General features: G+C 31.5%; 1 protein-coding gene and 1 long non-coding RNA gene across 5 annotated transcripts; one reads left to right on the top strand and one right to left on the bottom strand.

The window, feature by feature from the left end:
• Positions 1-6,124: 6,124 nt before the first annotated feature.
• LOC119602984 lies at positions 6,125-6,853 on the bottom strand. Its single transcript, XR_005231385.1, has 3 exons — positions 6,719-6,853; positions 6,481-6,651; positions 6,125-6,408 (listed from the first exon to the last, which is right to left on the bottom strand). It is a non-coding gene; the product is annotated as an uncharacterized LOC119602984 (long non-coding RNA).
• A 68,181-nt stretch (positions 6,854-75,034) lies between these two features.
• On the top strand, positions 75,035-140,047 carry LOC119602960 (serine-rich adhesin for platelets). Of its 4 annotated transcripts, none has more exons than XM_037954820.1 (7): positions 75,035-75,720; positions 79,308-79,845; positions 109,747-110,695; positions 116,420-116,698; positions 116,831-117,203; positions 117,298-118,023; positions 137,130-140,047. In XM_037954820.1, exons 2-7 carry the CDS (start codon positions 79,791-79,793, stop codon positions 137,844-137,846), a joined length of 3,099 nt encoding a protein of 1,032 aa, XP_037810748.1. In that variant the 5' UTR covers positions 75,035-75,720; positions 79,308-79,790; the 3' UTR covers positions 137,847-140,047. The 4 variants fall into 4 exon arrangements, with proteins under 4 accessions (XP_037810748.1, XP_037810740.1, XP_037810731.1 ...); XM_037954812.1 differs by having other exon boundaries at positions 79,303-79,845; XM_037954803.1 differs by having other exon boundaries at positions 75,035-76,018.
• Positions 140,048-144,179: the final 4,132 nt, after the last annotated feature.

Below are 144,179 nucleotides of genomic sequence, written 5' to 3'. Positions count from 1 at the left end.
ATCATATATACTGACATACATATGGGGAATTTCGTGTCAAGTGACCCAACTTTAAAAATCGATGTCTTCCGATTTGAATGAAATTTGCATTATGATTAGTACTATGGGATAGTAGGTCAGACAAAAATTTTCAGCTCTGTCGGGTCAAGGATGGACATTTTGGTCAGGGTTTTATTCAAATGAGTGTAACTTTTCACCTATTAGTCCTAGCAAAAATTGTCCAAAGGAGTTCAGATAGCTATTTCTTCATTCTTTCCAAAGATTTTTTTTTAATTTTTCAAAAATGTTTTTGTAAAAATATTTTTTTTATTTTTTTAAATGGGCCCCTCTTTTGCTTAAAAGAAAGCTTATAGGTACAATAGGACTATAAAGCTTGAAGAGCTTTATAGTCCCGTAATGGGATGCGAGTGGGATATCTATCAAAAAAATTATTTTTTAACTCAAGAATATTTTTTTTTTTTCAATATTTGGCACTTAATTTTCCCCTGTTTTTTTAAATGAACGTTTTTGCTTAGAAAGAGCTTTGTATTTACTTAGTAGGATGGGAAAAAGACTCTACTAAGCTAGGTAATGTTGGATTAATAAATGAATATTTGAAAATATTTCAATTGGCCAGCACTATTTTTTAGGCGATTTGGAACCAAATGATGGCCAAAATCTTTTCCTTTTTCACAGCGTATGTTAAATATAATATTAGATACTAGAGTTCGCCCAGCGGTCGAAATACGACCAGAACCAATGCTGGAAAAATTGCGTATTCGATTATCCGGCAACATCAATTATCAGGGATAGAAAAATATTTTTTTTGCATCGACTTAATTTTATTTTGGATTTTCTGCATCGTTTAACCGTGATTACCTCTATTATCCGTGATCATAAGTAAAATTTTATTATTTTCAACAACCATGCACAATTAGAACAAATCGAAAATGGGAATTCGCTTGAAATCGATTTTGACGAAATTTAGTACTATTGGATAGTAGGTTCGACACACATTTTAAGCTCTACCGGTCAATAACTGCCGGACTTTTTTTAAAAATTCATATTTTTTTATTCAGAATGGGCTCTTTTTTTCTTGCTTAAAAGAAGGCTTATACAATTTCCTTGAAGAGCTTTATAGTCCTATAATGGGATGCGAGTGGGATATCTATCAAAAAAATTATTTTTAACTCAAGAATAATTTTTTTTTTTCAATATTTGGCACTTAATTTTCCCCTATTTTTGGAAAATTTACGTTTTTGTTGTATTTTTACGTTTTGTTGTATTGCTCAAAAGAAAGCTTAGACGATTGCCTTTAAGATAAGCTGACCATAAGTCCTCTTTTTTAGAGGACACTCATCTATTTTAAGTGGTTGTCATCTTTAAAATTTATGTCCTCTTTCTGTCATCTATTTCCATAATATGTCATCTTAATCAACCTTGATCAATATTTATTTTTGTAAATTAAAACAAATTTCATTAATTCATAAAAGTTAAATAGCTCTTCAAGCTTTATAGTCCCGTAATGGGATGCGAGTGGGATATATATCAAAAAAAATATTTTTTAACTCAAGAATATTTTTTTTTTTCAATATTTGGCACTTAATTTTCCCCTGTTTTTTAAAATGAACGTTTTTGCTTAGAAAGAGATTTGTATTTACTTAGTAGGATGGGAAAAATACTCTACTAAGCTAGGTAATGTTGGATTAATAAATGAATATTTGAAAATATTTCAATTGGCCAGCACTATTTTTTAGGCAATTTGGAACCAAATGATGGCCAAAATCTTTTCCTTTTTCACAGCGTATGTTAAATATAATACTATATTAGATACTAGAGTTCGTCCAGGGGTCGAAATTCGACCAGAACCAATGCTGGAAAAATTGCATAAATGTGCTAAAATAAAACCCTATTTTTGTAGTTCAAATCTGTGGTAAAAAATTAACTTTATTGATATTACCAAAGTGTATAATTTGCTTTGATTAATGTTTTCTTTTAGAAAATGTGATGGGTTTTAGAAAAGTCAACAAAAGTATTTCAACTATTTTAAAAATAAAAACATTTTCATTTCTTCTATCGACTTATTATCCCCTACATATTTACGCTACGTTCATAATACTGGAGTACTCTACTGTACACACCATTAAAGAAATGTTAGCTGTTCAAAATACAGAGTGGAAATGTTCTAAATAATGTGTCAAAACAATACAAATATTTAAAATAAATAATGTCTTATCTAATTATAAATAAATTTTATTTGGATGTCATTAGTAGTCCATCCATCAGGTATATGCTGTATGAATTGTCCCTCGACAAAGACTTCAGCAGACCTGCATTTATTAAATTTTAATGTCTTCTAATAGAATTTAATAGTAGATATTCTATGAGGCATTCTAATGGGCCTTCTATTATCTTCATATAGAAGCGCATAACGATATGCATTGGCTTCAAATTACATTAATAAACTATAAATTTCAGTATTTTGTTAATATATGCAAGTTTAATAGCAAGTAAATGAATAATAAATGATAAATACCTAAGTACGGTTAAACACTCTTCATCCCAAAAGACATGATTTATATTTAGCAGTTTCAACTTTTATCTATTTTTATATAACATATAACCATCACCTATTCAACTTACAGTCTTGACTTTACACTACTATTTCCTAATTGGTTAGAATAACCCAAAAAAGAAGAATATCATCAAATCATCGCTGTGCTAAACCTGCATATAAGCGATATACCTATCCATTTATTGCGGTGTATCATGTACCGGCATGAGCAACTAAACTTTACTTATATTTTTACCGCAATTCAGTATTTTTTTAACTACAACATTTTGTCGTTAAATAGTAAAAATTCTTAATTAACAATAAATGTCGTTATGTGGTATGTATTCTGAATTTTATTTCACCGATTTTTTTCGTTAAACATAATCGAAAAGTATCGGCAGTGTAACGACCAATAAAAAGTCCACGTTAATAATTTTATATTTAAAAAAATATTCAATACATAACTTTTGACATTCTTATATTTTTCCGATCTTTATCTTTAAAATATTCTACAGTCGTTAAAAAGTTACTTTACGATATCAATAATTAAAATTACAAAAATTACTTAATTCTGGCACTGATGTCCTACCAATATTTTTTCAGGCCAAACACCAATATCAGTACATTGTTTGGCATATCTTGAGGTGTCCCCAAGCATTATTTACGCATGTTTTTATATTCCCAGTTCGTTGTTTCTTCGGGAATGTCCTTCAATTTAATTATTTTGAAAAGTTTAAATAACCTAAAACCTCCAATCGAAAACTCTGAATATAAAACTGAAGTCCTAATTCTTATAAAAATATTCCTTTCGATTAGGTAACAATCGTAACGATATTATAACAAAATAGATCATTATCTCATTCACAATATAGCACATTACACAAAAATATAAAACAGTAAAATCCTATTTTCGCTTTGCCTAAGCCTATTTACATACATTTTTGTTTACAAAAATCTCCTTAAAAACAAAAACAAATATCATGCAAAATATAAAAAGAAAACAGCAACAGAGAACTTCTCTGAGAGAAGTTAAACGTTTCTGCACTCTCCTCTCATATCTGCACACATCTGCGAACAAATACCTTTAAAATGATATATTTTTTGCCAAGATCAGATGTATACTGTAAGAGTAAAAGGGGTCACAAAAAATCGTCTTGCCTATTAATTATATAGATTAGATATACATATGTATACATATGTATGTACAGTGACGGACATTACAATAGAATCACTACCAATATTTCATATAAAACTATGATTTATATGTAATATATTAAACTCTTTTTTTATTTTGCGTTTGAATTTTGTCTGCGTGGTCAACACTTAAAATTACAACTTATTACAATATTAATAACATTGTTACTTTTCAAATTAAATGATATGAAAAGTAAATTTTGTTGAATACATTGCGACAATAAATATAATCACATTAAAAAATAAAATAAAAAGTTGGCTTTGACTTTTAATTTTTGGATTTTTTTTGTTAATGAGAAATTATTTTACTAGTAATTATTAAATATTAGCTATCGGTAATAAAATATTTATAAAAAAATGGGTCGCGCAAAACATTGCACTGAAGAAGAAAGAAAAATTATCAAAAAAAATTATATGGCCGATCTCAACGTGAAATTGCAAAAATAGTTGGATCTCAGAAATTTGTTTTCAATGCGTTATCCATCCGCAAGCCACCGCGTTCCATAGGAAAACCACGAAAAACTAGTCAGCATGAAGATAATTTAATTGTTATAATATCCAAACGAGATCCATTTAAGTCCGCTGACGCAATCCGGAAGGAGGTTGGTTGAGAAGTATCCACAAGAACTGTTCAAAGAAGTTTGGTGGATGCTGGTCTTCATGGCAGAACTTCAAGAAAAGTTCCTATGCTCACAAAAGCATAAGTGGCTAAATGTGTTGTGGACGGATGAAACAAAAATTTATTTGATTGGTAGCGATGGTAAACATGGGTCAGACGTCCAAAAAATGCTGAATTAGATCCTCGGTATACTACAAAAACGTTCAAACATGGTGGTGGAAATATTATGATATGGGGATGCTTCTCTTGGTATGGCGTTGGTCCAATTTACTGGATTAAGGAAAATATGGATAAGCACCTGTACGTTAATATTTTGGAAAATGTTATGAAGCCACATGCAGAATGGAGTATGCCCCTAAAATGGGTATTCCAGCAAGATAACGACCCAAAGCATACTTCAGGTCTTGCGAAAAAGTGGTTTTCAGATAACAAAATTGATATTATGGAATGGCCCTCGCAATCCCCTGACTTAAATCCTATCGAAAACCTATAGAAAGTAGTCAAAGATAAACTTGGACCTGAAAAAGCGAAAAATAAGGAAGAATTATGGGAAAAAAAATGGGAAATCTGGTACGCTATTCCTCGTTCTACATGCGAACGATTGGTAAATTCAATGCCAAAAAGATGTGATGCTGTTATTAAAAATAAAGGTTATGCAACAAAATATTAGGAAAACGACGCGTTTTTAAGATGTTCTTTAATTTTTATAAATATTAGACTAATTGATTCTATTGTAATGTCGCGTATCTCACTTAGTTTTTTTATATTTGTCATAGTTTTAAACATAAGAATGTGTTATTTTTTATTTTAGTTTTATTTATTACCGTAGGCATTAATATATACTGAAATAATTTAAATTTTTGAACTAAATTCTGTAGTTTTACTGATTTACTTAAATTTATATGTAGTGATTCTATTGTATTGTCCGTCACTGTATGTATGTATGTATATAATTGCAATAATTTATCAAAAATTGCAACAACAATAAGTAAAAACAGGAAAAAAATTGATTATCTTTATAAACTTTGTTAATAAATAAATAAGAAAATGTGCAATAGTGATGTTAATTTTTAATAATAATTTATAATTAAAAAAAAATAATATTTTAATATTATTTATTCTTTTTCCCAAAATATAATCTTTTAAAATTTTTCTGCGATTTTATTTACAAATTTGTAAACGATAAAATTATAAATTTCAAATTTTATTTTAAAAGAAATCTTAATTAGTTTTCGCTATCAACCTAAAATTAGCGAAAAAAGCTGAGATCTGAGAAAAAAATATTAAAAACCAATTTATTGTTGGCTTGAAGTAGGGTTGAGCCTATGATAAAAATCTTATATTTGTCAATGGTTTAATGAAGGTATTTTAAGCTATTTAACTTTTATGAATTAATGAAATTTGTTTTAATTTACAAAAATAAATATTGATCAAGGTTGATTAAGATGACATATTATGGAAATAGATGACAGAAAGAGGACATAAATTTTAAAGATGACAACCACTTAAAATAGATGAGCTTTCTTTTGAGCAATGCAACAAAACGTAAAAATACAACAAAAACGTAAATTTTCCAAAAATAGGGGAAAATTAAGTGCCAAATATTGAAAAAAAATTATTCTTGAGTTAAAAATATTTTTTTTGATAGATATCCCACTCGCATCCCATTATAGGACTATAAAGCTCTTCAAGGAAATTGTATAAGCCTTCTTTTAAGCAAAAAAAAAGAAGAGCCCATTCTGAATAAAAAAATATGAATTTTTAAAAAAAGTCCGGCAGTTATTGACCGGTAGAGCTTAAAATGTGTGTCGGACCTACTATCCAATAGTACTAAATTTCGTCAAAATCGATTTCAAGCGAATTCCCATTTTCGATTTGTTCTAATTGTGCATGGTTGTTGAAAAATAATAAAAATTTACTTATGATCACGGATAGTAGAGGTAATCACGGTTAAACGATGCAGAAAAATCCAAAATAAAATTAAGTCGATGCAAAAAAAATATTTTTCTATCCCTGATAATTGATGTTGCCGGATAATCGAATACGAATAATCAAGGTCCCACTGTAAAATTTAGAATGAAGATAAATCTGTCAGAATGAGTTTTAATGTCGAAAACGATCTTTCGACACTTACCTATGTTGCAGGTACAGTGGATGACTAACTCGTATAAATTGAGGTAAGTAAACTTCTGCTCTTCCCAATAGATCATTATATCCTTATTAATATTTATTGGTTTTTGGCATCCTATTCAATCGAAGCAACTTCTTGTAAATTATTTTGGCTAGATGAGGATGGAATAATTTTCTAAAAGAAAAATACAAAATTTACTATTGTATTTAACTGCGATTTCTTCAATAAGCATCATACATACATATTTTAGGTGATTCTTGGCAATCACGATGTTGGCTTCTGTAGTAACACGCGTCTACTTCTTGAGTCGAGGTAAATAGCCGCAATGACAATTTTATTATCCATTAGAAATTCCTGTCTCTTTTGAAGACATTTTTTAACAAATAATTGTGATCTTTTCCTGTTTTCACTGTAAGAGTAAGTTCTAGAAATAGCTTATAAAAGTCCCCAAGATAAAGCACTTTGAAGCTTTAAGATCGCCATATAACCAGGCTCTAAAATATTAACAGGTCTTCTTATAGCATTCCAATCGGATGAATTGATATGTGACCCCAACTCCAAGCACTCCTCACAAAACCCTTCAAGTTCTAAAAGTTTTTTCAACATACAATATCAAGACTTCCAACGAGTCGCCACATCGGGCTGATGTAAGCCTTTGATTTAATAAATATACACAAAAATATGTTTATGTTCATATATTAGGGATACAAATTTTGTAATTATTACTTACCTGTAATTTTGGGTTCTCAAAATTTCAGCAAGTTTTCGTCCTTTTCTTATTGGGACATACGTTTCCTCAATTTTTTGTAGAAAGTCTTTAATTGCTACCTGCAGCGAATGGGCGGCGCATTTCATAGAGATGATCGAATTAATGCAAATTCCATTTAAAATTTCATATTTTTCAAGTCCATAAATTTGACATAAATAATTTTATAATTTATTTCCTTGTTGGTTCAACGATTATTTCTCGAATGATCAAAAGAACTCCGTTTTTAATTAAATCCAAGCTATCAATAAAAATAAGTCCCGTTAGGATTTAAGAAGAATGAATGAAAGAAAAACGAGTATAATGTCGTTATTGCCAGATTAAAATTTCCCCTATAAAGGGTTGTTATCATAGAAAAATAAATAGAACTGAGACTGAGAATAAGAAATGTTACTCTCTCACATGTACAGGTTCTGTGTGAATTTAATACAATTGTATGAGTATTTTTATTTTTGTTTACATAAAATAACAAAAATATGAAAGTACAAAATGTATCCGAATACATCATACCCTACCACATTGCGAGTAAGTAGCAATAAGTTATTTAGTATTTTTTAATGTAGAAGTTATATTCAAGAGATTGATGTTTGCTTAATTAAAGAATGTACTACTCATTATAACAATATATAGTCAAAATTTCGTATATATAAAATTTGTTGAGTCGAATTTTATAAATACCCTATTCTTGTATAGCATGTACCGCTTACAAAAAGGCTAATTTATGGACGGATTACATCATTACATCGACGCAGGTGTTACAAACTTTAAGACATAAACAAAATGCCGTTCCCATTAGTGTGGTGTAGGGTGTATTTTGACTGCATTTGGGCTGCTTTGAAATTAACAATAATAGTTCATATCAAGCGTTAATTTTAGCATTAGCACAATTCCTTTGGCAAAATAGCCCCTGCTGCTGCAATAAACACTGCTAAAAGTTATGTTTTTCCTATAAAATTATTGAAAACATTTTCAGAAAAAAACTAATTTTTCAATCGTTTTTATTTTTTTAATATAATTTTCAAGTGTCAATATTGACTCAACCCAGCAAACACAAAGAGTTTATTTAAAATTAAGAATAATTTTTAATTCAAAACATTATTTCATAAAATATCGAAATATAATATCAAACAAAAATATAAAAACTTTTTAAACGAAAGAGTTTGTGTTTGTTGGGATACATATTTTTCAACTAATACATTCTCACAACTTAGGTTTTTGACAGCAGACTTAGGTTTTGTCATACTCAGTTTCAGTTCTATGTATACCTTTTCTATGGTTGTTATATTTATTCGTTATTTATGTTACATGTTTGGGTATAATGCACCAAGAAAAATTAATTGCATCAATATTATGTTTTCAGAAAGAATTTCAAATTTTTCTCTTTGTCCTAGAGTATATAACCAAACAACTAAAAAATAATAATAATTTCTTAAGGGGGCTTACACGAGCACACAAGTAATATTATCTGTCAAAATTTTGTGTAAAAGAGTACGGATGGAAAATTTGATAGTCGTATGGCTCTCTTCATTTTTTGAAATTATTAAAAAACAAGCAAGTCGCTTTAGATGAGGGATGTATTTTTATGTAAACACATACAAACAAGTGAAACAGCTGTTTCCATCTTACTTTGTTATTGTTTTATACCAATCGTGTAAACACCAAAATTATAAATCATACGACTTTTATTATCTCTTTTGTCGTATGGATGGAATTTTATTTTACTTTTTCATTAGACTTTACGTACATAAAGTGTGATCGTGTAAAGGGCCCTTTAGCAACACCGTTCATTGCACATGTATGTATTTTACAATAAAATTATTTTAATTTCTGCCAAAAAATCCAAATTTCTGCAAAAATAAAAAGTATTTTTATTTCTGTTCAAAAAATAAATTTTTCCAAAAAAATCAAAACTTTTAAAAACATAGCGTTTTATAAAAACTTATGTAGCCCAAATCAATAAAATTTGTTTGTTTATATTTGTTCTCCGATATTTTCTTATATTTGATTTCTTTCTTTAAAAATTCACAGATAATTATTTTTCTCGATCCTGGTTGAAAATATAAATTCCCACAAAAGTTTTTTTTTACAAATAACACAGATATATCTTCATAAAATATGAAAAAACTACGCGATAAGTGATCACGCTTTCGACCCATTATAAAAATTCTAATTAGAAAAAATTTAATGATTTATAATTTTTATATTAAATATTAGGCATAATTTAAAAAAAATTCACACAAAAAAGTAGGATTTTGAACATGACCCTCTCCCATTTCGAAGAAATTTGGTATTTGATAAATATGAAATTTGAAGTTCTCCAAATTTTCTAAATTCGTTACGGTTCAGATTTTATCGAGGTTCAAAGTGCATATTTTTATGATTTATTTCCACAAGCATTAAATTGGACAACATATATATATTTTTTAAACTATCTATCCGATTTTAATCGTTTTAGTCCCTAATTAAAGCCTATGTCTTGCAGTTCAACAATACTTTTATTAAAATATTATAGTTTTAACATAAGGATTAGGATAATAAAAAACTGACATACATGAAATTGTTACATACATGAAAAAGAATCATATTTCATGACTATTTCACTATGTAGTTAATATGTACTCCACTTTATTTGGAATATGTATTAAAATACCAAATCTTACAGCAGAACCAATAATATTAATAGAACATATTTAAACCATGATATGACAATGGGCAGCTTATACAAAGAACACTACTTTTCATGGTGTAAAGAGGAAGGCATTACACCAGTTAATGAAAGTATATGTATTTTGAAAAACATTTTGTTGAGTTTAAAATTGGCTTCAAACATCCAAAATCAGATAAGTGTAATACTGGGACGAAACAGTCATCGTTCCTCTATTCAAGATAATTATTGTGAGGGAGAACTGTAGCTCTTCTTTATCATCAAAAAAACAGTGCCAAACAAATGCAGGATTTGCTGAAATTTGAAACTCAATACTCAGTTTAAACAATCATTGCCTGTACCGAAACTAACTACGGGACCCCTATATAATATTGGTATCCACGACTGTACTACTGGACAGGGTCACATGTTTGTTTGGATAAAAAATATTGCTAAAAGTTTAACTTGTATCTGTGTTATTAAAGTACGCAGAAAGTTATAATTATATAATTATAATCCACTTCAAAAATGTACCAGAACCTTGTTTTTGAAAATAAAAATTAAAGCAACGCAATAACTTGATAAGCCACATAGTAACCTGTAAAAATTTTCTGATTATGGAAATATATAATGATGTAAAATTATACTGCAGTATGGCCATGTATGGTAGAAAGTAAATGAACGCTTTAAAAACTTTCAAGAAACAAAAATGTAATTTTTAAACCGTCGATTTGTATAAAAATCTTGGTTTTAAATTATAATTAAAGCTTCCGAAATAACTGAAAGCCTGTATTTTACGTAATATCAAAATAATTAACTTCGCAAACACTTTTATTTTAAAACAAACTCCAATTTTTGGCTGACAATAGGGTAAACAATAGACAGCTGTTCAATTTTGTATTGAATATCCCAGCAAAACCTTTACTTATCCGGTAAGTAGGCAAGTAATATTGGAGCAAAGTGTAAGTACTTACTTTTTGGGTGAGTAACAACTTATTTTTGTTCGACGATGACCAAAAAATAAGTGGTTACAAATGTGCTTACCCGACCTTCGCGGATTCAAAAACCGGCTTTACAGTTATTTTCTGTGATTAATATTTTATTCTCTTACTCAATGCTCTATTTACACGTTATTTTATCGTGCTATTTGGAATGGTTTTTACATAAATGTAAAATTGTAAATTTGTTCAAACAACTCCTAATATCGATTAGGTTTAGGATCATTAAGTAATTCCTTATTAGACATACGCGTTAGACGATTGACTACAAATCCTATTTAAAAAAATTAATTAATGTTACTGATAACGACCATTCATTACCAAGTAATGTATGAAATAACTACATTACCTACATTATTCATTACCAAAATATTTTGCTGGGATTATATGTTTGTACTTAATTTCACAAATAAAACATTCATACCGAATAAAATTAATTAATTTCGAGATTTCGATCGAAATCTACTCGAAATTAAGTAATTTCCCATACATTTTTATCATTTGGAATTAAGTCATATTGCTTAATTTCACTGAAATTAACTTGAAATTATGATAATTTTGTAAAGAAACTCCCTTTTATTTCAACCTTGTACAACATTTTTACAAATTTTCAGAAAGGATTGACAGTTTGTATTAAAAACAAGTAAGAGTGCTATATTCGGCTTTGCCGAATCTTATATACCCTTCACGATAGTGTATTTAAAAATTCATTTTCCCGATTATATCATTATTATAACAATAGCAAAACATAATGAACAACAACGCTAAACGAAATAAACACACAAAAAGCAAAATACACAAGGCAGTAAAACCAACCAGTGTGACCAGGTCTCAAAAATTTTTGCAGCTAAATCATATCCAAAATAATGCTAGAAAAAAAGCTAAATGGATTTTTAAATGTCAAAAAAAAATGCTAAATTTTTTTTGGAACAATATGAAGAAATTCTTCACTATTTGTACTGCTGTTTCTACAAATTAAGTTTAATTATATAAATAAAACCACATCGAACTCAAAAACAAAACAAATTTTTTATTCTCTTCAAGAATCGTAAACTAAAATTATAAAACAAAAATTAAAAATATATATTTTTCAGTCTTTATACATACATATATGTAAATAGATATGTCTTTATATATAAATACATAAAACAATTTTGGACAAAAGCGACCATTAATTCATGTAACATTTTATGTATTTTATAGGTATAATTCTAAAATGTCATAATACAAAAAAAAACTATATTGCTATTTAATAGCATTTGTACTTCACAAGTAGTAAACAAAAATAAAAATTTTTAGCTACATATTAAATACTTCATCAAAAGTGTATTCTTCACATTCTGAGGGCTCTGTTATAATATTATATATATTTGTATCACATTTTTGGATTAATTCTTTAGTTATTTGAAAACTTTGGCAGCATTTATTCAATCTTTTCAATCCACATCTTATATAGAGGAATGAATTCATTGTATTTAATATCATTCTATTTCTTATTTTATTTTATAAAAGATTCATTCCGCTAAATACACGTTCAACTTCTGCATTACTAAATGGCAAAACTAAAAATTTCATAACAAAACCGGACAATTCCTTGAATGGATTTTCATTCACAGCATTCTTGTATTCATAAACTTGTATCCAAAACTCAATAGTTGTCTTCTGATTTTCCCACTCATATGAAGTTAATTTTTGCCATTGCAATTCTAAAGTTGTAATTTCATCATTTGAAAAATGTATCATTTCTTCTTTGAAATTTTCATATAATTTACTTTTATTTATTTTTAAACTATTGTCAACAGCAAAAAAGTTAATATTTTTTAAACTTAAAAAATTTTTGGGTAATCTTTGCCTTAGTTGACGTATTAACTCTGCTACGAAATTTCTACATATTATTCTAATTTATTTTTCAGTTTCAGAATTAATATTTGTTCTTGTTTTCAAAAAATTTTCAAAATCAAAATTAAAATATATCAAAATTAAAATGGTATAGGTATATAAAAATTTTCTAAGGATGAAGTTAAAGGATCAAAATATTCAGATTTTAAAACTATTTGAGATGAAAAAATTTTTAAAAGAATGTGTAATTCGGAGAATAAAAGTGTAGGATCGGTGTCATTACTTTCAAACATTTTATTTACTTTTTGTATATCTGATAATAAAGGCTTTAAAAACTTTAAATACAATAAATTTGTATCTGTATACAACTCTTTTAAAATTTTAGCTTGATGACAAGATTCGGAATAGGCAGCAATTTCAAAATGGGTTTTTAGCTCCAGCCATTGAGTTTCTATACGATTTACAATTGACAACCACCTGGTGTCACAGGCTCTTACTAATTTTAATGGTTCCATACCGTCATTTATTGCAGCGTAAATGCGTTTGTAATTCTTTTGTCTAATTGTTGATTTTGAAAACCAGTTGTAGGTTTCCGCCACCAAATATTCTATCTCTTCTGGTAGAGTTTTCGATGTGGAAGACACTGACAATTGTATCGAGTGGCAGACACAGGGTACTAATACAATGTTTTTATTTTTTTCTTTTAAATTGGCAATAACACCACGATTAATACCTGTCATTACTCTGGCATTGTCTGTGCCTAAACCCACCATGTTCCAAATATTTAAATTAAATTCTATTAAGACATTCAAAATCGCACTGGTTATACCTTGAGCCGATCCATCTTCTAAAGGGCATAGTTGTAAAAACGTACTTAATATGTTTTTGTTAGGCTTACTGTAGTATCGAATCACTATTCCTAAATATTTTTCTATAGTCCCTACAAGAACAGTGACAGTCATTTGATAGGTCATTTGACTGGCACTACTGATGTATTGTTTCTATCACAGCGTAAAGCAAAGTTTCTATCAGTTTCTTAATTCTATCGACTTTAAAACATATATTTGAGCTCCTCACTCTTTTGTTGTTTACTAACCAAGGATGACATAAATATTAGTCAGGATTGACTGATCATGCTTGATGGATATATCTATCACAGTTAACAAATTAAAAATGATGTATTTATCGGTCATTGTTGACTAATCATATGTGATGAATATATCCGTAAAATGTGACGGCTATACCAATTTATAATAAAACACAATTTATTAATATTTTAAGATATATATTTGTTAATTTTATTAATATAATAAGCATGTACATAAATTAACAATCATTTCACCATTTTACATACCTCGCAGGATCTTAAATCCGCTGATGCTCCTTTTAATTTGTGGAAATAAGTTGTCTGTAAGAAATACATATGAATATCGAAATATAAAAGTTAAAAGTAAGTAATCATGTTACCATAGATTGATTAAACTCGGAAGTGTTTATCTTCAGCTCCACTTCCTGCACTATTTTTAAATTCTGTTTATAATAATTCTCTTTATTTTCAATAATTTATACACTTTGTAAATTTTAAAATTTTTCGCTTCTTGATCTTTGGCTTTTACAGAAATAATTAATTTATAACGTCGAAAAATATAACTCTAAAACACAGTAACAGTCAAATGTAGTTGTTTCACTCTTTCATATGCAAATGAATCCCTTTACCACACATTGGGTACATCAACAGTCATTTTACCGGTCATTTGACTGTCATTATTGATGGAATTATCCATTAACTATTTTTTTTTTAGCAATTTTATAAAAAAAATGTTGCAAGAGTGTTAGTGAAATCATTTTGTATGTGTTAGTTTCGGTCATACATTTCTTGTAGGGAGTGATGTCTGTTGACTCATCTATAATCAGGCTAAACTTACTGTCACTGATATCATCAATAAGAAGCTGTTTAAAATGAGGTGCCAACACCGACTTAATTAATGCCGTGCATTTGGTTCGACCCAAAGTCATGCCAATAGCAGTCTTGCTGTCATCAAAAATATTTTTTTGTAAACGAACTAAATGATCAGTAGACCTTATGCTCGTATGAACGGCAACATATAAAGACTCTAATAACTCTGCCTCTTTTATTTTGGAATTACTGCTTCTTTGATTAAATTGGAGAGTTTTCTGGATATTCCTACTGAATGGGGCTGACATTTTTATATGTTTAGATGTTTTTCCATGAGCTATAAGTGTACTTAGTTTTGATTTTAAAATGCATTGGCAAAATTTACATTTAACCTGCTGTTCATATATTTCGATAATCCACTTAGACAGTCTCAGTCTTTTTCCTAAGTTTTTGCGTATATATTCTATAATATAAACACTTTTGTTTTAAAATCAATAAATGGAAAGTTAAATTCCTATTAATACCTTTTACTTGTAGTTGGAAGACATGAATCTTCAGAATCACTGCTACATTCTTGTACGTCAATATTTTGGTCACTTCTTTTAAGATACCTTAAAAAAACTAATGAGTAGGTACATCTTAAGGTATTTTCAGACTACAATACTGAGTATTAACACACTTCAAATTAAAAATATTATGAAAATAATTCGCATTTTCAAAAAATCAATCCGAAAAATACATTTTATGTTTACACTATAATATTTGTAATATTTTTTATCCAATTTTCAATTATTTATGCACTTTTCGTTCTTATTTTTAATGTATTTTACACTTTTTGTTTGTTTTTTATTGTATTTATAAAATACATACCGAATACGTTTGAAAATAAAAAGTTTTTGAATTGTTTTAAAAAATTTATGAATACCGACCGTATGCCAAAAAAATCAGTAATATTTTTGAAAATAAAATTACAAATTATATTTAGACTAGTAAATTGTATTATGATACAAACATTTTTGACAAGTATTAATACTCAGTATTGTAGTCTGAAAATACCTTTAATATGAATTCAAATTTATTTTTTACCAACCTTTCCATTTTAATCTTTATAAAATTTGATCTTTTGTTTTGTTTACGCAGAAATCTAAGAAGTAACTAAAAGAAAAACAGTTGAAACTTTTTTATATTGTTTTCGTGGTTGCCATAAAACTACACAGAAAAAAATATGCACAATTTTTTTCTTAACAATCGTTTGCTTAAATTTAATTTCGATTTTTATAAATATTTTTATTTGGGTTTATAACGAATTTGTTTGATGTTCACACAGAAGGAAAATATTTTCTAACAAACACTTTATTGAAATAAATTTAACTTTCAGTAAATATTTTTACTGATTCAATAAATGTTTTTGTTTGAGTTTTATTTTTATGTCAGCATATGGAATACAACAATAAAACCAGTTTTGGAATGTACTAAAATGAATTGATATAATTCTTATTTGGTTTATAACATTTAATGTATAAGTGTTTCAGTTTTCACAGTACAAAATAATAGTTTCTAGAATTAGAAACGTTTTCTTAAAAATGTTGTAAGTATATATGTAATTTTTTTACTACTTTTAGTTTTAAATATTTTTTGTAAAATTTTTGTTAAATTTTAGTATATATTTTTTAACAAAATTTTTATAGATTCAATAAAAAATTTTCTTATTATTATTGCCAAAATACAATAAATAATTTAACTGTTTCAGATAACATATTTGCTTGAATTTCAGTACAAATACTAATAACTTGTGTTATTGTTTCAGTAAAATAATTGTTTGGAAATGTTACAATTATTTATTAATGTTTTTCGTAAATAGTATATTATTTTAATAAGAAAAATCCTGAAATTTTTTCAATAAAGAATTTACGAATTTGAGTACTTGATTTTACGAATTTCGTGATAGGTCCTATTTTAGTAAAAAAAATACTTGGCTTTATGAATTTTTTGTTTGATTTTGAATTCCATTTTTTTCTGTGTATGTACAATCAATCAAATTTTAATTGTAACAGGGTTAAAAATGAAAAATAATTTGAAGCTAGAAAATGCTAAATAAATTATTAAAAAATGCTAAAAAAAATGCCAACTGCTAAATTGAAAATTTGCAGCTAAATCAAAATAAAAAATGCTAAATCTAGCTGCAAAAATGCTAAAATGGTCACACTGAAACCAACAGACATCCAAACATACGAAACGAAATACAGAAAAAAGCAAAATACACAACGCAATGAAACCAACAGACATCCAAACATACGAAATTCAATACACTAAGAAAACAAAAACAACATACACAAGGCAATGAAACACACAGCCATCCAAACATACGTAATTGAATGTAGCAAGAAACAATAACAATATACACAAGGCAATGAAACACACAGCCATCCAAACATACGAAACGAAATACTCAAAAAAAAAAAAACAAAAACAATATACAAAGGCAGTGAATAAGCAGTGTTGTTGTTGTTTATTTTTATGAAATTTTCAGAGCTTGTCTCGGATTTTTGCTTATATCTCCGTTGTTTATGAACGGATTTTGCTGATTTTAAATAGGAAACTTCTCGAAAGCATGTCTGATAGAATTGTTGAAGATTTGGATCCAGAAGATATCTGGGGTCTTCAGAAAACTGATTTCAACAGACAGACAGACGGACATGGCTTAATCGACTCCGCTATCTATAAGGATTCAGAATATATATACTTTATGGGATCGGAAAATTATATTTTGGAAATTACAAACGGAATGACAAACTTATATATACCCTTCTCACGAAGGTGAAGGGTATAAAAATAATAAAATTTAAAATTAATTTCTTTAAGTAAATTAATAAAATTTAAATGGAAAAGTATAAAATTTTACAAAATATTAATAATTTTAAGATTTTCTTTAAAGGCAGTTTAAACGCTGAGTCACCTATGAGAAAAGGAGTAATGATTTTTTCCCATTTATATTTTTAATTTTATTTTTCAGAATTCCTTCTGACAACTTCGGTTCAAACTTGATTTTTCGAAAAATGATGAGTGAGAATGATGAATGAATGAGACCGGCCAGGACTTCCAACATTAACGTACACAAATTTATATCTTTAAAGTAAAGAATTTATGTAATAGATTACTTTTTGGTCATAATTAGTAGAGTTTTACCTATAATCTTCTACTCTTAAGTACCTAAGTATATTTATATAATTTTTTTTATTTGTCGATCCAAAAGTTCCGAATGTCTCATTGCGCTATGCTCTTAATGAAATTTCCAAAATTAAATATTCAATATTTTTAATTTACATATTTATTTTCAATTATAACATTCTAATCTTATTCATTAACTTAGTAAATATCATTGCCATCCAATACTGGATAAGGTGAAACTCCAACTCTGCCATCATAGTTATAAGGACTGGGCAGATAGTACTGTCCCAAAGGGGCTGCTTGATACCGCCCATACATCGGTCGACGTACAAAATTACGGCGCATTTGTGCGTAAGGCCTTTGAATCCGATTTTCTTTCATTCTCAGCCTTTGCAATTCCTCCAAGAGATCATCGCTTAATTGAATGCCATCTTCAGTATTTGCTCTACGTTTGTGCATTTTATTTGGTCGACACTGGACAATACAAGTCATTGTAATAATAAGAAAAATTGCAAAAATAAAATATTTTAAATTTTGCATTATGATGATGAACTAGTTAATTTTATTTTAAAAGCGTGAACTTCAACGTAAGACACTTGAATTTTGAATGATAATTTTGGGTAATTCACTTGCTTTATAAAGAAAATTTCTACACCGATAAATCCGTATTCTTCTTAATTCTGCTAATTTTTATTCTCCTGTCTTTCAAACAGGTAGAATTATTAACAGGTAATAACTTTGCAACACAAAATAAATTAAACCTTGAAATTTTACAGGTAAAAGACGTTGAGGATGGTTTATTATGTGGAAAATTTAACACTAATATTAAAACATGTAATGGAAAACGGTTATTATCTGAATGTTTAATACATATGTACTACAATTTCAGATAAATTCTTTACTTTCGAATCTGTAGACTTTTTGTAGATAAATAATTTCACATGAAAAGAAATTGAACTCTAAGGGCCAATCTTTAGGTGAAAGATTAGCGATTAAATTAAAAATAATCCTCGAAAGATGTTTTTGAGTACTCAATTAGTTAATTTTGTTTGCAAGTTTAAGCGCCCAATGGAGGTGGTTTAATCTTAAGCACGAAATGTAAAAGTGTAAACAGCTGATGCAAAAAAATTAATAAAATGTTTATAAATATAAACATTACAATGTTCTATTTATTGATTAGTATAAATTATGGACACTTCAAAATACATTTTTTTTGTTTTTAATATAAGTTTTAATTAATTTTCATATTAAATTTACAATTGTCTTCTTCTTTTTTATAAAATATGCATTGTTTTGATAACAAACAGTGACATTTCTGTTGTTTTGTATGGCAACAATGCGAAGTTTAATCTTGTACTCAAAAACATCAAAGGGGATTAACATAAAATTAAATTTATTTTTAGATTAACTAATCTGATTATTAATTGGCATTTGATTACCATCTCAAAAACCCGCTCTAAGAAGTAGTAATAGTTTTCTTGTTGGAAAAACTTGTAAAAAGTAGTAAAATTTATGTAAAAGCATAGATTTTTTTTAATTTTACATAACCGGCTAAATAAAAACCTCAAAAATTATTTGTCAACACAAAAACCAGAATAACCAATTGAAACAACTAGTAAGTACTCAAGACCTATTAGCGTCCATTTTAAAGGATTTTTTTCTGTAACTTTGTCGTCTAACTTTAAGCTCCTTGAAAACTGTGATAATAATTAGGACATAAAATTGCTTTTATGAAGGAATGAAAAAAAAATCATTGGAAACTCCCGGTACATTGATAAAATGTCATGTTCGTGAGCAAAATTTTCAAAATTGTTTGATCGATAGAGCTGAAAATTTGTGTCTGGGCTATTAAGGAATACATAGTACTAACCTGCTGCAAATTTCATGCAAATCGGAAGACATCGATTTTAAAAGTTTGGTCGCTTGACAAGAAATTGCCCATATACATATGTTAAGCGTGTTAAGGTGTCCACATAATGGAGTTTTCTGATTTTAGCTGCATTTACCATTCAAAATTGTAGTTCATTACTCTGTTCCATTAATTTGAACTCCAATGGATACGATTCCATGCAAATTAATTTGATATTTTTTGATTTCAATAATAGGACTCAACGTATTGCATCGTTCCAATCATTTGAACTCCAATGGATACGATTCAATGCAAATTACTTTGATATATTTTTTTATTTCAATTGTCCAATTCACAAGCCTCTTGTATCTACGTATCGTGTGTATTTCTGTATTAGTTTACACTTGTGTATAAATGTTGTTGGTAATTTCAATTAAAAAAGCTCGTATAACTTTACGTTTGTTTTTCATATGTTTATTTATTTCGTATTCAATGTCAAACTATCATTCTCATGTGAATGCCCAATTTTAAAGAAGATAAAACAGTAGAAGAATAATTTCATAAAGTAAACATTTAAAAAAGTGCTTTAAAGTGAAATAAAATGAAAAATAATTCATATTTGTGCTATAATTAATTTTGTTTTTCAATGTAATTGTATTTTTATAAATATTGAGGATGTTTTTCTTTCTTTTTTACAATATGGCTTTTTACAATACAGTTGGCTGTTCACAAGCAGATATCGGAATTCTGTATTTTAATAAACTTTACAAAATACAAAGACCAGTTATGAATTGGACAAATGATATTTCTGACCGTATTGCATCATCCACATTTTCAAGGTACTATTAAAATTTGTTTTGAGCATGTTATACCCTAATTCTGTTAGACGATTTTGGACGAATTTTCTTTATTTATTTTATAATTCTGTTAGTCAATAATGGTTGTTGTCTGTGATAATAACTCTATAACGTAAAACATTTGATTCAGTAAAAATATTGCAATTTTGTAGTCTGCTTGAAATTTTTATATATTGAAAATGTTTTCTTTTGTTGGATTCGTTTCAACAACCAATACCCTTCGCGTCCAAAGGAAACAATTACGCGATAAAACGAATCCGTTGGAACTGCTGGATGCTGAGTAAGTATTAAATACAATAAAAATAGGTATACATAATACAGTTATCTTTAGATTTCAAAGCAATTTTAGGTTAAACAAGGAGGTATTCCAAAATGTACTGCTGTTGGTAACACCTCAAATGGAAAAAACCTACAAAGTAACAGCAATACACCCAACACTTAATGTGGCTATATTTTTAAAATTTTTAGCCATAGGAAGTTACCGAAGACTAATTGGAAACGATTTTCTTGGATATGTTTCACAGACAAGTATGTGCCGCATATTAGACGACTACATTGCTGTTCTTGAATGTCACTACTGCCCAAAGCAAATTAAACTCAATATTTCCCAAAAAGAGGAACAAAGCACAAAATGCAGGATTAATCAAAAATTTAATTTTCGCGGGGTTTAGGCTTTGTTGATGGCACACACGTACGGATAAACTGGCCCCAGGTAAATCCAGAATAGAAAGGGATACCACAGCATAAACACTATGATAGTAAGTATGTCAATTTTTAATAATATTTTTCAATTACAGATTTGTGATGACGATCTATTAATTCGTTTTGTAGGTGCTAGGCATCCTGGCAGTAATCACGTGGGAGGGGTAGTCAAGCTGACGAACAAGTTATTGTATAGTGGAGGTAAAAGAAATTTTTGGATGTTATGTGTGTATATTATTGCCATATTGTTATTCTGCACTATTATATAAATACTTCCTTTCTTGTTTATCCATTGTTACCATATTTAATGACTCCCCTAAGGAACTGTAACACGGAACAGGAGGTAAAATATAACAAAAACCACACCAAAGCTAGGAATTGCGATTTAGATGCATACTTGGAGAAAGAGGTCTTCATTATGAAACAGACAAGGTTTCCAAAATTATTAATGTTTGCTGTGCGCTGTACAATGCATGCATACAATTCGACAATATAATAGATCTTTCACAAGAACCTATTATGGATGATGCCCAGGAGAGCAGTCTCATCGCAAACGACATTCGTAGAGGTACATTAAATAATTTTTAATTATTAAATGTTTGAACTATGAAACTATATATTTAACTATTTATCTTGATTGTAAGGACCGTCTCCAGTACCTATTAAGGGTCTGTGGTTTTCGACATCTTTTTTGTTCTCGATTTCAGTTCAGCCCAGATCTAAACAAAAGCTCAGACGATCTGGTGTATTTTTGCAATTGTAAATATTTGCTATTAATTGTGAACGATTTTTTCAGCTTTTATTTACAACACTAATTGCAAACACACAAAATACACGGCTTTTCTCTTTAAATTCGTTCTTACCTCTATCTCTGGTGCTTATAATCCTATTTGTCGCCTTTGGTCCATTTCTAGTTCAATTTCTTCTTTTTATTGCTTTTTTATTTTTTCGTTTGTTTTTTTTTAATTGTTTTTATATAATTTTTTTTTGAGCTGTCAGATTGTATTGCAAAATGTTGAGTAAATAAAAACTACGTATTTAAGTGTAGTATATTTTATAAACCGTAGCATGGGTATTTCTGTATATTTTGATACCAGACTATTTACACTAGATTGTGAATTTGGCTATTATTTCAGTAGTTATAATACAGGCATTGCTTTTCACCTTTTTCCATTCTAAAACTTCTCTTTGAGGCGGTCCCAAACCATTTAATTACTATATATCCGCCCATATACCTTTAATTTTTGCCATGCTTCCTCCACAAATTGGTTTGTTTGAAGCAATTTGTGGGTATTTTTTTAATTCCTTACGCACATAGAAGTTCAAATTGTTCGTTTATCTTTAAAATTTATGTACAATAAAAATTAATTAAAATAAAAAACAAACAATTTATGTACTTACATCCTTTTTTTGATACAATTTTCCATGTTTTCAAGTTTTTTATTCAATTTTTAATTAACAGTTTTTTAATAATTTTTTATTTGTCAACTTTGGCAAGAATGTTTTATTGCCAAATGTTTAAAATATATAAATATTAAGCAAAATATATAAATATTTAGAAAAGTAAATACATTTGTAATAATAATTTGAATATAACGTGAATCATAGACACGAACCACGTAACACAGACGAAAACAATATATTGTCTTAACGAATCGTAAATTCGACTACTTTTCTTCCTCAGACAAGACGACACTATTATCTAACAGAATTAGGGTATTAATGTATTTCATTAACATTTAAAATAAATATTGCCTTTAAGACAGTTATTTGATCAAAATGATTTCTATGTAGTAACACTGTACATTTCGAAGCGATTTTTATGGAAAATTACATACATATGGAAAATTATCCATAACTTAAATTACTATTTAATGATTATATGTATTTCCCCGAAATGTCCGGAATAAATGAACCATCTGCATTCCAATGAAATGTCCCAATAACAAAATTAGTTTTTACCCGCTAATTTTAATCCTGTTGCAGGTAAAATTCAAATTTCATTTCAGTCATTTTTGGGACCATATAATGTCATGTTAATAGTAAATTAATGACATTTTAAAGCGCAACGTTCATTTGTAATCATCGTCATTGTACTATGCGTCAATTTACAAAATCATCTATACAAATGAAGATCATAATTTTACCGCTGATTATTATAACCATTTTTATCTTATGGTGGATTTATTTATTGCACATTCTTAATTGTGAAGTCAGTCAACGTTTTCAAAATCTTATGAGATCGAAAATTGCAAGAAGGATGATTTTATCTGTAATTGTTGGAACATAGAAATAATAAATAATTTATACGATTAAAATATACATATATTTTATTATTGATCTTAAATTTATCTAAGATAATTTTGTAAATAAGTAATTATACACATAAATATGTATGTAAATAAATAACAATTAATCTACTAAATAAATTTTTTTAAAAATACATATTTTTATATTCTTGTTTATTTTTGTAATAAAATTCCCCCATTGAATTTCAGGAAGTTTTTATTGACTAATAGCTATTAGTATACTATAGTATGTAGCAGTCACGCAAACAAAATTTCCCTTTAAAATTGTTTATAGGGATCATATTAAGAATAGTTAATTGTTATCGAATCTGATATAAGTACCCACCAGATTCAAATCTGCCGTCTTTAAAATAAAGGTTTAACTACTTTCTTTACCCAAAGTAAAAATAACTTATAACTTAAAAAAATAGCCAGAAATAAATATGTCATAAAAAGGCGAAATTTACTTAAAAATAAGTTTTCATTAATTTATGTTAGTTTCGTCCTTTAGGTTAAAATTTTTTGAAGAAAAAAAATTCTATGGTTAAACCGATGTTTCAAAACCGACAGAACTATTTTCAGCCTACACAACAAGATATCTCAAAAATGAGCTTGGCCCATGTAATTTTCTCTAGAGATAAAACTTTAAAAATATTAAAACAAGTAAGAACGTCGATTAATTTTTATAAAGCAATTGGGTAATTCCACATACATTTCGACCACTCCAAATTTTCATTCCTTCCAATTTAATTATAACTCGAAACATATATTATACTCTTAATTGCGGTTTCTATGGCGTATAAATTGGATCCTTACATCATTCGGTCCTTTAAAGGAGGATATCTCGGGTATTTTTGTTTAAAATTAGAAATGTTCATATTTTATGGGCGTCTAAAGTAGGGCATCTCGGGTATTTTTGTTCAAAATTAGAAATGTTGATGACTGTATAACTTTGGAACCAGTTATCCGATTTTAACAAATGATGTTCGACAGGTCTTCGATTACTTTTTATACCCACCATCAAAAAAGATGGAAGAGAAGAGATATAAGGTCTCCTTCAGAAAATGACTTTAACGCTCATAACTGTTCAAAAGAAGCATCTATAGCGATGAAATTCGTCTTGAACATATTTTATAGGAACCTTAATGTCTTTGTAAAATTTTATAAGGATCGGTCCATAATTGACCCTATCCCCCATATAAGATCCCCTTCAGAAAATGACTTTATCGGTTTATAATTGACCCTACCCCCATTTAAGGTCCCTTCAGAAAATGGCTTTAACGCTCATTACTATCCTAAACTAAAATCGTTCCAGAAAATTTGACGAGGATCGGTCCATAATTGACCAAACTTCCCCCCTAAATAAGGTCCCTCTCAGAAAATGACTTTTACGCTTTTTACTACCTTAAAAATACAAGTACAGCGACAAAATTTGATAAAAATTTCTCTACCAAGAGGATCAGTCCATAATTGATCCTATCGATATACATATGTATGTATGATGGTAAAATTATACATACATAGATGTAATAAATGAGAAAATTGTTTTGATAATAACAAAAGCATCGATTCTTAAATATCAAAGTCTATTTATAAGGAAGCATTCCTTTTCGGCAATGTTTTGATGGTGGGTATAAAAGATTCGGCACACCATTACTTGTTAAAACCTTAATTACATTAAAACCTTAATTTATTAGACTATAAATGTGTTAAAATGTATAAAAGGCACTCATTTCCTATGGAAATTGTAAATGTTGCTAAATAAGAAAAAAAAAAATATCCTTTTTTATGATATTCAAGGATAAAGGACATTTTCCACTATACGGTCCTTGCGCCAGGACTTTTTGTAATTTTAATGAAATGTCAAAAACAAAGACCTGTCGAACGAAACATCATTTGTTAAAATCGGACAACTGGTTCCAAAGTTATTCAGCCATCAACATTTCTAATTTTAAACAAAAATACCGGAGATGCCCTACTTTAGAGACCCATAAAATATAAACCGAATGAGTTATGAATCTAATTTATACGCCATAGAAACCGCATTAAGGAGTAGAATTTTTGAATCGCTCAATTAAGTTCGTTTTTACCATAATTTCGTAATATTTTAACAACTTGTTGACAAAAAAATATTTTCTTAAAAAGAGATAAGTGGATTTCATTTTCTGAAGGGAACTTTGTATGGTGGATAGAGTCAAATTTGGCCCGACCATGTTGAAAATCGGCAGTAACATTTGGACTTATACAAAACTAAGTTGTGCCGATTTTTTTAGAGATACTAGAACATTAAACAAAATTATGTGCACTCGATAGTCTTGACTCAGAATCACTTGCTTAGTCGATTTAACGATGTCCACTCATCCGTTGTTCTCAAAGTTCAGGTCTCAATTTTGACCATGAAGCCTATTGAAAATGGTAAAAATCGGACATTTATTTCACCTAGCACCCATACAACCCTCCAAAAAAGGGCTCTTGAGATCATAATTATGTAAAATATAATTGTATCTCCATAAAAGGTCGCACAACTAAGTTTAATACAAGCCTTGTTTAAGTTGCCGAATTTCAAAATGATCGGACCTCATTTGACATTAGCCCCCATACAAATTGCCCTCAGAAAATGACTTGAATATCCACAATTTACTCATTAACACTAATTGCGATAAAATTTCGCACAGACAAATATTATATAAAAATATAAACCTATTCAGCACATTTTATCGGGATCGGTTCATATTTGCTCCTAAACCCCATATAAAGCCTCTTTCGGAAAGTTAGTATTTCGTCAATAAATTCCTTAAATAAATCATAATCAAGGTAATATTCAAGATAAATGACATTTAATATTTATAACTGGTGTAGGGTATCATATGGTCGACCACGCCTTCTTACTTGATTTTGTAAAATTGTATTTATTATGACCCGTGACCCTTCGCCAAGGGTAACTATCTTGTCGTGATGCGAGGGCTTAAGTACACATCGTGACTAGAGCTTACTGTGACTAATGCTTCGGTATCCAGCCACAGGAAGTTATGGTTTCAAAGAAGTGTATAACTAAAGGTTACTCATCTTGTCAAGATAGTGAGTGTGGTATGTGTCTGTCAATCCTACTTCCTTCTATCATGACATAGATGATACGCTATGTTATTCGATTTGGCTCTTTGAGCAGTAAGGGCTTTACCGTTAGACATAGCGTTATATAGGCACTTTTAAGGTCAAGGTGAGTGGTAGCAGTGCCGAGGGCCTGGATGGCTAGCCAGTGCATAAAGAGGCTAGTTGCTAACAGCTCCCCTCAGCGTCATGGTAAAGCGCTGTTGTAACGTAGTTGCCTAGTCCACGTACGCCGTCACTGCGTGGATCGTCCGTCTGTACGTGCATACTCGTGGGATTCAAAATAGAAGAACCAAAGAAAGAAACAAAAAAGGATGAGAGTAGGGACACGACGGAAGGGGTGGTCGACCTGTTAGGGAGAGACAATCCGGACGTCACGGTCAACGAGGATAATGGGGAGTTGGGCAGTACATGGGAGGACGGTGACGTTACCCTTACTGACCTCCATGCCAGAATTGTTGAGCATGAAGGACAGGTACTGACCGACTTAGACGTGGAGGGTCTTCTGGAGGTGTCAAGTGACTCCTTTGGTGAAACTAGTGGCACACAGAAGCTGGGGAATTTATTTCTGTCTGACGATGAGCTTGCTGACAGTCAGACTGTTAAGATAACATCCCCTGCTAAAGAGGCCAAGAGGATCCAAAGGGGACACTTGGGAGAAGACCGTCCACAGGTCGTTCGGCAAGTAGCCGTGGAGGAGAAGCCAAGTGCCCCTCCACGAGATATTAATTATACAGGCCGAACGAAGGAGGAGAAGGCTAGGGACGGGACTTTGAGGTCTCTCGCCTTTCTGTCTAAGAAGGCAAAGGCTGATTCTTCAAAGTTCTCGTCAAGGGAGAGGCTCCTGCTCAGAAGGCACCGACAAAGCGTCGCTAAATTCGAGAGAATATACGGCCCCGTTGGTGACGTTCTGGGTTGGTCCACTCCCTGGAGACAACAGGTGGATGCTGCAATCAACCCGACTAACACTCAAAAGAGTGATGGGTCGATAGCAACATCAACCTGCAGTCTGCCGAAAGGCAAAGAAGGTGGTATCCCGGAAACCAATGCGCTCATGTCTTCGGAGCGAGCTGCGGAGGTCAAAGGTCTACCACCCAAAAACCCTAGCAAGGTGGACACGACACCAGGTAAGGTAAAGAGGACCGGTAAACTTCCGGCCCGCTCTCCTACTGACCTCCGCAAGAACGTCAGAGGGGGAAAGGGATCCGGTAGTGACCGACCCTCCAAACCAGTGGTGTCAAAGTCACCTAGCACAAAGATGAGGTCTGGTCCATCCCCGGCTGGCGCTCCTAAAGGTCCCCGTAAGGAGACAATTAAGAGAGCCAGATCTGGTGATGATCAACCCTCTTCATCCAGTAAGAAGGTGAAGAAGTCAACCAGCCTAGATGTATGCCTTCAAGTGGCAGTCATTGATCGGAATGATCCAGATGGGAGGATCAGTACCGATTTCTGGCAATCAATTGAAGGTAGGCTGATTGATGAAATCGCCATCTTTGAGGGTGAGTCGGAGGATGTATCCTTCAATGGTGCAGACTGGGTTAAGGGCGTGAAGGTTGTCAATTGCGGAAACAAGAACTCCTTGGAATTCTTAAAATCGGCAATTGGCAAATGTAGCGACATTAACCCAGCAGCAAAGCTTGAGGTGATACAGGCTTCCGAACTGCCACTACGGTCAATAGTAACAGTGTGGATTCCACCACCCGTAAGAACGGTGCAAACCATACTGGCAGTATTGGCCAAACAGAATGGTAGACTTCTTACAGACCAATGGAGACATGTGAACTCACTGGTTTGTAAGGAGAATACTGGCAAGGACTTTCGATTCGCAGTGGATCGTAAGTCCTTAGAAGTCCTGGGGGGGGTTGCTAAATTTGGTCTTGGCACTGTCAGGTTCCGGTACCCGAAACATGACAGAACCAAAGAAGTTGCTAGTGGTGCAGATAAACCTGCATCACTGTGAAGCAGCTTCAGCCGATTTAGTAACCTTCCTCATCGATTCACAGACGGACGTGGCCCTTATCCAAGAACCTTGGATTAACAACAATAAGGTTCTTGGTTTAAGGGTCAAAGGTTACACCTTATTTGTCCCGTCTTCCGAGGACAAGGTAAGGACTTGTATCCTGGCAAAGAATGAATTAGGTTTTCTCATTTCTCATTCTTTTAGGAGCGGTGACATAACCGTAATAAACAGAGAAGCCAAAGGTAGGCGTACGCTCACACTGGCTTCGGTGTATATGCCGTACGAGGCGACTGACCCACCCGGCTCTGAGGTGCGTGAGCTGACGGCATATGCGAAAAGAAAAAGTGCGATCCTTGTGATGGGCTGTGATGCTAATGCTCATCATTGCCAATGGGGCAGCAAGGATATCAACAAAAGAGGTGAGTTAATATTTGACTTTATAACTGATAATAATCTCATCATCTGTAACAAGGGCGATACGCCGACGTTCAGGAACAAGGATAGGGAGGCAGTTATAGATTTAACTTTAATTAACCGTTTAGAAAATCTCGTTAGGGATTGGAAGGTTGCAACGGACTGTTCATTCTCGGACCATAGTCGCATTACCTTCACACTGGATTTTGTCTTGGCTAGGAGTCCACCTTTTAGGGATCCTAGGAAAACAAATTGGGGAACCTTTAATGATAGGGTAGAGTCTGTATTGGCACAACGGGCCTTGTGCGATTTGTTGCCAACTGATTTAGAGGGGGTTGTGAACGAGTTCACAGACCTACTTAAGGGAAGCTATGAGCTATCTTGTCCGGTTACTTTCCCGGGCAAAAGAGAGCAACCTAAGTGGTGGACCAAGGAACTTAGACTTCAAAGGTCGACTGTTAGGAAATTGTTCAATAGGGCCAAGCTTACAGGTCGAGCAATTGACTGGAACAACTATAAAATGTGTTTCAATAAGTATAAGGCTGATCTCAAAAGGGCTAAAAGGATTTCATGGTCCCAGTACTGTGAATCCATAGACAATGTCAACGAGTTATCAAGATTCCGACGGATATTATCTAAGGACCCAAGGGTCATAGGGTATATCCAAAGGAGTGATAACTCATGGACTGAGTCTAGCTCTGAGACCCTAGCTCTGCTAATGGAAACACATTTTCCGGGTTGTCTTGCAACTGAAGATGTGGTTGACGACCAACGGGACTTCGAGTCTGTGGCGCCAAGTAGCACCTACAGTTGCATAGAGGAGATAGTCACTAGGGAAAAGCTAGTTTGGGCGGTTAATTCATTCGACCCCTTCAAGTCACCGCGGCCGGATGGTATATTTCCAGCTCTACTAAAGAACTTGCCTCAGGACGCTATATCTCTTCTGATGGAGATTTTTAAGAGATGCCTTGGTAGTAGGTATTTACCAAAGAGGTGGAGGGAGGTTAGGGTTATTTTCATACCCAAGGCCGGTAAGGTAAGCCACTCAAAGCCAAAGGATTTTAGACCTATCAGCCTGTCTTCTTTTCTTTTGAAGACACTTGAGAGACTGCTAGATCTACATCTAAGGAACAATATTGATACTCGCCTCATTAGTGGCGCTCAACATGCCTACCTTAAGGGTAAATCTGTTGAGAGTGCACTGCATGAGGTGGTAAGTTGTGTTGAGCACGGCTTGAAGAATAAGTATTATACTCTGACTGCGTTTTTGGACATTGATGGAGCCTTCAATAATATAAGGATTGAGGCTATTAGAGATTCGCTTATAGGGCTCGGAGTTCAGGACTTCCTGGTGAGTTGGATAGTCTGTATGCTTAGCAGTAGAATTATTAACTCGACCCTAGGGGATCATTGCATTAGGAGAAGGGTTACCAGGGGGACACCACAGGGAGGTGTTTTATCTCCTCTTCTGTGGCTACTAGCGGTTAACGGTATCCTAAGGCTATTTGAATCTAAGGGTAGGAAGATAGTTGCCTATGCGGACGACGTGGTGATACTGGTCAAAGGAAAATTTCTATCCACGATCAGTGACATCATGGAGACTGCATTAGGTGAACTCTCGCTATGGGCGAAAGATAAGGGACTGGGTGTTAATCCTTGTAAAACGGAACTGGTACTATTTACCAGAAGGTATAAGGTAGACAATTTCAGATTGCCAAAGTTAGATGGCGTCGAATTAGGTTTATCTAGAGGAGCTAAGTATTTAGGGATCTTCCTTGATAGCAAGCTGTCATGGAAGGAAAATACTCAGGAAAGAATGAAAAAGGGTCTCAATGCCTACTACACATGCAAGAATTCCATAGGGAAGAATTGGGGTCTGCAACCAGATATGGTAAATTGGATTTACACATCGATTGTCAGGCCTATTCTAACTTATGGTTGCATTGTCTGGTGGGAGACATTGAGAAAGGACAGTTACAGGAAGTTGCTCAATAAAGCTCAAAGGTGTGCCTCCATTGGCATTACTGGTGCCATTAGAAGTACTCCTCACGCGGCCTTGGACATCATTCTGAACCTGTCACCTATAGAACATTTTGTAGCGGGTGTGGCGGCTAGGAATCTACTAAGACTCTACGAGTCTCCGTTAGTGAAACCCTCGCGCGACAATCATACAAAAATTTTGTACGAAGTAGGTCTGCTTGATCAGGGTAATTCCCTTCACGGAATTACGGATTATGATATTACGACTCTAGACTTCGGGGAAACACCTTTGATAGAATTTCCAACTAGGGATGATTGGCTTGTATCCGATAGACTGTTTGGAGGGTGTGCAGTTTTCACTGACGGGTCCAAGATGGATACCGGCACGGGTGCCGGTGTCTATATCGCTGATATCAACATAAAACGGTCATTCAGACTCCCTGACGAATGTAGTGTCTTCCAAGCAGAGATCCTAGCGATCTGGAAAGCGACGGAACTGATTCGGAATCATATCGATCCGGGGTCGGTTGTGACAATTTATGTTGATAGTCAAGCTGCTCTTAGAGCATTGGATTGTCACACGGTACACTCGCACCTAGTTGTAGATTGCAGAAATGCCCTTAGGGACATTATGAGACTGTTTGTCATTAGATTGTGTTGGGTGCCAGGGCACTGTAATGTGCATGGTAATGAGGTTGCGGACGAACTAGCTAGATTAGGTTCGAACCTTGATATAGATGACAGGGAAAGGATGGTTAAACCACCCATTTGTCACTATAATAGGTTGATATTCGAAAGAATACGTGATATCATTAACCAGTCCTGGAATAGTAGATTGGATTGCAAAATATTAAAGGCCCTGTGGCCAAAACTTGATATGGGTGCTACCAAAATACTTATAGGACTGGACAGACGCAGTCTAAGGGTTCTGATAGGGATTCTAACTGGACACTGCTCAGTTAGAACCTTTGTTAGTAAGTGGGACAGTAGTGTACCGGACTATTGCAGGTTATGCGAGGATGAGGAGGAAGTAGAGACGATCGAGCATATTATTTGCCAGTGTCCTAGGATACAGAACCTCAGGTTGAAATGGCTAGGGAATAGGTTCCATGGCGAACTGGAGGAAATTGCGGGACTTAACCCTCGCAGTCTACTAGGTTTTGTCAAGGGAATTAGTCACTTCTTTAACTGGGCTTTATAGGGGGATATGGATTTTCTTGTGTTATGGTAGTGTTTTGGCTTCTCTGTTTTTGAATCTTCACTTCTTGAAGGGAATCACAATGGACCTTATGGTCTCCGAGTGGATATACACCGTTTTTACGGTGTATAACCCTTCCTAACCTAACCTAACCTAACCTATGACCCGTGACACTATTTGAAATTATGAATAGACCGATCGTAGACCATAGAACGATTCCGAGATAAAACAAAGTATAATCATATATTAACAGGTTAAGAATAACACAAATTTTTGACAAAGCACAGTGGTATAGGAAAAAAAAAAGAGGGAAATAATTCGGTAATTTCTAAACGGTTAATCCGATTTTAATGAAATTTGGTATGCACAAAGAGGAGGTGCTGTCGAGTTCAGGTTTTGAATTTGGACCTTATAGGCCAACCAGGGGCCCGGCGGGGGGTCCTCAAATTAGGACACCTCGGCTATGTTAAATTTTTAAAACGATCCTATTTCTTCATTTGAGTTCCGATTTAAAAACAAATTTCGTATATAGAATCTCCTCATCGAGCACTATAAAAAATGTAAGCAGTAAGTATCTCTTATAGTTTAGGAGATATTCGCATTTGAAAATTAAAATTTTAAAATTTTTACCGTCCTTACTTTAGTTTTTTTGATAATAGCGGGTCCAAATATTCGCGATTTTTTTTTATTCGCTTAACAACAAGTTTATATATCAAGCAGTGAAAGAATTATGTAAAAATCATGACTGAGTCCAAAGTTATAGGCATTTTAATTTAAAAAATAAAAAAAAGGCGATTTTTTGTCATTTTTTTGGGAAAAAAGTATCTTTTTCTTTTTAAGTTATCTAAAAAGTTTCTAGGAAGATGTATATAGAATTTATACTTTTTGGAAAGCTGACTTTACATAAAGTACGATAAATGAAACAAAACCTAAAAATTTTTGATACCGAGGGGACCAGGTCCATCCAAAAAAACCCTATTTTTTATGGAAAATTCAATTTTGAGCAAAAATTCTCAAATCGCATAGTCGATATCAAATTATAGTGACCTGTTTTATATGACCCAATATGTTCTTAATCATTTTGTAACGGGTTTCGATAACCCTGCCCCTGGTATGGATATAATAGGCAAAAAACCAAAAAATCCCATTTTTGGGATTTTTTAAAACTTTTTTGAGAATTCCGGGATTTCTAATAAGAAAATTCGAAATTTTTATTTAATTTTGGATTTTGAGTAAAAAAATCTACCTAACTGTAAAATTTCATCAAAAAATATTCATAAATAAATTTTTTATTGCAATTTGAAAAAATTGTATCTTCGCAAAAACTGAATAAAAAACATTTTTTAATTTTTTTTAAAAAAAGTATTCCGCGAATTTTTTAATTTTCAAAAATTATATACAGTTTTGAAGAATAGACAAAATTACCTTTCCATTGATATATATCATACCTACCTAATGTTTTTTAAGTGACAAATTAATTATTGAAAACTAAACATCTTTTAGAAAATTTACCTAGCACTATTATTTTCATCCATATATGTAACAAATTTAAGAGTTAACCTTATGGATGAAAATAATAGTTCTATGTAAATTTTCTAAATGATGTTGGGTTTTCCCTAATTAATTTGTCACTTAAAAAACATTAGGTAGGCATGTTATATATCAATGGAAAGGTAATTTTGTCTATTTTTCAAAACTGTATATAATTTTTGAAAATTAAAAAATTCGCGGAATACTTTTTTTAAAAAAAATTAAAAAATGTTTTTTATTCAGTTTTTGCGAAGATACAATTTTTTCAAATTGCAATAAAAATTTTATTTATGAATATTTTTTGATGAAATTTTACAGTTAGGTAGATTTTTTTACTCAAAATCCAAAATTAAATAAAAATTTCGACTTTTCTTATTAGAAATCCCGGAATTCTCAAAAAAGTTTTAAAAAATCCCAAAAATGGGATTTTTTGGTTTTTTGCCTATTATATCCATACCAGGGGCAGGGTTATCGAAACCCGTTACAAAATGATTAAGAACATATTGGGTCATATAAAACAGGTCACTATAATTTGATATCGACTATGCGATTTGAGAATTTTTGCTCAAAATTGAATTTTCCATAAAAATAGGGTTTTTTTTGGATGGACCTGGTCCCCTCGGTATCAAAAATTTTTAGGTTTTGTTTCATTTATCGTACTTTATGTAAAGTCAGCTTTCCAAAAAGTATAAATTCTATATACATCTTCTTAGAAACTTTTTAGTTAACTTAAAAAGAAAAAGATACTTTTTTCCCAAAAAAATGACAAAAAATCGCTTTTTTTATTTTTTAAATTAAAATGCCTATAACTTTGGACTCAGTCATGATTTTTACATAATTCTTTCACTGCTTGATATATAAACTTGTTGTTAAGCGAATAAAAAAATGGCGAAAATCGGGAATATTTGGACCCGCTATTATCAAAAAAACTAAAGTAAGTACGGTAAAAATTTTAAAATTTTAATTTTCAAATGCGAATATCTCCTAAACTATAAGAAATAATTTACTGCTACGACGACGTTTTTATAGTGCTATGAGGAGATTCTATATACGAAATTTTTTTTAATCGGAACTCAAATGAAGAAATAGGATCGTTTTAAAAATTTAACATAGCCGAGGTGTCCTAATTTGAGGACCCCTCGCCGGGCCCCTGGTTGGCCTATAAGGTCCAAATTCAAAACCTAAACTCGACAACACCTCCTCTTTGTGCATACCAAATTTCATTAAAATCGGATTAACCGTTTAGAAGTTACCGAATTATTTCCCTCTTTTTTTTTCCTATACCACTGTGCAAAGTTGTAATCGGTGCAATTTATATACATACATATATTAAGATTTGAAAAGTGCACTGGAAAAATACTGCACTATAGCACGAAAACAATTAATGAAATGTAAAAATAGTCTTTAACTGCAATCTAAGAATTTAATTATCATCAGAAATGTATTAGCAATAAATGAGACATTTGTTCCTCGCTTTTTCGCATTCTACGCGTCTGTCAAAAAAATAGAATCAATGCCGTTGTGTGCTCAGCAACTTTTTGATTTTGCATTAGAGAGAATAAAGAAGAATTATATTTCTATCTCCTTCCCTTTCCCACAAATTCAAAAGTTCCTGTGTCTGAACCGTGTCTTACAAGCTCAAATTCTCCAGTTTGCTAATTTTTACTACCTTAAGACTATTTAATATGTATATTAAATTTAATCCAAAATTTTTTACTTACATCGGCGGGACAGTTCCGAACTAACCACTTGACATACCACTTATGGTGGCCCCTAGCCACCCGACTACCCAGGCGACCAACCATTTTAACATGGATTAGTCCTACGAGGAAGTCAATCGTCACTCTACAGTCTACAATGAAATTGTCGAGAGGTATTCAAAAGTAGTCAATGGATGGTGATCTTCAAATGGGTTCTTGGGAGTCAGTCACTCTTTTACTAGTTACTTTACTAGCTGTTGACGTGTCCTAGGGGAAAGTCAAGTGCTCCCAAGTAGTCCATTGGCAGGTATTGCAGTAGGGTTAAATAACCGGTCCGTCGAAGTATAACTCTAAAAACTTATGAAAAATAAAAAAGCACTTAAAAAAATACTTTTATTTCAAGATTAACTAGATATTGAAATAAATATTGCTGCTCATTTGTATCTTCAGTAAAATCGTACTTTTAAACTTTGGAATTCATTAATACACATAAATGACTCTGAAATAATAAAAATAAGGAAAGATAATTTTTTTGGAAAATAACAATTGTGCCTCCAATGTATTTTTTTGGAAAATAACAATTGTGTCTCCAATGTATTAGGGTAATAACTTTAATACGATTTTTGAAAATTTCAAAAAATACGTCGACAAAGTATATTACTTTTTCCCGAGCATTAAAAAATGTTAAAAAAGGATAGGCATGGTTTATATATTTTTCAAATTTAGTACCCAAACATGTAGATTATATTAAAAAATCATATAAATATTTTTAGGGCTGGTTTTAGAAAACCGATTTGCAGCGGAAAGTATTTGCACCAAAATGATCTGAGAAAAGGTGTTCGTTATTGGAAAGAACATTACCGCGTAGTAATAGGGTCTTTGGTTATACCCTAAAGAATACGTTTAAGATATTAAAGAGACTAAAAAATAATTTCAGTATACCTGATTGGGACCTAGTGCTACACAGAGCAACCCTGTAGTAATTGATAGAGTTTATAATTGATTTCGCGAACAGGACTAATGCACATTTTCCGCTTGTTATTGTGTAGGATTTCTTTAAGATTAACTAACTTTAAATTTAACTAAGAGTAAATTTATGTAACAGAAAAAATCAATATCGTATCAGTTGGAAAGACAGTCAAATGCAACGATAATCAGACATCATCAAATCCATCATTCATCAACAGACAACATCACACTATATGGAGAACAATTTAGACGACACTTACGTCGACTTAACAGTTGTCTGCAGCTGAATATTACACGCTAATGTCAGCCTGGAGGAAAAACAAAGAGAAGCAAAACAAAAAGAAATAAACCTGGTGACATTTACAACAGACGAATACTTTTCAGCGATAATGATGATGTTTCTTGGTTTGTTTCAGTCGATTTCGGTGACAGATGATTGTAGTGCAAAACCAAACAACTTCATTCACAGAAAACAAAACAACTGAAATGATCGTACCCGTAATACACATAAGAAAGACCTCCTTCTCAGTTGAATTAAGCATAAAACGAGAATAAATAAACAAGTGCTTGGATTGCACGACTCCAGCCACATCAGCAAAACGTTGTTAAACAGGAACAAACTGAACAGAAAGTGCCGCCAATCTAAACGAAAAAGAATAATAACAATAAATACAAAACGAAAAAAAATCAAGAACACTGCAACAACAACAATAACGAATCATTGAATGTGCAACATTTGCAACATCATTTGTTTGCACACAGAAGCAGTCGGCTACTGCAGCACGATCCGTAAAACTCTTACACACTCCCATACACACGAACGGAGACACATTGCAATGCACTGTGCTGGATTTGAGAGAACTTTAAACTGAATGCCCATACATGGATGTCGGTGCATGGATGGCATCATGCCACAACTACAAGTAGAACGAATATTCAATTTTGCTTCTGTTTGAGACACACATGCGATTACAGACCAACTACCACACCACCTTCTTCGTCTTCGACATCATCAACAGCATCTTACTCTTTTGGCGTTGTGGGCACGGGTTACCAATGTCTTTCTATTCCAATTTTTTTTCCAAAATAGTTTCTACTCTATATTAGTGCAAGAGAATGAAGTAGAATGCAGTCTAACAAGAAAGCTGATGTGTATGAACGTGGATACATGTTAAAAACAATCAGTTCCTAAGAAATACATAAATGCCGTCTAACAATAAACGACAATGGTTGTTGGGTCCAGTAGTTCAAGTAACCTCTATTGATTGCTGTTTGACCTGTACCAACAAAAAACCTTGCAAGTATACAAAAAGAAGTTACTTAACTTTGTGTTCATACAATAAGCAAGATTTTCAATGATCATTTCGTGTGGGGACTGTTGTGTAAATCTTTCTCTTTACTCACAGCAGGGATGGAAAATAGAATTTCTAAGTTGACCAATCGGTATTGATTATTTTAATTTTTCAATTAAATTTTAAATTATACTAAATTACATTTTTGGTGTATTTATTATGTATGTATATGTCAGAGTTTCGGTTAATCGGTTGTTTCATAGTCGTAGCTCATGATAAAAATATGAAGGTAGTGTCATTCCGCTCTTACAAAAAATTTTTTTGAAGTTTGTTGGTATTTTCTGAAATATGTTTTTTGTAAACATAAAAAAGTCGTTGCCACATACGTTAAAGGGAAAACAATTTTAAGGCTTTTGTATTTTTTATGTGTAATTTATAGATATTAAATTAGTGTATAAGATTTTCTCATTCCGTTTGTAACACATGGAATGATTCATCTAAAACCCACAAAATTATAAATTGGCAATTTCGTGTCAAGTGACCCAACTTTTAAAATCGATGTCTTCCGATTTGGATGAAATTTGCACCAAGGTACTATTGAATAGTAGGCCAGACACATATTCTCAGCTCTATCGGTCAAGAACTGCCGGTCTTAGAGGGGGTCAAAGTTGGACATTTTGGTCATACAGGGTTTTATTCAAATGAGTGTAACTTATCAACTATTGGCGCGCAGATGAAAGCTTATACAATTTCCTTTAAGGGCTTATAGTCCCATAATGGACAGTTCTTGACCGATAGAGCGGAAAATTTGTGTCTGGCCTACCATCCGATAGTACTAACCTTTGTGCAAATTTCATCCAAATCGATTTTTTGAGTTGGGTCACTTGACACGAAATTGCCCTATGTATACAATGTGTCCCTACAAGATTCTAAGACAGACATGTTCGTATGTCTGTGGACCATGTCGTTATAAAAAAACTACTAAACGGATCATGTACTCCAAATGTATTCCAATAATTTTTGAAGGTATTACATACTACATACACAGATAATTATGTACATATTGGTTATAATGGGCTCCTGAAGTGCAACAGATTTCACTAGACTTAAAACTTAAATTCTTCCGAATTCTGATACAACTGGAAACAGTTGTCCGCAGGCCAGTGTACTGTGATTACGGGCAAAATTATATATTTAAGTGATGCGGCTTAGCGGCTTCGGTCGATAAATGTGTTGGCATGTTAGTAGCTGGCCCTTAAAATTGGTAATTACATTAAGCACTAGTCTCTTGTAGCTTTAAATCATTTTGGTGGCCTTGGTCACTAAACACTAAGAAGTGAAACGCTGTAATTTTTTACAACAATAACGTTACGCTCTTCTCACAGACGAGTTCTGTGTAACTCCAACACATATGTAAGAATCTTACTCTCTCTCCATACTTCAAAACTTTGTCGCGAAAATTCGTGGCTTATAGCACTTGAATATATTATTCATCACTTAACGTTATATTTTATTATTTTTTTGCACACTTTAAATATATTTAGTAGCCCGAAAAGATTTAATTTTTTACAAACGAAAAAAATATTTTTTTTTATTTTTTTGACATTTAATTTTTGTTGTTGAAATTAAAACTGAAAAAAACAATGTTGTAAATTTTCGTATGGTACAAGACAAAAATATTTCAAATAATTTATTTATTATTTCAATATTGCAGATTAACAGCTTGTTTTTCTAAAATGAAAATTTGTCTTCGTTCTTAAAAATAACGAACGAAATTGGCTTTACGTTTTTGTAACGAAAAAATAAATTTTCATGTGAGTGACAACGAAAGAGCTTTATTTTTCCATATATTTTTGGTTTTTAGAAAATGAATTCGTTCGTAATAAACGAAAGAAATGTCAGAAATAGACGATAGGCAAAGGCCTTTCGTTTGCCCAAAAAACAACGAAAATTTTACCATACAATTTTCATGTTGTTTTTAAAAAAACATTTTTTCATAATTTCAATTTTTTAGGGTTAACACCAAACACCTTATTACTACATGAAAAAATATTTAAAAATTCAGAAATGAAATACGTAGGCAATAATGTTCTGTTACGATAGAAAAAGCTCATTTCATTTTAGACATTTTTAAACGAAAACTTTCAAATGTTTTATAAAAACCTAATTTTAAACTTGATCGTAATAAAATGAAATGTTCGTGTGAGAACTAAATTGTTTTAGAAAAACAGGCTATAAAAAGCAAAGATGCATTCATATATAATGTATATAGATAAATTATATTGCAAAATATTTAAAGAAATCTTTTAAAATATAAATTTAAATGTAATAATTTTTTTCAATATTTTTAAATCCGATTTTTTGCAACTATGTTGACTTGAGAATTCTACTAATACATTCTTAGAGTTAGGTACCGACTGACAGTAGACTTAGGTACTTTTTGACAGCGTTTCACTTCTTGGCATTGTAAATCATCGTAGATTTTTAGCGCTAGCTTTTTTTCTTTTTTTAATATCATTTAATTCCTTTGATTTTATTTTTTATATTTTAAAAAAATTCTGTGAGAAATTATTTTCTATTTGACTTTTCAATAAAGAAAATATGTAGTATTTTTGGAATGAGTATGGTAGCTCGGTTTTATAAAATACCAGCAAACGTCAGAAGGTTAATATGGCGACAAAAAGAGAGAATGACACTACCTTGATATTTTTACCATGGTCGTAGCCCTATAAGAACAGTGACAGTCATTTGACCGGCAATTGAACTGGCACTACTGAGAATATCAGTTTCTTAAGGGCAATATGTAAAAAGTGATGGAATCATTGTGTACATGTGATGTTGCATTTAAAACATATATTTTTGCTGCTCACTCTATTATTGTTTACAAATATTTTAGTTTGTTGCCATTGATTGACAAAATTCTGGAGTGTTTAGTTTTTCTTCCACTTCCTTCACTCCCTCTAAGGTCTTCAAGGGAAACATACTGGCGACTTCGTCTAGACTAATATCGCTTATCTCACCAGTCATACGATAAATGGATTTTTCAACTTTTTTAATGGTAATTTTGTAATCCATTAAAACTTTAGATTGGGCCAACATCTCAGGTTTTGATATAAACTTGTAACATTTGTTTCTATTTTCTCCAGTTTATTGGCAATTTGTTGTTGATTTGCCACAATCGCATCCTGACCTTTGCTTAAAATACTTTGGTTGTTAATAATATTTGTTTGCTGAAATGAATTGAAAAAGTATATGATATAAAATCTATGAACATATTTACAATAAGTGAAAATGATTTGTATATCTATATCTATCTATCTATCTATCTATATATATAGAAATTTTCACAGTGTATTCCTGTATATCTGGAAGAGTGGGCGAGAAGCCACGCCCATATTAAGAAAATATTAAATCAGTATATCTGGGATAATATAACAGTTAGAGTCCTCAAATTTTGTCAAAGCCACTTTAGAGTCAATATGATTATTTAGCATAAAAAGTGGCAAACGGCATGGCACCTCCCATATAAATTAAATACACAAATTCGTTTTAATCTTAAAATTTTGCACGAACAACTTTAACATCCATGTAAACATTTTGGGTTATAAATTGGCGGACTACCAATGAGGGGAGCGGTACCTCCCATATGAATTAATAAAATAATAGAACTAAATTCTTTTGTAAAAAAACAGGGCGGAGATTCATCTGGGGGGCTTGAAACCCTCATATAAATCAACTAGAAAAATTAGTATATCTGAGAAATTATTAGAGCTAGAATCTTAAAATTTTACATGAAGATCTTTGATATTCATGTGAACATTTTGAGAATAAGGGGCGGACTTTCAATAGGGTGCTTGTCACCTCCCATATGAAATAAATACAAAATTTGGTTTATCTGGGAAACTCGTAGAACTAGATCTCCAAATTTTGCACGAAGAACTTTCATAAACATTTTGGAGAAAAAAAGGCGGACTTTCATTTGGGGGCTTGAAGTCCCCATATGAATTAAATAAAAAAAATTGTATATCTTAGAAACTAAAAGAGCTAAAATATTAAAATTTTACATGAAGAACTTTGACATTCATGTGAACATTTAGAGAATAACGGGCGGACTTTCATATGAATTAAATACAAAATTTCGTACATCTGGTAAACTATTAGATTATAGATTACATTAAAATCTTAATTAACGTTCGGGAAAATTGGCGAACTTATAATTTGCGTGGCATCTCTCATATGTAAAAATTGTATATGTGGAAGACCTTGTAGTAAGAATCTACAAAATCATTAAGTGGGTTTTTTATTCATATTGCTTTTAGGGTAGCAAAGCACACTGGGTATAGCTAGTTTAAAATAAAATATAATTGCACACTTAAGGTGAAACTACACAATACGCGTTGTACACGGCAACGCGTTATAGGCTTCTGTCAAAAAAGTTGAAATAGTATTTTCATTTGACAAGTTACACACTGTAGTTTGTAACTGCCGGTCCTCACCAGGAAACTTTTTTTGGGAAACTTTTGATTTTGCGTGAGAGAGAAAGAGAAAGAATATCATTCATCTCTCTCGCGGTACGGAGTTTCCCGTACTCGGAAACTTGTTTTGTTTTGTTATTATTCTCTTTCGTACAACAACAAATCGATGCAATTAATACGTAGTTTCTGAAACAAAAGTTTTCATGTGTGGACATTAAGGAAACTTCAAAAGAGAATTAAGAAAAAGTTTTTCAACTAAAGTTTTTGTATGTGGACCAGGTCTAACGTGTCTGCCGCGAAAAGTTCAGCAACTTTTGACGCGTCGGCAGCTGATCAGGGTTGTATTTTGTTTTGTGTAGAATAAGAATAAACTAAAATGAAATAAATTTCACCAACAATGAAAGTTAGTTAGTTTGAAAGGAGGATGTATACACATACATCAAATCCGAAGAAATACACCTAGGCCTCTATCGGGCCTGTTGTGCGCTCCTTAACCAGTGCCTCAGGTGGGAATCGAACCCACCACCTCCGGTCTACTAGACTAGAACACTAACCACTAATCTACCGGAGGCCACAATGAAAGAAAAATACTAAAAAATAAACAAAAACTTAAAATTTTGATTTTTAAAACAGTAATAGTATTAAAAAACATTAAAAGAATGATCAAAATGACGCGTGGTGTGTAACTTGCAGCTTGTAAAGGGCGAAAAGTTTGAAAGGTGTAAAACGCGTTGCCCTTTACAGTTTGTTCAATTTTCTCCAGCCGGGTACTAATATAATTTAGCACTTCCGTCTTAAATCAAAAAATAAATATTTATAATGTAATAATTATAATAAAATAAAAATACATAATTAACTTAACCTTGATTTATTGAATATTTTTTTAAGATGTTGATGGAAATTCTTAATATGCATTTTCGGAGTAGGATGTGTAAATATTTATATATACATTAATTTTTTTCTTAACGTTTATTTGTTGTTGTTCTTCCCCAGAACCCTCAAATATATTTTGAGATTCCATGTTAATTATAAAAATATTATTATTATTTATTTTAATAAAAGTTTTATTGACATAAAGCTTATAAATTAGTGAGAAAACTCATGAAAAGGTGCTGCAGAATGGGTATAAGCAAAAATAGGGAATAAAAAAATATATAAAATCTATATCTTCTCTTCTTACTACAAAGGTTTCACTAATTAAATCACTACCAACAACTATACCTAGATCACTAAATGGTTTTTCGAAATAGTTTTCAGTCTTTCGGAAAACTTTACATACAAATTCATCTAAATTTACAATACTAAAACAGAAACCATATTTTGCCTTTTATCATTAAAACATCCTAATTTAGATACCAAGTTCGAATCAGAATTAAGTCCCTGCCTTTCTTGTTTGGTTTCTTAACAACACCTTTAATGTACTGCATTTCCAAATGTGTATGCTGAAAAAGTTTCCAAGGGACCCAATTGTTTAACACAATCTGCTAAATGCAGTAAACCATGAATATTAAAACTAGCTAGTTCATCACCATATAAACTAACGAAATTTTTCACGAAGTCTTCTAATGCACTTTGGGAAATATCTGCCTCTCTAACATGCGACATTTTACTAGACAAAAATCTTATAGCAGAATATATTAATAAAAAATGATAACACTGGTCACTATTTCAAAATATAAATACCTGTGTATATCAAAAACTGTATAAATTCAGTGGACTTCCAATTACTAACTCCATCTAAACTCCTAGGTGTACGACAAAATTCTGATGGAATAAACTGACCTATAAACCAATCTTCTCATAAATAACGGTTGTATTCCTCTTATTGATTAAAAGCTTTAGCAATTTCTTCGTGACTCCTAAATCTTCTGAATGCATACTGTCTAACGAAAATTGAGAAACCATTTCAAACACTGATTCTGATGGTGAAAAGGACTACATCTGAATTCAAATGGCTCTGTTCTTCGAATGCCGACGAACGAACATTAAATATAAACAAATTTTCGATATGGCCACACTTTGTTCTCTAAGCAACTTTACTTCTGCATATAGGTTTGCCATAAAGCTATTAAAGTTTTGTGGCTTCTTAAAACCTAAAAAACAACCTATCATAAAAGGACTAACGTTATCGAAGCCTACAATTTTTCCTAAAATGGGCCATACAACTGTATTGGAACTCTTGGAAAGTTTGAGTCCATCAACTCCTACATCAATTAACACTTCATCTTTACCATCTAAATATCCAAAAGAGCCTGAAATATTTTTGAATACTTAAATATAAAAATTGACCATTTGGAATTATTGAAACAAGAATATTTTCCCGACTTGTATTTTGGCCGACAATGGCAAATCATCAACTCCTACCCTATTTAGAGTATGTAACAAATCTTCCAGTGCATTCCGATAAATTTTATTCCTAACAGCCGAAGACTTAATCTCCTCACACTTCCTCCTAAAATTCCCTCAGGATTAGAATTGTGTCCTACAATTGCTGATAAACTACAACCTGGCTCTGAATCAACACTATCAATTCCTATAAATTCTGCCTCAGAATCATCACTATCAATTTCTCCTACAATTGCTGCAGATGAACTGCAACCTGGCTCTGAATCTACACTATCAATTCCTACCATTTCAGAATCTTTACTAACAAGTGCTTCTATAATTGCGGATGAACTACAACCTGACAACCTTGATGAGAAATTGCGCTATTAATATTTACAAAATCTTGCTCACAAACAACACTATCACTTATTTTCAACACTTTTACAACTTGCTTTTTCCACATTTAACAACACTTTCATCAATAAAACTTTTCTATTTTTTTACATTGGACGCAAATGTGTTTTTTTCAAAATATAGGCAGTTTTGAAAATGCCTTTTATTTATTATTTATTTTAGTAAAAAAGTTTATTTATCTTGATTAATTTTTTTCTTTTTGCTCAAGTCTTTTCTTGTTTTTTTGTTTATTGTTTTTTCAACTGTTATCTTTTACTTATTCTTTTAATTTTGTTTAGTTTTTGTTAAGTTTTTTTTTTTAAATTTTTGTTTAATTTTAATATTTTTGCATGCAGCCCTTCTTCTTCGTAGAAACAATTATCTTGTAAAAATACAACTCTGTAAATTTGACCAGTCATTTCACTGTTGATGGGAATATCCATTTTAATACAATATTGATCAAAATGTAGTTGTTTCACTCATGCATATACATTTCTTACAAGTTGCCACAAGCCTTGCCACTTTCCAAATTTTTTTTCAGTGGCAACAATCATAATTTTAGCGGCAGAAAATACAACCCTTTAACACAACATTGAGAACTGTGACGGTCATTTTACCAGCCATTTGACTCATTGTTGATGGAATCATCCATAACATTTGTTTTCAACAATTATATGGGGAATTTCATATCGAGTGACCCAACTCAAAAAATCGATTAGTAGTGATTAGGAGTTTCATTTGTGGTCCCATTCTGATTTGTTTTATTTTTTTAACTAATATTTCAGAGTGATTTTATCGAATTTTTCTTATACACTATGTTTCCTCAGATTTTAGTCAGAATTCTCGAGGAATATACGAAAAATGCTGTATAAAAAGTTTAATTTATACTGATATTTTAAAACACAGACCAACAAAAAATTTTAAAAGTCGAGAAGAAGGATAGTTATTCAAAATTTGAATCTGGCATTAGAATTTTTTTTATCATTGTTGCAGAGTTTTTTTCAGAGTTGAAAAAAGATGTTTTTCTGCATGCACGTGTTAAACTACATAAATTGAACAAAATTAATTGTGCACCAAAATAGGCAATACTGATCGATAGAGAATCGAAAAATGAATACATCCGCATATTGATTTCTCTTCTGAGTACTTGTTATCAGATGTTATGACGCAGCAAACTTTTAAAAATTTTACAAACAGTTTTTTGTTTAAAAAAATATGAAAATATGCACAAGGAATATTTTCATATTTTTTTAAGAGCAGGCAATATTTATTGATGCGGAATCGATAAGCCGATCGATCTTTGTATTGGTTTTTCTTCCAGGTACTTGATATCAGCTGTTGTGATCCAACAAACGTTGAGAAATCGAGGGAAAAATATGAAAACTTTTTTGTACTTAAAAATAGAAAATATTCTGTGTGCACCAAAACAGTCAATAGTGATCGATAGAGAATCGAAGGACGAATTGATCCCCCTATAGATTTTTATAGATTCCGGGGTACTTTCTATCGGATCCTGTGATGCAAAAACTTTGTCAACTTCACAAATTTAACGAAAAAATTTTTATACAAAAAAATATTAATATATTCCAAAACTGCCAATAGTGATCGATAGAGAATCGATTAAGAAGTCGATCCCTATATTTATATTCAGATTTATGAATTTGTCGAAGATAAATCTGAAAAAACTTTGCTAAAAATCTTATGCGTGAGATAAAGAGGTTTTAATTAAGCATTATTCTTCAGTAGTGCTTGTAAAATATTTGAAAATTAGTATTGATTTTGAATTGCTTGCCCTTTTTTGGAACGTTAAAAAAAAAATAAAAAAAAACATAAATTTCAAAAAAATTCTTGATATTTTATTCCAGAATTACAAACAAATGGATCCGAGTATATCATTCTCATTAATATCTTTTCCGATATCTATTCCTGAAGATTTATTAAGAATATTTTAACGGAATTTTCAATATTTCTTTTATTTATTTATATATGTATTTCCTGTGCAACAAGATTTTTGTGGCAAGAAAACCATTGTTAGAGTCCAATAATATTTTGTATATAAAAAATAACTAAAACTCCAAATATTAAATTTTTTCTTCCATAAAAGAGCATCTTCGGAAAATCACCCAGATGCTCAAATTAATATTGATATATAGAGTCCGACCGAACTCAAAATTTCGTTCGGTACCGAACACCGAACTTCGGTAAATTTGAAAGTTGGGCCGAACCCGAACTTTGTTCGGTTTTAAAATTCGGTGAACACGAACCTTTTTTAAATGAAAAATAATACTTTTTTATATTTGATTTTTAAACGATTTATTGACAATGATATAATTATCTGTAAGAGCACGCTGAGAAAAAACATGGTTGTGATAACCATGTTCTAAGAACAACATATTATGATTAAAATTATGATTGTAGTCTAAACATTTTATCGTTATTGTAACAATTTTAAAATATCATATGATTAAATACCGTCAAAATATTTCATCATGATATTTTTGCATTTATCATAATATTGTTATACATGATATTATCAAAACTTCGTTTTAAATATGTATCGAAATCAAAATGAATTTTATCGAATCAATAAAATTAGTTTTTAAAAAATAAAAAATATATATACAATACTTAACACAATTCGCAAATTTCAATTTGCCAATTTATATGAAATTTTAGTCCATAAAAAAATTTAAGTATAATTTCATAAAAATACTAGTATTTTTAAGCCTGTTATGAACGTTAGTAATTTTCTAAAGCGAACATTATATGGAGGCCATGTCCAAATGTAAATCGATTTTGTCCATTTTGCAACAATAGTTTAGGTCCTATCGTTCTTTCAAGAGACTGACTGACTGACAGACATGTCTAGATCGCTTGGGAATAAGAACCTAGAAAATTTCGATGTTACAAATGAAATCAAAGATCGAAACTAGATAATTCAAATTAAATGTTTCACTTTTCTTAGCTTTTTAATCAGTTTCTGGTTAACAGTTATTCAAATCAGCCGAAAAAACGAACGGTTAAAAAGACGTTTTGTACCTAAATATGTATATCCGAAATTTATTGTACAGCCAGGATGTATGGTAACTTCTGTAAACAGATTTTCAGCATTTTTAAAACTTTTTGATGATATAAAAATATGATAAAACAAGTAAGCTATATTCGGCTGTGCCGAATCTCATATACCCTTCACCACAGTGTATTTAAAAAAATTCAATTCTATAAAGTTTTAATTTATTTCATTTTCCCGTTTATATCATTATTATGGCAATAGCAAAACGAACAACAACAATGCTAAACGAAATAAACACACACAAAAACAAAATACACAAGACAGTAAAACCAAGAGATAACCGAACATACGAAACGAAATACACAAAAAAACAAAATACACAACGCAATGAAACCAACAGACATCCAAACATACGAAACTGAATACACCAAAAAACAAAAACAATATACACAAGGCAATGAAACATACGAAACGAAAAACTCATAAAAAAAGCAAAAACAAAATACTCAACGCAATGAAACCAACAGTCATCCAAACATACGAAACTGAATGCACCAAGAAACAAAAACAATATACACAAGGCAATGAAACACACAGCCATCCAACATATGAATCGAATACTCAATGAATAAGCAGTGTTGTTGTTGTTGCTTATATCAAAGCATGAAAAAATAGTCTTTTTTATGAAATTTTCAGAGGTTGTCTCGGATTTTTGCACATAAATAGCGATCTTCTCGAAAGCATGTCTAACAGAATTATTGAAGATTTGGATCTCGCCGATATCTGGGGTCCTCTAAAAACAAACACACAGACGGACAGACAGACGGACATAGCTTAATCAACTCTGCTACCTATAAGGATCCAATATATATACTTTATGGGGTCGGAAAATTGTATTATAGAAATTACAAACGGAATGACAGACTTATATATACCCTTCTCACGAAGGTGAAGGGTGCGTTCGTGAGCTGGACAGTTTTCATGTTCAATTCAAAATTTTACCCAGCTTCAAAAAATCTTTGTTTTGTTTTATGATTATTCCCAAAATATTTCTAGTCTATCGTTGGCCGTTCATGAGCTGGACCGGTTACAAAAAAGTCCCTTTTTAGTTATTTTTTTTAAATTTCACATTTTTTTCTTAAACAAAATATACAATATGTGGTATCATTTTTTGACGTCGCTTCTATTGGGGTAAAAATTTTGGAAAATTTTTCATAAATTTTTATTATATTAATGAAAAACCAAACAATTTTAATTTTTTTGGAATATATCAATTATGAGCAGACGGCTTTTATGATTAATATATCATTGGACGCGGCTTTAAAACCCCTTTCAAACGATACGCCATATTGAATATATTGTTTCAAAACAAAACTAAAATTTAAAAAAATAATTCAAAAATACCTCTTTTAAATTTGATTTTAAATTTAAATTTTTTCCAGACTCATGAACTTTTCTGGCAAACCCATTCTTACAACTTTTCTATAATGTTTAAGTCTATGGAGGCCAGCTCAACAATTCGACATTTTGGCCCTCTATATAAGATTTTACGATCCGGGCAGTGTGGATCGGGGCGTTATCTTGTTGTAGGATCCAAAGGCAAGGTCATTGAAAACCCGAAAAAGCCTTTTTTATTAACCCAATGTAGTTCTTAGCATTTATTCTTGAGCTTAAAAACTGATGCTCGAAAGTGCCATAATAGGAAATTGCTCCCCATACCATGACACCACCAACACTGCTATGTAGACGATCCATATAATGTGGTTCCTTCCGAAGGTCATGAACATAGTACTTACATAGCAGTGTTGGTATGGGGAGCAGTTTCCTATTATGGCACCTTCAAAAAACCGATTTGAGTTCAAAATCATAAATAGTGTAGATTTTGAACTCAAATCATGTGGCAACTACAAATGTATGCTTAGTGAGCTTTAAATCGTGAACATTTATAACGGAAAATAAACATTTGAATGTGAAACCTTTAATGCTTAATATCGAAGTAAAAATGCTGAATCTGACATTTTTGTCACATAAACTGTTTGCTGTTGTAGATACTGTGAAAAAAACATACACTCAAAAGAAATGAACACCTACATAGAGGGACACTAAGATATGAATTTGTATCATTTCATTTATAAAATAACACACTGAACATTTTTTATTATTAAGAGTTTCACATGGACAGTTGACAAGACATCTTCCAGTTACATTTACATAAATTAATATGTAATACCACTTAGAGCAAGGTAGAAGGTGTGCCCAAATTATACCTTTAATGAGTTAAAAGGCTAATGTTGGAATATCAACTAATTTGTGCTCAAATCAAATACAACATGTGCTCAAATCAAATGCCAAAATCTTTCATTTTAAATTTCAATTTCTAGAAATCTTAAACTGATCCTAATTAAAAATGAAGCAGACAATTTCTAACAACAAGGTATTGTTGTTGTATTTTTGTTGCTGGGGTTGACCCTTGGCCGAATAATTCGGGTCATTCCGGTACGTAGAACCGGCTGTCGGGGAATGAGATCTCACAAGGCTTAAATCAGCAGTGGCCCTGGGAAAGGACGGTCCTAGTGGCTCTTGACCTTTCGAAGGCCTTCGACACTGTCAGTCACGCCACAGTCTTCGAGGATATCCTGCAATCCACAATGCCTAACAACACGAAGAGATGGATCGTAAATTATCTGAGAGGCCGTCAGCCGTTCGTGGAGTTTAGAGACAGACGCTCCAAACCCCGTAGAGTTAAACAAGGCGTACCTCAAGGTGGAGTACTATCGACACTTTTGTTTAAGCTTCCCGAACCTCCACAAGGCGTGGAAGTGATTTCATTTGCGGACGACTGTACAATCACGGCGACGGGCCACAACATTGATGAATTATGCGTTCTGGTGAATGGTTATCACCACGAAATACATCAGTTCTTCACTGCGCGTAACCTGCAATTATCACCAGCGAAGTCGTCAACAACACTTTTTACCACCTGGACGAAGGAAGTAAACCTAAACCTTGGCATCGTGGTCGATGGAGTCTAAATTCCGAGAGTGCACCACCCAAAAATATTGGGGATCACATTTGATAGCCTCTTTACTTCCTCAGCTCACGCCACTGCAATCACGCACAGTAGAAACAAGAAAACAAGTAGAAACAAGGTCCTCAAAGCGCTAGCCGGCAGCACTTGGGGTATGGATAAAGAAAACTCGTTGGCTACATATAAAACGATTGGTCGGTCAGTGGTTAATTATGCTGCTCCAGTGTGGTCACCTTCGCTAAGTGATACCCAGTGGAGAAACATTCAAAGCCGCCAAAATGCCGCCCTAAGGACTGTAACTGGCTGCCTACAAATTACTTCGGAACAGCACCTGCACGAGGAAACGAAGGTACTCCCAGTCAAGGAACACAATGTCATGTTGACTAAACAGTTCCTCCTGGGATGTCATCGGAGAAGTCATCCCAACTTGAACATCACAGTTGGATGCTCCCCCGAGGCATGTCAAGAAGGATCTTCGTATATACGAGGAAAACATATGCAGATATGTGCAGGATCCGATGGATCAGTCCTCGTATACGGCAGCTTTGAACGACATTCATAGAGACGCCATAAATTCCGCGGTCGCAGGATACCGCATGAATGTCGTACTTGAAGGTCGCCCAGCGCCCATAGCAGACACGGACGAAAAGCTGCCGCAGAAAACAAGAGTAGTTCTGGCACAACTAAGATCGGGATGGAGCAACAGGCTCAATGCCTACTGGTCACGTATGGACCGTGCAGTCCCCAACGAATGTCCTGCATGTGGTCAGGGTCCTCATGATACCCACCACATATTCAACTGCTCAGCCAACCCTACTTCACTCTGTCGAATGGATTTATGGACGCATCCAGTTGAAGTAGCCCAATTTTTAGGCCTGTACATTGATGCAGAACCCCCCAACTAGATTATTGTATAGTTTTAGCTGTTACAACAACAACAAGGTCAATCCGACATCACTTCGAACTAGATTATTCAAAACCCAGTTAACATTGTTTTTTGTAAACTGGCCGGTTTAGAATATTTCATATTTTCGAAATATTCGACTGGTCGGCTTAAAAATAAAACGTTTATAACTTTTTTACGATTTTTCAATTTCATTCTAAAGTAGGCAATATTTCCAATATTTTAAGTACTTTTGTGTAGATAATTCATGCCAAAAAATGTTTAACCCAAAGACCGTTGAGCTACACTGAATCTGACCGCACAATTTCTCCATCACAGCAGGTTATTATGATCAAGTTTTTTTTTTCTACGAAAATTTTCATACAACCAGCATTAGAAAGTTTTTCATAGAAATATAAAAACTGTATTTTGAGTTAATATCGATATATATTATACATATATTTTTTGGCAAGTTAATGGAGTAAAAGCATCAAAATTGTCATCAGAAAAACACCTGAAAATCTAGAGGAATTTTTATTAAATTTATATTAAATTTTAATAAATTTCTTGTTCAATATTGAAATAATGGACCGATTTTAAGCATTTAGAATAGCGTTCGTTCTTGAGTCACAAGAAGTCCCCACTATAGTGGTGTAGGGTATAAAAATGTTTTGTATAACTTTTCTTGGTATTTAAAAAAACGCAGCGAAATAATGTTCACTGGGAATTTTACAACACCTACTTGCCTACATAAATAAATATGTATGTATGTATGTATTTGTAGTACAATGATCAAATATCAACATTTTAATGAATATGACATTTTTGTTGTTTTTTTATATTAAATGACGATCGAAATTGAACTGAGCAAATAAAAGAATGAGCTGAGGTTTTATACGTTACTCGTTATTTTTTTAAAATAAAAAAATATCATGAATAAAAAGTCAAAATGACATTTATGCTTACGAGAATTGTTTATTTTAGTTCTTAATTTGATGTTTTGTTATGATTTCGTTTCGTCAGCATTTTTGAATGGTTCGGATTAATTTTGTGTGAATTCTCTTGTGATCATAAATAAATACGCCAACAACAAAACGAGTATACAATTTCGATTGGAACCCTACTTAAAGCATCAGAGTTTGGTAGCAATATTTATTTTTTTGGGAGATACATATATAAACGGTTTATTTCATACAATTGAAAATTATTGTAAAAATTATTTAAAGTTATATGTTAGGTTATCACATCTACATATATCGAATAATACATTATGTATACGGCCAACAGATCTTGTTTTGTTAATGTTATGGTATGTTAACCAGAATATATACCTGAAAAGTCATACAATTTATTTTTTTGAAAGGCACTTACGAGTATTACAACAATTTGTTTTTTAAATTACCGACTCATGTTGAATCCTATATATCACCCACATAATGCAACATACAGACAATCGGAAATTTCTTTTCTATAAAAATATCAATAACTAAGTCAATCCCACCAAAAATCATTTTGTGGGCCAAAAATACTCTAACAAAACTTTAAAAATTATTTTTCCCATAATCAGCTTAAAATTACCAAATTTTTGAGACCCATATTGAAAAGATTGCAGATTTTTAACATATTGAACTGAGATCAAGATTTTCCATCGGTGGTAGGGAACTGAGACCCTTTTCAAAAAAAATATTTTTTATTTTTCCCGTGTTCTTTGATTGAGAGGTATTCCTACATGAGATTCTTAAAAAGGCTGTTCCTAAGGACACTCTAATGAAAATATTTATGTTATAAATACAAATTTAGAATTATTATATACTTGCTTTTCTGCTGTATATTTATTTATGTATTTTGCTGATTGTTACTGTACTTCACATATAAACTTACATACATACATACATATGTATGTAGTATGTTTGTGTGCGAGTTTATTGTATTGATTCTAGACTCTCTGTTCTTTGTATACGATTTAATATTCTTGATCTTTTGACACTTGTGGAATCAAAGATCACAGTCGTAATCACTTAAAAACGTTTCAATATTTAAAATCGTACATTTTCAAATTGGAAGCAAAATGAAAAGCTTTAAATACTATAAATTAGATAACCTTATACTGTGTAATATTGACCACTAAATATGTACATACATACATACATACATACATATATGAATATGTACAGAAATCTTGTGTTCTATATAGAACTCAAATGTATTAAACATTTATTCATATTTTTAAAAGAGTACACTGATCTACTTACAGACCACTCTTAAAGGCGATTCGCCACTTTTCCCAAAAAAATCTAATCTTTAGATTTTTTGAGAAAATTCAGAAAAAAACTTTGTATCGTTTCCAGCCATTTAGATGTAAGAACAGTTAAGTACTTTTAATTTAACCGCATGTAGGGAGCTGAGGACCTTTTCAAAAAAAATTTTGGCTTTTCGAACGATTTTCTTATATTCACCAAGTTTACTACGATACTCATACTAGTTTACTGCGGTCTTTTTACGCCGTGCCCGGTTAAATAGTTTGCGAAGAGTCTTCCCAAGGTTCCGGATCTCCCCTAGGCAGATCTCTGTTCTCGCAGAGGGACACTGTCCTCAAATGATTCAACCAGGTCATTTTTGAATATTTCTACTTTGTACTGTCCTAAACTGTTCGTTAGTAATTCCTCGAATATTTTCCAATTAGTTATCGGCTTTTGTGGTGGCCGTAGTATGTTTAATATTAATTACTAATGGTCTCTAATACTTCTTGTCTGACTCTATTGACGAAGGTAGCTTTATTACCTAATTTCAATGTGATAAAGCCTTTAGTATCAAAGAAATCCATGAGGGTTTGTCCCTGCGATTGGTGTTGTACTCTTTAAGCTATTTCGTTATTTTTTCTTTGTGCCTCTTCAAACAGTTTCAACAGATCCGACCTTGCTTCAGCACCGTTGTATCTGATATTGACAAACCTGTTGAGAAGAGAAAACATAAGTTCTTATGACATAAGATACATGTTCTCGGGCAAGAACCTGTATCAGCGTAGAAAAATTATAAACTTTCGTGTAGTTGGTGATCAATACCTCGCTCTTTGGATTTTACTCCACCGGCTAACCTAAAGTGGCTATTGATGCAGTGGGTACTATTGGTGGCACTGCGGTGTCCTTATCAGGTATAGGAACAGTAGTATTTTTAATTGATCTGTCTTCCGGCGTGTGAGTGATTTCCTCCTCGCTTTTAGAATTTGACTCCTCTATGCAACTAGTACTTCATAACTTAATACTTAATTTTGAAGATGTCAGTCGATATAAGCTTTACCTTTGTTTTTAGCAGGACTGGCCGTGGAGTTCTGGTCGGTAACTATTACAAGTAAAGTGGCCTCAGGTTCTTTTTTCCTGTTAAAAACATCCCATTTTTCCCCGGCTAGTTTTGGCTTCCATGCATTTCCAATATACGCTCATTAGTCAGTTTTTATGTAGATGGATTTTAACAGCACCTGAATATCCCTCTTCTTCACCAGTCCCAGTATGCGCCATCCCAAGGAGGGAGGATACTTCCCAACAAGTTCTTCAGGGTGCCAGCACATTGGTGAGATGCGAACTTCTACAACATCACGCTCCTGCTGAACTTGCGGCTCACGCTCTCTATTGGTTGTTTACCCAGATCGTTAAACTTACTTTGCTGGTCCATTGGAATTTTACCTGTTGGATTGCAAGTATGGAGTAAGATGACCTCTCTTTTCCTTTTGTACCGTCTAACTTCTCCTTCTTCGTTTTTCGGGGCTTCTTTTGAGAATATCTGAATTGACGTTCAGTATTCCAACAGTATTCTGACTTGAAGCTCCTTTGAGAGGGATATGGCTTAGCTTCGACTGTATATTAGAAGACGAAGAGTTCTTTTTCCGTTTAGGTATACTCTCAGTTGTCTACTTTTCGGGATTCCTGGTCCTTTTTGTCTCAGATATTGAGAGAGAATTCGATAATTCCTTTGTAGTGTCGTGGGATTAACTCACTGTAATTTTCTAAAGCATCTTCTTGAACTTCCTTTTCTGTATTCCAGAAAGCCGGTTTTTAGTTATATGTACGTTGTTTAGTATCACTCAGATCTTTCAACATTTTCTCTATTTGATGATATTACCTATTTGCTTAGAGCTCTCCCATAGTATATCCTTCTCTTGTACACCAATGTTTTTGCAAATCGCATGCTGTACACTTGACGCTTTGTCAAGTAGCCACATGACTCGCATATCAACACTTGCCACCGGTACTGAGTTATTTAGGCCTGCACCGTAACATTTATATTATTTTTATTTTCCATATTTGTTATTTCCCAGTTTTTTGGTCCGCAGGGAAAACAATAATCCCAAATGGTGGACAGTTTGCCCTCCCTCAGCTTAAGTGAAACTATTGCTGGTAAAAGACAGATTGTCCAAACTCCCCCAAGAGTTTAATTTTAGCCTAATCGTATAACGGGAACCCATGCCGGAAATCGATTGAAAAGTGTAAAATTTGGTATGTATATAATTGCACATTTTTGATTTCTTCAAAAAATCGTTCCATTAAAATTATCTTTTCCTAACGTTTCGACTAGCCTAGATGTATTTCTTCGGATTTGATGTAGTATACATCCTCCTATCAACCTAGCCTAACCATATAGAACTTTAATTTTGTATGAAATATACAACAATTTAACTGTCAAAAATTTAATTAGGATTAAACGGTTATTCGTTATCGAATGTAATCAATAATTTAAAAAGCTTACTGATTAATAAGAAAAGCAGAGGCCTGTACGTTCAAGGCCTTTCTTTTGATTTCCATTGAGTATTTTATGTCATCATTTATTTTATGATGTGTAATTATGTACGTACATATATGTATGTATCTACGAGTATTGTGTGAGAATTGTGTTTGATCGTACTCTAAGTGTTTTATATTGAACTAAAACAGAAATGAGAAAAGAAAATTCAACTTTGCTCCACAATGCAAAACGACAGAATAAATAAAAACAAGAACAATAAAGACGATAACAACTACAAACGTACCACAGTGGTATAGGAAAAAAAAAAGAGGGAAATAATTCGGTAACTTCTAAACGGTTAATCCGATTTTAATGAAATTTGGTATGCACAAAGAGGAGGTGTTGTCGAGTTTATGTTTTGAATTTGGACCTTATAGGCCAACCAGGGGCCCGGCGGGGGGTCCTCAAATTAGGACACCTCGGCTATGTTAAATTTTTAAAACGATCCTATTTCTTCATTTGAGTTCCGATTTAAAAAAAATTTCGTATATAGAATCTCCTCATCGAGCACTATAAAAAATGTCGTCGTAGCAGTAAATTATCTCTTATAGTTTAGGAGATATTCGCATTTGAATATTAAAATTTTAAAATTTTTACCGTCCTTACTTTAGTTTTTTTGATAATAGCAGGTCCAAATATTTCCGATTTTCGCCATTTTTTTTTATTTGCTTAACAACAAGTTTATATACCAAGCAGTGAAAGAATTATGTAAAAATCATGACTGAGTCCAAAGTTATAGGCATTTAAATTTAAAAAATTAAAAAAAGGCGATTTTTTGTCATTTTTTTGGGAAAAAAGTATCTTTTTCTTTTTAAGTTATCTAAAAAGTTTCTAAGAAGATGTATATAGAATTTATACTTTTTGGAAAGCTGACTTTACATAAAATACGATAAATGAAACAAAACCTAAAAATTTTTGATACCGAGGGGACCAGGTCCATCCAAAAAAACCCTATTTTTTATGGAAAATTAAATTTTGAGCAAAAATTCTCAAATCGCATAGTCGATATTAAATTATAGTGACCTGTTTTATATGACCCAATAAGTTCTTAATCATTTTGTAACGGGTTTCGATAACCCCGCCCCTGGTATGGATATAATAGGCAAAAAACCAAAAAATCCCATTTTTGGGATTTTTTAAAACTTTTTTGGGAATTCCGGGATTTCTAATAAGAAAATTCGAAATTTTTATTTAATTTTGGATTTTGAGTAAAAAAATCTACCTAACTGTAAAATTTCATCAAAAAATATTCATAAATAAAATTTTTATTGCAATTTGAAAAATTTGTATCTTCGCAAAAACTGAATAAAAAACATTTTTTAATTTTTTTTAAAAAAAGTATTCCGCGAATTTTTTAATTTTCAAAAATTATATACAGTTTTGAAAAATAGACAAAATTACCTTTCCATTGATATATAACATGCCTACCTAATGTTTTTTAAGTGACAAATTAATTAGGGAAAACTCAACATCTTTTAGAAAATTTACCTAGCACTATTATTTTCATCCATATATGTAACAAATTTAAGAGTTAACCTTATGGATGAAAATAATAGTGCTAGGCAAATTTTCTAAAAGATGTTGAGTTTTCCCTAATTAATTTGTCACTTAAAAAACATTAGGTAGGCATGTTATATATCAATGGAAAGGTAATTTTGTCTATTTTTCAAAACTGTATATAATTTTTGAAAATTAAAAAATTCGCGGAATACTTTTTTTAAAAAAAAATTAAAAAATGTTTTTTATTCAGTTTTTGCGAAGATACAAATTTTTCAAATTGCAATAAAAATTTTATTTATGAATATTTTTTGATGAAATTTTACAGTTAGGTAGATTTTTTTACTCAAAATCCAAAATTAAATAAAAATTTCGAATTTTCTTATTAGAAATCCCGGAATTCCCAAAAAAGTTTTAAAAAATCCCAAAAATGGGATTTTTTGGTTTTTTGCCTATTATATCCATACCAGGGGCGGGGTTATCGAAACCCGTTACAAAATGATTAAGAACTTATTGGGTCATATAAAACAGGTCACTATAATTTGATATCGACTATGCGATTTGAGAATTTTTGCTCAAAATTTAATTTTCCATAAAAAATAGGGTTTTTTTGGATGGACCTGGTCCCCTCGGTATCAAAAATTTTTAGGTTTTGTTTCATTTATCGTATTTTATGTAAAGTCAGCTTTCCAAAAAGTATAAATTCTATATACATCTTCTTAGAAACTTTTTAGATAACTTAAAAAGAAAAAGATACTTTTTTCCCAAAAAAATGACAAAAAATCGCCTTTTTTTAATTTTTTAAATTTAAATGCCTATAACTTTGGACTCAGTCATGATTTTTACATAATTCTTTCACTGCTTGGTATATAAACTTGTTGTTAAGCAAATAAAAAAAAATGGCGAAAATCGGAAATATTTGGACCTGCTATTATCAAAAAAACTAAAGTAAGGACGGTAAAAATTTTAAAATTTTAATTTTCAAATGCGAATATCTCCTAAACTATAAGAGATAATTTACTGCTATGACAACATTTTTTATAGTGCTCGACGAGGAGATTCTATATACGAAATTTTTTTTAAATCGGAACTCAAATGAAGAAATAGGATCGTTTTAAAAATTTAACATAGCCGAGGTGTCCTAATTTGATGACCCCCCGCCGGGCCCCTGGTTGGCCTATAAGGTCCAAATTCAAAACCTAAACTCGACAACACCTCCTCTTTGTGCACACCAAATTTCATTAAAATCGGATTAACCGTTTAGAAGTTACCGAATTATTTCCCTCTTTTTTTTTTCCTATACCACTGTGCGTACGTACAAGTAAAGAAAAACAAACAACAGCACCACATTGACAAGGGCCAAAACTACATACAAACAAATGAATGTCGACCGCAGAACAGGCCGCGACCGACCGACGACCGATCGACCGGCCGGCCTTTTACAGGCGAAGAATGTCGATGATTATATGGACAGACGGACGGAGACACAAACGAACTGGCATGTATGGGCGGGAGTGTGTGTTTGGATGTACGTACGAATAAATTTGTTAAAATAAATATTTGCAGATACACACAGACATCAATTCTAAATAGATATATGTATGTGTACTTGTATTGTACACTGCATAAATGTCAGTGTGTACGTGTATCTGTGTGCTTTTAGATGGATGGGACGACGGCATTAGCACATTTGGTTTGATTTTATTTTTAGACGTGGAAATGTTTTTTTTGTGTCGATCGTTTTGGGACCTGAGTTGTTGACTTGACTGCCTGAACTGTGTGGCACTTCGGTGACTGACTGCTTGGCACAAACCAAGTGACTAATATGATGTTGTGGTGAAACGATGACAAAAATATACATCCAATAACAACAATATAAACACACAGAATTAACCCACAACGATCAGACTAAATGATTTACAACCAATAATAAAAGTGCAATTAATATTTTTTAAGAGTAAATAGTACTTTCTTTCTTGGTAATTCAAGAATCGGAAAGTGTATTGCTAGTTCAAAAACTTCGAATTTAGAGTTATGCCAGTTTTGTAGTAAATGGAATTTTTGTTGCTTCAATATTTGTTAATTCTAGTATAGTTTTCATTAAATACTTACTTTAAATACCAGCTTCACAAAATTTTTGTTTTGTTTGATGATGGTTCCCAAAATATTTCTAGGCTATCGATGGCCGTTCGTTAGCTGGACCGGTTACAAAAAAGTTTCTTTTTTGTTATTTTTTAAAGTTTTACAGTTTTTCTTAAACAAAATACACAATATATGGTATCATTTGAAAGGTTTTTTGAAGACATGTCTGGTGGTGTGCAAAATTTGCAAAATTGTGCCTACATTTCATTTACATTAATAAAAAACCTAACCATATTAAATTTTTTTAATGTGGCAATTATGAGCAGGCGGTTATTTATGATTAATACATCATTGGACGCGGCTTTAAACCCCCTTTTAATCGATACCCCATATTGGATCTACCGTTTCAAAACAAAACTAAAATTTTAAAAATACCTTTTTTAATTTGGTCTTGCTCACGAACGGTCATCGCTAGACTTAAAATATATTGGAAATCATCATAAAATAAAGCAAGGTAAATTTTGAGAGGAGTAACAAAACACGTTTTTGCTTTCCATACAGAATAAGTCGGTCTAATATACACTATCGGACAAAATAAAGTGCAAAAGTACTAATACTATATTCTATCAGCGACAAAATCTGTTAAATGATTATTGAATATAGAAAATTTTTTAAATTCGTTTAGTTAATATACAATGCTACAAAAATAACAATAAAACAAAATTATTGTACTAAAAACTTTTCTGTATAACGTCAAAAATTAAAGTAAAATCACTTTTTTATCGGACAAAATAAAGTGTAAATTTTATATATCATTATTTAATTTTATTGTATATCAAAATTTTGTATCCATTTTGGTTCTGTTTTGAATATTTGGATCTACTTAAACCATTGTGGTATTTTTTTACCATTATTATTCCCAATCGCTTTCCCTTCCTCTTGTTTTCCCGCATATGATTATTTTCAAAAGGAATCCATTTACTACTTCATCAGAATTTTTTATCAATTGTGGTCCAAAATTAATCTATTGGATTTAGGGCGGTGCTCTGAGCAGGTTTTTCCAATTTTTCAGTGTTTTTATTCGTACAATAATGATATTTAGCCTTTGTTGTGTGTTTGAAGTCATGAATCTGTTGAGACATGAAGTCTCCCAAGACCATTTTTACGCCATTTATTTCAGGATTTTTATTAAAAATGCTCGTGTATTGCTCATTTGTAATTACTAACTCCATTTTCACTAAGATTCCCGCCCCTAAAGTTGAATAATGTACCAATACTGATAGCCCTCCACGCTAATGTTTAAAAACCAGGGTATTGTTTTTCAAGTTTTGTATATTAAATGGCTTACCTCTCACTCATTGTCGACATTTAAAATTTTTCGATACAAATAGGAACTCATCTGACCAACTACATAAATTTTAGCTAAAAAATACAATATTAAATACTAAAATCGGAAGAAACTTTCCGCGCTTTTAAATAAGTTATTGGAAGATTCAAGGTATGGTTCAGTTGACTCTTCGTATGTGTTAAATTTTTAACGTTAGGTGTGCGGAACCTACGGGAATGTATTCAGAAAGGTCTAGTGAACACTACGTGAGCATATTACACTCAAATCTAAAGATCAGTGCCTTAGAAATGGACTTGGGCAAATTTATATCACGGCAAGATAATAAGCTTAAGTACTTGATAAATTTAAAAAGTAACATTAATGTAGGAAAAAAACACCGGAAAATTGGAATGTCCTGTTCAGAGCACCGCCCTAAATACAATAGATTAATTTTGGACCACAATTGATCAAAAAATTCCGATGAAATAGTGAATAAAATTGGATTCCTTTTGAAAATAATTGTATGCGGGAAACCAAGGGGAAGGGAAGGCGACTGACAATAATAATGGTAAAAAAATTGCCAAAATGGCTTAAGTAGATCCAAATATTCAAATCAGAACCAAAATAGATAAAAAGTTTTTATATACAAGAAATTTTAACAATGATATATAAAATTTACACTTTATTTTGTCCGACAAAAAAGTGAATTTACTTTAATTTTAAATTTTATACTGAAACATTTTAATTAAGTACAATAATTTTGCTTTATTGTTATTTTTGTAGCATTGTAACTTAACTAAATGAATTTAAATAAATTTTCATTATTTAATAATCATTTAACAGATTTTTCGCTGAAAGAATATAGCATGAGTACTTTTGCACTTTATTTTGTCCGATAGTGTACATATATTGGTTGGTAATCTATCATATACCCCCATCTACGTGAAAGGGTTAATGTGAATGCCATACGATTGTTTGCTAAATTTATTTTATATGTAATAGATTGACGACGCTGTTTTGGTCAAACAGTGTTGGTGGGTCTCATTGTTTTCGTCACCTTCGTCCTCTTGGCCGTAGTATGAAATTCAGTTCATATTAAGTATTGCCATCGATAGCATTTTGAAAATAGTGATGGCACATTTTACTAAATAGAAAGTGAAAACAAAATTTAAATATACACACATGTCTGTATGGCGATATTAAGATGTGGAAATTTCTACAATCGACAATCAACATTTCTTTCGATTGATTTATATTATTTTATTTGAACTGTAACCGCGTTTCTAGTAATCAAATGTAGTTTATCTGTAACAATTTTGAAAAATAGCTTTCACACATAGAAAAGTTGATATACATGTGAAACTAGATTCCATAACAATTCTGCGTTTGATTTTTATAATTAGCTCTTATGTTCTTATAAAAGGACTTCAAAATTTATAGGACTTACAATTTCAAACGAATATTTTAAATATTTATATGTGTTGTATGGTGTTAATATTGTTATCAAATGAAAGCTGTAGTAATCTTTTGGGGATTGGCGCAACATTAGCAATCTACCAGCATACAACAAATTTTTTTACTGCTAGGGGAGGCATTAATATCTTTAGCATAACTGTGGTGCTTGTATAAAGCCCTTCAGCGTCTTAGTACTTTGGCACACGATGATCTGACCTTTTTTCGTAGCAAGTCAGTTTCGACGATTTTGTCGAATTCTGAATGCTTCTTTCCTGGGTCTGATTACGGTTGTGCACTTCTAAATAAACATGGACTTTTCTCTAGTGTGAAGTCAGAAAAATTTCGCATTCACCAGTTCTTCTAATATTTTGTTTATATATTAAGGACATTTTATATATGTAATTATAAAAATATATATATATGTATTTACGTTAAAGGGTTGATTTCGATTATATGTCATCATTTCGATATGATGTCATCATAAATCATTATACATTTTTCCTAAGTTTCATTTAAATCGGTTGAAACCAAATAATATTTCACTATGGTTTCAAAAAAATTCCAAATATTGCACAGCTTGAGTTTGACCATCACAGTTTTTGGGTTAACATTATTCGATTTTACTAAAACTTTAGATGTATGTTTCCCATTTTCTTGAATTTTATATGTATTCTGAAAAGGTTTTATATAAAATGCATAACAGTAAAGAAACAAGCTTGTTTTTCAAAAATTGTAACAAAATATTTTTTTCTTCGAAATCCTCAAAATTAAAATCGCAAATACCGCTAATCCTTGAGATATATCGACCAAATTTCTTTACTTCTTTATTGTCGAGAAGTCAAATAGAGATTTTCTTAAAATTTTAAAGTTAGCTTAACAAAATTGTTAAAAGTTTAAAACTGGAGTTTTGAAACTGCCGTCTGAAGGGTTTCTCATATATGACTATACGGTGTACGCTATCTAATGAGGATAAAAACTCACATTTAAGTTAATATGAATATATTTAATGTAATAACATGGTTTTATTGGAATATTTGAATAAAATTTGACACACGAGTATACAGTCAGAAGGACTAAAAGATAAAAATGTAGAAAATTGTTGAGTGATACGACATATAAATCACCCAGTTAAAAAAATGGATCATTCAATTCTTTCCCACTGTACGATGCTATTGATCATCATTATTTATATGCGATATGTGAAATGTCAGACTGTAGTCAAACTTTATACTTATTAGCTGTATGTATTTAAATAAAACATGTTGTGTGGCAAAAATGTTCATAAAAATGCTGCTGAAATGACAATACTGTGTCAATCTCTCAAAGGTATGTACATAAATAAGTAGGAATGTACAATTTGGTATGTAAATTATTTACAAACATTTATATGTATATATTTTAAGCACTCTCTTACATATACCGAGAAATTTGTTTAAAACTGTATCAAACAGACAGACATGCAACTGATGGCCCCGAAAACCCAAGAAGTCAACAATTGTTATATGTACGTATAGGACGTAGAGCGAAACAAAAGATAATTTTGTATTTCAAAATATTTAATAGAATGAAAATTCTTAAAAGGAATACAACTACATACATATGTTTGTACAATGTACATATGTATATTGTACATTAGACCGACTCACAAAAAATGGAGCTTGAGTTACCCCCTCAAAATATTCGCTGTTATGTAATATGATGTTTCCCAAAATATTTTGGGCTCAGTGTTGTACGTTCGTGAGCTGGACAGTTTTCAAGAAAATATCCCATGTGGGGTACGATTTTTCATGTTCAATTCAATATTTTATCCCTCTTAAAAAAAATCTTTGTTTTGTTTTATGATGGTTCTCAACATATTTCTAGTCTATCGGTGGCCGTTCGAGAGCTGGACCGGTTACAAAAAAGTATTTTTAGTTATTTTTTAAATTTAACAGTTTTTTCATAAACAAAATATACAATACATGGTATCATAGTAGTAGTGTGCAAAATTTGCAAAATTGTGCATTCATTTTATTTATATTAATGAAAAACCTAACAATTTTACATTTTTTGAAATATACAATTATGAGCAGACGGTTATTTATGATTAATACAACATTGGACGCAGCTTTAAAGCCCCTTTCAAACGATACCCCATATTGGATATATTGTTTCAAAACAAAACTAAAATTTAAAAAAAATAATTCAAAAATACCTTTTTTAAATTTGGTCCAGCTCACGAATGGTCATCGCTAGATTTAAAATATTTTGGGAATCATCATAAAACAAATCAAGGTAAATTTTGAGAGGGGTAAAAAATCACGTTTCTGCTTTCCATACAAAGTGAGTCGGTCTAATGTACATATACATTGTACATATACATTAAATGTACATATACATTAAATAAAGTTTTTAATTGCTGATGTTTTTAGCAAGTTACCCGGGTTTACCAAAAATTTGGAATCTAAATATTAACCATAAATTCAATGTTATTGTTTTTTATTAATATTTAACAAATAATTTCAAAATTTTCCTTTTATAGACAATTCAAACCGAACAAAATTGTGTCCATATTTCTGATAAGGACAGGTTTTGTTTGAAATTTCGAGATTGGTCTGAATGAACTATTTAAATATTTTACAAAATTAATAATTGAGAGATGTTCTTGCAAATTTTGTACCAGATTGAAAACAGATTAATGGAAACACTTTTAGATAATAATGATGTTTATGTTAATTAAGTTGAAATAAAAAATGGTCATCTTGAGGACGATGATTATTTATATTTTTTTATAATTTTTTTTATTTATTATTTTTTATTTTTATTTATCAAATTAATTTTTTCTACAAACAAATATGTATGTATATTAGAAATGCTGCCCTCCTCCTCCTAAGATATGAGGCGGCGCTTAGATCTGTAGATTATTTAACTAGGCAAAGAGATCTCGTATACGGTCTCTTTATAAGTCAAAAGTTAATGAATTTAAAAATCATGTACGTAGTGTGAAACGTAGCTCCTGGAGAAAATTCTGTAGTTCTATAGAAAGCTCTTCAGATACGAGTCGTCTTCGTAAAATCCTGTCCAAATCCCCTTCTGTCCCAAGCTATATACAAAAAGTGAACGGAAATTACGCATGATCAGTATGGTGTCGACCTAGTAAACACTGCTGTGAATGTTAAGATAGACGATGACATCATCCTGATGGCATTATTCCAGCGGATCTAAAAAATAATATAGATCTGATCATTCCTTGGCTTAGTACTATTTACAAAGCCTGTATCTACTGGTCCTACATACCTTCACAGTGGACCAAGTGTACCGTGATTTTTATCCCAAAAGGGGGTAAGACATCACACACAAAGGAAAAGGACTTCAGACCCTAGAGAGAATAATAGATATCAATGTTAGATAATCGATTGACAAATCTCTGCCTTCAAACTCTCAGCATGCCTATATGAAGGGAAAATCTGTTGAGACGGCTTTATATTCCCTAATTGGGTATATTGAAAAGTACATGGGTTATGGAAATTTCACTCTGGTTGCCTTTCTTGACATCGAATGCGCTTTTTATAACGTCAAACCCTCACATATCTGTCAATCCCTCACTTAGATGGCTGTTAGTGAGTTTTGTGAAGAACTTGCTATCACAACGGATTGTTGTATCCTCACTGGGTGATACAACAATCTGCAAAAGAGCCATACGGGGCACTCCTCAGGGAGGGGTATTATCGCCACTCTTATGAAATATGGCAATAAATGGATTCTTAGTTAGACTTGATTCACCAGGTTTTAAAACGGTTGCATACGCTGACGATGTTGCAGTAGCGGTAACTGGTACGCATCTTGAGACTTTGTCTCAGAGATTAGAAGAAGCGCTGAAGATAATAAGCTCATGGAGCGTAAACTGTGGTCTCAGCGTTAACCCAGGAAAATAGAACTTGTATTGTTTTCGGGCAAATACAAAATTTATCAATTCTCTCTTCCGCGTCTAAATGGCAAGGTCCTCACGCTGTCGGATAATGCAAAATACTTAGGTGTTATTCTCGATAGGAAGTTGTCTTGGGGTTTTAATATTATCTCTAGATCTTCAAAAGCTATTACAGCGTTATACGTTTGTAGAAAGACTATTGGCCTGCATTGGATTATTAACCCAGGAAATGTGCACTGGCTATATGAGGCGGTGATTAAGCCGATAATGATGTATGGTGTAATTGCCTGGTGGCAAACTGCCTGGTGACAAATCATCCAACATAAACACTCTCACGAAAGTTATGAGACAATCGGCTCTTTTCGTAATAGGTGTTCTTAGGACGACGCCCAGTAAAGCGTTTTTTGCTATGCTGAACTGGCTTTCTGTGGATCTCCTTGCTAAACAACTGGCAATGAGTACTGCAGCCAGATTAAGTATCACAAATAGATGGATTTTTGAATTCAGAGGACATGCAACGATTGCAGATCTTCTCCCAAATCTACAATATGTCTCTGACTACTGTAATCCGGAACCTTGTATTACGAGAAACTTCCGGTATAGTATAATCCCCGATTATAATGAACCTTCACCTGTAAGTGTTGATGGCATAAATGTGTATACAGATGGTTCTAAAACAACTAAAGATGTCGGCGGTGGCATCTTCATTGAAGAATTTGGAAAGAAAATCTCTTTCCGACTCAATGATGAATGCACTGTCAGCAGAAATTTCAGCTATAAAAAGGGCATCTAATTGGCTTAGGTACTAACGGATATTCAACAGGGATATCAGAATCTATACTGAGAACCAAGTCGCTATCAAATTCCTGATAGTCGTATATTCTGCATCAAAACATGTCCAGGAATGCCGGGCGTCTCTCAACGAGATGGCGAGAAATTCAAGAATTACCTTCGTTTGGGTCAAAGGACACGGGGATATAATTGGCAATACTATTGCTGATATCTTGGTGAAAGCTGGTACGAGCATGGCCATACTGAATATAGACCAGTTCTGCGGCGTCCCTCTAGCGGCCATTAAGAAACAAATACACAACATTTCTCTTAGTTCAGCTCAAGACCGGTCTCAAGAATATACTTGCTCGATTGCTAAAATGCTATGGCCTTATATAGTTCCTCACAAAACATCCTATATATTAGGGATAAGCAGAATACATCTGAGCATTCTGTTATCAGTTCTTACTGGTCATTCCAAGTTCGGAAACCATGCAAGACGCATTGGTCTTCCATACATGAGGACAGCCCATCACTCATCTTCTGTGTGATTGCCCGGCCCTTGAATAGATTCGTTATCAGGCAATAGGGTCGACATACTTTTCTAATCTATCAGATCTGTCAACTGTTCAACCTGAACGTATTCTCGCATACCTAAAATTGTCAAAATGGGTGTGTAATTAATCACACATTATGTTCTTCACTTCTGTATTGGCTCGTTACCATCTTTATTTTATTCACTTTATTCTTTACTCTTTCAATATTATATTTACTGATTTTTTGTTGTTTATCCTTCGATGTTACTAAACATTTCTTAAGAATTCAAAAAATAGTCGCATTGTTTGTCATTTTTACACTTTTTACGCGTTTCCGTTATCTGATTGGGCTAAAATTTTACACCAGTTAGTTTTATAAACTAATAAACAAAATGAGACCCATCCAATATATTTATATTTTTTTCCGTTGAATCCAACAATTAACAATAACTGAATGACCCATGAATTCTAAATATTTATTTATTTAATTTTTTTGTCTATTTTGTTGTATAAACTGCGTCATTTGAACTACCATATCTGAATCAATAGAACAAATCAACGCCGACATAAAAATGTCAAATGATATAAACATTTCGATTGTTTGTGTCGATATCTTTTCTTTCTACATTTGAAAAAAAGTATTAAATACCTTTTAGCATCACCAAGCGTAGAAATAATAAATAAAAATTGTAAGTTGAATAAACATGTATGACTTGACAATTTTTTTAATGCCATACGGGAAATTACAAATTTGTTAATTTAGAACTGAAAAACTTTTTGAAGGAGTTGTTGCATTAATATGATATACGATTTCAAACTACCCAACAAATACTTATTAGAGCGTAATCAAATAAAATGTGCAAAAAACTGATTATATAAAAGTCATTATAAGAGTTCCTAAAAGTAATGCAGGCGGTATGTAGTCGTCATTGAAATGTAAGTTGTGTATGTAAGTTCAAGTAGTTACCGAGTTTTTGTTGGGTAGATATCTCCAAAGAACTTTTAAAACCGATGTTTAGTTTTATTTGATAGTAGTTTAAACACGACAAGATCGGCCAAGATCTCCATAGTCTAAATTTGAAATTTTTTCCAAACATGTTTTTCTTTTCATCTATGTAACTTATTACCTATTGCTCTCAACAAAATGTGTTCCAATTTATTTAGATAAATACATCTTTGCCGGGTTAAGGTGTCTCGTTTGAGCCTAGCTTAAGACCGTGTTAAGGTCCATTTTAGCCCATCTACATAAGTAATACAATTTTTTTCCCTTGGAAGTATTACGACATTGTCTGCAACACAGACGATGTCCTTAGAAGGGTATTAATCGTGGTTAACCAGAGTAAAGGGGACAAATTTTGACCTTTTTTTTAAAAAAGTTTAGAATGTTATAAAATATATACAGGCTTATTTATTCTAAAGGTGATAGTTTGGAAGTAGCATAACGAGGTTTACTAGTGTTTACTTTCAAATAAGTAACATAACTTTAAAATCGGTGACCATAAAAAATGTTGGCGGCTAAGTCCACAGCATTACGGACAACTTCATTTAATGCGGTTTCAACTGATCGTCCTATGTAAAGGGACGATCAACTTATATTTTAGGTCTTTTCCAGAAATTCTTATTTTAACCATGCCATCGACTATCCCTTCAAAGGTTTTAAGTAGGAAGGACGTAAGGCTACTCTATGGTACCCGATATTCCATGTGAGAAATGGGTATCCATCAGGAAATTCATGGTCTCCTCGATATTCATAGGTCATAGATTCCGGCTGGACATAAGATTTGGGTAGAAATTTTTGCCAAAAAAAATTTCCAGTAGTCTCGTTTGCTTTTCGAACGATTTTCTTATGTATATTCACTAATTTTACTACGATACTCATTCCAGCTTACACTGTGATCGTTTAAAGAGTTCGTTTTCGAAATAAATTGCTTAGCTTTGCCACCCTTACCCACAGGATATGGCTTGACTTCGACTGTTTATTTGAAGACGGGTGGGCGGTAAAATACCAAAGCACTGCCTTATAGCTAATAATGTCCTGATAATAAAAGGCTTTTGTTCGTTTTTTTTCAAAAATTATTTTAATAATATTCATATAAAAGTATATTATTTTCTATAACATGCAATATTATCGCGATTTATTAAAATTTCCATAACAAGGATTTAAAGAACAATGTTCTCTTTAAGATAATGTAATACAAATGCAAAAATGTTGCCAAAAATATTTATTTTTCTCATACAGAAAACGTAAAATTTATACAAAACTTCATCGCTTTTGGTGCGGGAACTTTTTTCACGATCGCGAAAAAATAATATCATATTCCTTAACATCTGTTCAGGCCCTACAAGCTCTTGCTATGGTATTTTTGATATTTGCAAAAATTGCAAAAAGTCATAACCCTAATATACATATATGGAAAAGTTTTTTATATTTCGAACAGTACTGTATTTCCAATTGAGTATTTTCATATTGTCATTATTAGAGTATTGTATTTTAAATGGTGTACTGTAAAGTACCAGTTTAATTGGAAAAATAACTATATACAGTTGAATTTTTTATCCCCGCTTATAATCAGATTTAATGATTTCATAATTCATATACTTATTAGAAAAAGGTACGATGTGTATTTTGATTTGTCATTTAGGTCAAAGTGATAATTTCTTTTTTTTTTTCATTTAATTTACTATTTATTAAACAGTAAACGTACTTCACACAAGAACATACACCAAAATACAGACGTGGTAAGTAAATATTTACATATGTACATACCTATCACTATGTGTATATGAATACATTTGTATGCGTAAACATACATAAACAAACTAAGTAAAACGCTGTTATCAAGTCCTATTATCTTATCTAAAATTTTATTCCGATCCATTCATATAAATGTGCCCTAAAAGCAAACGATCAGTTTAAACTCGATCTACATATCTGTCGATTGTCTTTTCTTTGTATCACCAAACAACAACAAAAATAACAAAATAAACCCACACACATATACAGCCAGACAAATGAAACCAAACAAACGAACAAAAATTCATCCAATTGAATGTTGTTGTTGCAGCTGATGTTCTTGTATAATGTTTGTTTGGAAGTACTCGTACATTACTTTGCGTACTTCATTGTCAGTTGTCTTGAACTCTGACCACCTGACCTCCATTGAACTTTGCAACAACAGACAGCAGCAGCCGCAGTCGCCGCAGCAACAGAACATACGCCTCAACAACACAATCTACAATCTCATATTCATATAAATACACGAAAGAACCAGTACGAGTACTTGGTAAAATATTTAATTCAAAATTGTTGCTAATATATTTTTTTCAATACAAATAGTTGCAGTTTTAACCCAACACTCACTCAGTCACTTAGGCACACGTATACACTCACGCACACACTCACTCCGCTGTAATCACTAAAGAGAGAGAGAGAGGCTAAGTAAAACCCAAAGAGCAAAAGTGGGAGAACGTGAAATATCTGTGTGTGTAAGTTTAAACTTTTCAAATACGTGTAGGGGGGCTAGTGGAACCCTGTACAAGTCAAACGAAATGCATAACAAGTGAGTAAAATAGAGCGTATTTGAAACTTTGGTGCGGTTAAGATGGGCCATGATAAACAAAAACAACAAAACAAAATTACACCAAAAACAACTGAAATAAAAACAAAAAAATGCAAGGTGCCGATATGTCAATGTCGAGAGCAAACAAAAATTCACTTGTACTCCCCACATTTTAGTAGATTCTTAATGAATTCTAGAAAAAAAATTCTCTCACGTGTTTACAATTCTTCTCACAATGTAAACAAAATTAGTGATTGTTAGTAAATAACAATGCTGCTAATTCATTAGATAAATTTGGAAAAAAACTTTAAACGTTTTTTTATACGCCAATTTGGATCTGCAAAGAGGATCATAACAAAGAGAAGAATAAACAATATTCACGATTTAAAAATATTTTCAAGATTTAAATTATCGAAAACTATCAAATTAACTGCATACAGACTTCAGGATAATTCTAAACTCCCACTAGTTCCACAAGAAGTTCAAGCTGTCAAACGTATTTAAGTCTCACAATCTCTAATTATTGAACTCTCGTCACTTCATTTTAAATGCATCGCTTTGGCCATCTATAATAGACTTTGTTCATACCTAGAATTCTAAATTTAGATTATGTTCCTCAAGAGGTCTGTGAAGAAAAACGACGTGAACACATATAAATATTTATATTGGGCAATGTTCATAATAAAGGTAATCCAAAGTACATACATATATTGCGATACCTAAAGGTACAACGAGGCATATCAAGGGACATTTTGGTCTAAATGAGGTGACTAGATATATGATCAAAATTGCGATCATCACCACAGTCAAACCACATCCCAAGTCCTCCTTTAAGAATCTTACCGAAGTCATGCATGGAGTCTTAAGTTAAAGCAAATCCAAAAGTATAATTAAACAAAGTAAGCTTGGTAAAATTTCGATTTGCCAAAGTGGATCCAAAAATATATACCATCACTAAAACCATGAATTAAACCAAACATAAAGTTCAATGTTCAGAATTATTAATCCAAACATGAGAGTATTGACTCTCATCTAAAAACAAGAGTGCGTGAATCTTCGACTAACTAAACCAAGTTTTAAATTTGCTCGGGAATGTTGAAAGAGCAAAGATAACGGTAATCAACAAAACAGTAATACTATCAGTAATACTAAGGTTTTTATTAAAAACTTCGGTTTCCAACGGCATCATATTAAAATAATATGAACGTTTCAACATTTAATTTGTTGAAACTTTGCCAGTTGGTACAATCAATTAAAATTTACATGAAAGTTGTTACGAAACCGTTTGTGCGGTATAGTTTCCGACGGTGGCGTGTCATAATTTCCAATGTCTTCGTCGTTAGGACACACTAAAAAGTATCCATGGACATAAATTAATTGGAAAATACATATCTATGTTTAGAATTTAAGAAAGGGACACTCCTATCCCTTTTTTGATAAATGGACTCTTAATTCTATGAACTTTATGTCACATTGCTCATGGACATTGTGACACTTTTGAAGTTGTCACAATGTCCATGGACATAATGACATTGGACATCAGATACTTTCCGACTAACTAGCATGACTGCATTATTACGCATTTTCCTTACAGAGATAGACGATAGACGGAGATAGGACACTTTTTAAAAGGACTCCAAAATGCGGCATATAACAAATTTAGGAGTAATTCTTTCCGGGATAAGAGTGTCTTTTTTTTAATTCTAAACAAATTTTCCTGTTTTAAAAGTGTCATAATTAGTGCTGTTAAAGTATTGAGTAGTGGGTATCGAGTATCGAGTATTTGCCCTATTTTTTGGGTACTCAATACTAAAAAGTAGTTACTCAATACTTTCAGACTTGTATATGGATTTAACTTATTTAAATTTAACGGCTATGATGTGAAAAAATACAGCTCTAAAATCTAATATAGACCATATCATTATTAGAAATGCAACTCTTAGCAATATCAAATCAATGTAAAAATAATTTAAACACTGCAATAATAGTTAAAAAGTTACAAATATTTATCGACGCTATCTAAAAAAATAAAATGTCTCAAAAGAGGTGTGATGTCTGGTCTAACTTTACTTAAAAAAAGGAAAAATTCCTCGTTTTTAATTTAAAATAAAACCGTTAAAAGTATCGAGTAGTATTGAGTACCCACGCGAAAAGTATTGAGTAGTATTGAGTAATCAAAAGTAGTAGAATATTACAGCACTAGTCATAATGCGCATGGACATTATGACACGCCACCGATAGACGATATACCCAGTATCCTTATATTGAAATAAACACCGGGATTCGGACAGGATGTGATGTCTTCTTTGTTTACAAGCCCCTCCCAAATGATTTAAAGACAATGAGTTGTGTTTCTGACCTCCTCCCGACCGTTCCCCTATGTAGATATCACTGAAGTGACATGTGGTCTTAATTCACTGTGCTACATATAACACAGTAACCAAAACAACGCAGCCGCTAACTGGGTTAAACGGTTATGCGATTTGACACCACCAGATTATATTGCCAATCGAATCAAAAACTCAGATTTTGTAACGTACTTATCACGAGTTTGCTAAAGCCTCTATGAGTTAAGATGGTTTATGTGAGAGGTAACGTGTCATAATGTCCAGTGACATAATGTCCATAGACGTTATGACACACTAAATTGAGTCATAGTGTCCATGGACGTAATGACAGTTTTAAAAGTGTTACAATGTCTATGAGCAAAATGACATAAAGTCCATGGATTTCAGCGAAGCCAGTATTCGAAATACACCAGAGTTTAAAAACCGTGCCAGGACACTTTTTAAAAGGAATCCAAAATGCAACATACACCAAATTTAGGAGCAGATCTGTTCGGGATGAGAGTGTCCCTTTCCTAAACTCTAAACAAATTTTCCAATACATTTCTGTTATAACGTCCATGGACACTATGACGCTTTTTGGTGTGACATATCATCCATGGACATTATGACACGTCACCTACGTGAGAAGTTATGGACATCACTAATGTCAGATTTAGAAATGTTTTTTATGGATTACCGACTAGGTTATACAATGTATAGATATTATGTATTAATATTTATCGAAATATTCCATTACGGGAGTTAAAACGACCACCGATTTAGCCCCCTTTTATGGAAAAACAACCTAAAATTACACTAGATAGCTAATTTTCATTTATGAAAATCCAGCACAATGTATTGATTCCACATTATACTGATATTAACTAGGGACCCCACAAAAAAAAAAAAAAAAAAAACGATCAAATGACAATACTTTTATTGAATTGGTTATTGTACGTAGTAGTGATTGTTATTTTAAGAGAATTTGAGTAAATGGTGGTCCATCTTTTTTGGACGGAAAAGGGGGATACTTGTGTCTCTGCTCCACCGGCACTCAATATCAGTTTCTCTCATTTGGAACGAATGTATTCGTATCTATGTATTTGTATTTCTTATAAGTAGTTGTAGTGTGGCGTGTATTTGTAGGTTTTCTTTTATTGTATGAATTTTATCTCCATTAAACAAACGCTCCTCTGTGGCGTTTTGTTATCGTACGAAAGAGTACAGCAACGGTACGGTGCGGTGTGGTGCGATGTTGGTGAGTATAAGTATCAGCAGCGTACCAAGCAGCTAACACAACAATGTACAAACATACATACAGACAATACACAATCGTTGTCGTCTCAGACGATGATTATGACAGTTTTTACACATTGTTGATTCGGTTGAGGTTGGGGTTTATTTTTGTCCGCTGTTTATGGTCTTCTCTAGTTGGCCTGAGTATGCGGGACTGAGAGCGTGTATATCGCGGTGGAGTATACAGATATAAAAAAAAACGAATGAAAAAAACAAACAGAAAAACAAACAACAAAAAGAAAAACAAAAAATAAATAACTTAAATCCAAAAAATAACACACAGATCTTTTTTTAATTTTATGTGTTTCATTCAATTATTCTCAAACGATCGGTCGTATTTATCAAGTGTGATCGAAAAGTGTTTTTGTTCAAAATTAAATTTGATATAAAATTCATATGTAGATCGAAATACGCACGGGAAATTGTGAAAATTGTATGTGATTTATAGTGATTTTCAAAAATATTGCACATTCAAGAAGGAAAATGAGAGACGTATGACTTTCATACACACATACATACAAATGTACATACATATATGCAAACATAGATACATCCATGCATATCTTATCAATTCGTAGTGAAATGAGGAAAATACACAAATAATATTAAAAAAATAAAAGAAAAAAGACAAGCACGTGACTGTAACAAGTTGAAGATTACGCAAAACAGACAACGAAAACCTCAAACTTCCATGTACAAAAACAAACAAGAGTTATTGAGAATTTTTCGAGGTAAAGTTTGTTAATTCAACAAGTACATGAATTTCAAATTAAAAATAAAAAAATAAACGATCACATACTACATGCAAACCCCTCTAAATATTCAATAGATACATTGATAATTGATGATTGAAGTTGAAATTTTGTAGGCAAAATTGAATGACAGACAACAAGTGATACAAACTACAAAATATTCAATTCAATAAATAATTTCAATGTTTTTGTATTTCTTTTTTTATTATTATTTTTATTAATTTATTTTCTCTCTAAACAAATTCAAATAATTGACATACACAGATGTACATACATAGATACTCACTCACTCATTCATACCACACACAATCATTCTCACATTTATGCATATGTCAAAGTGACAGCAACACTAAAACCCACAATTATTAATGCAAAATTATCCATTCGCCATAAAGCGACAACAACAGCGTCTAAATAAATAGAGTAAATAAAAAAAATTAACAAAAATAAAACAGAAACAAAAGCAAAGTAAAATATAAAAATGCAAAAAAAAAAAAAAAAAACACAGAAAAAGTTTAAAAGTCAACCACAAATAACACGGCAGGCAGTAGCGACAGAAGAAAGAAATAAAATAAAATGAAATGAACAAAAATAAAATAAAATATCTATAAATTCCGTACTTTACGGTACGAGTTAATAATGCGCTTTAAAGGTTAAAGATACAAAAGCCGTAACACCTCGATACATTGCGACGATAAATACTAAATAAATACAGACATACAAACGAAGACAATACATATTTACATACATACAAAAGTAAACACACAGATACAAAAATGTAGTATGAATATGTGAATCGGTTTAGCCTGCTATATATACGTACATTTGACATATGTATAATACTCATAAAAACAATGATTTCTTTCCCTCGCCAAATTCAGAATGTAATATTTCTTCTCTTTTAACAAAGTTCACAAGTAAAATGCAACGTTTCAAGTTCTGAGTTGACCGTTAATAAAAAATTGTTTATTATATGTACAATGTGCATACTTACAAAGAAAATTATTAATATTATTATTAATCTGTAAAATATTAATCATCTTGTGATATTAATCACCGACACTATCACCAACTGCAACGTTTAACTATTGAGATTCCCAGGCATTTTCTCTACATTTTGACGGTTTTGTTGTTCTCATTGTAAAACATCAAGTGTTTATGAAAATTTATTTTAGATTTTTTTTAATTTTTTTAATATATTTTTAACCAATGTTAGTAAAATGTAGTAAACCTAATGGAGTCAAACCTAATAATCCTATCGAATAAGAGTTTTGTTGAGGAACATGTCTAGACATATGTAGGTCTAGACCCGTTCGTCGTCGTATTAACTTTCAGAATGACGTTTTACAAAAAATCATGACTGCGACACATACAAAATTAAAAATCGGCTAGAACTTGGACCAAGAAACGTGTAAATGGAAATGTCCAGAAACATTCAGAAAGTATATTCCCATGTTAAACTTTTTATGCTCTGAGAACTAAAATAAAAATAATGTTTAAGTTTCAATACTAAACTTGTTTAAAATATGTAATTATTTTTAACATTTTAACCGCCATTTTCTCAATGTCTGATTATTTTTTATCGTAACGATATATTGACAGTTTTCGTATAAAAACAATTAAGAATGTATATTCGGGCATGGCCGACTATATAATACACTACACCAGTGAGTTTGTTAAAAATGTTGATTTTTTTTCTAATTATAAAGCATTTTTCCTTAATTCTGAAATATTTTAATAATTTGTTACCAAAAAAGTAAGTTTCTGAAAGAGGGGTTATATGAGGCAATACGGTCCTATATGTATAAATTTTGGCAGACCGATTTACGATAACATTATAGTCATTTATGCAGAATTCCAATGTGACAGAAGTGTTTAAAGGTGAATTTCCACCTTCAAGTCATTTTCAGAAGGGGACTATGTATGGGGTCTACGGTCAAATGATGCCCTATCATTACGAAAATTGGCGGTATCATTTAAACTTAGTAAAAATTTTAACCTAAAAAGCCCTATTCGGGGGTACGGTTGTATGGAGGCTAGGCGAAATAATGGACCGATTTCAACCAATTTCAATAGTCCTTGCGTCAAAAGAAGAGTATCTGTCATATTCCATGCAATTATGTTGAAAATTGCGACCTGTATCGTGAGCACAAGGTTTACATGGACACACAGATGGACATCACATAATCGACTCAGAAAGTGATTCTGAGTCGATTGGTATACTTTAAGGTGGGCGTAGGACCAATATTTTTGGGTGTTACAAACATCAGCTCAAACGCGTAATACCTTCCCCACTAAATAGGTGTAGGGTATAATTATTTGAACCGACAGTATATCTAGCCGGAGGTTGAGATATTGGGCAGACATTAAAAAAAGTTTTTAAATTTTAACGTTTTTTGCTATATTATTATCTTAGCCCATAAGTTATACATGTTATATATGTATATATCGTCACCTGAAACACAAACGGCAAATTCAAAATCGATTTTATTGTTGATTATAATGTATTGCATCAAAACATATGTCCACACAAAAAATTGGACTCCTCCGACCAAAATTAGCGATTTCATTGACATAAAACAAAAGGCCCTATCTACAAAAACATGTAAATATTAAAGGTAAAGAGTCCAATTTATCCATTTTAATATACGCCATTGTCAACTATCATAATAACTGATAGGCTTCACTATTAAACAATTTGTTTATTTACTACAAATAAATCGCGATGATAGAAACAAACTTTCCAATTTCAATAGTTTTTTGCTTCTCCTGTAAAATTTTAAAAATGTTAGATAGGGCCGTTTGCGTTTTAGGTGACGATGTGTATGTTTCTAATAGACATTCTTATAATGAATACAAATTTCATATAAATCACACTTTTTAGAGGATTTTAATATTAATTTGCAACAGAGACAAAATTTAGATTATTATAAAATTAAAAATATAAACACATATCCATAGACATAATAAAAACATAAAGTTTTTAGGGAAATATCTAGATATTCGAATCATCAATATTGTTTTTAGAGCGTGTGCAAATGTCAAATGATCTTAATTTAAATAAACAACAACAACAAAACAAACAATCTAAAACAAACAAAAAAAAAAAATACTTCAATATTCATAACTGCAACATTCACATTTATACACACATTTGAACTCAAACTCATACGTCTGCATACAAATCAACTAAAATTTAAAATTGTATGAAAAAAACTAAAATATTAAAATAAACTTGTTTTTTTAACTGTTTCTTTTTTAAGCTTAGCCCAAGTGTAAAGAAAAACGCTAAATTAGTCACACTGAAAACAAAAATTAAGACAAATGTCAAAACAATAAACAATCAAAACTGAAATCTGTCAAAACTTAATAAATGTTTCAAAAAAAGCCCTGCAAAACGGAAATTAATTTAAAAATTCAAATTAATTCTCACTGAAATAAAACAAAAAATAAAGTAGAAAAAAAGCGAAATGAAATAAATAAATAAATTTACATTTTAAATGTTACAAGAAATCAAATAACATTAATAATACAAAAAAACAACAACAATAACAAATAAGTGCATTGACATTCAATTCAAACAAACAAACATAATAACAACAACTTTCGTTGTTTCAAAATAAAACTAAAAATCTGTGTAAACAAAAATAAAATATATAATTGTATAAAGAAACAAATTAATCTATTGTTAATAATTAGTGAAAATTAAGCAACAAGAAACTAATTTTTAACCATTCTATAATGGAATATAATGAAGGAAACCGATACTGAAACTTCAGTAATATGGCCATCATGGTGCTATACCGGTAAGTAATACAAATGTTATTTACAACCACATACATACATATTACAAAATTATAATAAATAAATTAATATATTTTTTAAAAATATTAATTTTTATTTTAATCCCGTATTTAAACAAAAATTTATGTTAAAATAAGTTTAAATTCGCATTAAGTGATACTGAGAACAACTCGTTGTTGCCAAAATTTAACTTTCAGAATCAAGGGAAGGAAATATTTTGAGATCCAAATTTTATATCGAATCACCTCCTAAACGAAAATATAAAATTACCGATCCAAATTGAATATTCAAATGTTGTTTTAATTTAAATTGAAAAGTCGTGAATAACAGTTTAGCACTCCATCAATATTTTTTTCAAATATTTAAACATTCACATTTGTATGTATTTAGAGAAGTACATAAATATTTTTTCTAAAATTTAGTAAAATATTCCTTTTGCTTTATTTTATATTTTTATGATTCTCAAAAAAAAATCATAAAAGAGCATAAAACTGTTAAAAAGAATGATATCATCGCCTCGACGCGATTTTATTTCCTAATACAAACATGATTTTTATGAATATTTTATATTTAATTGAATGTCTATTATATAAAATCTTGATCTTTTAGAATCATTCGCAGAATTATCTTATCTTCTATTATTGCAACATTTATTTTACGGTAAATGTCCCGATTAAGAGGCACACATATTAATTCTAGGGGTAGCATAGTGGTCGAAATACGAAATAAGCTTATCAACTGATGTCGACTATGAAATTCGATTGTTTGTATTAAAACGGGGGCTAAACAGCTATAAGGATCTTTCAGAAAATTGTAATGGAAGCTTCCATAATAATGAAGATATCAAAACGTTCAAATAATTATTGGCGAGATCGCGAGATCGCAAAATTTCAAGTAGGCGAGATGAAACACCCATATACAAATATATGGGCAATTTCATATCAAGTTACCCAACTCAAAAAATCGATATTGACGAAATTTGCACCAAGGTTAGTTCTATTGAATTGTAGGCCAGACACAAATTTCTATCGGTCAAGAACTGCCGGACTTAGATGGACTTTTTGTCATACAGGGTTTTATTCAAGTGAGTGTAACTTTTCACCTATTGGTCCTAGCAAATATTGTCCAAAGGAGTTCAGATAGCTATTTTTTCATTGTTTCAAAAAAAAAAAAAATAATTATTTTTTTTTTCAAAATGGGTTTTTTAGTCAAAAGAAAGCTTGTACAATATCCATTAAGGGCTTTATAGTCTCCCAAATTTTTAACCTACAACTTTAACACCCATCTGAACAGATTAGTAATAGAAGCGTAACACATCCCATGTGAATTAAATAAAAAATAGTATAGCTGGGAAACTATTAGAGCTAGAATCCTTAAATTTTGCACAGTCAACATTGAAATCTATATGAACATTTAAAAATAATGGCTGAACTTGTAATAGTGGACGTTCCCATATGAATTAATTACCAAAATTTTTATATTTGAAACTACAACAGGTAGGAGTCCTCAACTTTTGCGCTAGTTTTAGCGACTATAAATGCGGATTGACAATGTTACAATCATTAAATTGACTTTCTGCAACAAATTATATTGTGACTTATAATAGCTTTGCGAATATTAAAGATACATATGGTAATTTTCATGAGAAGATCTACCAAGACTGAACAAATAAAAGCTCTTCTAACATTCTTATTTTTAAAAATAATTTAACAAAATTTGCTACATGGTCTTCTATTATACTAATGACCAAGTGTGTTGAAAATATTTAAAATCGATCCATTATTTTACTTAGGTCCCATACAACAGTACCTCATAATAACGCTTTAGAGCTCTAAATTTCGTTAAATATACAAAAATGGGCTGACTTATAATTAAAATGTAGCGTTAAACATGTCGCGTTCGAACATGATTAAAATTAAATTTAAAAAAGTATAAATAATTTTTAGGTAAAACTATAACCATTTTATGGAGACGTAAGTTAACAACATTTTAAATCATTGAAATACGACCTCAGGTTTCGCTAAAATCAACGATTGAATTGTTGCCTATTGTCAAAATAAAAGTTAATTTTATTTTGACATTTTTATCACTCTAAATGGTTCGACATTTCGGAAACCTGAGACCAACATTTCTTAAGATTTAACATCGCAAAATCCGAATCTGGCCTCAGAATTACTCCACTGAAAACGCCATATTTGAGATCTTATAAAACCGGAAAGACACCTTCATTTACATACAAAATTAGTTATATGGTCTGAGAGAACAATTAATTAATTAAAAATAAAGGTTTAATCTCGATCATTATTTCATTATTCATCGAGATATCTTAACTTAAAGCTTGAAACAATTATAAATCCCAACAAATTTGATATTGCCTTTATATTACGACAAAAACTTCAACGGATGATATCTTCACAAGTACAAGAGATTTTTAAATACGGATTTTTATGAGAAAATTTTGAAAAGTTTATAGATGAATAAAGGCGAAATGGAGCTAAAAATGTTGTTTTTGTAATTATATTGTTTTCTTAAGCTTTATTTATTTCAGCTAACATAACAGATTTTATCAAAAAAGATGTGTTGATGAAAAAATTTTGAGGTCAGATTCGGTTTTAGCGATGCCAAATCCTTTAGAAAAGTATACTTTTTTCTCTGGGTTAAAAATTTGTTGGTCTCTGTAATCCATAATATATAAAACATTTATCATTGGGAAGTTTTTCTATAAAGTTTATTACTAGCAAATGTCGCGGTTATTACAGATTTTTGTCACCCGAAACGAAATGTTTATAATTTGTACAGTTCTTAAATGATTTGTTAAGTTTTTTTCGTAGACAGTATACAAAAGTAAATGGCTTATTTATAAGTAAATGACGAAATGTATTTATTTCATTAAAGGTCATTTTGTCATACATACTCATGTTCTTATCAAACATTCAGAAAATCTTATCATTAAAGTTCATTTGAGGCCAAACCAATTATAATCACAAATAGCTACGTACGTATGGCTCCGCATTTATGAAATTATAATTATAGAGGCCTAGATTTACGAAGACATTAGTTTAGTCTCAAGTAATTCTTATACAACATCCAAAATGCTTTTTTTACTTGTTTTTATTCCTTAATCTTTTTGACAGGAAGTTAAAGGATGTTTAGTTTTAATTGTTAACCATTCCCTTAGTTAAGTTTTATATAGCTAAAAGTGTGGCGCATTTAATAGAATTTCGTTTAGTGTTTAGATATGGTCGATCGTAAGCATATCCTATTTGCAAAAATAGACATCGTTGTTGGCGTATAAGTGCATATGTAGGTGAGCATTTAAGAAGAAAATATAAATATTTTCTTATTTAGGAATACACTTATAGACTTATGAATTTATTTGCAAAATTCCTAAAATTGCAGCCACATTGTTCATCATTTTCAGTCGTCGTTCTATGTTCGTTTTGTAGTTGTATTGTATGTAATATGTCGGTTGAATGAATGATTTCTTTACACAAAATATTAAATATTTTCGTATAGTGTAATTACTAATTCAATGTACACATAAAAAATACTCGAATATAATGAATGCGCGTGTTAAAAATATTATTGTTTTGCCCAGTTAAATTCTTTTTTTATATAAATATTTTATATATTTCGTTTTCAATTACTTAAAATGATTCTGTGATTGGCTCCAAAAATAAAATGCAAAAATTAAAATTCAAAGCGTGTATTTAGAAGCTAAAATAAAAAATCTCAACAGTTTCACAGAAAATAAAACAAATACACAAAAAAAAAAAAAAAAAACAATATTTTATTGTATCACGGAAAGAAAAGGGAGAGGTGTGGGCGTTGAACTGAACCTTGAAGATTTTTTTTAAATAAAACTCTAACACTTCAAACAGCACAACGTTATGAGGCATTTAACAAATAAATATTGAATGCAATTGATTGAAAAAAAAGTTTTAATTTGTTAATTGTAGGAAAAGTTAGTGACAGCAATACTTATCTTTATTATTTACACTCCGCCATACCACTTTTTCTATAAACTTACATAGATCTCTACATACATACATGTTCCCTATTGACGTATAACGATCTGTGGTACCAGTTCATTTAATTGGATTTTATTTGTATCCTCATTTTTTTAAAGCTCAGGGTTTGATACTAAGATAATAAAATCAAGTTATTTCTTTAATACCAGTTTAAAGCTTTTGAGTTTGATCTAAATCTCACACACACATACATTTAAAATCCATAATTAATTCAAAATATGGCAACAGTTCGACTACTTTAAAATCTGATCAAGTTCTTTCTAAATTTCTTATGTCATTCGCAAAATAATACTCCACTTGACAGCAAATTGTCAAATATTTTACTCAAACTCAATCTAAATGGAGGAGAGTGTGAATGTGAAGATGGTATAATTTGGATTCTAATTTGAATTCTACACATTTATTGGTGAAAATTATTTGTTGTATGTTAATTAAAAATTCGTATATTTATTGTAGAATTTTAATGCTTTAAACGTGATTAAGTTTTTATTTCATCAATCAATAATAACTTGCATTTTATAATGCGTAAATTGCAAAAAAGTTTAAATCGAATGAATTAAGAATGTATTTAGTTAATATGTATGTATGTATGCATTAAATTAATTGAAGGTTGGGTCTTACAACACCAGGAAATAAATAACATGGACTTTTGATAAAATTTTCATCTGATCAAATTACAATTTTTAAATTTTTGAAGAATATCGGGAAAAGCAGATCTGATATTTGGATTAAAGTGAATAATATAACTATTATTATTTAAGAAGAATTACAATTTATTTTCTCGTACCAACACCAACTGCTTACTCCTTGAAAACGTTCTGAGGAGAATCCTTATAACGAGATCAGTGAGAACAACAACAACCAAATGTCTATTTGGATTGCTAAACTGGATCCCAACTGATTTGTGGGACAGGAAATTAGCACAGAATTTCAGACTTAATCCAATAGATGCATGGACACACAATTCATATGGTCACTTATAGATTATAGAGGAGATATCTAGTCTCCCAGATAATATCGATTAATGCACTGCCAAACTTTTCCTCCAGAGAAGCCTTTGTTATACTTTCTCCGAAAATCCGATACTGGGATAGTTCCAAAAAAGGAGAGCTATTTGTAGGTGGCATTTTCATCCTTGAATTCAGGATCAAAATAACCTTTAGCATACAAAATTGATCTAGTCCACAACAGTCTAAACTATCAGCTATAAAAGAGCAGCAAATTGGCTTTGGTATTACAGAATATAAAACAGAGAGATATAGAGATATGTATATTCAAATTTATACCGATAGTCAAGCTGTTATCAAATCCCTGATTGGTGTTTAACTACGTCCACGCCCAGAAATGCCGCACATCCTTAAATGGGGTTGGGAGTAATTCAACAGTCGTACTGGACAAGTGGATTTGATGGGCAGATGTGTAGCTGATGAATTAGCGAAATAGTTGCCTTATTGTTCGATGTGGACATAGACATTTTTTTGATATTCCGCTTAAAGCTTTTGAAGACAAAATGGCACAACGATCCAACTTTCATCATTGCCAGATGGATTTGGCCAATGCTGGATACCAAACGCACGTCATATCTCCTGCAACTATGCTGTCCCCATCTCAACAACCTAGTTGCTATCATTACAGGACACCGTATACCTTTCAAGAAGACTTGATTTACCCTATAACGACTTCTGTCAAAGGTGTTAGGACGAAAAGAAGGAATAAACTATTGAACTCCTTTTTTGTCATTTTCAAGACATTCGCTTTGAAGACATTCGCTTTGAATTCTAAGGAAAGCGATTATTCGACAACCTGTCAGAATTATCGAGTTTTAAACTTCTTCAACTATACACAATATTTACTCTTACATCTTCAAATCATCTTTTATTCCTTAGTTTTTAAGCTGCAAAGACGAGAAGTCATTTATACCATCCAAGGTATTTCCTGTAAATTTTTCACCAAATTCTCAAAACCCTGTGTTCCACCTTTTTTAATGTCGACAGTGTTATATTTAAAAACCCATTTTTTCCAAATCCAATTTTGTCTTAAAACATATTCAAGTAATTAGAAGTATGATAGGAAATCAGGATAGCCAAACCACAATGCAGGGATTTTCGTAAAGATAAATACAAACACAAAAAATACATGTACATAAATATGCATTTATGAATTAATAAACACATAAAAATACATTGTCATGAATAAATTGAGACGTTTACAAAACTGATGAAATTGCCTTCAAAAAAACCAACCGGCAACGACTACTGCCTCAGAATCAGCAGCAACGTTATGATCTTCATTATCAAACTAACCAACAACAACATTCGTAAGGAATAAACAACAAATTGAAAATATATTAAGAAAACAAATAACATAAAAGAGTTTGGCAAATGATCTTGCCAAACTCTCATCTCAGCACAGATCAACTCAACAAGATACTTTAAGTATTGTGGTCATTTAATGTACATTTTACTGCATGTCTCCACCGCCCGACTGGTAACAACAAAATAAATAACACGACTAAAAATTGAAATTGAATTGAAAAGAAAAAGAAGTAGAAATTTTGAACTTTTTCAAATCGTATTTTGCTCGAGAAAAATAAAATCCCAAGCACTGTGTTCGTTGCTCATGATAAGTTTGTCATTTGCAAGGTGCAGAATTTTATTTAGTTGTTTTTATGTGCCGCATAAAAAGTGGATTTATACACCACCATTCGTGTGCTTAAACTTTAGGATTTTCTGTTTCATTAACGTACAGATGTGTGTATGAGTGAAAAGAATCTGTTAAACTTGTTTAGTGTCTGTTGCAGCAATAATAAAAAGGCCAACAAATAACATGTATAAAAAATGAACATGAACGAAATGACCAAAATACGATCGGTCGGATGGAAGAAGGTGATGGTAAGAAAGGACGCAAGAACAAAAAGTCTGTGTTGGCCAACTATAACACTGACTGATTGAAGAATGAATATATGTATGAATGGACGGTGAGGATGATCACAAACCATTCAACATCACCAGTTGGCCGGCCGTCTGCAATGATTAGAGTGGTAGTTCTGTTTTAGAGGCCAGTGATGACTATGAAGATCTTACTTGTGGTAGTAATAATTTGAAATAACAACTCTACAAGTGCAGAAGTGTTTAGACGTAGTAGATATGTCTATACATTTACAGACAATATCCAGTAGATATTTATTTTATTTTTTTCTTATTTAAAATTGAATGTCATTGAAATAAATACGTTCTCATACACGGGTACACTCCCATACCTGTTCAGATTCTTACTTGCATGAATACAAATTCAGATACATACATACTATGTACGTTTTATATAGATGTTTGTACGTTTGTTTGTGCCTCCTCATACCATACGCCATAAACAACCAGAAGTTGTCAAACGTATGATTATTGATATTCTTGTTAACGCTTCAACATTTAGCAGCTAATGAAGTTTTTTAATCCGATTTGTATGTTGAGCCATTAAAAAAATTTTATCATTTCTATATTGTCTGTCTATATGATCTGTCGTCATAACTTTACATTTATTATTTCATTTGTAGCATTTACAACAAAGTGTTTATTGTGAAGAACTATTTCCGATTTTCGTTTATTTTTTATGATTTATCATCAAAAATCTAAACAACATCTATAACAAAATTATTTGATTTCTTGAATTCAACAGTCCTAATAAAAATAGCAACGTTAACTTTATTCGGATCTGATTTCTGAGAGTTCATGATCCATCATAAAGTTTTCAAAACTAAAAATCTGAGAACTAAATCTCTATGCTTTTTTATGACATGAAGACATTTGGAGAAGTGAAAGGATATTCAAATTCCTCCTGGTCGTGCTATCGAACATAATCGACGAATGTGCGAAGAAAAAATGACAAAGCACGTGGTCCACTATTATCACTATTCAGAGATAGAATAAGATTACGTGGACTACCCACGTATGATTAATTGCAAAAATTGTTTATAAGAAAAATAAATTGCATAACATCTGTCCCATGTGACTGTTTCACTCCTCAAGAGCGCACACTGAAATATCTTGGTTCATGCTTCTTTCATGATGCCACGAAACTGATAAAATATGTTAAAAATATCAGTTGGTACTCTCTGGAGGAAACATTTTACATTGTAATGCCCACAATGGCATCGAAATGTTCTCCTTAAACTGCGAGTTTCCCTCAAAAACTAAACTACTCTTACCATAAAACGTTTAACTTTAGTGTCAAAATCGTAAGTTAAAGGACAAATATCAGAAAAAATAAATCTAGGACACCGACGTGGTTACTGTGTGCAGATCTCTCCCAATATATTTAATCTGTGGCATTATGAATATTAATATCGGATTAATTCATTCTGATGAGATTTTTAATTTTCCACTTATTTGGGTCACTCCGCGCGATCTTTGACGTCCTAACCACATTATTTTTAAGCATTAAACTTGTTTGTATTCATCAGTCTAACTTCCTACTGTTTTTCCTTTATAGCATGTACATTACCACTTTCCTTGCCTATTGTCCAGAAGTGGTCTGGTCCTCATATAATGCAGATTAAGTCTAATATGCTTCTATATTTTAACTTATCTGCTCATATCGCCCTTATTGCCTTTGGCTGTCGGGAAATATGTTAATTTTATGAACATTTCGATTGGGGGAATATCTAGCAATATTTCCAGAATTTTGATTTAGGTAGTGCTCATGGGCCCACTTATACAAAATCATAGGCCACTTCTAAATAAGCAGAATTACCTCTAATTGTATTATATAAATATTTTGTCCAGAAAAGTCCACCAGATTATTGAGGCGTAAGTTAGAAATAATTGGAGGGATGCTTTTCATAAAGTTTACCACGTTTGCGTTGTCAACTATTGCTATTATTGTTAATCAGATCTTCCAATATCCACGCGCACTGCTATCAGAGATTGTCCTTGCCACTTTGGTGTATAAGATGGCAGCTCTTTATCCTTTTAACTGTCAAGCTTTCTCTTCGACGTTTGTGAGAACTTTTTTTCAGGTACCATTTCCTTCGAGATTGATTTGGCCACCGTGATCCACCATTCCCTCCACTTCATCCTTGTTGGAAGTGCGTATTGTGATTATTCATTTGAAATTCAGAGTCGGAAGTATCACCTGTATTTAAAGGCTGTATAACAGACAAAGAAGAATTGTATTTTCATTAACCGAAACAGGTTCATAAAAATACTTTATTAGAATTCGTCGTTGGGATGAAAGTCAAAATTCAGAATGGAATCTTAATTTCAAGCCTAAATACATATGTATAAAACTTGGTTATTATAAGTTTTTTTTAGTTAATTAATACGAATACTTTAGATGTTCAATTCCCGTATTAACTTCCTTTAGCAAAAAATGTTGTTCATGTCATTCAAAATCGATCATAGAATCAATACACAACTATGAGGAAAATGTATGCTTAAATAAGTTTATAGAATTACATACATGTGAACTTACACATATACATACATATGTAGTATGTATGTACATACGTACGCACGAATGTATGTTTGTATAATTTTTATCTAAATACCTTAAAGTTCAATGCGTACATTGAATTATTCATCGATCATTTACCTCAGCACAAAAATATTAAGTAGTAGTAGGAAAAAATGTGAAGAAAAAAAAAAAAAACAAATAAAATTACTTAAAAATCTGACGAGGCGTCTTGTACGTGATCAAATAAAAACTCTGTATATACAATATATAGCATGATATACATACGTACATAGAAACAATACATGAACAACAAAGCTCGAATTGTAAAAGTCAACAAAGCATTAATACTTACATATTTTATATACATACATACATATATATAAGTACATACTATATACATAGGTACTTATGTATGTATATATATTTATGTACTTATCATACTCAGATTTCACAGTAAATATATATATGTTATATACTACAAATCTCGACATTTTTTAATGCGTTAAAGGCAGATTTTAAAAGGGTCAAACAACTATTCACAATGTAAGTGGAACACTCTGGTGTCTGACATTTAATGTTCATGTATGTATGTATATATGTCTCAAACTTTATTCAGTAAATAGACATTTTCCTTCAACGTAATGGTTTGGGCGCAAAAAAAAAAACGTTAAAATCTGAATAATTTCAATTTAAGAATTAAAATTGATCTGTATATGAGAATCAATGTGTCTAACTACATACACATTAAAGTACACTTTACATATTTTAAAATATTTTAAATGCAACACTCATACATAAAGGTCAAAAACGCCACATTAATACAAAGAAAAAAACTTCAAGTTGTCGTTATTTTTAACCAGCTTGTAAATAGCTGCATTTATTTAACTATATTAAAAAATGTAATTTAATTATTTTCTTTGCTGTTTTAACTAAGTAGTATTAATTACGATTATAAAAAGTCTCAAATTCAAGAAATCAGAGTGATATATTCGACTATATTCGACTCTTTTATACCCTCCATCAAAACACGTGTCCTAAATTTGAAGTGAATTTCGCCTTATTTATGGATAGTTTAATCGAAATTGATTTATGTATTTCCTTTATGTCCAGTAGTAGGATATTTTTTAATAAATGAGACACATCTCTAATAGTGAAAACTGTCGAAATATTTCTAGCAAAGAAATTGGTTAAAATAAAACTTATATTAAATTCTTTAAAGGGCATGTCATGAACAAAGTCAATACGAGTATTCAGTAGGTGTAGCAAACGACATCCATCAATAGGATCGTTAAAAACACAAAAAAAAAACAAATACAAAAGAAACATTTAAGTTTAAAAGTAAATAAAGTAGAGAATGAGAAGAGAGAAAAAAAGGTAAAAAAACCTCACCTTAATTTTTGCACCACGAAGGTTTCCTAAATAATAAACAACAACAATAAAAATAAACAAACAACAACATAATCTAAAGAAATAGTAAAGTGTTAATATTTGACCGAAACTGTTGTTGCTTTTGTTACTGTATCTGTCACTATCATATTTCTCAGTTGTACTTAGTATATTACATACACGTATGTAATATGTGTGCGTGTATCTGAGAATCTGTGTTTTTAAGGTCTATGGGCTTTTGATCTTAAAGTGGGAGTTGTTCTTGTATGTCATACGAAAACCAGGAATATTAGAAATTTGAACATCATTGTATGTTTATATATGAATATACATTTGGGTTTAAGTAAGAACTAGTAACCATAAAAACGTACAAAAGTATTAAGAATTTAAAACTTTATTGCTGTATCCACGGTAAATAAATACATATTTACATATGTATGTGTGTACATGTATAAATATGTTTACATACTCTAACCTGGTCTGAGTGTCTGTTTGTCCGTCTGTCTATTTGTCTCTTTAACCTCAATGGTATTTTTTCGGTTTTTGCTAACTCATCAATAATTTTGAACACGTTGCGACATTTTGTCAATATCACCAGTTGATGATCAATTCGTTCGTTATTCGTTTAAATCGTTCTATGAATATTTATTCAATTTTGTTCACTCTTTTCATTTTATTTTATTTTGTTTTACTTATTTAGTTTTGTTCATTCTGATCATTTAATGGAATTAAAGTACAACAGAGCATACAAAATACACTTTTATTTACTAATAGAACATATTTATTATTATTTTTTTACAAAATAAGTACTACTCAGACATACTCACGTGAATAGTCGTACACTCATGTGTGTTGCTTTGTACGAACATGTAAGTTTTATGTTGCTTTTTGTTGTTGGTTGGTTGGTTCACCAATAATCGTAACCTTGTGGTTAGAGGAATGCGATTTCTGTTGGTCTTGGACTTGACAATTTAGTTGTTTTGTTGTCGGTTGCTTGTCAGTTCAATGGATTTACTGGTCAATGACGTTGTACGTTTATTTTAGCACAGTGATCATGCGCAACGTTGTAAATCCGCCAACTAATTCTTGCAGAAAATCTAGTAACAACACCAAACACTACAATAAAAATAAATATAAAGCTTAATTTGGTGTATTTATTAAAAGAAAACTAATAATTACTATTACACATTAAAATAGGTACCAATTGAGAATACTTACATACATTTTTTCAGTAATCTTTTCGAAATAGAACACAAACATTTCGTAATTTTGGGTTGATTATGGCAAAAAAAAAAAAAACTTTGAAATTTACTCGGATTATTGTTGGTCCACAAAATGATTTTAAGTGCGTTTGTAGCCATATTATTTTCACTTTTTATCGAAATATGTAGATGCCGTTTTTCGAAAAAAAAAACATCGTTTGAGAGGTGTTTTCCTATAACGGATGTTATTGAAAATGGATGTTATTGAAAAATTATAAACAGTTTGGTGTCAATATGGTACCAGGCGTGTATATTTCATTTTCCCTCTGTGTATGGGAGCTATGATCGATTATGGTATGTAATAAATTTTACGAAAAATGTCATCATAAAATATGACTACATATGTATATGAAATTGTGGACCTAATCCTATATCAACCAAAAATATGCTTCATTATTCACATATGTACATACATCTTCAATGTACATGGAATTATCTACAAAATTTCGACCTGTAGTTTGACCTGTACATGGACAGACAGGCAGAAGAGGCCTAGCTTAATCTACTCTAAGCCGATTAACCAATGTATACATACATAAGAACATACACGTACATATGTATATATTCATTACTTAAGAACATTTACAAACAGCAACACAAACGCATTATACCCTCACATATATGGTGGTGTAGAGAAGCACAGACAAATTTCTCCAAGGATTTTGCCATTATATGTTAAATAATAAAAAATCCTTCAACTTAAAAAAAGTTTTCATTAATAGAGCATTCAAAATGAACGATTTTTATAATCGAATTGGCATGAACACATTAAAATACTTTTCCCGATAATCAGTCATTCACACGGCCGGCCATCAGTGTTGCCAACATTGGTCAAGCAAAACGCGCGCAAAAAAATTAAAAAGGGGTAAAAAAGCGTAATTTTCTAACTGAAAATGGGTAAAAAAGCACTAACGTTTTTTAGTCAAATATTGTTAATTTTAATAAAAATTGCACATTATTTCGCTCATTTCCTACAAGACTCCAAAATTCGTTTTTTAGAACATTGACTACAAAACAAAACATGCGTCATACTAAAGTCTTTCATCTGTGTGAGTTAGATTTTTAGTAACGTAAGAACTAAAACTAATGTTTGACGAATATTAGATAAATAAGATGAGAAATTTTCAAATTCCTTGATTTGTTTAAAAGTTTTTTAAAAATAGTAAAATGTCATTAAACATTCAAACTGACAGGCACACTACCAACTGGCGAACCGATGTAACCACACCCAAATTGTAAAATTGTACAAAACTTATGAAATATATTTTTTTTGCAAAATCTATATATATTATTTTTAAGTTTTTTGAGTTCTGGAAAAATTTTTAATTTCACTGATAGTGAATAACATAACTTATTTTAACGTATTTTGAATATTTTGTTTTTTGTTTTTGAAGAATATTTGCTTTTAAAACTTAACACAAATAAAAAAAACTTTAGAGAACCTGTGTAAAAAAATATAAAACAGTTTTTAAGAAAAATTTAGTCCTTAGTGTAAACTATTAAACTGATCGTATTCTAATAAACAACAAAAAGTGGTACAAATAGAAAGATCAAAGAATGATCCCTCAGTTTTCTTAACATTATAGAGAAAATGTTTAATATTAATTAAATAAATTACCTCCTGAAATTCACAATTATTTTAAAATATTTTAACAAGTAAGAGTGTTATATTCGGCTGTGCCTAATCTTATATACCCACCATCAAATCTTATGACGTAAAAGGAATGCTTCTCTGTAAACATTAGGGAGATAATGCTTAATTCAATTATGTACGTGATCTTCGAATTATCAAAATATTAATTTTTAAAAACAAAATATATATATCAGAGGTAGTGTCAATTATGAACTGTTTGTCGTAAAATTTGGTAGAAAGACTTCGTATAACACTTATTCGTTTCGAATTTCATTGCTGATCTCGAATTTTTAATTCAGACATAAGCGTAAAAGTTATTATCTAAAGGGGAACTTATATGGGGTTGGGACAATTATATATCGATACCCATAAAATTTTGTACATAGATTTTGTTTTGTTGTTGTCGTCATAAAATTCGGAATAAAGAATTATAATAAAAATCTTTTTATTGCGAGTACAACGATGAAGTAATCATGGAGGCTTTATATATTAGGGATAGGTTCAATTGTGTAAAAAAATTGTATAAAACTTATTTTTTGTCAATTTTCATCGCTGTACTCATATTTTTAAGGGGACCTTAATAGGGGGTAGGGTAGGTTACCGAAAAATCCGAATTAAATTCGGTAGGAAGATTACGATCCATATTGCCCATTTGCCATACCAAACAAACCTTACCTATAAGAAATATTTGTGGAAAAATTTAACTCGCTTGCTCTTTCCGATCTAACCCTATCGTGCTTTCAACAGACAGACGGACGGACAGATGAACAGACGGATGGACATGGTTAGATCGGCTTAGAATTTAATAAGGACCCAAAATATATATACTTTTGTGGGTCTACGACCAATATTTCGATGTGTTACAAACGGAGTGACAAAATCAACTCATCTTTTTTGATGGTGGGTATAAAAAGCACTAAATGCACTGTCATAAAATTAGAAAGCACCACTGTAGTGCCTTTTTGAAAAAAGGCACCATGAGCAAAATTTTCCGCGTTTGGCACACCAAAAGGCACCGCAAATAGTGCTAAAAGCACTAAGTTGGCAACACTGCCGGCCATGTTAAATGTTACACTCTCACATATACAAAGTTCACACTCACTTATTAAAAGTCTGCAACTTAAATTTTGGACGAAAATAAAAGTTCAAATAAAAATAAACAATACAAATAATAAAAAAATATAAACTATAGTCTTATAAATAAATAAAAATAAAACAAATAAGAGATTTACTATTCAAGAGTGTGGCCGGCCCACTCTTATTGTCGTCGGGTACACTCAAACATACATACAGGTTGGTATGAGTATCAGTGTAATTCAACTTGTAGATGAGTTCAAATGTGTGGGTATGTATTACCCCATATGCGTCCGTCCCATATATGCGTGGTTCCTGAACTAGTATTGGTATTAAAAGTACTTGTACCAATGTCCGTCGTATCGTCATACACATACAAAACTTTGTCGTACTTGTACTCGTTCAGTGGTTATGAATATCAGATACGAGCGCTACAATGTGTGAGCACCGCGATCTGAACTGAAAAACAAAAAGTGAAATAAAATAGAATGAATTAGTACTCGCAATTCAATTCTCAAGTACTCGTACTCGTATTTCTGCTTTTATTTTTTCTTTAGATCGATTCTTTCTACTGCTTTGATATTGTTGTTGCTGCTCATTGCTTGAGCAGTTGACTTGACTTGTTGACTGTTGTTCCCATTTCTTCGTTTCTATAAATGCGCAAAATAGCAACAACAACAGCAACATCGAAAATCTAAAGCAACATATTAGCATTGTAAAATAAATATGTATGTATATATGTATGTACGTACAACAACTACGATGACAAAAATAGAGAATAAAATGGGGAGCAAAAAGTCAAAGCGTAGAGCACATCACAATGCTCATTTCTCTTCAAGTTTCGTCTGAAATAAAAACAAAAACAAAAAACTGCAACAACCAAGAAAAATCAAAAATAAACAAAAGTCAACTGCGCCGCTGCCATTTGATAAGACCACATTTAGGAACACGGCCCCATCCCGTTCTTATTGAATTGCTGATGTTGTCTGGTTTGCTGCAATTGTTGTTATTGTAGTTGTTGCTGTCGCTGATATTGTTGTCAACGTTAGACGCCATTGAGCGAACAAATAAAAATTAAGTATTCGCAGTGTTGTGAAAATCCAAAGATGTGAGCGTGAATGTTATTTGACTCACGGTCACTTACATACATTTTTTAAAATCAGTAAAAAATACTTTAAAACTTTAGCCATAAAAGTGTGAGAAACATAGAAGCAAGCAACTACAGCAAATGAACAAATTGTTGTGATTCCATATGTAATTCAAATTAATGAATAGAGCGAATACACCCCCTAGGGAAAAACAGACACTTTTGCACTATTTTTTCAACTGTCTTTCGCATCACGCACCCAAATCTATAAAAACGTTCTGTCTGATTAACATACGCAGAATTTATATAGTATGTACTTAGAAATACGTATGTATGTATGGTTTGAATGTAAGATTTATATTTTTATAAATCTAAAAGCAATGAATTATTCGACTTTGGCAGACTTAAACTATAAAATCCTAATCTATAACTATAAAAGTTTAGTTTAGAAGGGACGTATACCAGTAAGTTATGTCCTTGTGTTTCTTTTTAAGAAAAATATTTAGAAGCTAGAATCAATATTACAACATCAAATCTCAAAAATATAGTACAGATAATATCACCTACATAACCAATTTTTACTTTAAAACATAATAAGCTAATCAGACCTTCTAACTCATTACGAAATATATCATTTTTATCTACGATTCAGTACCTAGTATTTTCACACATCCTACAACAATCTGATTCCACGTTCCAGTTACCAAATATAACGCATAACAAAGTTCAGAAGCTTATTTTTTCCAACACAATAATATTGTTGCTACTACATCAGGCCGCTCGTCCATATTCGGAAACTCTATTAAGGATATAACTTCAAAATCTAGCTTCGTTAACTTATGGTCCGAAATTTCTTTAGGAATATTCCAAATGGACCAGGAAAATCTTAACATGTTTCAAACCTAAAATAGCTACCTACTCCTCAATTGATATTATAAATAAGGAAATATCTAGAGCCATTAGGCGAAATGACGTGACCCCTACAAAAAATAGTGGTTATGTCTTTTTCTTCAAATATTTGTTAGTTGTGAATGCACCTTAAGTGAAACTGTTTAAATTTACTATTTAATCCAATTATGGTCGGTCCACCCCCCTTTTATAAACATCTAATGCATAAATTCTCAAACAATTTCATGTTTGATGACCCTGATTAATGCATTAATTGTATTAATTAATTTCTAGTTTTAAGCAATAAAATTAAGCTAGATTTTATATTGATATGAATTTCAACTATTTATAAAATTTGTTTAATGACGTCAATCTACACTTAAATAGTTTTAACGCGTGTTTGAACTTAAACTCATTAATTGTTTATGGTAAAAGTGACTTGTAGAATCGACTAAAATATTTTGAAAATGCAAAAAATTCGCATTTGAGACAAGAAATATGTTCTTTATTAGATCAAACATATTTTAATATGCTATATGTATTCATACCTAGTTGTAGTCTACTCTCACTACTGCTGATATCCTTTTTGGTGTTCCAAAAGTAATTTATACTTTTCAATAACTTGAATACACGTGGCAGTTTTTTTTTTCTATTTACCCTCACAAAAATGTAGAAAAATGTTGTGATAATTAAAAATACAAAAGAAAAAAAAAAGAACTATTAAATAGGGAGTGAATTTTATTTCAGTTTCAAGTATCTGGGTAAAATACAAAACCGAAAAATAAGTCATAACCCAGAAAAGTTTAAATTTGTATATGTAGATCGTTAAAGGCATAAAAAATACAAATTTAAATGATTTTATTGACAGTCGTAAAATGTATATTACATTGATTGACTGCCGCAATATGTAAAATACTTTTAAACATTTATGACGAATACATAATTAATAGTTTTCTTAAGAAAAATCAAAAAAGTCAGCCAGTACTCTGTCATCAGTTATTTTCAACATAAATAACACTGATCAGAATAAAGCCTTTTTGGTTGGCACCTTATGATTTTAATTTATGATGCTTCTGAATCGGAATATTATTATACTAGTAATCTAATACTAGGTAATTAAGGTCATTCTAGCCAATATCTTGAGGCCCAATCAGAAAATCAATAGAATTATTTGTGCTAATTCTTACCACGATGACAGATAAACAGATATTTAAACTTACGATTGTCACGTGAATAAGCTTTATTTGCATAAATTGATTTCAAATACATATTTTAAAAAAGATATAAGTCTATCAGAGCATTTGTATTTTAAAAATTATTTATGTAGATTTGATCATTCCGAAAAACTACATTTTTAGGATCTGGTCGATCATTCGATTGTGTGTGAAATATTAAGTTCTAAAATGTTATTAAATTCTAAAATGTTTCATCAATTTAGATTCTTTTTTTATAAATTGATTTTGTAAATAATAAAAGAAATTATAAGACAAAACACGCAGAGGTCTTAAAATTCGTTTTAGTCGTTCCGACTACGATCACACTTATAAATATTCATGAAATCTTGCATCAATTTTAAAAACTCGTATTTATGTAAAATAGGGCGTTTTAATATAGATAAATCTGTGAAAATTTATCACATTTTAAAACACGTGCAAAAAAATCAAAATAAAACTGAAACTATAAACATTTTATACGACTTTATTATTGTGAATTTATATAAAAGAATGAATATACATATATCTGAAACCAGAAGATAATTGTTTTTATAAAAATACATAGGTATTGCAAAAAAATATATTCATAAAACATTATAAGTCAAAAAGTGCGTTTTGAGCGTTCTCTGGTTATCGTTTAACCGGCAGATATTCTAACGGTTAAAATAATTTTTCTATTAAAAAAAATAACAAGACATTGAGAAAATGGGGGTATAAGTTTTTAAATTAAAAAACGTAAAACCAAGTTGTTTAAAAGAATTTTGTTGTTCAGGAGAGGGCATCAAAGTAATATTCTATATGCACATTTGATTTTATAACTCCTGAACGGATCGGCGGTTGTGGGTTCGTTTCCCAATCCCTCCGATCTAGGAGACTAGAACACTAAGCACTAACCCACCGGAGGCACAATACTTCGGAAAATATTCGAAATAACATTTATAAAGCTTTTAAGGCTTCTGGTGAAATAAAACTTTTAAAGTTCTGACAATCAGGAAAGAATCAAATAAACCATCAACAATTGTGACAAATTTATTTTATGACAAAATGTTTTTTTGTTTTCTGCAGAGTTATTGAATATATTATCATGTCAAATTTATATGTACTCTGCATGTATCCCTACAAACATTTTCTATTGCGGAAGTTACCCGTGTGAAACTTCCAAACGTGCTAAAAGCTCGCCAGCGATGTTGCGGAAGTATAAGAATTCTTGTCACCAGTCGGGAAGAACTGATGCCGAGCTGGGGAACGTCTAAGAGTAACTTGGAAGATACTTCTGGAAGACCCGCAGAAGAAACTTCTAGATGACTCTTGGAAGTAAGGTATTGCCAAAGACTCTTCTAGATGTGACTAGGAAGTCTCTTCTTGAAGTGACTACCTAGTATCCTCTAGAAGTGTTCCTATCTTATCTTCCAGAAGTTGAGTTTTCTCTTCTTCTAGAAGATGAGTTTTCTCTTCTTCCAGAAGAAGAGTTTTCTCTTCTTCCAGAAGAAGAGTATTCTCTTCTTCTTGAAGATGAATATTCTCTTCTTCTAGAAGATGAGTATTCTCGTCTTCTAGAAGATGAGTTTTCTCTTTTTCTATTTGTATACGCACCAAAATAAAATCTATAAAAATAAATCTAAATAAAATGAAATTTTATAGTTTTTATTGAATTAATTGAAATTAAAATAGTAGAAAATATAATTGATTTAACAACTAATCTAAAAAAAGTAATATATGTACATTAGACCGAAAATATTTTCGCTTAAGTGTTGTCCATTCGTGAGCTGGACAGTTTTAAAGAAAATATCGTATGGGAACACGATTCTTCATGTTAAATTCAATATTTTATCCAGCTTCAAAAAATCTTTGTTATGTTTTATAATGGTTCCCAAAATATTTCTAGTCTGTCGATGGCCGTTCGTGAGCTGAACCGGTTACAAAAAAGTCCCTTTTTAGTTATTTTGTTTTAAATTATACAGCATTTCTTAAACAATATATACAGTATGTGGTATCATTTGAAAGGTTTTTTGAAGCCAAGTCTAGTGGTGCGCAAAATTTGCAAAATTGTGCATATATTTCATTTTTCTTAGTAAAAACCTAACAATTTTAAATATTTTGGAATATGACAATTATAAGCAAACGGTTATTTATGATTAATACATCATTGGACGCGACTTTAAAATACCTTTTAAACGATACCCGTATTGGATATTTTGTTTCAAAACAAACAAAAATTTTAAAAAAATAATTCCAAAATAACTTTTTTAAATTTGGTCCAGCGGTCACTTAAAATATTTTGGGAATCATCATAAAACAAAGCAAGGTAAATTTTGGGAGGGGTAACAAAAACACGTTTTTGCTTTCCATACAGAGTGAGTCGGTCTAATGTACATATGTATCAAAAATTTAGAATTATTACCTTATAATAAGATAATTTTCAGGGAATCTGTATTAATATTCCAACTGCTGACTGGTATACTTCCAAAAATTGTAAAACGTTGGACTCTAAAATATTTTTGTAGTTCTTCATCAATTTTATGATTAATCCATCAAATTGTAAGAGTTATATTATGGAACGCATTAATCCTTCAACGAAATAAACCAAAATAATCTTATAATTAATATTGAATATTTATTGAAATTACCAGTTATACTTTAGGAAGCAATAAAAATAGGATTCTCTCATGTCCAATACATTTACCACCAAAGTTTAAAGGGTCAGATCCATTTTTTACATTTTCTGCAAATAATCGACATTTTTAATGGAACCACGTGATGAAATAAGACATATATAACTTACCAGATCCCTTTTTTATATTTTAATTCGGTTAGAAGTATTTTAATAGGGGGTACAATATTAGCTACTGCTTTCTAAAAAATAAAATAATTAAAAATTAATTAATTTATTTATTTATTGTTTTGAATCAATAAAAACATTACCTTTCATGAACATTTTTTCAATAACTTGGAATTAAACCGTCTATAAAGATCTGAAATTACTAAGTCATGGATTATTTTTATACCCACCATCAAAAAAGATGGGGGGTATATTGATTTTGTCATTCCGTTTGTAACACATCGAAATATTGGTCATAGACCCACAAAAGTATATATATTCTGGGTCCTCATTAAATTCTAAGACGATCTAGCCATGTCTGTCCGTCCGTCCGTCTGTCTGTCTGTTGAAAGCACGATAGAGTCCGAATGGAAAGAGCTAGAGGGTTGAAATTTCACATAAATATTTCTTATAGGTAAGGTTTGTTTGGTATTGAAAATGGGCAATATCGGTCCACGTTTTCGGATAGCCCCCATACAAGTGGCCCTCGAAAAGCAGCTTTAACAGCCATAACTTGTTTAAAAATACGAATATAGCGATGAAATTCGACATAAGTAAGTTTCTTGTGATCCAAAAATTTTATGAGGATCGGTCCATAATTGACCCTACCCCCCATATAAGGTCCTCTTCAGAAAATGACTTTAACGCTCATTACTGGCTTAAAAATTCTAGTATATAGATGAAATTCGTCATAAGTAAGTTTCATACGAGTCAAAATCTATCTAAAAAATGTTATGTTGATCGGTCCATGATTGACCCTACCCCCCATATAAGGTCCCCTTCAGAAAATTCCTTTAACGCTTATAACTGGCCTAATAATACGAATATATAGATGAAATTCGACATAAGTAAGTTTCATTCGAGTCAAACGAGGTTTGATGGTGGGTATATAAGATTCGGCATAGCCGAATATAACACTCTTACTTGTTTAAATTATTTACAATCACTAACTATAGAAACACCTTAACGACCCTAAACGGGATATTGCTTTTGACACTAATATTGCAATACTATTTTTTGTTTGCTCTCTTCTAATACTTAGGTTCAATATCTTGGGAACGGCATGCTAAATATTAAGAATATTAGTATCATATGATAGGTCATAGAAAGACCTGGTGTTAATAACTAAAAAAGTACCTATAATTAGAATAATTAAATCCAAAGCTATATGAAAATTAATAAAATTGTATTTATTTAAGAAAGGTGGGTTTAAAACTATCTGGTTTCAATATTAAATATCTTATATGGGCAATTTCGTGTCGAGTGACCCAAGTCAAAAAATAATTTATGTATAAAACAGTAGTATTAATTTCAATATAATTATTCCAGACCTAAATGCGCAAATAGTTTTAAAAATATTGAAAGTTAAGATTTAACTCAAATAAATCTAAATATGTTAAAAATGCAATGTTCATCAAATGAAAGCCGAAATGTACAACTTGAAAAAGTCTTTAAATGCTTATACCTCCTAAACGAATTAAGAGAGAGTCGAAATTTAATATAAAAAAATTTTTAATTAAACATATTAGACTTTTTTAAACATAATGGAAATGGAAGCCGTTTAGAGTTGTTAACATATTCCTAAAATAGTATTTTAATATGACAACTTACTTTTTAATTTTATTTATATAATCCTTCCTTATACTTTTTGGTATATATTTAATACACTTCGCCAATTGAGAAAACCTTCTTAAATGTTTATTAACAGTTGATTTTTAACACAACACTGTCATATTGTTTTTTATTACTTAAGATTCACAATATTTTAATTACACTACTTTTCTATGAACATTAAATTCAATAACTCATTTAAGTTTTACGATGAATAATTAAAACTGAACATGACTGAACAAAACACAAAACATCACTGAACTTAGCAAAATTTCTGCATTATTTATTTTTATTTTTTTTCACGCTAAAAAATGGAGTATTTATATTTTTTTGTTTTTGTACTCTTCTTACTATCATCCGGAAGTAACCTAAAAGTATACTTCCAGACGGCGAAAACTAGAAATCAATGTATTTTGTTTTTGTAAAATGTGTGCTCTCGTCTGACAATTGTACAGAAGTGACTACAATCCACACTTCCAGATGAATAAAATACAACATTAATGTGAACACTCTTCAAACTGTCTTCCAGAAGTGACATAAACATACAAATCAAGAAGATACAAATTAGGAAACAATGTATTTTGTTATTGTAAAATGTGTGTTCTCACCCAACTCTCTTACAGAAGTCACTAAAACGTATACTTCCAGATGAAAAAAATTCAACAGACATGGTTTTTTGTTTAAGCAAAATGGATGCACTCTTCTAACTATCATCCGGAAGTAACTTAAAAGTATATTTCTAGAAGACGAAAATTCGAAATCAATGTATTTTGTTTTTGTAAAATGTGCGTTCTCGTCTGACAATCGTCCATAAGTGTTTCTGACGTGGCGTCTGGGGTGATGCGCAATAGTTTTCTCTTTTAAATGTTTGAAGGGATATATTTACATACACACATATCCATATGTAAATACTTATAAGAAAGAATCAATGTGTTGTTTGTAAAATTCATCCATAAGTATCAAGGTTCATTTGCAAATGCAAAATATCTATGTATGTATATTACTCCTCAAAATTTCATAAGAAATTTTTAAAAACTTATCCAACCAACCAAGCAAAGATTTAGTCATTGGTAGTTAGTTTAGCATAGCAGTACAGTAATATGATACACGGTAGTAAGACTTAGGATTTTCAAAATTCGAGTTCTATAGTATCGAAATTGTCGAAATTCTACGTTGTCCCATTCTCATATTATTGTTATTGAAATATGATGTTTTATTCCAGCATAAAATAATTTAAAATAATATTATTTTAATAGAAAGACTAAATTCTTAGGTAGATTTTCCAAACCTTAGTTGCAACATAAAAACTCCAAATAAAATTGTTATTAATTTTTAAAATTTGTTATAAGAATAATAATCAAAATCACTGTGCAAATGTTGCAATGTTGTTCGCCTAAAGTTGACGACAAAATACATGCACTCCCGTCAATTTTGTGGCGACATGCATCAATCAATGGATGAATGGATGGATGTATTCATGATTATGATCCGACTTGATTTGCATTTCAAATCTAAATTGATTTCACTACAAAGCGCCATCGTCATTTAACAACTGACTGACTGAATGTAAGTGTTAAATTATGTTAAATCAAAATAATTTAATAGCAATAATAGTTAACTATAGTTTTTAGACATTTTGATTTTGAAAAGCACAAAATGGTGGAAAATGACATATTTATCTATTGAAATTAAAAATACAGTTTGAAATAAGACCAAGTTACTCAAGATTCACAAAAATGATCCTTATAACTGTTTGGGTAGGTCGAACTCCGAGCAACAATAAATAGATATAAAAATAGAACAATAGGGATAGAATAGACAAGACCACGTTCTATCATTAGGGTTAGAATGTAATTTTTTAGTTGCCTTTTATTTTGGATAAAGGTTTACAAATAGTGATATTCCGTTATGCAACTGAACTGCGATCGGGCGAAAAAGCTGATATTAAAATAATGGACTTATTTCGGAAATATGAAAACTCTAAAAATATGAAAAGACATTTAAATGCAATTATTAATTCACAGTTCATAAAATAATTTTTACAAAACGTATCTGCTTAACTCCCTTCAAAGATAGGCACGTGTGAAGATAATTCAAATACTAAAGGTTTGTTAGATTGCAATATAATCAAGTGCTAGCAAATGGTAGTTCTACTGCATACTTTATGATCTTGAAGGTTGTTTGAACAACGAGTGCATCCGAAAAGCAACCGATTTCTCTTAGCACTTGTAATTTTGTATGACTGTGAATGTGTTTGATCGTGTGTTTACTAAGTAGTATGTATGTGTGAACGAATATTTACTCGTATGCAAGTGAAGATATCGCTCTTCTTTAGATGGTGAATGACCAGTAGATGTGAACCCATGCGCTAATTAATATTTAGTTCAACGTTGCTTTTCATGTTACCAAACCACAATAACTACTCAAGTTTAAGCAGAAGCACTTTGTAAGATGCAATGGGCAGAAACATGGGCAGAGGCCATGGCCAAAAGAAGAATCAACACGGACCAGAAACACTTTAATGGATTGCATGTGATTTGCAATGATGGCGCGATACAAACATTCAAACACACGTACAGAGTCTTGTACCAACTAAATTTAAATCATACACACCTGTTCTTAACAAAAATAATAATATTAACAACAACAAGAACAACGAGAAACTAAAAACCAATTCAGTGCATTGAACGCTTAACATCCACCACGCTCCACTCTTTTGATAACGAACTATTATACATTTAATGCTAATAGTTGTTTGTACAAAGAGGTACAGATACATAGATACACACAGTCATGTATCCAGTCAGCCTGCCAGCCAGCTAGCCACTCATTCATTCATCCATACACACATGCAAGCAATTCACCTTCCTACTATACAACCAACCATCCAGCCAGCCAGCCAAACAACCATTCGACCAAAAGAACAAACATCCCAACATCAAGAACCGAATCACCCATCATCATCATCATCAGCAGCCAACAAATAAATAAAAAAGAAACACTTTTTCCATTCATAGTTCGTTCGTTAATAGTTTCTCAGTTTGAATAGAAGCAATTCGTAGCTTTTGCACTGATACTCGAACAAAAGCGATTACAAAATTTCCAAATAGGAAAATGCGAGTTATAGTCACAGACCCTTGTCATCAAATGTTAGACATGAAATACCACCACCTAAACAGCACCACATTACGAATGATTTCTTAACCTTAAACAAATACTCGTACGTATTATCAACTTTGAGTTTCGCATCCAAATTTGAATCTGTTTTAATCAGTGGAGTAAATAGTATAGAAATAATTATTGTAATGGATGCAGCACGATAAATATATTTTACATCTACATTCAACTATAGAAGTTGAAATATTTATGGATGAATGTGTCCTGACAAGTTCAAGAGATCTCGTTCGTACAAACACCAGCCAACAAGCACTTTACACATGCTCATTGCTAAAAATTACATTTCTATAGATCATTTCGAGAACTGGTTCCATTTTTTATTTCGTTCTTGCAGCGCATAAAGTTCTATTACAATTTTTTTGGTTTGAAAATGGAATCTAAAAGTCAACTTTAAACGAGACACGTTTATTACGATAATTTTCATCATCTCCATAAACAAGTTATTAAAGTTCTCTTTGTATTTGGAAATATGAATATTTTTTCATCTTGCTGTTAAGGATCTTTTTGGCTTTTATTTTAAAAATATATTTTAGGTCGCATTATAATTGATATTTGATTAGATAATAAAAGTTCTACAAAAAGGGTTTTCAATAAGAGTTAGACCATTTTAACAGTAAGTTATAGGATTGAACAACGTTTTCATATGATAGTGACTGCTTGTGTTCATTTTCTGAAAGTGTTGAAGTCATGTCACTCTAAGGATGTCAACATAAATCCGCCCTTGTTGCAATACCCTTTATTGTTGTGTACAATATTTGTATGAGTTACGTTTTGTCATCTGCTGATACTTTAAGTTTACATATATTTTCAATAAACCCTGTTATAACCATTTATGATTTTGCAATAAAAAAAACTTGTGCACCTCGTAGATTTTACCATTTAATAATAATGAACAGAAAAAATGTTACAAATTCCAATTTCCATCATCAGCATCACTGCAGAAGACATGATTTGATGTCGTTTATACACTGGTTTCTTTCATGGCGATTCGATGAAATTTCAATTAAGGTGCATCTACCGTTACATTGTGGTGGTATTTTAAACATTTTATCGTTACAATTCACTGATTATTTATAAATATAAACTGGATTAGGTATTTTTTTTTTTCATAGTTGCTCTTGTTTTTTTTTTTTTTTTCTTAACAGCAAAACATCTAAAGGCAATGAATACTTTTATGTTGCATGCCATTGATGCAATAGAAAGTTGTAAATAGTGAGTGAGTGTTGCAAATAGAAACATTTTATTAGCAAAGTGTACAAAAGATCAATTCCATTTGGAATCAATTTTGAATTTTACATGAATTTAGTTCTTAAACCTGCGTTCTCATCATTGCTCCACAACCATCTTAAAGCATTTCATAACATCTGTATTCCAAAAACAATCTTATAAAACATAAATTGCTGAGTCGAGTCCAACTATCTGTCTGTCCGTAGGTACGTTGAAATTTGTTTTCAAAAGACCACATACATATATTTTGCGAAATATTCAATAATTCTATGAGACATATTTTTCGAAAATTTTCCTATCTAAAATCAGCAAAATCGGTCAATAAATTACGGACATATGAGCAAAATTCCGAAACAACACATGAAAATATTACGTTTTTGTCTCATTTCTGATAAGTTTTTCTTTCAGAAACTATAGCAGCCATTTCAAAAAATTTTGCACAAGTGTTTTCTTTCGTCCAGGGATTATCATGGTTGCAAAATATTAGAATCGGTTCCAAATTTCATACAGCCCCCATACAAATTTACAAATCGCTTATAATGGATTTATTATTAATAACTTCCACAATACAAAAATAGCAATATAAATCGTATTACCAACTAAAACCTAGATCGGTCCATAATCGACCATAGCCATTTCAAAAAATTTTGCACAAGTGTTTTCTTTCGTCCAGGGATTATCATGGTTGCAAAATATTAGAATCGGTTCCAAATTTCATACAGCCCCCATACAAATTTACAAATCGCTTATAATGGATTTATTATTAATAACTTCCACAATACAAAAATAGCAATATAAATCGTATTACCAACTAAAACCTAGATCGGTCCATAATCGACCATAGCTCACATAAATATAAGGTTCACTTCCCAAAATCTAAATCAAAATGAACTCATAATAAGATCAAAATTTAACACTAATATATTCCGCACATACACGATAAGGAATTTTTCCGGATCGGCTCATAATGGGTCATAGCTTCCATATAAAGTCCACTTCTTAAAATTATTTAAATAATTCATGAATTAATAATGATATCGGTATAAAAGTATGTATATTCGAATTTGGATTGTATACTATAAACAAATTATTCTGTGAAATAGTTTTCGCATCAGCCCATAATTGGTTATAATTCCTATATAAATGGCTAAAATTCTTCACAACGATGTTTTGTATATGGACAATTGCGTGCCAAGTGACTCAATTCAAAAATCGATTTGGATGAAATTTGTACCATGGATAGTAGGTCAGACACAGCTCTATCGATCAAAATCTGCAGATCTTGGGGGTCAAAGTTGGATTTTTTGGTCATACAGGGTTTTATTCAAATGAGTGTAACTTTTCACCTATTGGTACTAGAAAAATTGTCCAATTGTTCAGATAGCTATTTCCTTAAAAAAAAATAATTTATAAGTCCGGCAGTTCTTGACCAATAGAGCTGACAATTTTTGTCTGGCCTAGTATCCAATAGTACTCACCTTGGTGCAAATTTCATGCAAATCGGAAGACGTCGATTTTAAATGTTGAGTCACTTAACACGAAAATGCCCATATACATACATATACAAATCATTCTAAGACACCTTTTCCGGAACTTTTAAATATTCTACATGTTAATAAAAAATAGCTTATACATATGTATAAAAGTATGTATATGTAGGTAAAAGATGTTTAAGAAAATAATTAATACAAATACGGAATATGTTGCAGAAGAAGTAAAAATCGGTGGATTCAACTATTAGAACAAAATTTGACTGATCATAAAAAATATTGCGTTCTACTAAAAGGTTGGTCAATGACTTACAATCGGAATAACCTCCCCTTCGAGGTGCGTTTTTTCTTTGCTGGCCATGCTTTTCAATACAAATACATACAAATTGAATCAATATCTAATAAAACTACAAAATTTGTATGTTTGTATGTGTATAAACTTTTACCACACGCACATACATGTTACATATAATGTACATGTACTTGTTCGATACAATTTCTTGGTCAGTTGATCGTTCACTATTAATTACAAATAAACATACATACGTACATATGAGTACAGCAAACAAACACTTGTATTTGGATGTACCCGTTTAAAAAAGTTTGTAAGTGTGAATGAAGGTATTAAGAACCCAGCAGTTCTGAGTATTTATACTGAACTGATGATTGTACTTGTTAATTGGGATCATGCATGTGTGTATCTAAGATGAATTGCCGAAACTTACAAATATACAACAATTATACATTAACATTTGATTATATGCGGTTTTCTCAGAAGCTTCAGAATAGCCAACAACCAATTTAGTCATATTTACATATATCTAGGGTTCCTTATTTAAATAGAACAGATAACGTTAAACAAACAAATTTACTATAATTATGACAAATTCGAAAAGGTTACAGAAGGCTTAACAAATACAGAAAAATTTCGCTACATTTCAAGGCTAATTGATTACTTGTAATTAGTTAAGTAATTGATTGACTTTTCTTTGCATTACTAATGTTACATACTTATATAAATGTCAAATGATTCAATTCACTATTCATTTGAGTCTATCGAGTACTTTGACATTATTGGGACACATTGCTTTGGAAAACTGCTGGGTATAAATATATACATTATTGTTGTTGCCATTTGATTGTTTGATTATGATGGGCGGCGACGTTCATACCTCGTTTTGTCGTAGCTCTTCACACTTTTTTCAGCACTACTAACAATAAATACAGCAACCAACAACTACAATAATAATATTAAAAATAAAACAACACTATCCGAGAGTATAGAGTTCATTGCCACTTGTCAATTTATTGGTATAAATGTGACGCATTGCTCTGACATGTGACTTTCTAATCGTGTTTACTGAGTCTATGTGTAAATGTGTATGATTGAATGCTTAACTGGCTGGATGCACGGACGGTAAAAATTATTTTTCATTTTATTTTCGTTGTTCTCTTTTAATTTTAATTTGAAACAAAATACGTGATTGACCCATAATATTTAGTAAAATTTTGTTATATTTAATACTTCATTTTTTTCCCAAAACACTCTTATTTCAGACAATATTCACCGTAATGTGTTAAAGGAATGTGTTGAAATAGAAAAGGACTTGTATACTAATATCAACAGAGAATCAAATGTTCTGTCCTTAGGAAACATTACAGACACACAGGAAGTGACAAGAGAAAGAGAACATATAAAATCTACAAGTGGTTGTATTACAAGTCAGACACCTACCCCACCAACAGCACCTATTGCACCGCCATCAATAACACCGATCACAATCGTTGGGGAGAAGAAAATGCTCAGCGAACGCTCTTTACTATTGAGTGGCTACAGTAACAACAATACAATCGACAGTGTTAAAACGAATTGTGAAAAAAGCAATACACCACCCTTGAGTGGGGATACATCGCCGGTACAGGGGGCCGGTCTCACTATTACACCTACAACAACAGCAGCAGCGGCAGCTGCTTATCTCTATTTGGAAAAGGTGAAAAATGAACGAATGTCACCACGTGTGACAGCAGCACAACTAGATTCCCTAAAGGATGCTATTATGGAATCATCAGCTGCAGCAGCAGCAGTTGCTGCTGCAATGGTAAACAATAACAATAGTAATTCTATCAATAATAACAACAATCACAATAACAGCAATAGCATCAACAATAACAGTAGCATTGGCTCAGGCAGTGGCAGTGCTAGTAATTGCAGTAACAGCAGTAGCAGCATAAACAACAATTTAGTCAATAGTCAGCTTCAAAATCAAATTGCCAATAATTCTATCAACAATACCAGTGATGAATTACAGAGTCATTCCCTGGCACAATCCTGCAGTCAAACACACCAACAACAACAACAGCATCAGTTTCAGATTCAGAAGCAATCGCATCAACATCATCTCCATCACCAAACACAACAACAGTCATTACACATGAGCAGCAATCATGTGAAAAAAGAGAGACTTAGCCCTGGCACTAACGGTGATCTCCAAACGACATTATCAAGGTAAATTTAAATACTATAAAAATCGCTTAGAACAAAGCCATTTCCATTGCCTAACGTATACAAGTATGTATTATCATAAAATAAATCACCATTGATAAACGATCTATAATACATACTAAATGATCTACAACTATGCTTATTCTAGATTAGTCATTTAATGCTAATTAAAACAGATTATCTCTGAAGAAATTTTCAAAAGAAACGGAAGCTATTTTTACACAAATATGTATCTTTCATTGATTGATTGTAAAAAAACTTCTAATAAATAAAAGAAAACAAACACTACTTAATCGTGGCCCCAAAAACAACCGTGATTGTTTAAAATTTTAACAATAGTGTTTAAAATATTTAATATTCTTTCTTTCTTTCTTTATTTATTTCTTTGGACACAAAACGAAAGAAATAAAACTACAACAGAAATATGTAAATATAAATATTAAATACATTCATTTATCAAATGTTAAGCAATTTAGTTTTGTTTTAAATTGTAGTTGTAGTCACCATGGGCATTCTTTGTGGATAAATGATGGTTAACACGACACACGTTGGCTGTCAATATTAGTTCCACCAGAGACCACAAACAACCAAACCCAAAACTAAAGTATTAATTAATTACGGGAGTATGAGAACGTCAAAAAGCTACTAGTTATGAATAAAGCTTCGTTTAAATACACTCGTAGAAAAATATTAGTTAAAACTAATTTTTTACTATTAGACATAGATTTATTTGGGAATATAATTCCTTCTTAAAAGAATTAAACAGAAATCATATTAGTAAATATATCCAATTAAGTGGGATTCGATTGTTTTATAACAAAAAACTACTTCTGTTAAATTATACATATTTTTATTAAAATTTTTTTTTTTGGCCATTAATCTATAATAGTTGTGTAGTAAATTACTTTTATTTATGAATGTAGAAGAGAATGGTATATTTGTGTAGTTTCATTTCATATTGTAATTTTGCTTCTCTAACCAGTGTGAAACAATTTAACGCACTACATGTGTTAAAATATTTTTTATGTTTTTTTAAATTTATTAATCGAAACCAAAAATATGAATAAATTTTTGTTTAATTTAATATGAATAACACGCACAAGTAGACAAACAAATGTATTCATAGTAAATTAAGACAATTTAAACATGATGAATAGATTTAGTTTCAGAGATTTTTATCCATTAAGTCAATTAACATCGCTGTGTAAAATTTTAATTTATAAAACTTCCGTTTACGGAAGTTTTAGTACATTCTGATACGACAAAGGTCAAATTTTATAATTATGGACTTCATATTAAGTATATATCGCTCACTGACGGCTACAAAGGATGCGTCATACTAAAGTCTTTCATATATAATTGTCAAATTTCAAATATGTCTATCATTTTTGATGTGATATCGATTTTTTTTTGCTGTAAACATAAATCGTAAAAGTATTTTTTCGCGAATATTAGATATGTAAATAAAAATTAAATTTCGATTTAGATGAGAAACATATTAACCTCCCTTGATATCTTTATAATACGAACACGCCTACTTTTATATAGAAAATTTATGATCGTAAGTGGAAAAATGTAAGTCAATTTTAAAAAGTATTTTTAAAATGTATTAAAACTTATATCATAATCTGATAATAAACATTCCGCCCACTTTTCGCTATTATTTTGTTAATCATTTAGTAAAACCGTTTGAGATATAAGAATATTAATAATTGTAATGATTATAGTTGATTATTTGAAACAATTTTTTTTTTCCTACCGAGCGAGTCCCCGAGTGGCGGATAGTGGTGGTCCTCTCCCAGCTTTTGAGTCACTTAAGCTGAGGGAGGAGAGATTGTCCACCACCTGGGAATATTATATTCCCCGCGGACCAAAAAACTGTAAAAAACAAACATGAAAAATATAAAGATAAAAGTTACGGTGTAGGGCCTAAATAACCCAGTACCGGAGGCAAGCGTTGATCTACTCGGGAGTCACCTGCCGTCGTCATCCTGCAATCGTGAGCAAAATGCTACTACGGAGATGGGTACCTTGGCCTCCGTGGCGGATAATTCGTCAAGTGTACAGCATGCCATTGGCAAAGACATAGTGGTGAAAGAATCCTCAGATGATAATAACAACACCATTATAGCAAATCCCAAAAAGGATGAAGTAGAGGAAATGGTGAAATAGGTGAGTGATAGCACAGCTAAACTACCTATTACTAAGAAAAGACTATCTGGAGCACAGAGGAGGAAGATGAAAAAGATGCTTCAGGAAATCATAGTTAGTCAATCCAACAACACTCCAAAGGAAAAATCGGACTCTCTCAAACGATCTGAGGCAAAGAGGATCAGGTCGCCCGAGGAGTTGACAACTGAGAATAAACCTAAGAAGAAAAAGAAAAGCCCGAAAAGCGAGGAAAGAGAGGTTAGACAGTGGAAAAGGAAAAGAACCGTCATCTTATGCCAAAGTTGCCAGAAGAAGACACCGGGATGATCTCTGATATGCAGTTTACGATGCGGGTAATCCGACAGGCAAAATTCCAATAGACCAACAGAGTATAATAGAAGACCTGGCTAACAATAAGATAGTGGCCCACTCAATCGCTTCAAAGGGCAAACAACCAATAGAGAGCGTGAACTGCGAGTACAGCGTAATGTTTCCTGTGCTCTTAAAGTCCACTGTCTACTTAAAAGGATGGGGCACTAAACTGGCTAATGAACATATACTGAAAATTCTTGGTGGTCAAAATGCTGAGCCGGCCGTGGAAAAACGGGACGTCTTTTACAGGAAAGAAGAACCTGAGGGAACTTTATTTGTAATAGGTATCGACCAGAAATCAATGGCTAGTCTTGCTAAGAACAAAGGTAGGGCTTACTTCGCCTCTAAAGCTGTCATATTCAAATTGGCTTCATAAAAGAGTAATTAGACCAATTCTAGCATATGCTTCAATAATCTGGTGGACTGCTTTGGACAAAAAGTGTAATATCAAACTACTACCGGGAGTTCAACATACATGCTGCTTGGGTATAAGTGGTGCCATGTGTACTACTTCAACCAAAGCTCTGAAAACGTTGCTAGATATTCCACCCATTGAAACATATTTAAGATATGAGGCGTCTCTTTACTTTAGGCGAACAGAGAGAATGTCTTGGTCAAGCGGAAAACTAGAGCAAATACCAGTAGGAATCCGTTCTTACACGAATGGCTCTAAATTGGGGGATAAAGTGGTCCTGGGGTTCTATATTGAAGACCCAGAAACAGATATATACCACCGTTTACCTAATCATAACACAAGCTTCCAGGCAGAAGTCCGAGCAATAACGGAATGTGTAAAATGGATTAGAATAAATATGGCGCCAACGTCCCTTAATATATTCACCGACAGCCAGAGGGCAATTATGGCGATATCAGGTGATAGAATTAAATCTAAGACCGAATTGGATTGTAAGAAAGCTTCAACTGAATACTCTCCCAGAGGAAAGGTTTATATTATATGGGTACCAGGACACTCGGGAGTAATCTGCAACGAAAGGGCGAATGTAATAGCTTTAAAGGGAAGTTAGCTCGAAGTAGTTAACCTGACGAACGCAAAACCATTCGACGCAACAAAAGCTGAATTAAAAATATGGGTGAAAGAAGAAGGCCTCTTGGAATAATGAAACGGTGGGTAGAACCGCAAAGATCAGTGAAACTCTGGAGCACTTTCTTTGCTACTGTCAAGTATTCGTCGAAGTTAGATACAAGTATCTTGGAAGTGATGTTATTCCGGAAATAACATTCCTGACTAACACTGATTGGAAAATTCTTAGGAATTACGTCCAGGAAACTGAATTTTTGAACATTGAAAAATAATACACTCTGTGAACAATTTTTTTTTAATGAAAAGGAGCGCACTACAGTCCCAATAGTGGCCCCTCCTATCAATATTTTTCAAAATTGTAAAAGTGGGCGTGGTCAATACAAATATTTTAGTTATATTTGTTAAGCTTAAAGCTGATTTTTATACAATTTTGTTTTAACCAGAGACCACAAAAGTATTCGCAAAATACGAAAATCAAAACTAGCAAATTAAATGGGCGTGACCATGATATTACCGACCACCTTAATTTAGGGTTATCACTAAGTTTATGTGAAGTATCATTAATTTTAAAGGCTAAAAACGTCCCTTATAACTCTAAAACTATCATTATTTGTTATTTTATTATTTGGCCTATGTATATTAGTAACTAGAAAAATTTAATTTTGAAATTGGCAAGAGTCATATTTCTCCATGTGCAAACATTTTATCGTATTTTGTCGATGTTTACATGCTACTGGAAGTCTTAGTTCACATACATACATATGTATATATAAAAAAAGCGGCAAACTCGCATTTTTTTTTTTTTTTTTTGGTTTGACTTTGGTCGTTCTAGATTGAGCAAATGTGGCACTGTGCAATGTGTTGAAATTTTTTCAAACCCCAGGAATGGTATATTTTTTGTGGTTTTCAATAATATATAAACTTATAAAATATAAATACATACACATTTATAAAATTGATCTTTATTCGACTAATAACCATTAAGAACTTTTGCTACTCTATGTTTATTTTAGTAGATAATTTAAATAAATACGTAGGTGTACAGAAAGGAAAAATAAACAATATTTAAATATTTCATTTTCAGGCCCTATTATTTGACAAATTAAATAACAAATGTATAAAAAGCGAAATAAATATTTGGATAAATATAAGGTCAGTAGTGTTAGTCGAATATTATAATAACAATACATTTTAGAACCAAATACAAACCAGTTCGTTTAGTATTTAAATTATAAAATAATCGTAGTAAAATCAAAATATCAAAAGAACAACTTTAACTCGAATATACTTGTTACGTACATTAGGGTGCTTTATTATTAAATAAGTCGAAATTTAACCGATTTATAATAAACTGAATAGCAAAGATCGAAATTCGATAAATAAAAAACTGCCCTAATACAATAAATATTTCTGCTAACTCCATCAACAATTAAAAATAACTTATTGACACTTATCCAACAAAGTTTGATTTGATTACGTATGTAAATAATTCTCACGCATAAATTAAAACTAATATACATATGTATGTACATATGTATCAAATACATACATATTAGATATAACAAATATGTATGTAGTATAATATATATATATATAATGTATTACTAATTTGTTAAAAACAAATATTAAATCAAAACAGAATCAAAATAAAGATAAATGGCATGACACGATACAATGATAGTGATGATGATGTTAATAATATAAACTAGATTAAACAAAATGTGTTAAATACATACATATATAATATGTATTTATGCAAATGTATATACTACATTAGGGTAATAACTTTTTTACAATTTTTGGAAATTTCATCGGCCTTATCCATTACAAATAGAGCATAAAAAAGTACGTGGAAAAAGTGTATCACTTTTTCCCGAGCATTAAAAAAGTTTCCGAAGTAAATGCTCTAAAGTTTTCAACATTTCCTCTAAATAATTTAAATTTTAATCATTTAAATTTACACAGAGAAAAAGCAAGGATAGCTGGTGCGGTTTATTCCACTTCCCAATTTAGTACCCAAGCATCTAGATTATTTTTTAAATTTATATGTATATTTTTTAAATTAACTCTTATTTGGTTTAGTATCCGTATTCATAATTCCCTACAAAATGCAATAATTATAATTTTAATAACCATTTTTTCTTAAAACTAATTTGTTTTAGATCGCGTAGTACAACACCATCATCATTTCGCGGCACGTCGCCACAACAATCTGTTCACAGTAGTCCGTCCGAAACCCTAGTACCAATGCATAATCTCTCTACAAATCTGCTGAATAGTATTCATCAGGCAGCTGCCTCAAGTCGACATGGAAATTTAAGTGTTTCTTCGCCTGGCATAACGAATGCAAATTCAGGACTACCGGCCGATTTTCCTACTCGAAATTATTCGGATTTTATGCGAAGTTTGGCAGCCAAGTATAATAATGCAAATCCCAATGAGTAAGTAGCATTTGAAAAACATACTTATCGGGCTTGTCATAGAATCCAATCATTGTCGGAACCGCATTTTTTTAAGTTATTTATTTAAAAAACATTACTTAATTACATACAACCGTTTATAATTATTTGCAGTAACTTGAAGCGGAATGCATTGTTTGAGGCAACATCAAATAATATAAATAGCCAAAAGAAGGCATCAACAGCAGCACAAAAGACATCTTATGCACCATCACCCACCGCCCCAATTAATAAGGAAGTATCCATAACGACTACCTCTACACTACCTCCCCCTCCACCGTTGACATCAGCAGCCATTTCACCAGGCGAATCAGCTCTTAAACTGACACAACAGAATAAACTCGCCGCTGCAGTAGCAAATGCAGCGGCTGCCTGTACCAGCAATGTTTCGCCATATATGACTTCGTTTCTATCCAGCCTACCATTTTCGTCTGGAATTTTTCCTCCGCTTATAGACATGAGCAGCACTCAGGCATTAATAACTTTGGTAAGTGTTACTCTCTGGTGAATTAATATGACTTATGTTGAAATTTTATGAGTAGTCATCACTTGAATGTATGTGTTTGGTTTTTATTTTCTAGGCTCGGGCAGCCAAGGAAAATGAAATACACAACATTTTGAGTGCCTCATCACAACATCCAAAAAGATCCGCAGCCAGCAATTCGCCCTCACCTAGTCCAAGTTTGAATATGGCCCTTCAGCAGGCAGCACAATTTATTTCACCTGCACTCATCTACTCTGCTCAACTGCAGAAACAGCAGCTGCAGCAGCAACAGCAAGCTTCAAGGCAATCTAGTCCACGTTTAGCAAACATTTCAAATTCCACCACGACCAGTTCCACGTCTGCCAAAAATAATAGGAATCTTGGTGATAAACTGAATGTTTCACCATTAGACTTGAGCTCTCAGCCTCCAGCATCTAAACGTTTCAAGGCTGAATCCACATCAAGCCAAAGTAGTAACGATGGCTTAATACATACCACCATAACAAGAAGAGCGTCGTCTTCAACTGCCACAACGTCTCCATCACCCCCGCCCCTTAATGAAAAGTCTTTGAATATGAATGCTTCTATTGCTTCTCCTGCTGCAACAGCTTCTGCCGTTGTTGGCTCCAGTACAAAGACAGAAGCAACTACAACAGCATTTACGCCAATCAAAGTCGCCAGCTCAACATCTGCCACATCATCCATTGCACCTGCGGTTACTGTACGTCAATGTCAAGCCCAGAGTGAAGAGTTGAACTCTTGGACAGTGGATGATGTTTGTGCATTTGTAGGCAGCATAGATATCTGTGCCGAATACGTAAAGGTAAGTTTTAAGCAAAAGAAAATCTACTTAAAATTTTTCCAATCATTATGACAATGATCTGGAAAATTTTCAAATGATTTCACTCTATATCTTTACTTGTAAGTTCAAATACATATGTATGTAAGTGTTTGGCTCGTCTATAGATGTGTAAGTGCACTAGTAAATAATTGGCTTATTTGAGCTTTCGCTCTATACATTGATACGGATGATACACTTCCAGATCATACATGGCCATATCACTGTACTTAACTGGTTAATAGTGGTGGACGGACATGACCAGATACAAAAACACATTAATAGCAGAGCGTACATGTACATACATATTAGGGATGCCAAACGGGACTGGCTTTTACAAATCCCGGGATTCGGGATTTTGAAAATTGCAATCCCGGGATCCCGGGATATTTCGGGATCCCGGGATTTTTCGGGATCCCGGGATTTTTCGGTATTTCGGGATTTTACGGGATTTCGGGATTACATGAATTTAATTATTTTATATATGAAAATCTTTAAATCATCATATTTGTAAAGAAAATTGTTTAATTTTGTGGAAATTTAACAGACAGAAGATATATTTAAATTAAAACAATCCAATTAATTCCAATTTTTAAATAAAAACTTTCAGAATTGCATAATTTCTGAAACTTTTTAAATACATACTTACTTCTTAAATGTGGCCTCCGGTAGGTTAGTGGTTAGTGTTCTAGTCTGGTAGACCGGAGGTGGTGGGTTCGATTCCCACCTGAGGCACTGGTTAAGGAGCGCACAACAGGCCCGATAGAGGCCTAGGTGTATTTCTTCGGATTTGATGTATATACATCCTCCTTTCAAACTAACTAACTAACTACTTCCTAAATAAAAATAAATATGAAGTTCCGAAATTAGACATAAGCACTTTTTAAAACCTCATACTGTTCCATGTGAACTAATAATTATAACAGATACCAATTCAATTATTCGAACATCAATTTAGAACCTATTCTTTGAAAAATATTTGGAATTTTACTCAAAATACATATTAGTTTTGGAACATATTATTATATTCGTAGTATTAATTTAAAATTTTAGGTGCATTCAGAACAAGGTAATTTACCTTTACCGGTATCATTCAGATTTGTAGAAAGTTAGAAATGTAAAATCCTCTAGTATTGAAAAATAAAGTTTGTATTCGACTGTGCCGAAATTAAATACCCACCATCAAAATATTGTAATGTATTGATATTAATATCAGCATCAATGTGATTTTCAGAGGAGGTCCAATTAGGTTTTTTTGTGTCAATTTTGGTCCAAATTTGCAGCCCAAATAGAATGAGTCTTCTAACTCGTGTTTTCAGCTTACAGACACAGAATGTGTATACTTTTTGGGTCGGTCTACGACCAACATTGCAATGTGCTAACAAGTAAAAAGTTATAGTTGGGCGAAGCCTACCATATAATACCCTACACCAGTTATAAAAATAAAATGTGATTTATTGTTCATAATAAAGCATCTAAGTTGAATTGTACCTTGCCTCAGATATAATTTAGCTATTTTTTGTTGAATAAAATTGTGTACATTTAAGTCATATTTCGAAGGGGGCTTTGCATAGGGGCTAGGGTCAAATGAGGCCGCATCATCAAAAAATACATCAGGGTCATGAAGGCTAGTATAGAACTTGGTTTTGCAGCTTTTTGTCGAGTTACGAGTATATTGAACATAATTATGAACTTAAAAACCCTATTTGGGGGTTCAGTTGTATGGGGGCTAGGTCAAATATTGGACCGATGTTATCCATTTTCAATAGGATCCGTCTCTAGTACAATAGAAGATCATGCAAAATTTCATTGAATTATCTTCAAAATTGCTGTAGTTTGATTACAAGGTTTACACGGACGGACGGACAGACGGACGGACATAGCTAAATCGACTCAGAAAATGATTCTGAGCCGATTGGTATACTTTAAGGTATAGGACCAATATTATTGTGTGTAACAAACATCAGCACAAACCCAATATACCCTCCCCACTAAAGTGGTGTAAGGTATAAAAACGAAGTGAATAAATAAATTTATATGTGCTATGTGTATGGACTCATACCACTTTAAAAAATAAAAGGTTCAAATATGTATAAAATTAGCTCTGCGGAATTTTGTTTTGCATGAGTCAAAAATAAAATAAGATCGTAATTTTCAAATTAATGAAAATTATGTCTCAAAAAAAGAAAATAAAAACAGTTTTTTGAAACAAATCCTAATCCCGAAAAAATCCCGGGATTCATTTTCCAAATCCCGGGATTCGGGATTTGCCAATCCCGAAAAATCCCGGGATTTTCGGGATCGGGATTTCGGGATTGGCATCCCTAATACATATATATGTATGTATTGTGTGTGTGTGTATTTTCTTGAATGCTCTAAATCATTTTGTGTGGATAGGACAAGTTCAAGTTTTTATTTATATCTTCTTTTTTTCTAACTTTTTGTTGCTTCATTAAAAACGAGTACAAGATGCCAACTAAGGATATTGACTGATGTGTGGTTAAAAGTGACCTAAACGGACATTGAACATGTTTCAGACTACCTAAACATTTAGATATCGTTGTGCCAAGTTGTACTTGGTGCATCATCTACTTGATAGATGGAATTACAAAATAAATTAAAAAAGTTAGCTTTTTATACACATATAACTTAAAAAACCAATCATAACACATAAATTAGTAACCTTTATTATGAAAATTATGTTAGGTCTCTTGGTCCTTAATACAAATTCTTATAGGCATAGTTGGGGCATAATTAAAGGCATAACAGATAGTATGGTCAACCCATCTAAGAGTTATTGCCGAAGTTGTTTAGCAGAAGAATTATAAAAACCGGTTTAACGCTCCAAATTAAACTGAGTTTATCACGCCATAATAAACGTTAACTCTTTGACGATATTTTCGTAAAATTAGTAAGTTTTATGTTTCGCATAGCGGAATCAGATTAATTTCTTCGAAATATTGATGGAGATAATATGTATATAAGTATACATATGTATGTGTTGTAATTTACTTTGTACGGCGACGGGCCAATAAACTATTTAACCTAGACGATATACATTTAGTTTAAAATAAAAAAAAAATACTAAAATTTACTGAACTGAACTCAAACCTGAAAATCTGCTCACAATGTTACAAGATTTGAAAGCATTAGACGTTGTTATAAATTACTTGCATACACATGTACTTACTTACAGACATATGTATATCTATCCATGGTCCAAACATACATATATATTTACATACATACATGGATATTCGTACTTACATGCTGTACACATCTACAAAAGTATTAAATTTATGGTCACAATGGCATTTGAGCCGCTACAAACAACATTGGTGGAACAACATTGACAACAAATGGCCTTTAGTACGTCTGTCTGTACGTATGTATGTACGTTTGTTGGTTGCTGTTGGTTGGTACTTGCACGAGAAGCTCTAAAGTTAAGCCTATGAACGATTGAATGCTCTCGTACAGTGCACACCAATGTTACACCTTTGCAAAGTTGCTCCAATTTCATGATCTTGTTCCGCATGCGCACATTAGCAATGCACAATGTCATTGCAACAATAATAACAACAGTAACTACAACCAACAAAAAATATAAGACAAGTATACGAGTGAAATAACAAATCTAATCACTCTATCCGTGCACACAATTCGGGTTACGGTCGTCTTAAAGAAACTCTACACTACATTTTTTATATTGCAAAATCTTAGAAATGTTTAGCCTTATAAAGAAATACTTAGGTTAGGTTATTGTGGTAGCTGCCTATAGCATAACTCATACATAGGTCCCTACCAGACCTGGGCGATTTCCATTAATTTTGCATTAACATTAAATTAAAAAAAAATTAATTTAATGTAAAAAATATTGCATTAACATTAAATTTGAATATATGGGAAGTGATACTATTGTTCTAATATGTATTATCGAGTATAGGACTTATTAGAAAGGACTTTAACACATTCAATTTTACTTGAATTTAGTTAGACCGAGGTCTTTAGCGCTGTATTCTTATTTTTATAAATTATTTTATACATTAATGTTAATGGAAAATTAATGCATTAATTTTATTATTTATTATTTAATGTTAATGAAAAATTAATGCATTAAATTCAAAAATGTTAATGCAAAATTAATGCATTAATTTCACAAATATTTAATGTTAATGTAAAATTAATGCATTAAATTTAAAAATATTTAATGTTAATGCAAATTTAATGCATTAAATGTACCCATGTTAATGTTAATGCAATAAACTCGCATTAACATTAATTTTTTTTAATGTAGAAAAAATTGTTAATGCATTAACACATTTAATGCATTTATCCCAGGTCTGGTCCCTACCCTATGAGCTATGATATCTATCTTATTGGTCAACGTTGCCTTCAAGCCAATTTGTTGCTCTGATAAATGCGTGGATGTTGTCCAAGTCGCTTTTAGACTGGCGTATTTACCCACTGGAGAATGACTAGATATAACCGTTATGAGGTTTCTTAGGTGGAATCTGTTAAGGTTTAAAGCTGAACATGTCCTTTTCCTATCCATTATGAGCTTAATCTTTTTGGTCTCTGTACAGGTCTCCCATCTTTTATCTGCAATTAATTGAAGATTTTTCGCCATCACTTGTTTTCCCTTTATAACAGGAATGCCAATTTCAGAGTGAATTTCGCTAGAATTCAAACAGATGACCAATGTAGCAGCTTTTAGGTTGCCATGTCCAGGAATCTATGTTAGAGTAACCGATGAATATCTCGCTATTTCATCAAAATAAACCTGACATTATTGAACAATTTTGGAAGTGGTGTACACGTTCTCAAGGGGTATGATGGTCGCTTTACTATCAGTAATTATAATGATATTTCCACCTCATATCCGGTGATACTGAATCTATTCTGCGGCTACTTTCATAGACATTACTTCGAACTGAATTGTACTGCATTGATCTGGTAGCTTTATTGAAAGTTTTTTAAGTTTAACTAATTCGAATAGATTCCACAGTCGACTATTTCGTTTGATCTTGGTCCGTCTGTGTAAATTTGGATGGCATCCCTTACGTAAAGGGGTAATATTCCCTTAAACACCTACATAGATATAGCAGTAGGAAAATTTATCAAATGTCATCCAATCAAATGCCCATTATTATTATCTTTCTGAAAAGACATCAAGACTTTTCACCCAAGGCCCTTCTAAACATACTAAACTCTTTGTGGACCAAAAAAAAAAAGTAAGATAATAATAAATAAAGGATTTCATATTACTTTCTTTAAGCCATACAATGTACGTAAAGTTCGCAAATTTTTTCATTGTATTTCCGATGTCAATGTCATGTGAAAGAAAAATGACAACACAGACAATGTCATTTGATCACATTTGAAATCAGTCACTTGATCTATAAAACAGTGAAAAAGTTTTATTGTTTTACAAACATGTATGTATGTCTGCAACTGTATAGAATATCCCGGCATTTTTACATAAAGTCAATATATCAGAGAGTAATTTCCAATTACTTCAAATTTCTAATTACTGCGAAGTTTCACATGTATAAGTAATTGTTCTTTAAGTAAAATCATTAGTTCGAAATATTCACCCAAAACTGTTGGGTAGTCTCGCACACATCCATAGTCAATGGTAGTTTGCTGATTTACCAGTACTAAACTAAAATCAAAAAGAGAACTGGTTCTGTGACAGTTAAGTTCAGTTCAAATCTCAGGTTGCATAAATTTAGGTCTAGATGAAGATTCTTTTGAACCCGTGTTGCATGATGATGCTGCTTTAAGCGAAAAACAGCTACAAGTGCTATTGATGACGATAATAGGTTTCTCTGAATGTAGAGCGAAACGCATGGGTGGGTTTTGTGTTGTCGACAACAATAACAACAACGACGCGTCATTGTCGTAGTTGTAGTTGGTTTTCGCAAAATTGATGTGGTCGTTGCAATCGCAATCATAGTTATATGTTTGTATGTTGTAGTTACCAAGATCAGGGAGTGCATTTGCAAGGCAATGTATCTAGTTGTTGCTTTGCTAACTAAAGTCATTGTAGTTTTTTCGTTTGTTTGCTTAATCATGATACGATCAATTATTTAAAATAAAGTTATAAGCATTAATTCTTAGGCAATTGTCGTCAATTCGAATACCAGCAGGATACAATAATTTCAATTGTTCCAATATCAAGTCTGATGGTTTCTTAAACATACTCATACACATGAGCAAAATAAACATCTTCCAAAACGTATGAAAATAAGTGAAATCGTAAAATATTAAGCTAATTATTGCATTGATTTTTCGAAAGAATGTATTATTACTAAAATCGGGACGTCACCAAAGACTTATCGTCAGTTATAGTTTAAAATCGAAGCACCAGCTTTAACATGATTCTAAATTTTAACATTTTAGAACTTGGAATGCTAAAAGTCACATATTAATTGTGTAATGCTCTACGTATTTTGCCACTTCAACTTTCGCACACTCACAATGGCAATTTGCAACTCACAGCCTGAACAATATACGTATGTATATACATATGTATGTATATAAGAGAACAAAAAACATCAGGTTTTCTATGTAAATTTCAGTCTCTCTAGTACTATGTTTCAACTATTTTGTTTTGTCTGTTTCTTGTAGTTGTTTCCACGCATTTGACAGGCCAAATGCCAAACGATCATGTGGGCGTTTGATGTTTTTGTTGGCATTAAGTTCATAAGACGACATTTGATTATAAATCAAACACAATCAAGTCACAATAACAAACAGTTTAAAATACGAAATTATATTTTCATGCGAATATTATATATTTATACAAACATCAGAAATGCAGTAGACAATATTAATCCCTACACATCAAAAACACAACTACATAATATATGCCTGATACCCACAAAAGTATACATATATATGTATATTCTGAATCCTTATTAAATTCAGTGGCGTGTCATAATGTCCAGTGTCATAATGTCAATGGATAATAAAAAACAGTTTTTAAAATTTCTCTCAAATATTTAAAAATTATAAATATATTACATACATACATAGATACATAATGATGAATTCTATCAATTATTTTAATCATTTTAAAAATATAAACATTTTTATGGATTAAATTAAATCAAGAAATATTCTTATGGCGACCAATCCCTTTGACAGGTTATTAGATTTTAAATTACGACTATAAACATTTTAGAGATTGATTTTTAAATTTTGTCTACAAACTACATTCGTATGAATTTTAATTATTTTTATGATTTTTTTTCATATTTTAATTTGCATTAATGTTGGCTATTACTGTTGAATTTAAATGCTCAGATTATTGATCGTTTAACACTTCCAAAAATGGTAGTTAATTGGTTAAATTATGAAATCGGTTTGTTTAAACAAATTAATTTCTTTTCCAGAAGCAATGATGTCATAATATGTGAAATGATTTATTGATTTATTTCTGAGAGATTTAAATTATTCGGATTATTGTTTCAATCGATCGATTATTGTTGCAAATCGATTAACTTATCCAAATTAATATATTCAAAAAGTGCTTACTAAGTTTATTTATTTAGTAAGTTAGAACTTTTTGAATATAGTGTCTCGAAATATGGAAGCAACTACTATATCGATTTTAGACATACATATCTGATACTTTTTCCAAGGGTGAGCTATAAATTTTAAATCGATTTGAGTTTAATTACAATTTTGTACGAAATTGTTTGAAGTTTTCGATCGAAAATAATGTTCTAACAATCTGTAGTGACATTCTCCTTCAAGCCCAGTGCAATATCTTGTTTAAACTGCATTTTTTAAAATACATACTGCATATACATATAAATTATTATATTTCGCAGTAGAAAAAAATGCGCTAAAGGTTACTTTTTCTTACATTTTTTATTTTTAATGCTGCTGATGCTTTTATTTCAAGAACTGAGGATATGATGGCATGACATGACTTTAAATATCACAATTTACCTGCTTTTATTTATTTTTTATTTCACTTATTACCTTTTCGACATCTGAAGAAAAAAACTTGTTCATTTGTGGATTATAATCAGAAGAAAAACAACAACTATCGAACTCCAACAGGGCCAATATTTTTAATAAACTTAAACAAAATAAAACGAAACGAAAAATTGCAAAAACAAAAGAAGAAAACAGCGAACTGAGCCTCAAAGCTAAAAGTCAACCGAAAGTCAAATGCCAAGCTGAACTTTGCGTTGAATCCATATGATTGTATGAGTGTTTTTATACGTCTTGAACGTGTGCACATTTGTATAAGTGTGTGACTGTGTAGAACATATTAATTCCCAATAGAAATATAAATTAACTGAACTGTCGACAAACCGAGTAAACGAATAAAATTTACCTTTTCTTGTTAATATTACTCGTCAACCACAACCCTGCAAAAAGATTAAAGTGCATGATCCATTTACATAGGTAATCCCAAAACTACTCCCCCGTAAACATTATTGGAGTACATGATCCTTTTGGTAGTCCTATGTAATGCAGGCATGGACCATGTTAAAAAAAAAACAATTTTTAATTTTTGCATTCCTTTCCAACGTTTAGTCTCACAATTACTCCTTTGAGGGGTATCTGTTGATTCGGCAACAGTACCGAATTTATCCCCAATTAGTCTTTTAACCAACATTTCCTTCCCGCGAGTTTGTGCATCCCGAAGGGACCTCTCCAATAACCGGCACAAGACAAAGGCCGAAACTCTGAGGTATTAGTAGCACCATTATTCCCTAGGATTGCAATAACACCAATATGAGGAAGATCATCAAGGTGAAATCTGCACAGTCCGGAACTAACTAATTCTGGAGATTTTCTATCGAAAATAAACATCGTTAAAATAACTAACCGAATGTTTAGATTTTATAAAAAGCCAAACTATTCATCGCACATAGAAGTGACATTAGAATAAGAAAATATTGAACAGTCGATGAGATAGATATTTATACAAATTTTGCAATACAAACTCAAAACAGCTGGCTGCTACTTTAACGAACCCACTAATCCGTAAACACACAAACTCAAAACAGCTGGCTGCTACTTTAACGAACGAACTAATCCGTAAACATTTCCTATTGGGTCATGTATTGTTTTGTGAGGTCGTTGGAGCATAATAATAGTTTGATACAAGGACCGGTTGAAGTTGAGTTCGTTTAGGTCGTACATTGTGAACTGGCTGTTTGGCTCCTTTTGCGCTAAATTGTTATTGTATGTTTGAAGATATTTCTTTTCTTTTTGTCAGAACAACATTCCATGTTTCTTATTTATTTGCTGTTTTGTTTTTTGTTATTATGACTTTGTTTTTGTTGTTGTTAGTATTTGTGGTATAATATTATCAAAAGGCAATTCTTATGATGACTATACTCGGGCATTCATACATACATCCATACATATATAAGAGGCGAGCGTCTTTGTGGCTGTTGTTATTTGCCACCAGCTTCTGATGGTTCAAATAAAGATCATTCAACAAGAACAGCATCCGCAAGAATAACAACAGCAACAACTATAACAAGAACAGAATCAACATCAGCATCATCGGTAGCTGTAAGAAAAACAATATTATTAAGTGGCACACAGCAATAGCAGCCAAATGAGTTGGATACAAAGGTAAAGTTAGTGGAGGCAGAAGTGGTAGTAAGTAGTAGAGGTAAACTTAATATTAAGTAAGTTGCTGGCAAGTTGCAACTTTGCTAACTTTTGCACTCTTTCTATGCTATAGCTATACTACACACATACTTAGTAGTTACAGCGTAATGTTGCTTTTATGCGGCAGTATTCAGCCATAGTTGATGTTAAATGTTCAATGTTGTATGTAATGTGGCAACATAACCGCCCACTGTAGATATAATCGTATCTGGAATAGTAATAACAAAGTGGTCTGTTGCAGTTGTTTGTTGATGTTGTTGTTGTTGCTGCTGCTGTTAGTATAACACCAGGAGTACTTACTGTACATGTATTACCCTTTAGTTAGTTGTTGGTATGCGCATGTGCAACGCAGTGGGCACACAATCTAAAATTGTATCTTTGGCGTCTAACCTGGGGCCTTTTCATTCTTAATAGTTAAAAATATGAAAAATGTTCGTATGTATGTGTATTGTGTGTGTTCATGAATGCACGCCGCACACTTTTACAGCGTCACCGAACACATTGCATCCAGTGAACTGATTACCGATTTACAACTATTTAAAATATATACATACATACTTAAGTAAATGGATTTTGCAAATTTAATAAATTTTTGGAAAAATACAATAGATGCATTCGAATAGTTAAACATGTGTATAGAAAAAGTGTCAATATTTTTTTTACTCTTCAACTGTTGACAGAAATTGTTTAACAATAGCTCTGTTTAATAGATTAATTTACTACTTTTTAAAATTTTTGATGATTTAAAAGAGTAATTTTGTAAATTTAAATTTTACTCTCTCTTTGCAAGTATTTCCTGGGAAGTAAAATTTACTTAGGTCTGTTCATTTACCTATGTACTTACATTTTGAAATCCAAAATATTTCCCGTTAATAAGCTAAAAAAACACTCCACAAGAACAATATTTTTTAGTTTTCTTACGTTTTACGCGCAATAACTAAAGTTAGTATTTTATAATGTAGATAACTGATAACTAATGTTTGTGACATTTGACCGCCAATATCTAGGTAATGTAGTTATTTGTAGGTATGTAATGTAGTTATTTCATACATTACTGGGTAATGAGTGGTCGTTATCAATAACATAATTCATTTTTTGAATAGGATTTGTAGCTAATTGTTTATTGCGTATGTATAATTAGACGTTTTTTAAAGAAGTATTGATTTTTACATTTTTTGGAGAAACCATATCAGATAGAATGATGAAATAACTTGTTAATGGAGCACTGAGTAAGAGAATAGACTAATAAAAATAGAAAATAATTGTAAAACCGGTTTTAAATCCAGAAAAGTCAGGTAAGCACATTTGTAACTAGTTATTTTTTGGTCATCGTTGAACAAAAATAATTACTTATTCACCCAAAAAGAATTTACTTACACTTTGCTCCAATATTACTTGACTACTTACCGGTTAAGTAAAGATTTTGCTGGGTTATAGCACAATATTAATCCCTTATTAATTATGTTAAGGAGAAGCTATATGCAAATTTTCATTTAGTTATCTAAAATTCCGCAGCAAAACCCTTATTTTCCTGTACTTTTAAAGTATAAATTAGACATTTTTAGTATTACTTTATTAAAATTGTGTAAGAAAGCTTTATTTCAAACTGCAAGGAGTAGAGTAGAGATATAACTTGAACAATAGTGTACTATATAAATAGTATATGTATTATGAAATGAAAGTTTTTTCAAAGAACTTTTCAAAGACGATTTTCAAAAGAAATCATAAAAGTTTCAAGAGAAGTTTAACTGATGTTTTACATACATATACACATAGATGTTTTCCATATAAATAATGAGACCAAATAGTTTAAACATTGATCACCCTATCCACCTGGGAACACGACCTATTGAAGAAAAGCAACAACAAAAGACTCTGCTCTTATAAAATGCATTTACTTGCATTGTTGACTGCAGTTTTCCATTCATATTTGGATTATACATATTATCTAAATTTACCAAAATTTTGTTCTGCCAACAATATGATTCCAAAAATATTACTTTGAACATAATTAAGGGTTTTGTACACTTGAAGAGCAAACATGAAGAAAAAGCGAATGGAAAAAATAAGACCAATTTAGTGCCAGCGGTCATACAGTTTTCAGTCTTCTGTCTTATGTCTTAAGCTTTGTAATGCAAACATTAAAAAGGAAGAGAAGCGAAGTAGTAAGTGTTCGATCATTGTTAGTGAGTGTATTTTAGCGGGCGGTGACTTTAGACAGACATTGGTTGCTGGATGCTCAGTGGTCTCGGTAGTTGTTTTTCAATGCACTGACACAGCCAGGCCAATCGTTGTCTGTAAAGTTGCTCGACTCGATCAATTTGTTTGGCATATTGTACGTTGTAAGGAAGTTGCTTGCCACACTGAGCTCTAATTTGATGCCCACATTATTTAATATTTGGAATAAAGGAGTAGTTATTATTGTTGTTTGATGCTTGTCTACTTGCCTTCATAAGTACTCGCAATGGCCACCACAAAAATAAGAAAAGAAAAGTTGAAAAAGGTTGCAAATAAAAATCACCTCTCCTAAATTGCCGTTTAATTTATACAATATGCGAACTGAATTCAAAGATCAATGAAATGAAAAATCTTTTTGTAAAAATTGTTAGTGCTTTTAAAGTGTTTATACAGATATATGTTAATATTAACATCATGTATGTATGTATGTATGTATGTATGTATGTATGTATGTATGTATGTATGTAGATGTAGGTATGTATGTATTGTATGTTGTATGTATGTCTGTATGTATGTTGTATGTGTATGTATGTATGTATGTATGTATGTATGTCGTATGTATGTATGTATGTATGTATGTATGTATGTCTGTATGTATGTTGTCTGTTGTATGTTTGATGTTGTTGTATGTATGTATGTATGTATGTATGTATGTATGTATGTGTATGTATCTGTATGTATGTTGTTGTCTGTCTGGTATGTGATGTATGTTGTCTGTATGTCTGGTCTGTATGTCTGTTGTCTGTCTGTATGTCTGTATGTCTGTTGTTGTCCCTGTCTATCTGTATGTATGTCTGTCTGTATGTTGTTGTCTGTGTCTGTTTGGTATGTTTGTATGTTGTCTGTTGTCTGTATGTCTGTTGTATTGTATGTCCTGTCTTTTGTTGGCTGTATGTCTGGCTATGTTTGTATTTTGTTGTTTCTTCTTTCTTCCCTGCCATTTTTGGCCTTAACCCGTGCTCTTTTTCTTTCCTGCTTTTTCGTTTTACTTGTTCCACTTTCTTGTTCCAATTACCCCCCACCCGTTTAATTCATTTCGCTGTGTTCGAAATTAACGCATTAACTCTTAAATAGCTGTTCGAACTTGCAACTTTTGATCTTCTTATGAATCTTTGGTCCTTTTGAGTTCCCAAACACCTTTATGGAATATATTAGTACTAGTGAGTCGTAATGAATCCCAATCGGATTTAAGCCATTCGGCAAGCTACAAAGTTTTCTTAAAACTTGCGAGCTTCGACCCCAGCGCCTTCAGACGCCGAAAAACCATCTCTAAGGGGCTTGATTCGGGAGGGGGGGTGCATTTCGCTGACAATGAAAGAGTTTGGGTCGCATTACCTAAAACTACTCTAGATCAACTTTGCAGGTAGGTCATTATACTGCTGAAAATCGCAATAAGTTAAGTTGTTCTGTGTATGTACTTAATCCTATCGTTCATTTTGTTGGCCAAAAATGTCCCAGGAAGTAAAACAATCCAATTTTATTTATATTTCAACATCAGGACTTACTCTACTCACCAAAAATCTTGCCCACAACCTTAATTGTTTGACCTCCATGTTTTTTTAAGCCTTTAATGTACGATCATATAACCGCATATGAATCCCGCAGTGACATGGCACAGAATTTGCTTATAGAAATTCGATTTTTTCGCAAATTTTGTACAATTTTGGGTAGAATATTGAAATAGATTACGCAAGACTAGTAAAAAAAGTTTTATTTACAAACGGTTCCACATTTTCCTTCTTAAATTCAAATAGGCTCTGGCCACGTTTTTTGAAGAGAAGAGCTAGTCCTGATGTTGAAACACAAACAAAGTTGGATTGTTTTTCCCGTTGGGACGTTTTTCGCCAACAAAATGAATCACATGATTGAGTACACCGAACAGAACAACTTACTTTATTGCGATTTTCAGCATGATAATGAACCGAAACCTTTGACAAAGTTGATCTAAGAGTAGTTATCGTATAATGGGACCCAAATTATTTGATTGTCCATCAAAATCTCCTGTCTCAAGCCCCTTAGAGATGCTGTTCGGCATTCTGAAGCGCTGGGTCGAAACTCGCAGTTTTAGAAAACGTTACAGCTGGCAAATGGCTTAAAATCCGATTGGGATTCATTACGAACTACACTAGTAACTAATCTATTCCATAAAGGTGTTTGGAACTCAAAAGGACCAAAGATTTTCATAAGAAGATCAAAAAGTTGCTTAAGTTTCGAACAGCTATTTATGGAGTTAATTCAGTTATTTATTTTCTTGTAACTCACAGCGAAATGGAATTAAACTTTTGTTGTTGTTATTATAATGTAGACACATAATATTATTATTATCAATTATATAATATGGAATAAATCAATTAAAAAAAAGAAAATATAGCACTTTGTATTAGGGTAATCGACTCGATTTTTCAACCGGTTTTAAAACCGGTTTTTTCTGCTTTACCAGTGTCGGTTTTTTCTAAATGTTGATTTTTCGAATATCGAATAACCCGGTTTTTTCACTTTTTAAAAACCGGTTTCGAATACTTTTATATGCTTTGTATTCAAAGATTATTCAAATGAAATTTTGAAGTAAATAATACAGCCCGTTTAAAAATATTCGAGTCCAGGAACTAAGATATATTTTTCTAAAGCACCATTGGTTAAACTTTTTTGATTTTCCTAATTAATTAAAAAATTTTATTTGTAAAATTGATAACTGTTTAATAAAATTTTATTAATCTTAAGATTATATTCCAATTACAATAATTAATTTACCGCTGAAATATTATGGAAGTGTTGGAATGCCTATGAAAATTTCCTAAAAGGGCTTTAGAATTAGCTAGGATTACATAGTACCTTATGTTTAACAGAAGTGTCCACTTTTTTCCTAATTTTTTTTTATATTAAAGAAATAATGTAAATCAGACGACTAGATCTAAAGTTATAATCTGTTAAACTGTTAAAAATCATTTCGGGCCATGTTTTATTCATCAAACTTAATCATAAACATTAATTTCTTCAAATTAACATATATTTTTTTATTTATTATGAAAAACCGGTTAACCGGTTTTTTCTGAATTTGAAAAATATCAACCGGTTTTTTTGAAATGTCAACTATTCGAACTATTCGAAAACCGGTTTTTGGAAAATGTCGAATAATCGATCACCCTACTTTGTATACAATGCCAAAAAAAGTTGCTTAGGTTTTCGAACAATACTGTATGTATGTATGTATGTATGTATGTATGTATGTATGTATGTATGTATGTATGTATGTATGTATGTATGTATGTATGTATGTATGTATGTATGTATGTATGTATGTATGTATGTATGTATGTATGTATGTATGTATGTATGTATGTATGTATGTATGTATGTATGTATGTATGTATGTATGTATGTATGTATGTATGTATGTATGTATGTATGTATGTATGTATGTATGTATGTATGTATGTATGTATGTATGTATGTATGTATGTATGTATGTATGTATGTATGTATGTATGTATGTATTGTATGTATGTATGTATGTCTGTATGTATGTATGTATGTAGTATGTATGTATGTATGTATGTATGTATTGTATGTATGTCTTCTGTCTGTCTGTCTGTCTGTCTCTGTCTGTCTGTCTGTCTGTCTGTCTGTCTGTCTGTCTGTCTGTCTTCTGTCTGTCTGTCTGTCTGTCTGTCTGTCTGTCTGTCTGTCTGTCTGTCTGTCTGTCTGTCTGTATGTATGTCTGTATGTCTGTCTGTCTGTCTGTCTGTCTGTCTGTCTCTGTCTGTCTCTCTGTCGTCTGTCTGTCTGTCTGTCTGTCGTCTGTCTGTCTGTCTGTCTGTCTGTCTGTCTGTCTGTCTGTCTGTCTGTCTGTCTGTCTGTTGTCTGTCTGTTATGTCTGTCTGTCTGTCTGTCTGTCTGTCTGTCTGTCTGTATGTTGTCTGTCTGTCTGTCTGCTGTCTGTGTCTGTATTGTATGTATGCATGTATGTACACAGAGAAAAAAATATACACGCCTGTTACCAAATTGACACCAAATTTTTCAATAACATCCGTTGTCGAGTATATACATAAATACAACAACAACATGTAATGTAGACCATGCAACTTTGTCAATATTGCAACAATTCGTTGTTGCTATCTAAACTTTATGCACATCCGTTGTCTAAAAGTTAACAAACGTGGTAAGCTCAAAATGCGTTGCCAATAGTGAGCTTACCTCGTTTGTCAACATTTAGACAATGGATGTGCATAAATTCTAACAATGGATGTGCATGAATTCTTGCAATGTTGACAAAGACCACGCAACGGTCTTTTATAAAATTGATATTTTTTAAATACACTATGGTGAATGGTATATAAGATTAGGCATAGCCGAATACACCACTCTTTGTTGTTTCAAATTATAATAAATTTTTTTATTTATAACAAAAACCGGTTAACCGGTTTTTTCTGAATTTGGAAAATATCAACCGGGTTTTTTCAAATGTCAATTACTCAAACTATTCGAAACCAGGTTTTTGAATCGGTCAAGAACTGCCGGACTTAGAGGGGGTCAAAATTGGACATTTTGGTTTTATTCAAATTAGTGTAACTTTTTACCTATTGGTCCTAGCAAAAATTGTCCAAAGGAGTTTAGAAAGCTATTTCTTCAAAAAGAAAAAAAAAAGAAAAAAATGTTTTTAATTTAAAAATTTTTTGACCAATTGAGAACAATGAAAACATTTTTGGCTGCCACCCTATTGAATATACATAAATATGTATGTAGATACAAACTTAAAACTTAGATATTTACAACTTTAATAGAGCAACATGTTGTCATTAAAAATAAAATCGACAATATTACAATACAATTTCCATGGCATTTACAACTATTTTGTTGGATTATATTTTCCATTTAAATCGCTCCTCTGCCATTACCAGTATTTACTTCAACAAATATTGTTATTATTATTATAGTTTTTATTATTTTATTTAAGCATCGTCCATATAAGGTAAGAATGCAAATATATATCGCATGTTTGTATGGGTTATAAAAATATGAAATGAATATGCAGTAGACCTGCCCTTAAAAATCGTTTATATTAGTATGAGATGTAACTAATTTCATTAATTATTATTTAGAACAAAAGTTTAAATCAAAATAATAAACAATAAGCAGTGTTAGAACAGTGTGTTAAAATCATCATTATATGAACATTTTTTTCTTTCAAAGATAATATTTTTCTAAGGACAGGTCTAATTTACACATAAAGAAAACATGTGCAATTACATAGATACGAGATACGTTTCAAAAGCTAGACCTTGCATTTCTTTTTTCCAATACAATTTTTAAGTAAACACAAAAACATATTGAATGACCATCGGATTTTCTATATACTCCACGCAATCGTTCTCTATTATTTACATGTCTATGACTTCATAGGTTTTTTGTCATGCAAATATCGGTTGAGATTTTTTCATATTTTCATACTAAAATGAATAAAATCCATTCTTTTGTTTACATTTCTTCCATTTTAGTCATCAATGCTGTCAATTAATAGTATTTACATGAAAAACTAAAAAACCACTAGGAATTTTAGAACATAATCCTAATGGTAACGAAGCCTTCAATGATCGATTTTGGTTAGTATTTCCATTCACATGGGATCATATCCGTTGTAATATATAGAATAAAAATGTATGAAATTACTTAAATGATTTTTTTCCAAAATTTTTGTTCATACTATATACAGTAGTTTTCCGATTTAACGACCATTCAATTCTACGAACATCGCATTTAACGAACAAGCTAATTTTTCCTATTGACTACCTTAAATAACGAATAAAACTTGTTTTTTGTACTCTGTTTAACGAACTAATAAAAATATTATTATTTAAATGAAGATAAAATGACATTTATCAAAAATAACAAATAACCTAAGTTGTAGCGGTGCTTTTATACCCAAAACTGTAACACATTCTGGGTTCTTATTAAATTTTAGTTCGATGTAGCTATGTCCGTCCGTCCTTCAGATAATGACTTTAACGCTCATTACTCGCTTAATAATACGATTAAATTCGATTCAAACATGTTCTATACTAACCGAAATCTCTAACAAATTTTATGGGAATCGGTCCATAATTGACCTTACCCTCCATATCAGGCCCCTTAAGAAAATTACTTCAACGCTCATTACTCGCTTAAAAATACGAGTATAGCGATGAACTTCGAGAAATAACTTTAACGCTCATGACTGAATTAAAAATACAGCGATGAAATTCGACACAAATATGGTTTGAAGGTGGGTATAAAAGATCCGGAACTTTGTGTTTTGTGCTATTTTTATAAAAAAAAAGAATTAATTTTTATAAAATACCTATTTTTAATTATTTTCCTACCAAAAACCCATGTTTTAGTTAGTACTGCATATAACGAACTTTTCAATTTTACGAACAGGCCTGACAACATATGGGTTCGTTAAATCGGAAAACTACTGTACATACATACATACATACATATGTATGAATATACAATTGGGTTAAAATAAACCTCTGTGTTTAGCAGTTAGTGTTGTTTTTAGAGTATATTGTAAATAGCACGCGATCAGATTAACATGAGTAGGTACATTACATTACATACTCACATATTTATGCACATTTATATTAACAAATATCCCAACAATTCGCGGTGACAGTCCCAAAATGTTATTTTGACATAGATTTTTCATATCTTCGCGGTACATATTACAATGATACAAATTGAGAATTGATATTTTTGATTGGGTAAAATAACCATTTTCTAAAGTAGAGTACAACTAAGTTTGAGATAACTACACTGTAGATTATTTAGAGACATTCAACTGAAAATATCCTGAATTTATATAGTAGCCAACTTGTTTTTCTTAGCAGTACAAGGAGTAAAAAAATGGAGGCTATTTGTAAAAGAACTACCTATTTAATTAGACGTTATGGGTTATTAATTAAATTTTTAAGGGACAATACATTTTATTGCACTTTTGTTACAGAACTTTTCCAAATTTCGGTAAAATAAAACTAGAACTTAAAGTCTTCAAGGATACAATATAAACTTTAGAAGCATTTTTTGCTTTTTTATTAAAAAACTGAATTACTTGAACAGTTACATTTATAAATTCTAATGAACATTTTAGTTGCACTTATACGCTTGTATATTATTGTCATTATTCCTAATAACTAATTGATTTTTTCATTTCCTTCATTTCTTTGCAGCATTTTCGTGAGCAATGCATTGATGGATCTGGTTTGCCGTTGCTAACCGAAGATCATTTGGTAAATTCGTTGGGCATGAAATTAGGACCAGCTCTTAAATTACGTTCTGTGTTGGCGAAGAAATTGGGCGGTCCTTGTCCGTGCGTGTCGTGTGTTGCACAAGTTCAACAGGTGTTGGCTTTGCAAACTGGTGGTATGACAGCAGCAGCGGCAACGATTGCAACGCCAACAACTACAAGCGATCATACAACAAGCAGCAGTTCCGCAAATGTTACTGCAATTGGTAGCAGCAGTAATAGTAGTGGTAGTTGTAATAGTCATTTACCAAAAAATCCATTATCGACCAGCAGTAGCACGAATTGTAGCAACTACAACAGTAGCAACTCTGTTAACAAGAATGAAAGTACAACAGCAGCAACAACAACAACAAGTTCTACAAATACCATTTTCACAAATAGCTCAACTACAAATGTTTGCAATAACGATGCCAACACAAACAACACACCCAGAAGCAATAGCAATTGTAATACTAATGTTGGTCATTTTTCATCACCACCACCATCATCATCTGCAGCAGCAGCAACAGCACCAATAACACAGCAACCACAACAACATCATCTTCATCAACAGCAACATTCACCTTCGCAAAATATTTGCAGTAACGACAACAGCAATCCTACTACCTATCGTCACGACAATGCTGACTCCAGCAGTTAGTTGATTATTTTGTATCTGAAATTATTGTTGCAATTCCTTACTATCAAATGGACTGGAATGAATGTTATGCAATCAATATTTGTAATGCCAAGTGAGTGGACTGTACAAGGACGTCAGACAGTGTCACACATTGAAAGAAAACTAAATACTTCCTTCCCTATACTTATGAGAGTATATCCTCTCGTCCAGTTTGAAATATAGATTAAAAATGAGACCTCGCCTCTTTCATTTATTTAATTTGATTTTCAATCTTCGGTTATCGTTTAATCGGTCGATTCTGTCGATTAAAATAATGTTTGAAAAATAATAAATGAAAATGATTAATATAAGTTATTGCTGAAAAGAAGTCAATTTAAATGTTTGTTTTATAAAATTTAGTTAAAATTAGCTAATTAGCTTACTGAGATTCTCCAGAGATCTCATAATGTTAATCGTGCTAGTAAAATATGAAAGCGATAATTTTCAATTATGGGAGGCTATATACATGGTTATATATATGCCTTGGCATTGATCGAGTATTTCTTAATATTAGAAAATAAATAATAAACCAAGTCCACTTATATTTAAAATTCGTATCATTCTAACTTCAAAATGGTTAGTTTTTAAAGATTTTGAGCAAAAATGTGCAATTTTGAACATGACCATATCCGATTTCAATGAAATTCGACAGACATATTATTTGCATATAAATTTTTTGAAAATGTTTGACATTTAGCAAAAATCTTAAAACTATGATCTTTGAACTTTGATAAAATTTTATTTGTAATGAAATTGAAAATTTTGAAGAACTTTAGAGGATATGGTGCGATACCTCTTCGAATTATTTTGAAACGATTCTAATGTAAATATAAATTTGTCGAAGAATGGTTTGCTTAAATTAAAGTTTCAGAATTTCAAATTAATTAAATATGTAATTCGCTAATGAAAGTAGGAGGGACTTGTCATTTTAACTACATTTCGTAGATATTGTAAATATTAATAATATGCACAACTAATCTTTTAATCTATTTTTGTTTTTATGACTTTATATTCTCTATGCAAAGTCCTGTTTTGTACACCATTAAATGATGACATTATTTACATTTACTTGAACAACAACTTAGAACTTAAAATTGCAAAAGTCGTCCAGAAAAGTTAAATGTATGTACATATTAAATGACTTTGCATATCGTACATACAATATTTACTATAATTTTAAATGAATACAAACAAAATGTAAATATATTATTTAAATATTATTTTTAAAAATCCTTAAATACCAAAATGCCTTAAATAAAAATTAATTATTTTAATTGTGTTTTTTAGTTAATTTTAATTAAAAACAAACAGCAACAATCGCAAAGTCTTCCAATCATAAAAGATTATTAAATAAAAAATAAAAGCAATTTAAATTAAATAAACAAAAAAACACAAGTAAAATCATGCATTAAATGTATGATTCTAACAACATAGAAATAAAATTCTAATAGATACTTATGAATTTAAGTGATTTTTTTTTAAATGAAAATAAACTTTTTAATAACAAAAAAAAATTACAAATTTTATAGTCAATTTTTAAATTAAGTTATATTTTATTTGTCGTTATTTTATTGAACTTATTTTTAATATTAAACTTAAACTTTAACAACTAAAACAACATTATTTACTTACATAAAACAATAAATTATAACAAAAGAAAAGAAAACCCAAGTGTACTTAAGATTTACAAAACTTTGATACTTTTATACATTTATGTATTTTATGTATTAAAAATATATAAATATAAAAAAATAATATGTATATGCATATAAATTAAGGAAATAGATACATAGTATATTTAAAAATAAATATAAATAAATGGCACACATTCATTCACACTATGGAAAAACAACAAATAATTATACAAATGTACTTGTATTCTTACATACATACCTTTACTTTTATTCATTAATTGTATGAATGCACGTACATATGTTTATGTATATCAATGAGTGTGTGTGTGTTACTGCATAAATAATACATATAAATTATGAATATTATATTTTTTATTCTAAATTAATGAAATGAATTAAAATACAATCTAATGTCTAACAACTAGTCACTAAAAATCAAAATTTGTTTTATTTAATAAATGAAAAAAAAGTTATAGAGATCTATTAATTATTTCCAATATTAATTCGATTAAAACTATATAAATATAAAATATATGAATATTTTTAAACATCCACTTATAAAATTATTGTTTTATTCAAAAAAGTTATCGGAAATACATCCATACATGTGTCCTGCTAGAATTTTTTTTAAATGTTTGATCACATTCGAGTTATTTATAACTCTTCCGCACGATTAAAATAATCACATATGTTCTCATTTTCTGATCATAAATGATACTTTCGTCGAAAGAAAATAAGGGTACCGCAACTCTTCTAAAAGAGTCTTTTATGAGTCAAACTTCTGATCAGTTACGAATCGTTTTTGTATCTTTTTTGAGTCGAAATACTGATCGTTTTATAGGCAATTTTGAATCATATTATAGTAATTTTTGGGCTTTTTCTGAGCCATTTTTATGCCCGTTACAAACAAATATAGAAAATTTGTTTGGATATTCCGACTGAACAAAATATAATAATTACAGAATAAATTTATAAACAATTATATTTCAAATACCTGGATGATATATTTATGATTGCTGTAAATTTTGTTATTGTTTTTCGAATAATACACACATTTTAATCATTAATGGTCTGTCAAAATTTTGTTTAGAAGAGAACGGATGCGATCGTCTAAACGCAATATGTAATGAAATCATCTCACATTGAGAGAAAATACGGATGGAAAATTTGACAGTCGTATGTAGAGTTTGGGGTTCGGGAAATCCCGTCCGGGAATTCTCGGGAAAAGTTTGTCGGGATTTCCCGGGAAATTTTTTTCATCATTCCTGGGAAAACGGGAAATTTTAAGTAAACGTATATGTAACATATTTTGGAAAAATAAGCGATTTTATAATTTATCGTAGATTTTTTTTAAAGACAAATTACAAAACATCATTTATGGTGAAATCTATACAAAAGCTTAACTTGAAGTACAAACAGAACAAAACATTTTGACATGAATGAATTTCCAAAGCCAACGTCTGTGTAAAGCGTTTGAGTTATCTCAGTAGATGGAAATTTTTTCAGAAAATAACGGAAAAGTTGATCTTTTCTTATATTTAATTAATTCTAAGAATTATGAAAGAATCTTATTAATTTAATACTTTACTATTCCTCTGCCTATGGAGTATATGATCTTTTTAGTATTTCTATGGTATGCAAACTATCTCACCAAGGTTGGCTATGAAATAACTGCCAAAAAAAAACAGTTTCTCTTAGCGGCTAGAGCAGGACATTTACAGAGAAGATGGAAGACAGTTTCTTCCTTTTCACTGCAACTGTGACAGTACTCATTGCAAGCCGACTTGCATATATGCCTAGCAAATGGTTTGGTTTGTTCTCAAAAGAGGGAATATTTTAGATATCGCTAAATTTATAAAAAAAAAAGTTGACTGCTTTTGTTAAAAATGTTGTTATTATAGTTATAAGTTAAGTTTTATATAAACGAATTTTTTCATTGCCGTTTCCCGGGAAATTGAAAAGCCCGGGAATTCCCAAACTCGAATCGAATGGCTCTTTTCATTTTTTTTAAACTATTCAAAAAACAAGCAAGTCGCATTAGATCAGGGATGTATTTTTATGTAAAAACATACAAAAAAGTGAAACAGCTGTTTCCATCTTACTTTGTTATTGTTTTATACCAATCGTGTAAATACAAAAAATGTAAATCATACGACTTTTATTCTCTTTTTTGTCATACGGATGGAATTTAATTTTACTTTTTCATTAGGCTTGTCGTACGTAAAGTGTGATCGTCTGAAGGGCGCTTTAAAATCATTTCTTAAGCTTGCTACTAATTATTCAGTTGGATCACTAATCACCAGACTTAGTTTAGTGATTAGGTCACCCAACTTTCTTCTGAATTTTTTATACATTTTTATACATGGATAATTATTATAATTAAAGCATAATATAATTTCAAAAGCAAAAATTGTCCAAAGGAGTTTAGATATATATTTCTTCAATGTTTTCAAAAAAAAGTTTTTTATTTTTTTTAATAAAGCAATAGCTAACTAAACTTCTTTGAACAATTTCAGCTGGGACCAACAGGTGAAAAGATACACTCATCTGAAAAAAAACCTGTATGACCCTCTAACTGCGGCAGTTCTTGATCGATAGAGCTGAAAATTTGTGTTTGGCCAATAGTACTAACCTTGGTGCAAATTTCATGCAGATAGATTTTTTGAGTTGTCTCTAGATGATATATCCTACATTATGCACAGTCTAACACTCATAATCTCAATCTCCAATTATCGTTTAAACGACAGACCGTTTACTCGACCGCGTACATTAGAGGGCGATAGTACTTATCGGTGACAGTAGGGTATCCAACTCTATTGATTCACTGGATCACCGTCTCAACGTGGGGTGTATTTCACGGTTCTATCGACACTACTCTGAAATTAGGGAACAAGTTCCAGAAGGAACCTGAGTGATGGTCCAATAAAAAAAATTTTTTAGAAATTGGTATACAGGTGTGATAAAATTCGATTTCGACATCAAATAGACTTGAAATCAATAATAGATGTGATGTGTTAACATTCGTCGAATTGTTACATCGATTTCATATTTCATTTTGTCCTATTAAGAAAAATATAATTTAGGTTAGGTTGATAGGAGGATGTATAGTACATTAAATCCGAAGAAATACACCTTGGCCTCCATCGAGCCTGTTGTGCGCTCCTTTTCATGAAAAAAAAATTGTTCACAGAGTACATTATTTTTCAATGTTCAGAAACTCAGTTTCCTGGATGTAATTGCTAAGAATTTTCCAATCAGTGTTAGTCTGGAATGTAATTTCCGGAATAAGATCAATTCCATGATACTTGGATCTAACTTCGACGAATGCCTGACAGTGGCAAAGAAAGTGCTCCAGAGTTTCACTGTCCTCTCCACATATTCTACATTCGTCTGAATCCCAGGCCCACTTTATTCCCCAATTTAGAAGCATCCGTGTAACAACGGATTCCTACTGGTATATAATTAATATAAATTACCCATGTGATCAGGATGCACTAATTACATCATGCATGTAATATAAATCAATTATGTTGATTTCAATTCGTTTTAAAACCGTTTTATTTTATTTCAACGAAAATTAGAAAAATGTAAGTAAATTTTGTTTTATAAGGAAAAATTAAATAGTTTTTGTAAATTTTTAGGGGAAAAGATAAGAATTATCTGCAGGAGGACGCATTAATCCAATTTATGGAAAATCATTCAGATATAGGCAGGGGCTTTACAAAATGCAATAAGTTAGAAGTTGAAAATTGATTTGACCACTGAAATTGCTTCATAAAATGTCCTTTTACATATATGTTATGTTTTATATTTCAACCAACAAAAGGAAGCAATTGCAACAGGACGGGATCCACATAACAAAATATATATATCTAAAAAGGAAGAGATAATGGGCCAGCTTTGTGGACTGTACTCTTAAGCTAACGGAGTAAAGAACTGCATATCTATAATAGGGTCTGATGTATTGTCATCTAATGAAGAGATTACTACAATAAATAGTACAGACTGTCGAGAGTTTTAACGTGAGCACCTGCCGTGTCGGCCTTATCTCACGGTGGTCTTTTTCATCCACTGGGTAGACTTGAGAACGGTCTGCCATCGCCCCTTTTTCTTCAATGAAGAACTCAGGTGGCAATTTTTATACATTGGCTTTGACCGGTCCATGCACAAATACTTTGCTGGAGTACTCGAGCTATCTAATCTCTTGCCAAAGTAGTCACGTTGGGGAAAGACAGGTGTCATGAGCAAGCTCAATCTACCCCGACATAATGTCGCCCAACCACACTACTATAGCTCTGTTGATTCGGCAACAGCACCTAGAGACGTAACCGGTGGACCGAAGCACGATCCATCAATAAGCCGTAGACATTGTTCTTACTCACAGTGATACGCTGTGGTAATTCTGATATGAACAGAGTATACTCTGAACATATCTGGACAAGGAAGTAAAATTTAATGGTATCACTTGTATATGATACCTTTCATCCATCATCATTCAACCCAGCACACTTCACATTTATCCGACACATTCATAAGAGAAAAACATACGACACACTCATTTAGATATACGGGTGGGCGAGGCCCGCATACCTCTACATTCATCCCGTATCATATACAATTGACATCAACCCATTTCCAACGCTTAGTCTCACAGTCACTCCTCTGTGGGGTATCTGTTGTT

This window comes from Lucilia sericata, unplaced genomic scaffold, assembly GCF_015586225.1.
Source record: "Lucilia sericata isolate MDLA Ls3-8-SP2 unplaced genomic scaffold, ASM1558622v1 Contig000009F_arrow, whole genome shotgun sequence".
Taxonomy (NCBI): Eukaryota; Metazoa; Arthropoda; class Insecta; order Diptera; family Calliphoridae; genus Lucilia; species Lucilia sericata.
The sequence above is the reverse complement of the archived record's forward strand: the minus strand, read 5'-3'. Positions and strand labels throughout refer to the sequence as shown.

What these genes read in the sequence shown, in the direction of transcription:
- LOC119602960 (XM_037954820.1), top strand. Translation starts at nt 79,791, where the DNA reads ATGAAGGAAACCGATACTGAAACTTCAGTAATATGGCCATCATGGTGC. An exon ending in AATAATGCAAATCCCAATGA is followed by an intron (nt 116,699 to 116,830) that starts GTAAGTAGCATT and finishes AATTATTTGCAG; the next exon opens with TAACTTGAAGCGGAATGCAT. An exon ending in TCTGTGCCGAATACGTAAAG is followed by an intron (nt 118,024 to 137,129) that starts GTAAGTTTTAAG and finishes ATTTCTTTGCAG; the next exon opens with CATTTTCGTGAGCAATGCAT.